This window comes from Manis pentadactyla, chromosome 1, assembly GCF_030020395.1.
Source record: "Manis pentadactyla isolate mManPen7 chromosome 1, mManPen7.hap1, whole genome shotgun sequence".
Classification (NCBI taxonomy): Eukaryota; Metazoa; Chordata; class Mammalia; order Pholidota; family Manidae; genus Manis; species Manis pentadactyla.
The window spans coordinates 42,445,106-42,588,804 of NC_080019.1; the positions used below are offsets into that span (position 1 = coordinate 42,445,106).

Consider the following 143,699-nt stretch of genomic DNA (forward strand, 5'->3'; position numbering starts at 1 on the left):
GCTTTCTTTGAACAGTTTATTTCTAGTTTAATGCCTTTGTGGTCTGAAAAGTTGGTTGGTAGGATTTCAATCTTTTGGAATTTACTGAGGCTCTTTTTGTGTCCTAGTATGTGGTCTATTCTGGAGAATGTTCCATGTGCACTTGAGAAGAACGTGTATCCTGTTGCTTTTGGATGTAGAGTTCTGTAGATGTCTATTAGGTCCATCTGTTCTAGTGTGTTGTTCAGTGCCTCTGTGTCCTTACTTATTTTCTGTCTGGTGGATCTGTCCTTTGGAGTGAGTGGTGTGTTGAAGTCTCCTAGAATGAATGCATTGCATTCTATTTCCTCCTTTAGTTCTGTTAATATTTGTTTCAGGTATGTTGGTGCTCCTGTATTGGGTGCATATATATTTATAATGGTTATATCCTCTTGATGGACTGAGCCCTTTATCATTATGTAATGTCCTTCTTTGTCTTTTGTTACTTTCTTTATTTTGAAGTCTGTTTTGTCTGATACCAGAATTGCAACACCTGCTTTCTTCTCTCTGTTGTTTGCTTGAAATATCTTTTTCCATCCCTTGACTTTAAGTCTGTGCGCGTCTTTGGGTTTGAGGTGAGTCTCTTGTAAGCAGCATATGGATGGATCTTGCTTTTTTATCCATTCTATTACTCTGTGTCTTTTGATTGGTGCATTCAGTCCATTTACATTTAGGGTGATTATTGAAAGGTATGAATTTATTGCCATTGCAGGCTTTAAGTCTGTGGTTACCAAAGGTTTAGGGTTAGCTTCTTTACTGTCTTACTGTCTAACTTAACTCGCTTGTTGAGCTATTATAAAAACAATCTGATGATTCTTTATTTCTCTCCCTTCTTATTCCTCCTCCTCCATTCTTCATATGTTGGGTGTTTTGTTGTGTGCTCTTTTTAGGAGTGCTCCCATCTAGAGGAGTCCCTGTAGGATGCCCTGTAGAGGTGGTTTGTGGGAGGCAAATTCCCTCAACTTTTGCTTGTCTGGGAATTGTTTAATCCCTCCTTCATATTTAAATGATATTCGTGCTGGATACAGTAGTCTTGGTTCGAGGCCCTTCTGTTTCATTGCATTAAGTATATCATGCCATTCTCTTCTGGCCTGTAGGGTTTCTGTTGAGAAGTCTGATGATAGCCTGATGGGTTTTCCTTTGTAGGTAACCTTTTTTTTCTCTCTGGCTGCTTGTAATACTTTGTCCTTGTCTTTGATCTTTGCCATTTTAATTATTATGTGTCTTGGTGTTGCCCTCCTTGGATCCCTTGTCATGGGAGTTCTGTGTACCTCTGTGGTCTGAGAGGCCATTTCTTCCCCTAGTTTGGGGAAATTTTCAGCAATTATTTCTTCAAAGACATTTTCTATCCCCTTTTCTCTCTCTACTTCTTCTGGAATGCCTATGATTCTTATATTATTCCTTTTAGATTGATCACTCAGCTCTCTTAAAATTCTTTCATTCCTGGAGATCCTTTTATCTCTCTCTGCATCAGCTTCTCTGCGTTCCTGTTCTCTGTTTTCTAGTCCATTAATGGTCTCTTGCATCTCGTCCATTCTGTTTTGAAGTCCTTCCAGAGCTTGTTTTATTTCTGAATTCTCCTTCCTTAGTTCTTGCATATTTCTCTGCAAGTCCATCAGCATGGTTATGACTTTTGTTTTGAATTCTTTTTCAGGTAGACTGGCTAAATCTATCTCCCCAGATTCCTTCTCAGGGGAAGATGTAGCAGATGCTGAAGCTGTCTGGGTTAGTCTTGTCTGGATCATATTTTTTTGCCTTTTCATGTTGACAGGTGCTATTGACTGTCAGCTGGGAGGGCCAAAATTTTCACTTACTACTGGCCTTTCTTTACTGGGGCAACTGCGACCCCTAGTGGCTTGTGTTGGGTAATTGCGTGTAGAGTGGGTCTTTGTGTCTTGCCTGGCCGGGAGGGAGAAATTTCCCTTTCTGTGGGCATAATTTGTCTCAGGCTGCTTCTCTGCTTTTGCAGCGCCCGGTGGGGTGATGGATGGGGGGGCTGCTTGACTGTTTGCCTCCGTGAGGGGTCTCAGAGCTGTTGCCCAGGGGGTTAGTGCACCCGGTTTTCCCTGTAATTTCCAGCTGCTGTACTGTGACCTGGGTTGTTTCCGTCAAGCTGTTAAGTCCCTGTCCCTTTAAGACTTTCAAAAAGCCCCCGCTTTTCTTTGTCACAGGGGCATCAGCTTCAGCACCCGCTCAGAGGTCTTACTCCGTTCCCCCAGTATCCAGGGTCCCCTTTGCATGTACTGTGTCTGCGCTCTGGCCCGGATGGCTGGGGCTGGGTGTTCGGCAGTCCTGGGCTCCGTCTCCCTCCCGCTCTGCCTATTGTTCTCCCGCCGGGAGCTGCGGGGAGGGGCGCTCGGGTCCCGCCGGGCCGGGGCTTGTATCTTACCCCTTTCACCAGTCGCTGGGTTCTCGCTGGTGTAGCTGCAGTCTGGCCACTGTCCTGCGTCTTCTGGTCTCTCTTTTAGGGCTAGTTGTGTTTGTTGTATTTTCAAAAGTATATATGTTTTTGGGAGGAGATTCCCACTGTCCTACTCACGCCGCCATGTTGGCTCCGCCTCAAAGATTAATGTTTACAAAACTGAATTGTGGTATTTAACTCAGCTCAGAAATCCTGGTGCTATAACTTCCACACATTCACTAGGAATGGTGCAGTGGTAGGCCTGCTCAGTAACATAAATGTAACCCCAAATTTCCCAGACCCTTTCCTGTTTTATGTTGAAGATGAGGCCACATAATGTTGGTATTAACTACGTGTAACTCAACTCAGTTTCTGCTCAGAATTACCTAATCATTTCTGAGAATACTTAAATGTATAACTAGAGGTTCAAAGTCAAATTAACTGGATCATGTATAATTATTTTCTTTTTGATAAATTGTCTACAGTGCCTTGTTATTAGGTTACTGAGCCCTCTAGGTCTCCTTTCTCACAAATTTGAAACCAGTTAGAGTGTGGCTCAGGGAAGCACATACCAGTGCCCACTGGTCACAAAACAGACATCCTGTCACAGGAAGCTTGATGAAGTCCCAGGTGTCTGTCAGTTTAGATGTTTTGATGGCACCTTGCATGAAAGCTCATTCAGGACAGATGGGGGAGTATTTTAACAGGAAAATGCAGCTAACTTTTGGTTGTGTGGGTAACAGAATCCCCCAGCGATCATTTTTAGGGCTAGATAGTTTGGCTCCCTAAATGCTTCTACCCTGTTCATACTGGAACAGGATTTCTAGCCAGTCCACACATCTTGAAAACTACTCATTTACCAATGAAAAGTGCTAAGCCTCTATTGTGTATCAAGAGATAAGCCCAGCTCAGGGCCTCAGTGGCTTCCTCGGGTGGGGCCTTTGATTGGCCTTTCCAGTGCAAACTCACCATCTCTAGAACTGTATTTCCACTTGGGAGCCTTCAAAGTTAACTGACTACTCCTGGGGTGCATGTGGAAAGCTCACTCACATTTGTGTCCCATGGTCTTCACTGAAGCATCTAAAAGAAAATCCCAGGACATAACCATTTTTCATAAGGCAAACTCCTTGTCTTTGGCCTCTGCCTATGTTGTCACTGAAGGGGTGGCCTGAGGGTCCCAAACTGCCACCCTGAGGGTTCCAGGGGGGACTGCTTTGTCCTCCCTGTGCTCTGCACTGTGACATTTGTAGAAGGAGAGGGACCTTTTCCCTCACTCAGGGTCAGCCTCTGCTGGGGCCACCTGTATCCCTGAAGCCTTGTGGCCTGGTTTTTCTGACTGCATTAGGTCTCACCAAAGTGCTGTTTTTCATCTTGCACTGTAGACCCACATTCTAAATCCTGAAAGATTTGAGGCAATGAATTCCTTCTATTCCTCATACCTGGAAAACACAAAGGCTGTTGTTTCTGGTTATCAAGCCCTGAAAAAGCATTTCCTGTGGGCAGGAATGAGGGCCCTGAGGCAAGAAACAGACATTCCAGCCAAGATCACACAGGACCCAACAGAGACTTCAGACAGGATCTATGCAGAAACTGTACCTCCAGCTCCTGGAAGTTCCCAACCTGCTGGGCAGAGGGCACCCAGACTACCTTGTCCACCTACCCCTTCTCCCTCGCTGCAAGCTCCATGCAATCCCTGCCCTTTTAGCAGCCCTCTCACTGCTAGAAGCCTCTCAGACCTCTTGCTTTTCCTTTGTCCCAGAGCAGCCGGGTGTGGATCCCTGTCCTCCACAAACAGCTGGAATCTCAGTCTCTCCAAGTATTCCACCTGTCTTAGCTTTCCAACACCACTAATCTCTAGAGCACCATGCAATGTAGGTTTGTGCTGGCAAAGCAGATCTTCAGAGCTGGGTGTTCAGCAATCCCAGGCCTCCACTCCCTCCCTGCTCCATTTCTCTTCCTCCCATGAGTGAACTGGGGTCAGGGAAGGTCTTGGGTCCCACTGGATCAAGGCTTTTGGTACATTACCCTTTCTCGTGAGGTCTGCTCTGTTCTCCAGGTGTATGCAGTCTGGCGCAGCCTTCTTTCCTGTTGCTTTTAGCATTAGTTGTATTAACTATATTTTCATATTACATGTGGTTTTTGGAGGAGTTGTCTCACCTCTCACGCTGCCACCTTTAATTTCTCTCCTTCACTTTTGAAGGATAATTTCACAGGTTACTGAATCCTAGGTTGATGTGGTGTTTTTTTTTTTTATCTCAACACTTTGAATATTTTACTCCACTTTGTCCTTGCTTGCATGATTTCCGAGTAGGGTTGGATGTAATTCTTATCTTTGTTTCTCTATAAGTGAGGTGCTTCTTTCCTCTGACTTCCTTCAGGATTTTCTCTTTGTTTTTCTGTAGTTTGAAAATGATATGACTTGGTGTAGGGTTTTTTTTTTTTAGCACTCACTCTTCGTGTTTCTGAGTGACCTGTATTTGTGGTTTCATGTCTAACATTAATTTGGGGAAATTCTCAATCATCATTCCAAGTTGTTCTCCGTCCCTTCATTTTTCCTTCTGGTGTCCCTCACATGTGTATCACATGTTCTGTAGTCGTCCCACAGCCCTTCAGTATTTTTTCCAGTTTTTATCTTTGGCTTTCATATCTGGAGGTTTCTGCTGAGATATTCTCAAGCTCAGAGATTCTTTCCTCAACTATGACCAGCCTACTAATAAGTTTATCAAAGGAATTATTTATTTCTGGTACAGTGTTTTTTATTTCTAGCATTTCTTTTTGGTTCTTTTTCAGGATTTCCATCTCTCTGCTTACATTTCCCATCTATTCCTGCATTCTGTCTACTTTATCCATTAGTGCCCTTAGCATGTTAATCATAGTTGTTTTAAATTCCCAGTCTGTTCATTCCAATATCACTGCTATGTCTGTTTCTGATGTTTGCTGTTTCTTTAAACTATGTTTTTGCTTTTTAGTATGCCTTGTACTTTTTTTCTTGATTGCCAAATAGGATATACTGGGTAAAAGGGTTTGCTGTAAAAAGGCCTTTAGTCATATGCTAGTGAGGTGGGAGGGAGGAGAAGTGCTCTCTAGTCCTGATTAGGTCTTTCAATGAGCCTGTGCCCCTGGACCATGACCCGCACAAATGTTTCTCTCCCTCACACTCCCCACACAGGTGAGTCAGGATGGCTAGAGAGGCTGGAGTTGGGTTGTTACCTTCCTCCAGGACAGTTAGGCTTTGAAAAACACCCAGCAGGTTAAGCTCTGGTTAACTAGTTTCTTTTGAGGGCTTTGTTAAGAAAAATAAAGTGCTCTGGTGTACCTCAAAATGTTTCCCTTCCCCTCCTCTTGACAGAGTTTTTCTCTGAAATTCAATGAACCAGATTGAGCTCTTGGAGGTAAAATTCACTACAGTGTGAAGGCCCCTGATGTCCACACTGAGCCTCCAACAATTCATCATAGTCCAGGTTTCCCTCCCCTGGTTCTACTTCCATGGAGATTTCAGCCTGTGAGTTACTGTTCCAGTAAGTTGTGATTCTCTGTATTGGTCTGTTGGCCTCTCCAATTTAGGGAGAGGTGATTTGCCCTATGACCTCACTTCTCTTACAGATCTAAGAGTTGCTTTTCCAGTTTGCTGAGTTCTGATATCTCCTCCTCATTCACTTCAGGTGACCATCAGGTCCAAGGGGCTGTCCCAGCAGTGAATTATAAGCAACATCAGACTTTCTTGCCAAGACATTAAAATCCCTTTACAGCATGACCCTGGCCTAATACCTTCAAGATCCACTCCCAACTCTATTTCCCAGGTGCATGGCAAGTCAGGTCTTTCAATTATTTTGATGAACAATCTATTTCTTCCCACAGCAGGGACTGTCCATCCCTTCCCAAGGCAGGGCTGCAATCAGACCATAGTCATTGGTCTTGAAACAAAAAGGGAACGTAGGTGTGGATAAAGTGAAGGTTTCTATGGCCAGGATCCTCACCTGGCCCCAGTCAGCTAGCTCACTACACACATGGGCAATACGTTGCTTTTGACTCTACATAAAGAGATCCACCCAGTGCTCTGGGCAACACAGTGGCATGGCTGCATGGCTGCTGCATGGCTGCAGGAGAGTAGAGACTGGAGTGGTGGCAGTGCCAAGTAGAGACAGCTGCAGAGGCAGAGAGGCCCAGAGGCAGAGACTGGCTTGCTGCATGCAGACTCACTCTGAGTTGACGGGATTTTAGTGATTGACCTGTCACTATGGCAATAAAGTTGGGTATAAACCCTTTCACTCCAAGAACGTTCCATTGTCATTTTTCAGTCTCATTGAGTCCATAGTGAACTTGCCTGGGTCTAAAATCCATTGGCAAGACAATTGGTGACAATGGCAGGATTCTTTGTTGACTGAGGAACAGAACAGGCTGCCCTCATGGGAGGAGTGCTCCATGGGCTGCACCTATGGATGGGAAAACATTCAAGTGTCCCCCAGTGGACAAGTGGTCCAATGTGGCTTGCCTCCTAAAGGACTGGGCTGCACCCCAAGACTGGGAAGGAGTGCAGACAACACCTGAAGCAGTGAAGTTGGCCCTCAGCAAAATAGGGAATTCCTTAGAGAAACAGTGTCTGTGAGGTGGCAGGAATCAGGGGGAGTGTTTTACTCACAATATTGTGAAAGGCCATGAGGGAGAAAGACATCCTCCTACAGGAGGCACTGGAAGGGGCATCATGAGAGCGTGAGTTGCAAGGTGCTGTTGAGGAGGTAAAAAATTTGTTGGTGACCGAAATGGTGTCACTACGAGGTGCTGTGTAAATGGTAAAGGATGTCACAGTGGCCTGAGAGGAAGCAGGACAAGAAGGAGCAGTGGCCCAAGCAGCAGCAGCACAAGAGTGCAGGCTGCCAGGTGCTGTGGGGCAGGTAAAGGATGTTAGTGGAGCCATCAGCCCCAGACATGGAGGAGAGACGTTTGATGAACAAGTGAGGGTGGAGGCCCAGTGAGTGCTGGAGATAGCCCCTCCTAGGTTTAAACCCCCCAGGTTGAAAGTTGGTGGAAAGCCTAAAAGAAAATAAAGACTCGGCAACCAAGGGTTCCTCCACGAGAGGTGCAGTCCCCTCCCAGGTCGTGGAGCACTCCATGCTCTGCTCCTATAGTCAGGCTCAAGTAATGAAAGCACAAAAGTAAATACGGTCTGCTACTCAAAGAAAGAATTTAAAGGGTCCCATGAAGGTCACAAGAACCCAGATGTGGGTTGATTTAATAAAAGCAGGAGCAGACAGACAGAAATGGGATGGAAAGTTAAGCACAATCTTACTGGAGAGCTGTGGCAACAACTGAAACCAGAGCAGAGGTTCCGATCGCTGAGGACAAAGAATCAGAAGCCAGAGACAAAGCAACAAGTGTGTCTGCAAGACTTTCTGCTGGAGAGGCTGGAGTTAGGTATTGTATGACCCACCCATGGTCCTTTTGGTTAACTCATTTGAGTAGAACTGATTTGAATACAGCGAAGATGACCACTTGGTGGCAATGGATCTCCTCAGGCTTGAGGGTTATTTTAATTTGTAATTTTTGTTATTTGTATATTGTCATAGCCTCTGTTATTATGTTATTAAGGAATTTGGTTACAATGTTCCAGCTTCTTCACACAGAGACCATTATAGATTGAGAGCACATAGAGGCGAGAATCCAGAGGGGTGGAGTGTGGATAAAGTGAGGGTTCCTATGGCCAGGATTCTCACCTAGCCCTGGTCAGCTAGCTCACTACACATGTGTAAGCAACACATTGTAACGGACTCTATATTAAGAGCTCCGCCCAGTGCTCTGGGGGACAGTGGCATGGCTGCTGCACAGCTACAGAGGCTAGAATGGTGGCAGCACCGAGGACAGAGACTGAGACAGCCGTGGGGGCAGAGGCTCACAGAGACACGCTTGCTGCATGCAGACTCGTTCAGAGTGGATGGGATTCTAGTAACTGACCTGCCACCGTGGGAATAAAGTTGGGTATAAACCCTGTCACCCCAAAAATGTTCCATTGTCATTTTTCGGTCTCATTGAATCCATAGTGAACTTGCCCAGGGCTGAAAGCCATTGGCAAGACAGTAGAGCTGACGTTGACAAATATCATCTTTGAAGCATCTGCCTCAGGTATGGTCTTTGCATGTAAAATGGTAGTGTTTCAGGAAATGGCTGCTCTTCTTTAGCTAGGGGGCGGAAGCTTCTTCTGCCTTCCCAAACCATTCAGGGGAGCATGGGAGACCAAGATCCTGTCTCTAACCCAGGTCTGTGGCCCTATCTTTCCTGACAAAAGCCCTGACTTTGACAAAAGGACCTGCCACAGATGTACCTTGTCTCCATTGCTGCTCTGCCACTCTTGCACAAGCAAATCTTGGGTCTATCAGCACATTCTACCCTGTAAGTTTCAGATCAGTCTCTAAACTGTGCTGTGAAGGCCTTCTGGTTTTTATGGCATACCACAAGTTGGTAGTTGGTGATAAGCCGGCCATTTTTAAAAAGCTTTTCATAGCAGTTAATAGAAGTCGGCCAACTAAACAATTCTTAACTACCACTGACCAATGTGGTAGAGCTTTCACATAGCCCATTTCCCTCTCCTGTCTTAACCCATCACAGGCACTTTGTAGTGATGACACTAGGATGTCGTAGCTTCTCATCAACCTGTTTAATTACTACCCAGAGAGCCTTTGCTGCATCCGCCAATGACCAATCCAGTTCCCACAACCCATGTGGAGGGTCTGCTAAAGCCACGTCTAGTACCACTGCTCAGTCTGGTTTCTCCCCAGAAGCAAAGCCTGTGACAAGACCTTATGTTCAATAGTATATTTGGGAGGTGGTCCCACAGTGAACAGGAGGAGAGGGCGAGAGGGTGTAAAGCAGGGAAGGGAAAGAGTTGACATGGTCATAAGTACCTGAGGTGTGGTCCCACCCAGCACATTTTGTTGAGTGTGCCAAATACCTCAGAGTTGCCCAGCTAAGGACCAAATGGAGAAGCATTTCTCCCCGATTCCTGCCCAAAAGTGGTTGTGAGTTGCCTCAGGAAGGGTTAAGTTCCCAGTACTTTCAGGCTACACATATTTCAATGCTGAGTGGGCTCCTGTCAGTATTTGGTGACATGGTGTCAGAGAAGGCTAAACGCAGAAAACAAAAGGTCTGTGGGCCAAGCACTGAAAGGAAGACTCTGCTGATAGTGAATCGTGCTACCTGGCACTGTCCTGCAGCTGTGACTGGCCCGAGAGATGGAGGCAGCCCACCAGAGACATCCAACACTTGCAGGTTTACTGAACCATTTCCCTACTGACTGGTTCTTACCTTACAACCATTCTCTGAAGTACAAATGATACTGAGATGAACTTCTATTTCATGTTTTTATTCTCCTTGTATTTTGAATTACTTACTTTGGTTACATCCCCAAAAGTGGAATTATTAGGTCAAAAGGCATGAACATGTTAAGGCTTTTAAAACACACTGCCAGATTACTTCCAAGAAGTTTTGAATAGCAAAGACTTATACTTGACTGGCAGTTGTGAGACCACTGCCTTTATGGAATAAAACGCCAACTGCTGTTAATACTCTAAACTGTTGTTTTGCAGGCTTGAATTTACACGATTTGGGAGATTAAGCAATCACAGAAACAATAAAACCAACTTGAAAATCCAATAATATTGCATTCCTTCCATGCCCATCTTCACCTTCCCTACCCGCAAGCTCTTAATTGCCTTTTGGTTGACTTTGGTGTTCTTCCTGGTGTTTATTTAATGGCCACTAAAGACAGCTCTGCTTCTGCTCAATGAAGCAGAGGGTCTCTCCAGGACAATATTTTTCCAGGTTTTTGCCAGTCTCTGCCTTCACATGGCTTCCCTTATTCTGAGAGATGCAATAATGGACATTTCCAATAAATGCCTCTCCTGGAGACATCTTGCTTATTTGGTGTTTTGTTTTGTTTGTGATGTACACTTCTAAAAGGTAGGGTGGGCTTCAAGGAAAGGTATGGGGTGGCAGAGATAGACGCTATTTCTCTCATTTTCACTGTAACTACTCAGCCAGTCAGCCCAGTTGGATACTGTTGTACAACTGGCCTGCAAAGCTTCATCTGTCTGATGACTTTAATCATCAAGACAGGAGGCTTCTAAACTTTATTCAGATTCTAGTTGCTCTTGGCTGCCATCAGTACTCCATCATGGGCTCAGAGGCAGCCAACCAGGAGCGGGGCAGGAGGCGCAGGCTGGTTCTGCCTTGTTGGAGCACTGTCACAGTGCCTTAGGGACAGTCCCTGGGAACACACAGCAAGGAAAGCGGAAGGGGAAGGAAAAGAGAAAAGAAAAGACAGAAAAAGGAAAGAAAACCCAGGCTGTCTTCTCAACAGGGCTGCAACTCCAAGTCCAAGTCTAGGCAGCTGCTTTTCTCCACAGGGACAAGACCCGGCCATGCCAGGAGGAGGTGCCCATGCCAGGACCTCTGGAACCAGTCTGCAAGGGCTTCAGCTCATATTCCTTCCACTAGGCAATAAGTTCCTAACTCCTTACTCTATTTGTCTAAACTGCACAGAGCAAATGCCACAACTGAAATACTCTTTTTCATAAATTAGCTCTTTTCCCAGGGCTCTTTAATGTTGACTGGGGGGTTTTTGTTCCCCTGGAAAAAAACTGCTTAACCCATGAACAGACTTTATTCCAACATACTACATTGTGAGGAGAATACAGGCTTATAAGAAGAGCCTTCTGGAGCCATTTAGAATGGCCTTCCCTTCTGTTCCTCGAGTAGGAAGGCAGGCTGAGTAATCAAATGACAACATCTCTAAAACAGCTTTCTTAATGTTGATAAAACACGGATATCTTACAAAACACCAGGGAGTGGTTATAAGACACAAAGCAATTTCAAAACAAGAGTGATAAGGTTGACTAAGGACCAAAATGGCTGCTGAGCCCCTCCGCCTAGGGAGCTTCACCCGGATCTCATGAAGGAGAGGAAGTAAGAACTGGGCTACGCAGGACTCAGGGAGGCTCTCAGCCTGCTGGAAGCCCTGGGTCTGTACTTGGATCATGTGCCTCCTCCTTTCTTCTCCCCAACAAGCACTTAACTACAGGGAAAACTAATCTTTTTGTTTATGGTGATTCTTATTTTGAAAGCTCTATAGGGGAAAAAAATTCACAAACTACTTTTCATTAACGTTTCTTTTAAGCCATTTTTCTCTTATGTCCTTATTCTAGGGGGTTTGGAGTTGTTTTGCATTCCTGCAACAGGAGATGAACGATTACCTTGGGGAAGCCTGTGACCACAGCCCACTCCCTTCCAGCCAACTTGACTGCCATTCACTGGACGAGGACCAGGCTTTCCAGGGAGTCAGTGAATGGCATTTTGGCTTACAGCTGAAGAACTCTAGCCACACCAAACCAGACCAGAAAATAGACTTTAATTTTATGTTTATAAATGTTGCCTAAAATTCTTAACAATTAAGAAAAATGTATACAAACTTTGGCTTAAAAGGAAAAGTAAAAACAAACACTCCACAGTAGAGGGTTGATGCACGAATCACCCTAGAAATCCAACTTTCTGTCTCTTGGGCCCCAGGCTTTCTTCCTTGTGCAGAACACTTTGCAGGGAGGCATGCAGCACCTTGCCCACTCGTTTGCCAGTCTGCAGGGCAGAAAAGGAGCAGAAGAAAGCACACACCCAGTTGTGAGGCATATACACTCTGACCAGAAAAAACTTCCCTTTCTGCCAGGTAGCCATTCCCAAACTGAACACATTCATCTGCCTTATAGGACTTTGACTTAAACAATGAATATAAAAAGAAATCTCAATCCCCCAAAACATCATAGTTACATTCTGGGAAAACCTCCATGCTAAAACAAACAAAGAAAAAGAGATGCTGACCCCTAGGCAGCAAGCAGGAAGCAGCAAAGGCTGCCTCGGTCATTAGTTCACACTTAGCATTACTGGTGCCGTTACAACAAGCGGCTAAATCTGGACTTGGTCTCAGCCAAGTCCCACTGTACTCCAGAGAGTAAGCACGCGAAGACCACAGCAGCCACAGAGCTCCCGTCACTCTAAGGAAGGAACAGATGGTGCTGAGGACATGTTTTAAAAGGTAGTTTCTCATACACTTGCTACCAAATCTCCAAGCAGAACTGCTCAGATGGAACCAAAGGCAATACCTGGACAGGGTCTTTGGTGTCACTGACATGCACAGAGGTGCTGAGAGCATGAAACGTTGGAATAAAGACACCTTAAGAGGTCAGTCAACCCACAGATTTCCTAATTAGCCCCAACACAGAAGACACAAGAGGCCCCACAAGAAACCCTAATATATAAAATCTTTATGAAACTGCTATTCTGTCTTTGGGCTCATGAAGCATTTTAGGAATGAATACAATGTCTCTACCTCATCGTCTTCTATATTCCCATAGCAGTTTTAATTCACATGTGTCACTAGCACTATTCTCAAGAGTGTCCAGGAGAAATACCCTCAGGCCTAGACCTCTACCCAATCCTCCCAATTATAGGTGTATTCTCTCCAGAGTTGTGTGCCCTCTTCCCAGCCCCAACTGTAACATGGTGAGACAGGGACCGTGGGTGTAGTCAGAGTAGGGCAAGGGCCTCCAGAAAAAGACCCCTACCAAAACTCCTACCAAAACTCCATATTAAACAGCTAAACAAAGACCGAATCATACTAATTCTCTGAAGTAAAGTATCAAGCTAAGAATATAAGCATTCTTCAATAAGGATTAGTTTTAAAAGCCAGGAATGACCTAGCCTGGAATGTTTGAACATTCCCCAGATGAGAAAATACTTCTTCATAGTCCACGTCTTGTTTGTGTTAATTAAATGAGGCTGTTGTAAAACTTTAACCTGCTAAAAAGCACAGTTTATCTTTAACTTCATCTGGATGCTGTTTTTCCTCTTACAGCCCCTAACCAAGTAAATATCACAAGCAAGACCAGCCATAAACAACATAGTGAGACAGGAAGGATGCCATCTTAAAGATAAGAAACTGAAACTGAGACTATTTAACAAACAGACAATAACTCCGCTCACCCAAAAAGGAAAACAGCTCACCCTGAGAAGAAAACAAGCAGCCTTGATTAATACGCTCCACAAACAAGAAACTGCTATTCTAAGAAGAACCAAAGCAGTAAAATTTCTTATGCTAACTCCACCAAATAGTCTGGGAAACGAATAAGAGACTTAGTGTCTCTTTTAAAATAAACACTTAGCGACCATCTGGTAGACACATGCCTAACTCTTAGTCTCCCAACTGCCTATAAATCCCCTAGACAACGTACCACCGCAGACACTCTTGTCCCCTCCTGGCGTAAGCCGGAAGCTCTGTACTTTCACTGTATCTCTAAATAAAAGCCTGTGCTTTGCTCTCCTACCCTTGACTGTTTGTGAAGCTCATTCTTCGGCTTCGTGAACAAGAACCCCGGCGTTGATGGCACGAGACTCCAAGTATTACTGAAAATGCTTATGAAATCACTTCCATGAAATGCAAAGTCAGGATTAAGGTCCAAAGTGACTTTGGGAAGATTTTTATCATAACACTGAGAGAAAAAATGTCAAAGCCTGTTGAATAGGGATACTGACTATTCATATAAATGAAAGCAGGGAAAGAGGATAAGAGGAGATGAGCGAGGACACCACAACTTGTGAGGCTTGGACCTGGACTTTCAGGAAAGAGGATGCAGACGTAGGGGGTGCAGCCTGCACGGGAACTCTGAGGTTCTAAATTTCAGCAGCACAGGCATTTCCTGGTGGCTGCATCCCTGTGTGAGACAGTGACAAAGGCCACAGGCTGTGGTTGCCCCAAGCAGGCATGCAGGCCACATTCCCCAACCCAGGAGAAGGTAAAGCTCAGCTCCCTGGACAGGACTCTGGTTCTCCCAGCTGTCCACAGCAGCCAGAGCAGTCTGGTCCACAAGGTTAAACAGCTCGGGGGCTGAGGCAGAGACTCTGGAGGCACTTTCAGCTGGGTTTGAATCCTGGCTCCAGCATTTATGAACTTTGAGGCCCAAAAGCTATTCACTTATCCTGCCTCAATTTCCTCATCTGTACACACAGGGATAATAACAATCATTATCTCACAGGGTGTTGAGGATTAAATGACATATTATAAGTGTAAGAATATAGTAATTTATCCTCCATTTGCCCCATGCTCCCAAGCACATAAACCGGTGAGAATTATGCCTGGGCTTGCCTGGGGCTTGCCTGGGTTTACCCCGTCTTATCTCTAAACATCCTGACCCTCCCCCAAAGCAACAGGCCGAGCGGATCCGCCACAATAAAAGGCACCACGCTGCTGCCCCTTCTCTCTCTGTCTCCGTCTCTCTGTCGCCGTCCTCGCTCGCTCGCTCGCTCTCCCTCTCTCGTGCTCTAACCTCTCTCCTCTCTCTGTCCTGCTGCTCTCCCTGCTCTATCTCTGCTCTCTGTCCCGCTGCTCTCTCTGCTGCTCTCTCTCTCTCTCTCTCTCCCCACCCCCCTCTGGGGCAGTCACTCTCTCCTTCAGATAATAAAATCTCTTGCGTGGGCCCGTGTCTCCTGAGTCGTTCGGGTAAGGAGGGTCGTGGCGAGATACCCTTTCAATAAGTACTAAAAACGGTCTGACACACAGCAGGCATACCACAAATTTCAGTATTATTTTTTTACGGTTTTTGTTGTTTAGAGGCTGAAGTTATTCTCATAAAATTCTCCTCAGGGGGAGGGTCCTTCTAAAACAAGGTTTGAGAGCCACTTGTCTAAAGAGGCTCTTGGCAGAATTCATGAGGTATTTTAAGTGCTTTTGTTAGGCAGGAAAATAGGTATAAGCGGGAGTAGAAAGAGAAAAAGGCCAGAAAGTCCACTAAAAAGCCCCAAAATTAATCAATTGAAGCTCAAAAAGCCAAGAGCAACTTGGCCTGGAATGTTTGAATACTCCCCAGATGAAGAAAGAGTACCTCAGCACAGCCCATGTCTTTTTTGTTAATCATACAGGCCCAGCTTACTTTTTTACCTTTACCTATATGCTGTCTTTTTCTCCTCCTGGCCCTAAATAAGCAGTTTGTAACCTAGGCAACTAATTTAGCATGCAGGCCCAGCTGTAAACAACATAGTGAAAGGCAGGAAGGATTCCATTTTAAAAATGTATTTTAATACCCAGGCAGTTAAAAATGTAAGATTCTTAACTTACTCTTTAGCAAACAAGACAATAGCTCAGCCCACCTTGGGGGCTGGGCGGGCAGCCTGTTTGATCTGCGCCCAGACCAGGATGCCGGTATCCCAGGGAGAAATCAGAGCAGGAATTTCCTTGTTTTGTTAATTCTAAGTATTCAAAGACCACTTAACAAGTCTTCACCCCCAGCCCTTAGTCACATTCCTAAAGAAGCCTTAAAAGGGGGAACCCCCAGCCTTTTGGCACGTTCCTCTCTCTGGGGTCAACTGCACTTTCTAGGTGCATATCCTTTAAACTTTTTCTCCAACCTTTCAGGGGGTGCTCCTCTCTCTGAGGTCGCCCGCACTTTCTAGGTGAACCTTTTAACTTCAAACTCTCTACTTTCAACCTTTCAGGGGGCGCTCCTCTCTGTGGGGTCGCCCGCACTTTCTAGGTGCGTATCCTTTTAATCTTTTCCCAGCCTTTCAGGGATGCCTCTTCTCTAGAGAAGCCCACACTCCCCATTCTCCAGGTGTGCTCCTTTTGCCTTAAATAAACTTCTCACTTCAATACATCGTCTCTGTGCCTTTCCAGTAGTAAGTGTTTTATTACTTTGTCGTTCTAATCCTCCAAATTCTGGCTTTAACCTTCACTCTGTCCTATCTCAGACAAGTAGGGAGGGGCTGCTGAGAGCTCAGACCTGGGCTGGCAAATTACCGTCGCCTGGGTGGCCGGGACCTGCAGCTTACAGTCATGCTCTTTAGTAACCTGCCTGAAAGTCTCCCTTCTTTACCTACAGGAAGTTCGCAGAACATAATCTCACTCCGCCCAGCGCTCGGCAGCTCCCCCAAAGCCTGGGGTGGTAGGGACTCAGTTCCCATGCTGTGCAGATCCAAGCAGAGGCTGGACACCAGGTGACCCTGGCTTGAGGAGTTAGCAGGGGTCAAGCCCCATGCTGAGTAGCTGTTCAATGAACTTCCTTTATTATTCTGTTCTGTCATTCCCTGACACTCTTGCTTTAATGAATTCCTTCCTCACTTTGTCCTCTGACTTCCCTGTGTCACTGAACCAAACTCTCCCTAACACTTTCCTTTTAAAAAATTAACTAACCAACCAGCTGTGAAGAATGCCTGTTGCCATGCACAACTGGAGATGCCTGAACTGAGCTTAGTAGAGCCAGAGTAAGAGCTACCATTTACTGACAACTTACGATACGTCTGACACTCTGACACACACTTCACCTCAACACCCCCACTTACTCCTCAGCACATTTAGCAGCAGGTACTACTATTAGCAACATAACCATTTTGCCAGTGAGAGAACTGTGGCCCAGAGCCAGGATTTGCAGGTCTTCAGACCCCATACTTGGGTCCTGGACACCATATATATACTGCCCACGTTTGCTTTCAAATAAGATGATAAAAACACCTATTAAGTGCTTAGCATATTCAGTGAAAAATCATTGTTTCTAGGAATGGGGAGTGTAGATAGCAACTTGCTCACTTTTAAGGAATGACCTTTGGGCGTGAGCTGTGATACAGTGGTGACCTGAAGCAAAAATACCCAGATCCAGCTAACTCTGTTCCTGGCAACTGATTCTTACAGTTGGTCAGTCTCAAAGTCCTCAAAGACTTCTGGAAGGTCAAGGGGGACGTGTGGGAAGACACAGGTGAACAGGACTCGTTCTGTTTCACAGAGCAGATTTCAGGTAAGGGAGACACATTGACCAACAGTATAGAGCAGCTGGGAAGCACCCTCATGGTGCTGCCACACAGGCTAAGGCCTGAGGGGAGCAATCCACACCGAGATGCTTGGAGGATTTCCCATTCATCTTTATTCAAACATTTCTAGACCCATGAAGAATGGGGAGATGGTCATGACTCCACCTTTATTCATTCCCTTCAGGGAACAGCAAACAGCCAGGAATTCAAGTCCCTCACCAAATCATAAAAGCTTGGGATTTGGGAGTTTTAAGTGACTCTGATATTATCAGTCCAATACTCTCATTTAGAAATGTGAAAACAGGATCAGGAAAGGAAAGGATAAGCAACTATTACTGCAGGCTCTTACTTCCAGTCCAGAGCCCCCACTGCCACCATCGTGGCTAGGTCAGCACACAGCCACATCACATCAGCTGTTCTCCAAGCTCCCTGTCTGGGGTCAAGGGTATAAACGTGGAGAATTCCCATAGTGTAACCAAGGGGGCAGGAATCAGCAAGCACTCTGAGCCAGGCCCCAGCACCTGCCTCAGAACCAGAGCCTCACCTCCATCATCTCAAAGATGCTTTCTGGGTCCAGGCTGCCCTTCCCCACTTTTCTCATGCATGTCACAACTCCCATGCTGGTCACGGATACCAGCAAGCTGGCCAAGGAGCAGGCCTCCTCCTGAAGAGTAGCATCCACCACGTGCCGATAACCAATCTGCAATGTCAGGGCAGCAGAGCAAATCTGTGGTAACACACATCCCAGAGTCCCACCCTTGACAGCCTCGTGGGAAGAATATCCACACTAGCAAAGAACTCTGCACTGCCTATTCAAGATCTTATTTTAGATTCTACTCATTTGGAAAAACATTTGAAGCAATGTTCAACAATTCTACCATAGGCCACTATGTGAGCAGAATAACAAAAACATGAAATGGAAATATGGGGTGGGGAGTGGGGTTAGACCTGTAATTCAGAGACCGTCCAAGGCAGAGGCCACTGAGGCTTTCCAACAGAGAGGCCCAGGAGATATTCACATGTAAGGCTACATGGATGTTCCACAGATAATAAAGTTGAATCAAGAGGGTCCATGATTAGGGACATGCTCAAGAACAAGTCAAGTGTAGGTGGCTTGGGTCAGTCCCAACTTCACCATATGTGAGGTTCATGAAGCGATTTTAGTGGAATTAAACCTAACCTGTCTTATCTTTATATACTGAATCCTGTGCAGAATCAGTGATAAGCTCAGCCAGTCCCAGTCTCTCTGGACAGCCTTGAATCAGTGAGATGTCAGCCCCCAAGGGCCTCTTGGCTAATGTAAAAAGTACACCTGACATATTAGATGCCCAGGACCTGCTCCAACTCCACTTTTCATAGATGTGGACCTTGGGGCCCACCAAGGGGACAGTGTTCCTCTTTCACCCACCCTATTACTATTCAACCAGCCAAGACCCCACAGAGATGAGGGGATTAAATGAAATATGCATACAGGATACTTCAGTGAAACGCCTGGTATATAGAAGGAGATTAACAAACCCTGGCTCCTATTACTATGAAATGCACTCACAGGCTCCTGGAATTCCATATTTTCCAATTAAAAAAAGGAAGAGCTGCTCATAGTACTGGTTTCTAATATAACCAAATTACTGGATTTGGGCTAACCCTACTTCTATATGGTTTGTGAGACTATAATATGTCAATCTATTAAGTAACCTTAATGAATTGGGGTTGAAGGAGACCCACAGAAGATAAAAACCATCAGGTACAAGCTCATACTTTGCACAGGGTGATGATGCAAGGGACATTCTCCACACTTAACCGAACACAGTCATAAGGGTCATCAGACAGTTCAATGTCCTTTGACCCCTCTTCATCCTCTAGAACACGAACTCTTGGGATCCTGAAAAAAAGCACAATTAACACTCCCACTTACTGCGAGAAAGAAAGACAACTTCTTTCTCTTGAGACTGAGAACAGGAGTCAAAATCCCTGTTTCACATGATAAAGTCACACTCAGCCTGTACATTATCAACCTCACCCCTATCCATCCCTTCAAAAGCAAACATGCAACACTATGTGCAGTGAGGAAAGGATATCATTTTAAAACATGATGCTTGGTCAGTCAGATATCCATGTGGCACAAAAAACTAATCTTAATCCCTATCTCACACGATACACAAAAATCCATATAAAATGGACTACACATGTAAAGGTGAAAGATAAATCAATAAACCTTTTAGGAGAAAAACTAAGAATACCTTCATGACCTTGGAGTAGACAAAGATTTCTTGAACAGGACGCAAAAAATGCTTACCATAAAGGGAAAAAATATAGATTCAATTATGTTAAGATTACAAACTTCCAAATAATTGTCAAATCCACTGCACACATTTTTATATTGTGTCATTAGTAAACAAGGCAGAGAATCTTAAGTAAAAGGGAATCCTTCCACCTAAAATTGGGGTCTGGGGGACTTGTTAATATGATGATTTGTATGAAATTCTTTTTGGTTTTTATATTGTCACTCTCATGCAGAAATTCATTCATTACTCAGAAACCTTTCATTGACATTTTAGGCCTTTCTATCCAAGATACTCTGAATATGGAAAATTATGTGGGCCTATGGAAGGAAAGGCCAATAAAATATACCACATATTTGTATAATCCTTTAGTTTACTGGGATATTTCCATGTTTATTATTTTACTGAACAAAAACAATGAAACAGAGTTGGACATTTTAATCACCTGTTACCCAGTTATGTTCCCCATAGACAAAAAAAACTACAAATGAAAGTATGGTCAGTGTTGCTCTCATTTCCCCAGCCACAGTCTAACACAATATCTGACGTAAGGAGGGACTCATTCACTGAATAAAATAAAATGTAAATAACTTGTTCAAGATCACAGTGCTAAACAATTGTTGGAGCAAAGAGCAAAGACTGAATGCAGGCCTTCTGCGCCAACAGTAGTGTTTGCCCCTCTACAGCACTGCTAGCCTAACAGAACCTGCCCATGAAAGGGCAGAGAAACTAGAAAAACAGAGTAGAATGTGAATATGTTTGAATTTTCTCTGAAACTGACCAACCTTTCAACTTTCAAGATGGCAGGAGGTAAACAGATGAAGAAGATAAACCATGGAACACCAGGAAGGCAACTGCTGAGAAGGCCCTGCCTGTAACAATACCATCAGTGTGACCATCTGTTCCATATTTAGATATATTTGTCAAAATTAACATACTTAGATACATTTACATGAAGAACTATGCTCAGAAAGGTATTAGAAAGTGCTGATGAAAAAGTCTGTGGGCATGAAAAGATGCTCCACATCACCTGTCATCAGAGAAATGCAAATTAAAACCACAATGAGATATCACCTCACACCAGTAAGGATCACCACCATCCAAAAGACAAACAACAACAAATGTCAGCAAGGCTGTGGAGAAAGAGGAACCCTCCTACACTGCTGGTGGGAATGTAAATTAGTTCAACAATTGTGGAAAGCAATATGGAGGTTCCTAAAAAAGCTCAAAATAGAAATACCATTTCAACCAGGAATTCCACTTCTAGGAATTTACCCTAAGAATGCAGCAGCCCAGTTTGAAAAAGACAGATGCACCCCTATGTTTATCGCAGCACTATTTACAATAGGCAAGAAATGGAAGCAACCTAAGTGTCCATCAGTACATGAATGGATAAAGATGTGGTACATATACACAATGGAATATTATTCAGCCATAAGAAGAAAACAAATCCTACCATTTGCAACAACATGGATGGAGCTAGAGGGTATTATGCTCAGTGAAATAAGCCAGGTGGAGAAAGACAAGTACCATATGATTTTACTCATATGTGGAGTATAAGAACAAATAAAAAACTGAAGGAACAAAAGAGCAGCAGAATCACAGAACCCAAGAATGGACTACCAGTTACCAAAGGTTCAGGGACTGGGGAGGATGGGTGGGAAGCGAGGGATAAGGGGTGGGGTAAGAAGGGGAGCACTATGATTAGCATGTATAATGTGGGGGAAGGCACGGGGAGGGCTGTGGAACACAGAGAAGACAGTAGTGACTCTACAGCATCTTACTATGCTGATGGACAGTGACTGCAATGGGGTTTGTGGGGGGCACTTGGTGAAGGGAGGAGCCTAGTAAAAATAATGTTCCTCATGTAATTGTAGATTAATGATACCGAAAAAAAAAAAAAAGAGTCTGTGGGCTAAGAGAACATCAATAGTTGGCATTTCCTTATTCTGCAAAGAGATTTTTAAGCCAGTAAAGTTACCAAAAGGGTAAGGCCTCCACTGTTGTTAAAGGGATAAGCTTGACCTGTGTCATTTCATTGGCCAGGACCGCTGAATACAAGCAGCATCCATCGACTACTTTTCATGTTGATTAAGTGGATTAAGAAGTGAAATGAGCATGAGGGATTAAAGATGGCAGCATGAGAGGTGAGACACAAGTTTCCTCCTAAAACCACATATAATATGAAAAATATAATAAAACTAATCCTGAAAGAGCAACAGGAAATAGGACTGCACCAGACTGTATACACCTGGAGCAAACAGCTGACCTCACAGAACAGGGTAACGTACCAAAGCTGTGGCCTGGTGGGACCCAAGCCCTTCCCCGACCCCAGCTCACAGGCTGGAAGGGAAACGGAGTGTGGAGGGAGTGGAGGCCTGGGACTGCTGAATACCTAACTCTGGAGATCTGCTCTGGGAACACAAACCTACATTTCATGGTGCTTGCATGGTACTCTCACGATTAGGGGGTTGGAAAGCTAAGACAGGCAGAATTCCTGGAGAGACTGAGACTCCAGTCGCTTGTGGAAAGCAGGGATCCACATCCGGCTTCTCTGCAACAAGAAAACAGCAGGCAGTCTGAGAGACTTCCTAACAAGGAAGTCCTTAGCAAGAGGGCTGCTAAAGGGGCAAGGAGCACAGAGCTTACTGGTCAGGAGAAAGGACAAGTAGACAAAATTGTCCAGATGCACTCTGCCCAGCAGGCTAGGAGCTTTCAAGATCTTCAGGTGCTCCAGCTCCATGGCTGGCTACACAGCTCCAAGGACCCCCTCCATGATACACAGCCTACGGCACCTTTCTCCCAACCAGCCCCACCTGGCTAGCAAACCAGCATACCCTACCCTGGCATTAGGCCAGTCAGAGGGAAGACCTGTCTACAGCAACTACAAACACAAAGCATAGAGACTTATACCTGTGTGCTCGGCCCACTGGTTCAGGCAGTGGAGACAGGCATAGCGGCCACAAAGCAAGAAGCAGCTCTTTCCTCTCCCCAGGCACCAATACCACTCCCCTGTGATTCCTGACATTGCTTCAGGGGCTGAGCAGGTCCAGAGAGTAGACCTCCTGGGCACTAGAGGGCGCCATATACAAATATGAAATGCCAAAGGAACCTGGTTCAGAGTAAAATTATTAATATAACTCCTGAGAAAGATTTAAATGACATGGACCTCATGAATCTTCCTGAAAGGGAGTACAAAATAAAAATCATTAACATGCTCATGGAGGTACGGAAAGATATTCAAGAACTCAGGAATGAATTCCAGTCGGAGATCCGATCGCTGAAGAGCACAATGGAGGGTATTAAAAGCAGATTAGATCCAGTGGAGGAGACGATAAATGAAATAGAAACCAGAGAAGAGGAAAACAAAGAAGCTGAGGCACAGAAAGTAAAAAGGATCTCTAAGAATGAAAGAATATTGAAAGAACTATGTGACCAATCCAAACAGAATATTCACATTATAGAGGTACCAGAAGAAAAAGAGAGAGAAAAAGGGATAGAAAGTGTCTTTAGGGAGGTAATTGCTAAAAACTTGCCCAGTCTGTGGAAGGAGATAGTCTCTCAAGCCATGGAGATGAACAGATCTCCCAACACAAGGGACCCAAGGAAGACAACACCAAGACATGGACCTCATAGTAATTAAAATGGCAAAGATCAAGGATAAGGACAGACTATTAAAGCAGTCAGAGAGAGAAATAAGATCACATACAAAGGAAAGCCCATCGGGCTGTCATCAAACTTCTCAAAAGAAACCTTACAGGCCAGAAGGGACTGGCATGATGTACTTAATGCAGTGAAGCAGAAGGACCTCAAACCAAGATTATTTAATCCTGCAAGACTATCATTTAAATTTGAAAGAGGAATTAAACAATTTCCAGATAAGCAAAAGCTGAGAGAATTTACCTCCCACAAACCATCTCTACAGTGTATTTTGGAGGAACTGCTATAGACTGAATTGTTCCTAAGGTTTAATAGCTGTCACCAGAGGTAATAGAACCACAGTAAAGAAAGTAGAACAGCTAATTACTAAGCAAATGCAAAATTAAATTAACTATCGCCAAAGTCAATCAAGGGATAGACAAAGTACAGAATATGATACATACTATATAAAGAATGGAGGATGAAGAAAGAGGAGGGAAAAAAAAGAACCTTTAGATTGTGTTTGTACTAGCATGTTAAGTGAGTTAAGTTAGACTCTCAGATACTAAGGAAGTTAACCTTGAACCTTTGGTAACCATGAATCTAAAACCTACAGTGGCAATAAGTGCATACCTATCGATAATCACCCAGAATGTTAGTGGTCTGAGTGCACCAATCAAAAGACATAGAGTCAATGAATGGACAAATAAACAAGACCCAGCTATATGCTGCCTACAAGAGACTCACTTTAAACCCAGACATACACAGACTAAAAGTAAAGGGATGGAAAAAGATATTTCACGCAACTAATAGAGAGAAAAAGGCAGGAGTTGCAGTACTTGCGTCAGACAAAATAGACTTCAGAACAGAGACAGTCATAAGAGACAAAGAAGGACAATACAGAACGATAAGTTGGTCAATCCAATAAGAAGATAAATCCATGATAAATATCTGTGCTCCCAACACAGGAGTACCTACATATGTGAAACAAATACTAACTCAATTAAAAGGAGAAAGAGAATGCAATGCATTCATTCTAGACTTCAACACTCCACTCACTCTGAAGGACAGAATAAGTAAGGACACAGAGGCACTGAACAACACATTAGAACAGATGGACCTACCAGACATCTACAGAACTCTACACCCAAAAGCAGCAAAATACACATTCTTCTCAAGTGCACAGGGAACATTTTCAAGAATAGATCATATACTAGGCCACATAAAGAGCCTCAGTATATTCAAAAATATTGAAATTGGACCAACCAGTTTCTCAAACCACAAAGGTCTGAAACTAGAAATAAATTACACAAAGAAAATGTAAAATCCCACAAACACATGGTGACTTCACAACATGTTCCTATACAACCAATGGATCAATGACGAAATAAAAACAGAGATGAAGCAATATATGGAGAAAAATGACAAAGACAGCATAAAGCCCCAACTTCTCTGGGTCTCAGCGAAGGCAGTTCTAAGAGGAAAGTATATAGCAATCCAGGCCTACTTAAGGAAGGAAGAACAATCCCAAATTAATAGTCTAAAGTCACAATTATTGAAACTGGAAAAAGAAGAACAAATGAAGCCCAAGTCAGCAGAAGGAGGGACATAATAAAGATCAGAGAAGAAATAAATATAATTGAGAAGAATAAAACAATAGAAAAAAATCAATGGAAACGAGCTGATTCTTTGAGAAAATAAACAAAATAGATAAGCCCCTAGCCAGACTTATTAAGAGAAAAAGAGAATCTACACACATCAACAGAATCAGAAATGAGAAAGGAAAAATCACAACAGACACCACAGAAATACAAAAAATTATTAGAGAATACTAAGAAAATCTATATGCTAACAAGCTGGAACACCTAGAAGAAATGGACTTCCTAGAAAAATACAACCTTCCAAAACTGACCAAGGAAGAAACACAAAATCTAAACAAACCAATTAACAGCAAAGAAATTGAATCGGTAATCGAAAAACTACACAAGAACAAAACCCTTGGGCCAGATGGATTCACCACTGAATTTCATCAGACATATAGAGAAGACATAATACCCATTCTCCTTAAAGCTTTCCAAAAAGTAGAAGAGGAGGGAATACTTCCAAACTCATTCTATGAAGCCAGCATCACTCTTCTACCAAAACCAGGCAAAGACACCACCAAAAAAGAAAATTACAGACAAATATTCCTGATGAACACAGATGCAAAAATACTCACCAAAATATTAGCAAGCTGAATTCAAAAATACATCAAGAGGATCATACACCATGATCAAGTGGGACTCATCTCAGGGATGCAAGGATGGTACAACATTCGAAAATCCATCAACATCGTCCACCACATAAACAAAAAGAAAGACAAAAACCACATGATCATTTCCATAGATGCTGAAAAAGCATTCAACAAAATTCAACATCCATTCATCATAAAAACTCTCTACAAAATGGGTATACAGGGCAAGTACCTCAACATAATAAAGGCCATATATGACAAACCTACAGCCAACATCATACTTAACAGCAAATAGCTGAAAGCTTTTCCTCTAAGATCGGTAACAAGACGGATGCCCACTCTCCCCACTGTTATTCAGCATAGTACTGGAAGTCCTAGCCATGGCAATTAGACAAAACAAAGAAATACAAGGCATACAGATTGGTAAAGAAGAAGTCAAACTGTCACTATCTGCAGATGACATGATATTGTACATAAAAAACCCTAAAGACTCCACTCCAAAACTACTAGAACTAATACCTGAATTCAGCAAAGTTGAAGGATACAAAATTTGTGGCTTTCCAACACAGAAATTTCTGGCTTTCCTATACACTAATGATGAGCTAACAGAGAAATCAGGAAAACAATTCCACTTACAATTGCATCAAAAAGAATAAAATACCTATTAATAAACTTAAACAGGAAAGTGAAAAACCTATACCCTGAAAACTACAAGACACTCTTGAGAGAAATTAAAGATACCAGTAAATTGGAATACACCCCATGCTCCTGGATAGGAAGAATTAATAATGTCAAAATGGCCATCCTGCTTAAAGCAGTCTACAGATTCAATGCAATCCCTTTCAAACTTCAACAGCATTCTTCAATGAACTAGAGCAGATAGTCCTAAAATTCACAGGGAACCACAAAAGACCCCAAAAAGCCAAAGCAATCCTGAGAAGGAAGAACAAAACTGGTGGGATTGTGCTCTCCTATTTCAAGCCCTACTACAAAGCCACAGTAATCAAGACAATTTGGTACTGGCACAAGAACAGACCCATAGACCAGTGGAACAGAACAGAGGGCCCAGATATAAACCCAAGCATATATGGTCAATTAATATATGATAAAGGAGCCATGGACATACAATTGGGAAATGACAGCCTCTTCAACAGCTGTTGTTGGCAAAACTGGACAGCTATATGCAAGAGAATGAAACTAGATTACTGTCTAACTCCATACACAAAAGTACACTCAAAATGGATTAAAGACCTGAATGTAAGTCATGAAGCCATAAAATTCTTAGAAGAAAACATAGGCAAAAATCTCCTGAATATAAACATGAGCAAAATTTTTCATGAATGCATCTCCTTGGGCAAGGGAAACAAAAGCAAAAATGAACAAATGGGACTACATTAATCTAAAAATCTTCTGCACAGCAAAGGACACCATCAGTGGAACAAAAAGTCATCCTATGGTATGGGATAATATGTTTGTAAACCACATATCTGACAAGAGGTTAACATCCAAAATATATAAAGAACTCACACACCTCAACAACCAAAAAGCAAATAACCCTAATAAAAAATGGGTGGAGATATGAACAGACAATTCTCCAAGGAAGAAATTCAGATGGCCAACAGTCACATGAAAAGGTGCTCCATATTGCTAATTATCAGGGAAATGCAAATTAAAACCACAATGAGATATCACCTCACACCAGTTAGGATGACCAACATCAAAAAGACTAAGAACGACAAATGCTGGCTAGGATGCAGAGAAAGGGGAACCCTCCTACACTGATGGTGGGAATGTAAACTAGTTCAACCATTGTGGAAAGCAGTATGGAGGTTCCTCAAAAAGCTCAAAATAGAGATACCATTTGACCCAGAAATTCCACTTCTAGGAATTTACCCTAAGAATGCAGCAGCCCAGTTTGAAAAAGACAGATGCACCCCTATGTTTATCGCAGCACTATTTACAATAGGCAAGAAATGGAAGCAACCTAAGTGTCCATCAGTACATGAATGGATAAAGATGTGGTACATATACACAATGGAATATTATTCAGCCATAAGAAGAAAACAAATCCTACCATTTGCAACAACATGGATGGAGCTAGAGGGTATTATGCTCAGTGAAATAAGCCAGGTGGAGAAAGACAAGTACCAAATGATTTTACTCATATGTGGAGTATAAGAACAAAGAAAAAACTGAAGGAACAAAAGAGCAGCAGAATCACAGAACCCAAGAATGGACTACCAGTTACCAAAGGTTCAGGGACTGGGGAGGATGGGTGGGAAGGGAGGGATAAGTGGGGGAGGAGAGCGGAAAGGGAGCATTACAATTAGGATGTATAATGGAGGGGCATGGGAGGGGCTGTGCAACACAGAGAAGACAAGTAGTGTTTCTACAGCATCTTACTACATTGATGGACTGTGACTGTAATGGGGCTTGTGGGTGGGACTTGGTGATGAGGGGTGTTCCTCATGTAACTGTAGATTAATGATACCAAAGAAAAAGAAAAAAAAATCTTCGATGTGATACACGAAGACACACTCACCAGAATGGCTGAGATTACAAAGACAAAAAAAATGTGGGTTGGCAAAGATTTGGCGTAATCCAGAACTCATGCACTGCTGGTGGGAGCATCATTTGGTAAAAGAACTTTGCAAAACTGTTTTGCAATCATTACTAAAACTAAACAGAGCCTGGGGAAGGCAGTATAGCATAGAGTAGACAAGTAGTGACTCTATAGCATCTTATAACGCTGATGGACAGTGAGTGTAATGGGGTATGTGGTGGGGACTTGATAATGGGGGGGGGAGTCTAGGAACCATAATGTTGCTCATGTGATTGTACATTAATGATACCAAAAAAAGAAAAAAGAAAAAAAAACTAAACATAGCCCTACCCTATGACCAGAAGTTTCACCCCCACCCAACAGCACTATTTGTATTAGCTAAAAACAGGAAACTACCCAGATATCTCTCAACAATAGAATGGATACATAACTGTGACATATTCACACAATGGCATACCATACAGCAAAAAAAAAAACTATGACTAGAAACCATAACACAGAGATGTCTCAAAACATAATACTCAGTGAATGAGGCAGACACTAAAGAGAACACACCATGTGATTTCGTTTACATGAAGCACAAAGCCTTCTACTGTTATAGAACAGTGTGGTGACTGCACAAGGGTAGAGGGTAAGAGGTCTTCTGGGGGGCTGGCAACATTCTGACTCTTGAGCTGGAAAATACATTAAACTCATTCTAGACTGGGGTGGAAGAGCCAGGAAAGAAGAGGTGATGCATCCAGCTACTGTAATGTAACAGCATTGGTGCTTTTCCCTATTTCTCTAAAAGCCCCCTATGATTCAGTCCTGTTGGCTGTCCCTAGACAAGGCAAGGTCCAGAGCACATAATCTTCAGCAAGAGAATGTCCACAAGAACCAAGAATACCTGCTTGGGTCTGCCCTGGCTGAAGCCTCCATGTCAGGGGCACTCAGAGTATTAAGTCCTAAGTAATATCCTACTTGAGCAAATCAGGTAACCAGTTTGAATTCTGGCTGGTAAAAATGCATGCACACACACACATACATACCCTTCCCACACTTTGGCCACGTCGTCCTGTGGCAGAAGGGCTAGAGAATGGCCCCTACCCTTCTAAAGGACCCTGACTATACAAAAGGTCCCTCCATAGACCAGGGGGACCCGCTGCCCCACAGAGTCTGCATACATTGAGACCTGCAGGGCTATGTCTGCTCTGCGCATGAGGCTTATGACTATGCCACTATCAGGTGTCCTCCCCAACCTGAGCAGCTGGGCTTTACCATCCTGATGTATAGTTTGCCCAATACTTCCCCCACACGCAAACAGCCTCTTCTGGTTCTACTCTCTTTTTGCCCTAGTGCCCATGGAAACCAGTGGGCAGAGGGGGAGTCATTTCTGAAGCTTGAAATACAACAGATGGCAACTTCCTTTCTTCTCCAATAGAGCCCAAGCACAGGCTGCTGCTGCTGGCATCTGCTACTCAAACCCCCACAGCAGCCACGTGTGTCAGCCCCACCCCTCAACTAGTCTCAGCCAGGAGTCTGGTCTCATAGCACAGCAAGGGATAGGGACCCTGCAGCTTTCATTCTCAGCAAATATTTCATCCTGTGATTTATGGCCTAAATTTATTTAACTTTGTTTTTGTTTTACTTTAAATTACATAGATGGTCTAAATTCTAAAATACAGATAAATGTTAAATTGCTCATAATATGAACACTGGAAAATAATCACAATGACTACTTGGGGATATACATATTTCCAGACATATCAGATAGAAAATATAACAAAAGTAAAAAAGTAAAATATAACAAAACAAACAGGATGAGAGGACTGTATTTAGTGACTGGTTTTCCATATTAACAAACCTCTAAATATGCTGCTGTGTGATTTCAATCCCCTATGCAGGGACATTGAAATTGTTTTCAATTTCTCGCCATTACAAAGATGTAATAAGCATCTCTGAATAATATCTGTGCTCACTTATCCAATTACTTCCTTAGAATATAACCCTAGACATTTCCACCCTAATTTTCTAATATACTGGGATTCCCCATTACCTTAAAGAAAGATCCCTCATGGAATGAACACCCTGCCCACATATTTATTTTTAAGTGCTGCAACCTTTCCTCGAAGAACCTGGTGCACAGAAGGGGAAAAGGGGACATAATCAAATCATCAGTGGAAATGGCAACTCTAAAAATGTTTAGTGCCATGTCCCTTGACACACAGCCTTTCTTGGAAGCTGAACTACAGTAGCATGACTATTTCCTGCTCTAACTCACACCAAGGAGCAGGCTGCCACCTTGCCTTTAGGACATTCATGCATCCAGTCAAGGACTGTGTGGGTGCCTACAGTGTGACCGGCATTGTTCATGGTGCTGGGCATACAGCAGAGCAGAAAACAGGTAACACCCCGTCCCCTAGACTTTCCTCTAGTCACAGTATTTGGACACTGACCTATACTTGGTTTCTACTCTTTTTGTTCTCTGCAGTTTTCTAGTATTTTTCTATACGTTACACGGTTCCTTATGAAAATAACAATACAAAGAAGAAATACAGAAACACATACACATATTTTGTTTTAACTTGTAAAATCTGTTTTCTGGAGCTTAACATTAAATACCTCTGTGTTTAATGCTAAACCCTTGTATCTTCACATATGAGCTTCAAGAGCAGTGTCCTCAGTGTTGCACCTCACGTGCCTGCTCAGGTTCTCCACAGGCCTGTGGGGCTGTTTCTAGGAAGACTTACCTTGTATTGAATAGAGCAGCCTTCACAGCAACAGAGATGGCATCAAACAAATTTCCACCACATTCCAGCAACTAAGGGAGACAAGGAGTGAGGGGGAAGAAATAGTAAGCATCATTTCTTGAAGTATCACCCCAATTAAAGGGCACTGGTTCCCATGAAATGCTCACTGTTTATAAAATAAACATAACGAAAACTTGGCTCTTCTCCTGGCTCACTGACACTCACCATGTGTTCATGCTAATTGCAAACGCTTTCTCATGGCTGTGCTTACAAGCACCCTGCATGCGAGAGCAGTTGGCCCTAGCTGTGGTTCCACCACTCAGAGGCCTCAGCCTGCAGCAGATCTCCCCAGTTGGGCCTAAACTGGAGGAGCAACTGATCACCTTTATTTTGCCCCAAATAGCTCCCAATTGCACTGAAGGCATTACTCTCATCTTTGCTAACATATGCCCGGCCTCCAAAAAAGCAGAAAATGGCACATTCACTGAGACTACAGCTGTTACCAAGATCATGTTTATCAGTGTAGATAAACTACTGTATGTGATCACCAATGTACAACTGACACTCAAACACATAACACTCTGTGTTTTATGTTAAGTATAATAAAAACTAAGGTCTTTTATACAAGTTTTTGCTCATGGACAAAAGTGTTGACCATACTTCTGTGTGCTCATTCAGCTGAGGAGGTTACAGCACAGTATTAAGTAGGTGACACATCCTCTGTCCTCATTTTAGAGAAGCCTTGGCCTCAGGTTACAGGTGAAGCCAACTGGGCTGCCCTGAGGAAGAAAGGAGAGGAAGTCACCGGTAGAAAGAAAAGTCATGTATTTCCATGTGTCATTGTCTCCTCTTCCCCTGAACTGTGAACTTCTGAGGACTGGACCCGGTCAAGTGTGTTCATTCTTGTATCTGCAGAGCCCAGCAGAACAGTTGTTGTGAAGAAAGAGCCTGGTGATTATTTGCAGAAGACAGGCAGGCCCTATGCCTGGTCCTCCCAATCACAGAGGTCAGGCAGTATGGGCCTGACACCCTTCTTTGCCACTTGCTGGTTATGTGGCCTCTGAGCTTTGGTTTGCCCCTCAGTAAAGCAAAGCTGCTGCTCTGCAGGGTGGCCATGAGGATTAAATGAGACCTGGCACATAACATATTAACAGGTGCTCACAGACCCTGCTTCCTCTCTTGCTGCCAAGCAGGCCCAGCCTAGCAAGAATCTTCCTGCTATGCACAATGGTACAGCCAAGAAGCAGGAAGGTGCGTGGAGTGGGACATGGAGACCCGAAGCTGCCCGACTGAGCTGTGTGAATAGGCCCAGATGAGCTGGGCAGAGAAGGGGAGGTTCTAGCATGACATCTTGTGTTAGAGTCGGGCCTGTGGTCCCAAAGAAGGTCTCGGGTGACCCGCCCTCTGGGGATAAAATCCTTCCTATAACAGGGATGGGGAAGGAATACAACTGGAGCAGACATAGTTGATCACAAACACACCTCCCTATTAGATACACAAATCCTAGAATGGTTCTTTTAGGGGGAACATCACAATTTACTCTGCTAGCCTCCTGGGGTTGAGTAGAGCCTACCAAGAAGGAAACGTGTCTCCCCACAGGAACCCTGCTCCGCTGGGTCTCCCCACACTGTTCCTGCAGAACCCTGGGCTCAGCACCTCCTGACATCTGGCCAGATGCTATGCTGACTCCTTGCTCTTTCCTTCCTGTGCCCAGTGCCCCAGACCACCTGCTGTTCCGCATCCCCATTCCTGGGCCCATCACAAGACAGCTGTGTGACTGACCTCCCCACCAAGGGTCACCTCTACACTGAAAACCAGTGCCATTAAGGAACTATGATGGACAAAGAAAAGTAAAGTTCCCATGAAGTTAAATTTCTACTCTCATAAAATAACCCACTTAAGGGGAAAAAAATATGTAAAAGCATGAAAACACAGAAGGTTGCCCAGTGAATATTTGAAAGATGGGCTCTACCTGAGAACAATCCAGACCAGTTGGTGAAAGTAAATCACAGAAGATTCATTTTTTGAAATCCCAGTTACAAGACTGGACTTCTACCACCTTCCTTCAAGCATGGACTCAATATATTCAGTATATTTTTAGACATAGCATAAAAACTTAATTCCCAAATAAAAGTCTACCCCTATCTCACATACACAAGGCACACTCCCATCAAGGTTGAAAGCAACCACTTGCTTTCATGGAAAAGAAGCCCCTCCATAGTTGTGAATTATGTGAATGACAAAAACTGATCTATCTCATTAACTAACTTCTTAAAATGTTTTTCTAATTCATTAAAAACTTTTCTGAGGTTTACATTTCAAAAGCTCATTTCTTCGTCCAAAAGAAATAAAACTTAAAAAAATTAGAGAAGAAATCCAAACGCAAGGAGTCTTAAAAAGAAAGGTCTGCCTATGACAGGGACACAGTGCACCTGGAGACACTCCTCCTTACCATACATCCCCTGCTCAGGGAAGAAGGTGCTGGTTCTAAGCTGAAAACACTGTCCCGTGTTCATGAGTTTTGCAAAAGCTTTCACTGACAGAACAGGCTTCTTGACTGAATCAAAAGAGCATCAGGCCCTATCACAGAGGCAGCCTCCTACAGAGCCACAAGCGTACACAGATGCTGAGAAGGGACCAAGCAGTCTCACCAAAGGACAGATGTGCTGCCCCACCACACTCATGCCTTTACCTTTTCTGCAGGAAAGGGAGAGGATGTAATGTTCTGCAGATGTGTAAGGTGGGGCTTTGGAGCTCATGTTGGGCTGCACCTCTCTGGGAAGCTATGAAGCTAAGCCTGCATATCATCAGAAAGGACCACAGGCTGCCAATTCCCACCTCCTTAAAACCTGATCCTGCAAAACTGCCTGATTGGTAGGAGTCACACTACAAGGTACTTCCTGCTTATCAAAGATAAGAAAAAGCAAATGGACTTATTATTTCATTACTTTTCACTATTAGCATCAGCATTCAGAACAGCCCCAACTGGCTGGACCATGGTCACCATTGCTATCTTTTGGCTGACTGTGCTCACTCTACTATCAAATTAATTTAAAAGTACCCAGAAAGTCTTACCCGGTTTCATGCAGGGCCAGCATTTAGAGACAGCCAAGCTATTCCTCATCACAAAGTTCACTATCAGTCCACAAGATCTGCTTGAATCTGTTGGTCAGTGGCTTAGCCTTGTGTCTTCAACTTGAAGTAGTCACTATTCTCAAGGTTCATAAAATTTAATGAAAAGGAATAAGCTGGACCCACAAGCCTGTACATAAACAAGCAACTGGCGAAATTAACTAGAGCTACGGGAGAGGTGACTGTCAAGCACCCAGCCCAAGCTCGGGAGCACCTGGGTGGGACAGCACAGGGAGGAAAGGGAGGGCTGGACTAGAAAGAGGTTTGCAGTAGCAGACGCTGGAGGAGGTACAGGTAGAATCTTGGGGTCCCCACCTGGGAAATGAGGGACACAGCTGGTGAGCACAGGATGTCTTCAAGGGAGGATGGCTCAGTGAGGTCACAAGCAGGCACCCGCACTAATCAAACCTGCCTGTGAGGCCCAAAACCACTGCTCACAAGCTGAGACCTGTTAGGCTAGTTACTTTACCTCTCTGTGTCCTGCTCCTTCACTTATAAATGGGCAAATACCAATGCCCTGTCATAAAACATTTGTAAGGGTTAAATGAAAATGCACGTAAAGAGCAAACCATCATTTCATGCAGAAGGATGTGTATCTCTGTAAATCCTACCATCAGCTCTGCCAGACACCATCTGGAAAGCATCCCTTGTTTTTTTTCTTCCCTGAAAACCTCTGTGGATAATTTTAGGTGCTGCCATGATATGACTATAACTTTACTGTAGGATGGCTTTATATGTAGGCTACTATACATGTGCTGTATTTAATAAAAACACTATTACAGGAGATCAATCTTTTTCCAACTAATCTCACCTTGGAAGTTGAAAGCAGCCCCTTGAAGAGCAGAAAAAGCACTGAGTGGAAAGAAGGCCGACTGGTCTCCAACAAAGCTACTGTAATGTGATACTTACCAGCACGTCCACATAGAGAATCCAGCAGTGCTCCCGTGGACTAATGCAGAGGGATTTGAGGTCCACGCTGCTCTTATTGTTAAATATCCGGGAGAGGGTGTTAGCAATCTCCGTGCCAAGATCATCACCTCCTCGACCTTCAAATTCAGGGGTAGCATTGGCTGAACTACATAGAAGGGCAACAGAAAAGCTGGGTGAATCTTCTCAAATGCAAAAATCAAAGGTGCAAGGCTTTATTCTAGCTTCCCTGCAGAACACAAGAACAGCCAGCGCTATAAGGAAAGCCACTCAGGTAACGAAAAGATGGCAACCACCACTTTCCCAGCCTTCAGACATGAGCAGTTAGCCGGACCAGCACTGTGCCCTGGGTTTGTCACTGGGTGTGATGGGAGGAGCCTGGACTTCCAACAGAAACCAACTTTAACCAAAGAGAAACAAGGGAGCAGTGGTAAAGTGAACCTTGGCCTGTGACAACTGACTCCCTCATCCTGAGAGCACAGTCATCTTCTCTGGCAGGCCCAGGAAGCCTGGGAGACCCAGAAAATCAGTCTGCTTACAGAGGGGTTACATGATGTATCATACTCTCAAAATCAAAGACCACACATAAGTACAATAACCCTTCTGGAATGATTTAGCAGGTTTGTATGATAGTACACCAGAGCTACTTAATAAACTTTAGATTATCACTGCACTCAAAAGCAGTAAAATGGAATAGGAGAGAAAGACTGCTGGCTGGTACATTTTAAGCTATCCCTTTTACTTTGTTATTTTTTAAGAGAAAACCTTTTCCATTTTGGCCTCTTGAATCTTATGCCCAATTATCTCAATAAAGAGTGAAGAAGTAGCAACATTTGCTACCCTAAGTACTACTCAAAAGTGTTTTACAGGAAATTTTTGAAGGTTTTGGCCTAACAAAACCCGACTCTCATAACCCTTAATACATCTGTAAGATAAGTAAACACTCTAGTAATCATTTACTGTAATGAATAAGGCGCAGAAGGTAAGAAACCCATTGTTTCAGTATGGACTATACAAAACCATATATTAAAGCTTTCTGTACTCAGTCCATCTACCCATCCACTCACTCATCTGGAAGGTACAGCCCAGTGCTAGGCAGAGGCAGAGGCAGAACCTAAGTCAGCCACTCCAATGAAGTAGAGGGGAGCAAACAGCAGCAGTGGGGTGCTAGGGAGGATGTCAGTCAGTGGTGAGGGTTATAGGAGACCTCAAACTTGAAGATGAGTGTAAGATGACCAGACCGCAGACCAACAGAGGGATTCCAAACAAAGCAAAATGCTGTGTAAAGGCTCAAGACCATGCTTATTCCATTTGTGAAATGCCATAAAAAATCTCACCTACTTTATTTAAATGTCCCTTTTGTAGAGCACTTCCTAATATGAGTGTAAGAATGAATCTTAAAATAATCAGTATATTGTTCAGTGTATAGTAACTTTGCTTCCCCGATCATACAGTCTTCCCTTAGTGAGGCAGGGCAGGGACATGAAACAAGCATCATGATTAATTTTTCCTGTCCTTGATGAAAAATGCCAAGATATAAATAGTATAGTAAGAATAGGAGGGAGGGAATTAAGACGGAAGCATGAGAGGTAAGAACGAAGCCTCCTCCTAAAACGGCATATAATATGAAAATATAATTAATACAACTAATACTGAAAGAGCAAGAGGAAAGAGGACTGTGCCAGACTGCATACACCTCGAGAAAAGAACAGACCTCACGGAACAGGGTAATGAACCAAAGCTATGGCCCAGCAGGACCTAAGCCCTTCCCCCACCCCAGCTCACCAGCAGGAGGAAGAGAAACAAAGCAGGGAGGGAGTGGAGGCCTATGACTGCTGAATACCTAACTCTGAGGATCTGCTCTGGGAGCACAAACCTACATTGTATGGTGCTCTGGTGATTAGGGAGGTTGGAAAGCTAGGACAGGCAAAATACCTGGAAAGACTGAGATTCCAGCTGCTTGTGGAAAGCAGAGATCCATATCCGGTGGCTCTGGGACAAAAGAAAGGTGGGCAGTCTGAGACACTCCCTAACAGCGAGAGGGCTGCTAAAGGGGCAAGGATTGCACAGAGTTTACTGCTCAGGAGAAAGGACAGGTAGACAAAATTGTCTGGATGCACTCTGCCCAGCAGGTTGGGAACTTTCACAATGTTCAGGCCTCCAGCCCCCTGGCTAGCTACCAGCTCCAAGGACCCCCACTGTGATATTCAGCCTCCTGCGCCTTCCTCCCAGCCAGCCCGCACCTAGCTCGCAAGCTGACAAACACTTCCCTGGCATTAGGCCAGAGGGAAGCCCCACCTACAGCAGCTACAAATGCAAAGTATAGAGGCTTATACCTGTGTGCTCGGCCCACTGGTTCTGGCAGTGGACACAGGCATAGCAGCCGGGAAGCAGAAAATAGCTCTTTCCTCCCCCCAGGCATGAATGCCACTCCCCTGCAACCCCAGATATTGCTCCAGGGGCTGAGCAGTTCCAGGAGTAGACCTTCTGGGCACTAGAGGATGTCACATACAAATATGAAATGTCAAAGGAACCTGCTTCAAAGCAAAACCATACATACACTAGAGAAAGAGTCAAATGAAACCAAACTCATGAATCTTCCTGAAAGAGATTTCAAAAAAAAAAATCATAAACATGCTCATGGAGGTACAGAAAAATATTCAAGAACTCAGGAATGAATTCCGGTCAAAGAGCCAATCATTTTGGAACACAGTATCAGAAATTAAACATATAATGAAAGGTTTTAAAAGCAGATTAGATACAATGGAAGAAACAATAAATGAAATAGAAATTAGAGAAGAGGAATACAAAGAAGCTGAGGCACAGAGAGAAAAAAGGATCTCCAAGAATGAAAGAATATTGAGAGAACTGTGTGACCAATTTTTCATATTAGAGGGGAACAAGAAGAAGAGAGAGAAAAGGGGATAGAAAGTGTCTTTGAGGAGATAATTGCTGAAAATTTCCCCATCTGGGGAAGGAGACAGCCTGTCAGGCCATGGAGGTACACAGATCTCCCAACACAAGGGACCCAAGGAGGCAACATCAAGACATATAATAATTAAAATGGCAAAGATCAAGGATAAGGACAGACTATTAAAAGCAGCCAGAAAGAGAAATAAGATCACATACAAAGGAAAGCCCATAAGGCTACCATCAGACTTCTCAAAAGAAACCTTACAGGCCAGAAGGGAGTGGCATGATATATTTAATGCAATGAAGCAGAAGGGTCTCAAACCAAGAATACTTTATCCGGTAAGATTATCATTTAAATTTGAAGGAGGGATTAAGCAATTTCCAGATAAGCGAAAGCTGAGAGAATTTACCTCTCATAAACTACCTCTACAGCGTATTTTGGAAGGACTGCTATAGATGGAAGTGTTCCAAAGGTTTAACAGCTGTCACCAGAGGTAACAAAACGACAGTAAAGAAAGTAGAACAGCTAATTACTAAGCAAATGCAAAATTAAATCAACGACCCACAAAGTCAGTCAAGGGATAGACAAAGAGTACAGAATATGATACCTAATATATAAAGAATGGAGGAGGAGAAAGAAAGAACCTTTAGATTGTGTTTGTATAGCATATAAGTGAGTTAAGTTAGACTCTTAGTAAGTAAGTTAACCTTGAACCTTTGGTAACCACATATCTAAAGCCTGCAATGGCAGTAAGTACATACCTACCGATAACCACCCTAAATGTAAATGGTCTGAATGCACCAATCAAAAAGACAAAGAGTCACTGAATGGATAAAAAAACAAGACCCATCTATATGCTGCCTACAAGAGATGCACTAGAAACCCAAAGACACACACAGACTAAAAGTAAAGGGATGGAAAAAGATATTTCATGCCACTAATATGGAGAAAAAAGCAGGAGTTGCAGTACTTGTATCAGACAAAATAGATTTCAAAACAAAGAAAGTCACAAGAGACAAAGAAGGACATTACATAATGATAAAGAGGTCAATCCAACAAGAAGAAATAAACATTATAAATATCTAGGCACCCAACACAGGAGCACCTACATATGTTAAACAAATACTAACTCAATTAAAAGGGGAAATAGAATGCAATGCATTCATTCTAGGACACTTTAATACACCACTCCCTCCAAAGGACAGATCAACCAGAAAGAAAATAAGTAAGGACACAAAGGCACTGAACAACACATTAGAACAGATGGACCTACCAGACATCTACAGAACTCTACACCCAAAAGCGCAGAATACACATTCTTCTCAAGTGCACATGGAACATTTTCAAGAATAGATCATATACTAGGCCACAAAAAGAGCCTCGGTAAATTAAAAAAGATTGAAATTGGACCAACCAGTTTCTCAGACCACAAAGGTCTGAAACTAGAAATAAATCACACAAAGAAAATGAAAAATCTCACAAACACATGGAGGCTTCACAACATGTTCCTATATGACCAATGGATCAATGACCAAATAAAAACAGAGATCAAGCAATATATGGAGACAAATGACAACAATAACTCAACACCGCAAAATCTTTGGATTGCTGCGAAGGCAGTGCTAAGAGGGAAATATATTGCAATACAGACCTGCCTCAGGAAAGAAGAACAATCCCATATGAGCAGTCTAAACTAGAAAAAGAAGAACAAATGAGGCCTAGAGTCAGTAGAAGAAGGGACATAATAAAGAGAAGAGCAGAAATAAATAAAATTGAGAAGAACAAAAACAATAGAAAGGATCAATGAAAGCAAGAGCTGGTTCTTTAAGAAAATAAACAAAATAGATAAACCCCTAGCCAGACTTATCAAGAAGAAAAGACAGTGTACACACATAAACAGAATCAAAAATGAGAAAGGAAAAGTCAGTACGGACACCACAGAAATACAAACAATTATGAGAGAATACTATGAAAAATTATACCCTAACAAACCACATAACCTAGAAGAAATGCACAACTTCCTAGAAAAATACAACCCTCCAAGGCTGACCCAGAAATAAACAGAAAATCTAAACAGACCAATACCAGCAATGAAATTGAACTGATGGTAATCAAAAACCTACCTAAGAACAAAAGTCCTGGATCAGATGGCTTCACCGCTGAATTTTATCAAACATTTAGTGAAGACCTAATACCCATCTCCTTAAAGTTTTCCAAGGAGTAGAAGAAGACGGAATACTTCCAAACTCATTCTGTGAGGCCAGCATCACTGCAATACCAAAACCAGGCAAAGACACCACAAAAAAAGAAAACTACAGACCAATATCCCTGATAAACATAGATGCAAAAATACTCAACAAAATATTAGCAAACCAAATTCAAAAATACATCAAAAGGATTATCCACCATGATCAAGTAGGATTTATTCCAGGGATGCAAGGATGGTGTAATATTAGAAAATCCATCAGCATCATCCACCACATCAACAAAAAGGACAAAAACCACTTGATCATCTCCATAGATGCTTAAAAAGCATTTGACAAAATTCAACATCCATTCATGATAAAAACTCTCAACAAAATGGGTATAGAGGGCAAGTACTTTAACATAATAAAGGCCATATATGACAAACCCACAGACAACATCATACTTAACAGTGAAAAGCTGAAAGCTTTTTCTTTAAGATCAGGAACAAGACAAGGATGCCAACTCCCTCAACTTTTATTCAATGTAGTTCTTCAGGTGCTCGCAACGGCAATTAGACAACACAAAGGGCATGGAGACTGGTAAGGAAGAAGATAAACTGTCCCTGTTTGCAGATGACATGATATTCTAAAAAAAAAAAACCCTAAAGAATCCACTCCAAAACTACTAGATCTAATATCTGAATTCAGCAAATTTGCAGGATACAAAATTAATACACAGAAAACTGTGGCATTCCTATACACTAACAATGAACTAGCAGAAAGAGAAATCAGGAAAACAATTCCATTCACAATTGCATCAAAAATAATAAAATACCTAGGAATAAACCTAACCAAGGAAGTGAAAGACGTATACTTTGAAACTACAAGACACTCATGAGAGAAATTAAAGAGGATACCAATAAATGGAAACACATCCCAAGTTCATGAATAGGAAGAATTAATACTGTTAAAATGGCCATCCTGCCTAAAGCAATCTACAGATTCAATGCAATTCATATCAAAATACCAGCAGCATTCTTCAATGAATTAGAGCAAATCGTGCTAAAATTCATATGGAATTGCAAAAGACCCCGAATAGCCAAAGCAATCCTGAAAAGAAAGAATAAAGCTGGGGGTATTTCGCTCCCTAACTTCAAGCACTACTACAAAGCTACAATAATCAAGACAATTTGCTATTGGCACAGGAACAGACCCATAGACCAATGGAACAGACTAGAGAACCCTGATATAAACCCAACTATATATGGTCAATTACTATATGATAAAGGAGCTATGGACATACAATGGGGAAATGATGGCCTCTTTAAGAACTGGTGTTGGCAAAACTGCACAGCTACATGCAAGAGAATGACACTGGATTATTGTCTAACCCCATACACAAAAGTAAACTCAAAATGGATCAAAGACCTGAATTTAAGTCATGAAACCATAAAACTCTTGAAGGACAACATAGGCAAAACATCTCCTGAATATAAACATGAGCAACTTCTTCCTGAATGCATCTCCTCGAGCAAGGGAAACAAAAGCAAAAATGAACACACAGGACTACATCAAACTGAAAAGTTTGTGTATGGCAAAGGACAATATCAACAGAAAAGGCATCCTACAGTATGGGAGAATAATTTGTAAATGACATATCCAACAAGGGGTTAACATCCAAAATCAATAAAGAACTCACATCCCTCAACACCCAAAAATCAAACAACCCAATTAACAAATGGGCGGAGGATATGAAGAGACAGTTCTCCAAAGAAGAAATTCAGATGGCCAACAGACTCATGAAAAGATGTTCCACATCACTAATCATAAGGGAAATGCAATTTAAAACCACAATTAGATATCACCTCACACCAGTAACGATGGCCAGCATCAAAAAAACTAAGAACAATAAATGCTGGTGAGGATGAGGACAAAGGGAAACCCTCTACACTGCTGGTGGGGATGTAAGCTAGTTCAACCATTGTGGAAAGCAATATGGAGGTTCCTCAAAATACTAAAAATAGAAATACAATTTGACCCAGGAATCCCAATCCTTGGAATTTACCCAAAGAATACAACTTCTCAGACTCAAAAAGACAGATGCACCCCTTTGTTTATCGCAGCACTACTTACAATAGCCAAGAAGTGGAAGCAACCTAAGTGTCCATCAGTAGATGAATGGATAAAGATGATGTGGTACATATATACAATGGAAAACTATTCAGCCATAAGAAACAAATCCTACCATTTGCAAAAACATGGATGGAGCTGGAGGATATTATGCTCACTGAAATAAGCCAGGTGGAGGAGGACAAGTGCCAAATGATTTCCCTCATTTGTGGAGTATAACAACAAAGCAAAACTGAAGGAACAAAACAGCAGCAGACTCACAGACTCCTAGAGGGGACTAGTGGTTACCAAAGGGGAGGATTGGGGAGGAAGGGAGACGGTGATTGAGGGGTATTATGTTTAGTACACATGATGTGAGGGGTCATAGGGAAGACAGTGTAGCACAGAGAAGGCAAATAATGAATCTGTGGCATCTTACTACACTGATGGACAGCGACTGCATTGGGGTAAGGGTAGGGACTTGGTAATATGGGCAAATGTAGTAACCACATTGTTTTTTCATGTGAAGCCTTCATAAGAGTGTATATCAATAATACCTTAATTTAAAAAAAAGAACAGGAGGGACTCCATCTAAAGGCTAAGATCCCATTTTAAAAACCAAGGAGTTAGGAATTAAGATTCCTAACATATTTTATGGTAATCAGCTGACAACCAACCCTATCTTAAGGCAGGGCAAGTAGTCCTAAATGATATGTCACCACTGTTTGAGGGTAACCACCATCTTGGAAACAAACAGGATCAAGAAAATCTTTGTGTTAAGTTTATCTGACAGAATATCTAGAGGACAGACTATGGATGGTGACATAATTTCTTTCACCAGAGATAGACATCACAAGGACCACACGTCAAGCCCAAGCTTCCCCCACCTTTGCCCCATTCTTGAAAACTTTAAAAGACAGAATCCTAACCCCTTAAGTGCACCTCCTCTCTGAGGTTGCCTGCACTCCCCTTTCTTTGAGCGTGTACTTGGCCTTGAATAAAGACTTCTCACTGCTCAACTTACTGTTTTGTCCCTGCGCTCTTCCAGTGGAAACCGTCTTTGTTACTTCACTATTTCATTCAATTTTCTAGACTTAAGTACAAGTCTTCACTCTCTCTGTCCTACTTCAGAAAAGTAAGGAAAGGCTACTGAGATCTCTCATTTGGGCTTGCAAGATCCCATTGCCTGGATGACCCAGACAGGACTGCAGCTGCAGGATCATGCTCTCTTTAGTAGCCTGCCCCAAAACCTCCTTTCCTTGCCTTTGGAAAGTTCTCAGAACATAATCTCACACCATCCAGTGCTCTGTGGCTCCCTCAATCCTGGGTGGTAGGGGCTTAGTTCCCACAGCATGCAAATTCAAGTGGACACTAGACGCCAAGTGACCTTCAGGAGTTGGCAAGGCATCTGCCCTATGCTGAGCAGTTCAATAACCTTCCCTTTTCTCCCTCAGGTCTTCCTTGTTCTCTGCTGCCTGCACAGCTCCTGCCATTTGCTGCTACTCTCTTTAATGAATTCCTTCCTTGCCTACATTTGCCCGACCTGTTCAATAATTCTTTCTCATTCAGAGTGAAGAACCCTCTTCCCCGAGGTCGAGGTCTCACTGAGTGCACAGGGAGAGACCTCCTGAGACTCAGCTGCCCAGCAACTATGAGCCAGGAGAAACCCAATGTAAAATCCCCAAGAGAAACTTTATTACCACCACAGGACCTTGCTGTTCCCCCACCAACTCTGCCAGACTCAGGCACTGAGCCATGAAAAGTAGCTCATTTGTGGTGAAATAATCAAGTCACCAGGGACCAAGTTTATTATTTTGCACAGCCAGCAAAACACAACCACTTCTAACTTAAACACTAAACAATCAATATTAAGTTTCTATCTTTTAAGTGTATAAAAACACATCTATGTAGACAAACCCAGCCAGAGATGCTTGTACTTCAAATGTGTGCCTTTTCCTGGTCACAGTGGGCCACATCCTCCTGTACTCAAGGACTGATGCAGTAACTCTTCTACTGCCCTAAAGGATGGTTTTCAGAATGTCCCAGGCCCAACTGGCTAAATTAATCTACCTACAAAGCCAGGCCTCATTGTTTTGGTTTTTTGGACACTGGGCTAATTTAAAGAGGAAAATTTTCCCATTTAAAAAGTTTTTTGTTTTTTTTTGTTTTTTTTTAACATGTTGTTCTTTCAGCATAGCTGATAGCCAGGCAGAGAGGAAGGTTTAGAGGCTCATAAGACCATGGACATCTCCCGTGTCCAGGTGGTGCCTCTGGGCAGCAAGCTGGGAAAGTGGATGGGAAGTGGCGTTCAGGGTGGGGATGGGGTGCAGTGCTTTGGGTAATATGAGAAAAGCCAGAAACCTGTATTCCGCCTAAGGATGAAGAGAAAGGCTGGCATGGAGAAATGAGGTTCCATTTCATCACAAGGGGTATTCATAGCACGGGACACTTTTTGATAGAGTTGGACAGAAATGTAGGCCTGGAAAGGGCCTTAGAGACCATCACCAGATAACAAAAAATACAAATGCTAGCAGAGGCCATCCAGGTGACTACATATACACAAACAAAAGACTACATGCCATCAACGGGGACTGATGGAGACTATGGGAAACTTTTCAGCCTTATCTAAGGGCATTTTAATTTGCCTTCAAAAAAAACCCGTAAGTGAAACAAAACTCTCACAGGCGGCATCTGACCTACAGTATAACATTGAGACCTCAGATGGTCCAACTCTTTCATTTTACAAGGAGGGGAACTTGAACAACCTTTCTGACTCTTCATTATGTGTCAGACACACTGCTATCACTCTGTACATGTGCTGACTCATCCCAGCCCTGAGGCTGGACACCACTTCAGAGAAAATGGAACAAGGTCATAGTAGAGGTCAGGTGATTTGACCAATGTTACACAACTGAGGAGCTAAGATTCTAACCCAGGCAGTCCTGCCCTTACCTGTTAGGCTTCACTGGACTCTCCCTGCATGTGTAATTCAGCACACTTGGCTTGCAGTCTAACATCAGTCAGGTTAATGTTCCTTGGGCCCGTCTTATGCTTCAGGGTCATGGAATGGGTGCTCTGATCTTGGGACTTCTTACTAAACCACAAATATTGGAGTCAAGGAATACAGACCAAGGGAATCCTAAATGAAAAGCGTGTCTCTCTATTAGGCACAAAGATTAAAAACAGAGAACACAAACTGGTAATCCTACCCCCAACTCAAGGGCATCACAATATATTCTTTCAATAGAGGAGTATAGTATACACTTGGAAAGTTTTGGGCAAAAAAAAAACAAGTACTCTTTTACAATTACCAAAACTAATTCAGACGTTTCGTAAAGTATGACCCAGACCCTCTCCCAGAGGTGTTGGGAAATTGCTTACTGAGCTGAAAAACTAATAAAAATCCTGGGAAAGCTGCCCCCGCCAGTTCTCCACCCCTCCTGATTCATCCACTCCTCCTGCTTGGCATCTCTGGTTCATCTGGGGTAGGCGGAGATCAAGGGCAGGTCTACCTGAAATAAGCCTTCAAACACTAGGCCCATTGTTGTTCCCCTTGCAATCAATCTAGCTTGCCAATCCGTGGAGACTTCTAGCCAGGTCAGGCCAGGCCCAAGCCAGAAAAAAGTGATTTAGTGTATACCTGGGGCAGGACTACCTCCAGGCCTTACCCCTCCAACAGGTCCCATTCCTCTGACTCCTCTGTGTGCACATGTGCTCAATAGAGAGCCTGCAGAAGCTTCACTATAAATGGGTATGGCAATGTAGCACATTTTGAGCTTTTCATTCGTAAGTCCTTGTTTGAAATTTCTGGGAGAGTTATCTCATCAGCTTTGACACTCAGAGTACAACTAGCACACTTCTGCAGGTTGCCTCTCTGCTTTGTCCCCATCGAGCCCTTCCGCCAAGAACAGCACCCCCTTCAAGCAGCATTAAGCAGGTAAGGAACAGAGATCAAGTGGCTCCACCCACCAATTCAGGGCTCAAAGCTTCTGGTTCAATATTAGCAAAAAATACAAGTGATCACATTGAAAAATAGGTAAAATCCCAAAAGTGACAGTTGTTGGGCATGCTGAACATCTATGAATGAAACATGGTCTCCGCAACTTCCCCTTATTAAAAACGTCTCCCTGAAAAGCTAACCCCACCAACATAGTGGTCAGAGAGAAGAAGAGACTGATGGACTGTCACCTTGTGGTAGCCCAGAGTGACACATGTTCACGAAATTATTATCTTGCTCTGTGCTCTAGATGGAAACCATGTTCCCAAAGTCTCAAAGTTCTTACTTAAAATGGCCTATTCTCAAGTCACACTAACAAACTGAAGACTTGAGACAGGAGCGAGAAGGTCCAAGCAGAGCTCAGGAACCCCAGGTCTTTACTACTCTACTGGGATGGGGATCAGGTACAGTGCAGCCAGGGATCCTTTCCAAAGGTATCATTCCTATGACACCGGGAAAAGTATGGAGGTGGGATGCAATGTCTACCTCAGGTGCCATGTATTACTCCAAGTAGACAAAACAGGAGAAAGCGCAGAAATGCAGTTAGTCTTCTGGGAATTTAAATAATTAAGACCTGCAAGTTGCTGGTATATAGTTTAGTCAACTGGGCTCAGCCTGGCAGGACCCCTCCAACCCCCATTACCTTCCTCCAGCTGGGTAACTGTTTCAGCCTGTGGATAGGCAAGTACTTGAAGCTCTCCAGCAGAGGACCCGTGCCCAGGACCCTGGTAGGGTTGGGGCAGGGGCAGGGGCAGCATCCTGATTGCTGGGTATATCCACAGGTGCCCAGAAGTCATTCCAATTCACTGGATTAGAATAAAGGGATTGGTTTGTTTACACAATTAAGAATTGTTCCTTGAAGCCCTAAATGAGATTCTGATAGGAAGTGGCTGCCAGCAATATTTAGTAAACCGCCCTTTCCCTTCAATGTAGGGAAATGAGGTTTTGAGAATCTCTCATGGTGATTTTATCTGCTGGACTGATAGTGTGTGTCTTGCCAATGGGTTTCAGCCCCAGGCAACTTCACTATGGATTCAGTGTGACCAAAGGACTCTCTGCTACTAATGGTTCAAAAGCAAGTTCTTCCTGCTTTTTACTAGTGTATGTCACTGGCCCCAACAAGCATTGGAGTTCTTCACTCAAGGGGCTACTAGAGAGGGCACTACACTGCTGTAGGTAAGCACCCCACTTGGCTAGTGTGGGTGTTTGTGCCACACCACTCCTTGGCTTTTGGATCCAGTCTTATACCCCCCACAAGATGGGATAGGTGGTTATTACCTTTATCGGGGCCATTCCGGTGATGGGTTCTGTAGCCAGCAAGGCGTGATACACAGCAGCCAGTTGTTTTTCAATCAAACAACCTCTGTCCCTTTCCAGAGTTGTGACCAGAATCCAACAGGTTGGTGAGTTCATTCAAGCCACTGCCAGAGACCCCAGCCATAACCATCTTCACTGACATGAACATCCAACTCACAGGGCCTTGATGGGTCTATCACACTCAAGGCCTGCATGGCCCTGACTGCCTGTTCTGCTGTAGTAAAGGCAGATGCACATTTCTCATCCCAGTCCCACCTGACGCCCTTTCGTACCAACCGGTATAAGGGCTTCAGAATTTGCGCCAAGTGCGGTATAAACACACTCCAGTAGCCTAGAAGACCCAGAAATTCCTGTAGCAATGTTACAGTTGTAGGGGTAGGAAAGGCCTGGACTTTGTCTATAACTGCTTCTGGTATAACTTTGGTCTTACCCAACCAGATGACCCCCAAGAATTTAACAGACAAACCAAGTTCCTGAACCTTGGTGCTGTTCACAGCCCATCCTTTCTCCTGTAAATGTTGCAGCAGTCTAGGTGCTGCACCTTCTAGATTTTCGTATGTGAGCATGACATTATCAATATAATGGTACAGCAGTAGCCAAGTCCTGGGCTACAAGTCCATGGCAGATGGTGGGGCTGTGGAGGTATCCCTGTGGGAGGATGGTGAAAGTCCATTGCCGTCCCTCCCACGTGAAGGCAAACTGTTCCTGACTTTCCTGCTCAGTGTCAATGGAGAAGGCACTAGCAAGATCTACCACATAATGGTATGTTCCTAGTTCATGGCTGAGGGTATCCATCAAGACTGCAACAGAGGGGACAGCAGCATGCATAGGGGATATGACTTTATTCAGTTCTCTATAATCCACAGTCATATGCCAGGAGCCATCTGGCCTTTTTACAGGCCACATTGGGGAATTGAAAGGACTATGGTTGGGCTTTATAATACCCACCTTTTCCAGTTCCTGAGGAGTTTCTCCAATCTCTTTATGCCCTACAGGCAGTTTGCATTGTTTGGTATTAGTCACCCGCTGAGGCACAAGCAAAGCTATGGGAGGGTGCCTAGCATGTCCCCTCAGAACTGCCTTCACCACATGTACTCTCAGTCTGAACTCACCTGCAGTGGTCTGCAAGCATAGACCCAGCAGGATATCAATCCCCAAAATATACTAAGGAATAGGAAATATATACACAGTATACTCTTTTGGAGGTAGATGCCCTATTCCCAAAGGGATTTGGGCTTTTTTCACCCTGATAGCCTTCTCCCCGTATCCATCTATGATAGCGGGGGTCCTGGGGAACTGCTCAGGGTTACCATGAATCAGTGAACATTCAGCCTCTGTGTCCACCAGAGCCAAGACACGTTGTATGTTCACTGGGGACCAATGGATAGCTATTTCAACATGTGGCCTCTGGTCCCCCCCTGGTCCCTCAGGGCAGATACCTTGACTTTTCCCTCAGTCAAACCGTGTTCCCCAATCACCTTCCTGTGTGGGCTCAAGTGCGGTTGGCTTTTTCTCCAGCAGGAAGTCTTGCAAACACACAGGCCAGACTCATGGCTCTGTCTCTGACCTCTGCCTCTTTGGCCTTAATGGCTGGAACTGCTGCTCTGGTATCAGCTGTTGCCATAGCTCTAGTAAGAACCTATATGACTTCCCATCTAATTTCCTTCAATCTGCTCCTGTCCGTATTAAATCAACCCACATCTGGGTCCTCGTAACCTTCATAGGGCCCTGTAAATTCTTCTTGTGAGTAGCAGGTCTTATTTCCAGATTCTCGTTGCTTCTGCCTCTCCAAAGTCTGCTACTGTATGTGTCACCTCACTTATGGGCTGCCCTAAGTGAGGGGAAAGAATAGCCACTAGAGACCCAAAGAGGGATGTAGGAGCCGTTTGAAGTACAGTGTTTCTCATCCCAGTAGTGCAAATCTCTTCATCTGGGTTATAATTCTCTGGACTATAGATGGCATTTCTTATGCCTAGCTCTTGTAGCACCTGTTGGAGTTCAGCATATGTCTGCCATCTAACAGGAGAGGATGGCAGATCACCCGGATTGGACCACACAGCCCGAAGTGCAGCCATAAGCCACTCAAGGAGGGAGTGACTCCCTGTGGTCTGATGTGCATTTTGTATTCGCTGCCTGAAGGTGGGCTGCACTGTCAGGGAAGACAGCTTCCCCATCTCTGATCCCGACAGAACAATTCCATGCACCCCTAAGTCCCACAGACGCAGGAGCCAAGCTGATATTGACTCCGAGGGCTTCTGCCTAAACTGGGAACCCAAATCCACCAGCTCAGCCTGAGTATAGGGGCGGAGCATAGAGTGCTCCAGGACCTGGGGAGGGGGCTGCTCCTCTCCTTGGGAGGCTCTCAGCTGCTGGATTTTTATTTTCTTTATAACCATTGGGAATGCTTTCAGTACAGGAGGCGCCAGTGCCTCTGGCACCACCCCTTCATCCTTCCCCAGCTCCTCCATTTCTGGGGCTGATGGCACCTTTCTCTCCCATCCCCCGAGCGCCTCCTCTGCTACAACCTTTACCTTTTCTACTGTGCCTTGCAGCAATGCTACCTCTGTCTTCAGAAGGTCTCTTACCTTCAGCTCAATGCTTCGCAGCTGATGTTCTCGTGCCACCTCCACCTGTGCTTCCCTCAGGAGTTCGTCCTTTTCCTTGATGGCCTCTTCCTCCTTCAGAACACCTGGCAGTGCTGCCGTCTCATCTTCCATGGCTCCTTGCTGCCAGCGCTCTCATGCTGCCTCCTCCCACATCCAGGCCAACTCCTTCCTCAGTGAATCCACAGAGATTTGCAGCTCGCATTCTCGTGCCGCCTCCTCCCGCATCAAGGCCATCTCCCTCTTCAGGGCATCCACAGAAGTCTGCAGCTCGCGTTCTCATGCTGCCTCTTGCAACAATGCCACTTCCCTCCTCAGGGAATCTGCTGAAGTTTGCAGCTCGTATTCTCGCGCCGCCATTTCTTGGGTCTCCTCTGTAGACCTTTTTAAGACTGTGAGAAGCAGCCAACTCACAGTCCCTGCTGACTCACGGTCAGTCTGCTTCTCAAAGGATCTGCTCACTCTACCAAGAGCCACCCCTCCTGCCTCAGGTGTCACCTCCACTTGCCTCCAGTCCTGGGGTGGGGCCCAGTCCTCTAGGAGGCAAGCCACCTCCGACCACATACTCATTGGGGGATGATCCACTGTCTCCCCATTCACAGGGGCAGCCCGCTGAAGCACCCCTCCCATAAGGGCAGCTTGTCTTTTCCCTTGGTCAACAGTGAACCCTGCCGACTTTCGCCAATTGTCTTGCCAATGAGTTTCAGTCCCGGGCAAGTTCGCTATGGATTCAGTGTGACCAAAGGAATCGATAGCAAAACGTTCTTGGGGTGAAAGGGTTTATTACACAGCTTTTTTTTCCGGCGGTAGGTCAAGCACTAGCGTCTCTGCCTCTGCCCAGAGCACTGGGCCGGGCTCTCTATATAGCGCAATAATAGCTCATTGCCTAAAGGCGTGGAAGCGGCAGCCCAGCAACAGGCCAGTTACATCATCAGGTGGTTTAAGTTCAGTGAGAATCCTCGCCATAGGAACCCCAGCTTCCCCACAGTGTGCCACCTTGCGACCATCGTCTTGAAAAAGAGACTCAGGAGAACTCCCTGGGAACTGGAGCTTCTGGGCCAGTTGAGGTCCTCTGCAGACTTACAAAGGCAGAAAGGAGACCAGCAGGGAGCGTCTCTCAACCAGGAGACAGAGGCTATACTAGAAGCTAATCTTGGGAAGATGCAGCTCCATGCCTCATCTCACTCTGAAGCCACCCTCTCTTTATACCTGGGACATGAAAGAAACGAGCAGCATGCCAACCTCGAGTCCTGTTCAGACATAAGAGCCATAGTGAACCTTGTCCCCCTACCAAGCATCTCAGTGCAATCTCTCTCTTTGGTATCATTGGGCTGACCATCTTTGGTCTGCCTAAGATGAATGAGGGAGAAGATAATGAAGAGGAAGAAAAGGAAAGCAAATGACAGTTCCTCACACATGGTGTCTGCTCCTCAGAGACTGTTGACTGAATTGAATTAGGCAGATCAAGGTCATGAGAGGTATTTTTCTTCCTAAGGGCAAAGGAAGGGATAAGATGGAGGCTGAGCAAAGTCACCATCATCCATAGCAACTTAACAGATGGGCCAGTTCCAGTGGGCAACCTAGACTGGTGAGAGTGACTGCATAGAACCAGGAGAGGAGCCTGCAAGGGGGCCTGGGGCAGGGACAGGAGGGCAGGAATAGTCTAGAAAGAAAACTGGCCAGAAAGGTAACTCAGATATGTTCTGGGAACTCTAATATCCTTTGAAATCTGCTTCTGTAGGCTCCATGAAGTTGAAAGAGCAAAGGCACTGCTAGCTACATGAGCCTAAGAAAGCCTCTTACCCTCCCTGAACTCCACTTGTCATTTCTCTTACAGGTGTGTTGAAAGGACCAACGTCTGTGTGTGTAACTGAAGGCTGGAAGACAGTAACTCACTGTCCAAGTGTTGTAGCATCTGTGCAGAAAAGAGCTGACATTGCAGGCCCAAATCTGCTATCTTTAGAAGGCCTCCTTCAAAGGTTAGACCTGAGCTGGCATCTGGAAACTTGGCTCTCCAAGTGTTCCGGTCAGCAGCGAACTGTGGTCCACCCAGATGTGCAAATCATATGGTTTATGCTGGACATGTGCTTTCTTCTAATAGTCTGGAATTTTGGTTATGTGTTCAGCAGAAGGCGGCCAGCCCCAATAAAAATCTTGGGTACTGGGTCTCCAATGGGCTCTCTTAGGCAAGTCATCATATAGGGTATTACATTTTCACTGCTGTAATACATCTTAGCCATGGTACAGCTATATGCTAAGACCTGTGAGTCATTTCAGCAGATCTCCAACAGGGGCATGGCCTTGGGGACCACTAATACAGTACCATTACTATATACCTGCATCTGCCATGAGCCAATAGAGATCCTTACTCACCTCAAAAAGGGCATGTCACCACCTAGTCAGAAGTAACAAATAGAAGAGACTGAGTCAGCAACCCCTTAAAAAGTCCCAATCCCTAGAAGGGGATGGTAACAAGAGGGAGAGAAGTAACATTTATTGAAAGCCCACTGGGAGCCAGTCATTGTGTTCATGTTCACTCTGTATTCATTATTACATTTCCTCCCATTACAACAGTATTATTATTCCTATTTTTTAGATAAAGAAATTTAGGCACAGAGAGACAGAGTAACTAACCTGAGGTCACAGAGAAGGAGGTGAAAGAGGAAGCCTGCAGCAAGGCTGGCTAGCTATGGATGGCAGAGTCCCTGCTCTTCCCAGCACCCACACTGCCTACATAGCTGCCACTCCCTCAGTCTATCAGGCTGCTTGACTGGCCCTAGTACTGTTCTGCCCAGTAAGTGATGAAGTTTTCTGCAAAACTAGAGCAGCAGAGAAACAGGGCATCTTAGACCACATGATCCTTATCATTCATGTGTGATATTTTTCAAAGCACCATAATACCCACCATTTCATTTGACTCTCATAACTATGTGCTTGTGCTGGGCTGCCTCGCAGACACCCTCCTTTTTCAGACAGAGAAAATGAGGCCCAGCAGCAAGCCAGGGGACTAGAACAAGGGCAGGACTCAAGCCAAGACCTCCTCCTACATATCCCAGTGCCAGGCACATAGGAGGAACTCAGTAAATACCTGCTGGCTAGATGAATGCCAAGTAAATACAAAATAAATGTGTGCTCAACAGGAAACCAGAATCCTCATCTTTTTAAATTGTTTTTCTTTAGAAACATCTGCATAGTACTGACCAGTCAACAAAGAACTCCAAGTAACCTTCATTTGGTTTCTCCAGCTTCGGCATCCCCATTTCCGCTTTCACTCCCACCAAGATGTCTGTGTGACCCTGCAAACACATGCAGGAAGGGTCTTCATTCCAGGCACCCTATCACCTCCCTCCTCTCCCAGACATATGCCCCTAGGGGACTCTTTTAGGAGCAATGCTGAGACTTGCAAAATGGCCCTTTGAAAAGGTGAAGGCCTTCAGATCTAGACAGACCTCCTTCCAGAGTTGGCTTGGGTCTCAGATTTGCTCTGGAACAATCTGTACTCCAGAAGCCCAGAGGGGCCTGCAGCTGGTTCCCTAGGGCTACCCTTTCCTCTGCCTGGGTATGGACTGCGGCCACGGTACTCACCAGCTTGACCCTGGCAGACCCGCTGGTGTTGGACACCACATCGGTTTCCACTTCAACACATCGGTAATCCTCACAGCCACGGCCATCCACACGGAGGTCTTCCTAAATGCAACAACCACATCTGAAGTCTGTGATACCAAACCACTAATAGACTTGTAAAATGATTCACTCCTTCCCCACCCCAAGAGAACTATGTAGTATAACATCTCCTTTTCTCTTAGCAAATCATCCAAAATTCTGTCCTCATAGCTATTAAGAATATTACTATTTTATGTATGAGGAAATGGAGACTCAGAGAAGTAAAGCAATTTACCTGAGATCCCACAGCTAGGGAATGCAAAGCTAGGTTTCCATCCTAGGCCTAAGTGCAAAGTCCATACTACACAGCACACAGGGCAGGCACACAAAAACAACAAAATCTGAACAAGGGACAAAGTTAGCTGCTTCCTTCCAAATCTGCAATTCTGAAGTTGTACCAAGAAGTATGTGTTTTTAGAGCTACACAGTACTGTCAGACCCCTACCCCCCAAACTCAACAAACGTGTTTGGTAAAAAGCTAAAAACAATTACCCACTAGTTCTAAAACAAGCATTCTCTAGAATAGGGTTAAAAAACTTAGGCCTGCAGGCCACCTGTTTTTGTAAATCTCTTATTGGAACATAGCCATGCCTGTTCAATTTAGGTAGCATACCAGCTTTCACAATGCAACAGCAGAGCAGAGGAGTCATGATGATGACTGTACAACCTGGAAGCCCCAAATCTTAACTATCTTGCCCTTTACAGAAAAACTTTGCCAACCCCTGCTGCAGAAGATGAGTTTCAGGGTGGTCTACATACTGCCTATCCCTTATTCTCATTTATTTACTTCTTCAATCACTTACTTATAGCAGTATAACCCATAGATACCTATTTTATGTGTTTATAATCCAATACTACCATATTTATCTTGTTGATCAAAATGTTCCAGATTTGGCCACTGGGAGCTCCTTCAGGTTGGTTCCTACATTCTTTCAACATGCCTGCAATCTTTTTTGAGCACTTCTTTACCTCTGACAATACAAGATGTTCCAGCCTCTTCTATTTTCTGTGCCCCAGTCCTGCAGACAGTTTCTTCTCCCAAGGAGCCATGCTTCCATTTATTGGAGAACAGCACTTAAAAATAGGATCTGGGTGCTAAGTAGGTTCATTGCTAGTGGGGTATCATTGCTACCAGATCTTCTCAGCAGACAGAGCTAGAGAATATACATATGTATACTAACTCACACCCTTGTATTTATTTCTGTATCCATCAGCCATGTGTTCACACTGATAGTTGGTTCTAACTTCACTCCTTGCCTTACTTGTAACTTCTTTCCCACTGTCTTGGCAATGGGTTTCAGCCCCCAGCAAGTTTGTTATGGATTCAATGTGACCAAAGAAATTGACAGCAAAACGTTATTTGGGGTGAAAGGGTTTATTACCCGGCTTGTTCTTCGGCAGTAGGTTGAGCACTAGTGTCTCTGCCTCCACTCAGAGTTCTGGGCCAAGCTCTCTATATAGCTCAGTAATAGCTTATTGCCTAAAGGTGTGGAAGCGGTAGCCTAGGAACGGGCCAGTTACATTATCAGGTGGTTTAAGTTCAGTGAGGATCCTGGCCATAGGAACCCCAACTTTCCCACAGCCAGACAGGGAGAAACCAGACTCATTATCCACAATATATTTACATATTTGTTAAAGCTTAGTATACACAAAAGGTAGTTTCAGAATTGCTAACCCATACCTCTGTGAGAAACAAGTTTACTAAGAGGGTACAGTATTTGTGTAGGGTTCCTTTTGTCTCTCAAAATACTGTCTCCACGTTTCAGGGAGGCTCTGTCACTCATACTTGTAGCTGTGTTCCAGTCTGGGTCCCCCACATCCTGGCTCCTTCTCATCACGTACTCATTTTTTGGGTATGTGGACTACTGCCGTGGCTTTAGGAATCAAAGCAACAAGAAAAGGTGTGCTCAGAGAAATGTCACTCTCCCCTCAACCCTATTTTCATGCCCCATGTCTTTCTAGCCCTTTCCAACCCACCCCTGGCAGGTAACCTATCTCATTAGTTCCAGTATTTCCTTTGTACAAATGAACAGATACATGAATGTATTTTATGTCCTCTTCTTTCTTACAGAAAGGGTAGCATTCTAAGATACTCTTGTACACTTTGTTGCTTTTTTTCTTAAACACTTAACAATACATATACAGGAAATCAATCCATAGAGATCTTTCTCATTCTTTGTAACCATGTTTTGAAAGCACTTTTTTTCCAGAAAAAGAATCATTAGCTTCATCAGATTCTCAGAAGGGTTAATGCACCTCAAAAACACTAAAAAACATTTCTGAAGTATATAATTGTCACTAACTTTGCCCTGGCTAAGTGCATGTGTCATTGACTTTTTTGAGAAATTAAAATACAAAAAAGCAAAACAGTGCATCCTCCCTGCACACAGTACTAACTATTACCATATGTTGTGCTGGGCTCAGCTCTTTCACTCTCTCAACTCCTGTTTATACACAGAAAATCTACCACCACCAATCAGGCTGAAGTCCCTTTGCAGGTGCATCCACTCACAGCCCATTCCCTCCCAGGAGGCAATCCCTCCCTCCAGTCTGGGGAGACCTGTACTTGAAAAGCAACAGAATTTCCAGTCTAGGAGAATGTGCCTCCTGGTTAGAACTCCATAAAGTGATTCCTCCTCACTTGAGGACCCCAAAACTATGAAACCGTGTCTCTTCACAACTCCACCCACAGAACATGAAGGCTTCTTAGGTCAATCTCTGACCCCCATGTTTTTCCCACCCCCAGATGTGCCCTACAAGTAAAGTGAAAACCAGGCCCTAAGACACCATTTACAAGGAATCCTTCATGGGCTGCAAGTATGGTACAAGTGTGAGCATTAATCAGGGGTTCCAGGTATGGTGTTGCCATTAACTAGCTGCTTGACCTAGGACAAGTCCCTTCTCTGTCTAGACTAGTTTCCACATTTGTAAAGATGGTGATTGAAATAGATGGCCTCAAAGGTACTTCTCTAATTCTACAGATCTATCATTTAAAATAGCCACAATTATTTGCAAAAACTACAGTAGCTACTGTGTAATGTACACTTACTAAATCCCAGATATGCTAGGAACGCTACATAGTGAACTTATTTAATCCTCACAATAGCTCTGCAAGACACCTATTTTTCACCCTATTTTAAAAATGGGAAACAGGTTGAAAAATGGTAAATGGCTGGCCCAACCAAGGTCACACAGCCAGTAAGTAGCACTTGAATTACAAGCCAGAACGCTTCACACAATTCTACACAGACCCCTGTGTTCTGAAGGGTCTCTTCACTGCGCAGCAGGAGTCAGCACTATCCTCCCTTGACAGATGAACTGGCGGGCTCTCCCACTTGATCCTGACAATAATGATAATGACTCTGAGAACTACTGCTTCAACATACCACTCACTCTGGGAAGATCTAGTCACAACCTCTGCAATGACAACGCACTTGTTCCAGGCAGGGCAGGAGGGTGTCAGAAAACAGGACCTCACTAGATCTTGCCCTTCCAGCCTTTAAATCAGTCTCTGCCCGCTGCAGAAAGCCCAGTGGGAAAGTCTCAGGTGACAAGTAAGAAATAAACAAAAAGCTATAAATTTTCCTTTCCAAGGCTGCTTATTCTTTTTTTTTTCACAGAAAAAGCACCCAAAAGAATATGAGAAAGACAAACCAAAAAACCAAATGAACTAGTTCATGAATCACTACGCCCAGGACTTTTTAAAATTGTTTTCCTCATAAAAGGCTTAGGAAATCACCAAAACGTGCTTGGCCTGGCTCAGAGCCCTACCACATTTTTATTCATCTGTAGTACTCAGGAGCAAAGGAAGTAATCCATGTGTGAACACTTAAATAGGGGCTGCCCTGAAGTGAAAGCTCCCTTTAAAAAATCAATAGAGATGTCAGCAGGTGATGGACAACACTGTGGAGTGGAGCCCTGTCTTTCTCAGCAGAGCGACTGAAGCACCTTTCTACATACAGGGTTTCTGGATGCAGGGATGGCTCCTGGACATTGCAAGCTGTTAACGTATGTGATCAAAACAACCCTGCTGTTTGGGTGTGGTGTGGTAAAAGCACCTCCAACCTAACTTAAATTTCTGCCATCACAGACCAACTTTGTGACCTGAGCAAGTTAGCTCCCCAACAGCTCTAAGTCTCTTTGTCTAGCAAGTGGGAATAACCCCAACCTTACGGAGTCATAAGAGAATCCAAAAGCCATAATCATGTAAGAGGAACCCTTGGCACAGTGGAGCACAAGCAACCCCCTCAGCGTTCCCTTCTCTGGTGTCTGGGGCAGGTATTAGCTCAGAGTCCTCAGAAACAACACTGGACAGAGGATACAGTTACTGACATTGATGTGTCAAGCTTCACTCTTCTGTCTGTGACACAGTGGAAGGACACAGGACTCAATCCATGGCGCTTTCCTCACACCCAGGAAACTTGGTCCTATGCTTCCTTAATAGAAGCTAACAAGTCAGCTCTGCTGATGCAACACACTTGGGAGGATTCAGACTCAAAGCAGCCCTCTGAGATGACGCTGACCTCCATTACCTTGCTTTGACTTGTCCAACACCTCAGAGCTTGCTAGAGGAGAACCCAGACCAGAATGCCTCTCCCTGGATAGAACCACTTCTGATCCAGCTTTGCAGGCCCAAGACACAACAGGAAAACCAGATGGTGATCCTCCTTTACTTTCCAAGTCTGGGAGCAGATCTGCATTCCTTTGAAAGGATGTGATCCCATTCACCTTGTAAAGTGCCTGGGCACAGGCTTTTTGTGCCATGGGTCTGTAAATGGAAAGGGCACAAGGCTCAGAATCAGAAGTCCTGGGGGCTGGTTCCAGTTCTGCATGGCTGGTTCGAGCAGCTGAGTACTGACAGCTCAGTCTCACACCTGAAGACCAGGCCTGGACCTCTTCTCCTTTTTCTGAGTTGCTCCCCCAACAATGCTTATGATTAAAGCTAGATCCAAAGAAAAGAAGCTGAAACCATCAGCTGAGGTACACCTCCCCTCAACTGCCAAGCAAAACTCAATGAAATGGCTTTGACAAGACCCCAAGAGGAATACCTCTTGGTGGAGCTAATCAACTGCTATGGCCTGGTCTAAAACTATGACGGCCAGGTTAATGTCTAAGCCATGGCCACAGCACCCAACAGGCAGAATTCTGGAAAGCCTATCAAACCTCGAGCTCTGTTGAGGTCACCCAACAGAGTTGCCATGCAGCTCCCACAGCCAGGACCAGCATTAGGTGCCTGACCCAAAGGCATACAACCCAGAGAGCAACCAGCTCTTTTTGGCATGAAACTGATTCTCTCCTTAGAATCTTATCTCTGACCTGGGAAATACATGAGAGAGGAAGGGAATTAAAGAGGAGCTAACAGGTCATGGAGAGGAGGGAGCTGGAGAGGCCACAGTAGTAGAGGTAGGAGAACAGTTTTACCAAGGTGAAGGGAGGCGGGACAGCCATCAGCTTCAGAGAAGGGACACACTTCAGTAGAGAGAAGTGGAGGTGTCACCACAGACATAAAGACAGGCAGGCAGTCACAAAGACCATGGTGGGGCCCCAGAACTGCCTACGGATTTTCCAGCCCTTGACACAAATCCCCTTTTTCTTGAGATAACAAGCTGAAGTCCTCCAAATCAAAAGAGCTTAAGTCTCAATGGTCACAGGATGAACCCTGGAATGAGGTCACTATGAAGGTTGGGGATATAGTGTGGATGGTTTAGGACACTTCTGATGGCAAAAACAAACCTGAATGGGAGGCAACATCTCTGCCAGGTGGGCTAATGTTGGTACGTGATAGTCTCTCAACATTCCTCACAATCTCATTCTGCCCAGAGAGGGGTGTAGTCTCATTTTACTCAGGTAAAATCACTCTTTCTGTGAATGGTGGAGCTAGGAAAGGAACTCTGCTCAGTCTGACTCCACGTCCTCACACAGAGATGGGAGACCATGTGTCCTCAGGCAGGAGGGAGCAGAGATTTCTACAGCAGACTTTAGACTGGGCCAGAAGTTTGCCCATGGACCAGTGTCTGGTGGCTGCATCAAAATCTCCCAACACTTTATAAAAACTTTTACTCCCAGGCTCCAGCCCCAGATATTCTGGCTCAGAAGGTCCAGGCAAAGCCTAAATCTGTACTTTGTGTGTGAATAAAAGACACTTCCAAGCTTCAGAATCACTGGGCTAAGCCAGAGGTTAGCAATGTATTCTCAAGGATGAAACAAACCCAAAAGGAGGATAAATCCTAAATTCTGGAAATTCTGAAATCTGCCTCCAAGTTTCTGAATATTTTAAACAGAGAAAAGAACAGTTTGAGATACAAGTTAGTAAAACAAAAGCTCAACAAAGATTTGCAAGATAGGGTTCTAAAGGAAATTCTAATTAATGTGGGAGAAATACCAAAATGATAACACAGTAATATGTGTCATATGACGTTTAAGTTCTAGAAAAATGGGAGGGTCAGAACTCCAACTCTTTCCTGTTTCCCACATGCTTTCAGAAGAAAAGGAGAAAGAAGGAGAAGTAGAAGTGGGGATTCCCTTTGGCCTTGACCTTTGGATCCCTATTTACGGAATGCAAGACAATGACTTTCACTGCAGTGGGAAAGTGGCAAAAGAGCTGAGAATGGGCTTTGCTGTCAGAAAGGTCTGGACTGATATCCCAGCTCCCTGCACTTTCTGTGTGACTTTGAACAAGGGACTTAACACGTCAGAGCTCAGCTCCCCATCTATAGATAGTAATATTTACCTTCAGGACTATTATAAAGATTCAGAAAGATAAAAATTATGATATAATATGTACCTAACAAAAGTGGGGACATCTCAGCCTTTTTCAAAGGCTGAGAGGGGACTTAACAGAAACTAATCAATCATATATTCAAATATTGATTTATCAACCTTTCCATTTACCATGCCACTCTCTTAAACCCATTCCCTAATCTGTGCACTGGCTGATTCCCTTCAAACCACATCACCTGGATTCCTTTTGCTGGCTTCTGGTTGGCTTTGGCCAATAGGAGGTCCAGAAGATCAGGGACTGCTCCTCTTGCCCCCTCCCCGCCGCCCGCAACCTAGGGCCACATTTCTCACAATGCCTGTATCTACCCAAGCCTACAATCTCTGTTGGGCAACTCTTCCTCCATGGCTCCAGCTATCACTGGCATCTGGTAATGCTATTTCCTTCCTTGGCCCCTTAAGCTACTCACTGTGGTTGTTAGTCTTTGAGCTACTCAATGTCTCTTGCTGGTTTCCTGAAACCCACCCATACTGCTAGAAAGAATCCCATCATAAAAGTCTCCTGAATTATCTGAATTGGATTCCACTTTCTGCCAGGATTGAAAATGATTCATCCTCCTTTTTTACAGATTGCTTTCTCTCTCAACTGTGTCTCATCCCCCAGTAGCCATGTTTGAACCTAATGATTCTCTCCATCCTTTCCCCCAACCCAAGCTCAACCAAATAATTTTTCCTCCCAGGAACATGAGTTCAGAACAGAAGTGGAAGGCTGATTTCTTATACAGAGGAACTGCAACCCCAGGAGCTGGGAGGTAACCGCATTCCTTCTACCACATGGCCTGAAACACAGAAAGCCAACCTGAAGAAAAATAAGAAAAAAGCAAACGCATAAGCAGCAGCAGAGATGAGCAAGGAGAGCCTGAAGATGCCCTTGGATCCCTGCAGGAACACTTGTAGTCTTCTAATGTGTACATTTTTTTTGCTTGAGCTAGTTTATTGGCCACCATTACAGCAACTGAATCCTAAACACATCATGAGGTTAATTTCAACTGCTTCTAACTACCACCAAACCAAGACGAAATGCCCCTGAACTAATAAAAGAATCAAAGGCTGAAAGAAAAGGGATGCCAAAAGCCAAAACTGACCATACCAGACCAAAGGCGAAAATAAAACAAAAAATGATTAGGTCTGTGTAGGAAAAGAACAGGACTCCAACCAGACATTGCTCAAAGTACACTGCTCACATTCAAAGACCAATGAAACAAAAGTTTGGGCAATTTTAGAATCGAGGCAGTGGAGATCCTGTGATAGGCTCATTTAGCTGCATTTGACCTTTATTCAGATAGTGTAAATTCCCTTTTGCTCCTCCATAAATACTGAATTCTGTTTCCCTTCTCCATAAATACAGCAAATTTATGGCCAACATTAATAGTCCTTATGAAGAGTTTAGTCAGTTACTCTGTAGAGCTCTGGGATAAACAGAGAAGAGCACTTACCAACAATTGTGGCCATAACATACCCATGGAACTGGTGAGAGAGAACTTTAAAACTTAAAATTTTTTAAATTTGAAAAGAAAATACTGCCGAATTTATCTCCCTTTAAAGTCCTTACTCAATGTTACCTGAGTACCTACCAAGTCAACAGATGATTACCTTCCAAGATCCACAATGAAGGGGTGACTGAGGCTCTGAGACCCATAGGATTGCCACCTCTGCAACCTGGTCTTCCATAATCACCCCAGCCCACCCGTGTGGCTCCATGCTTCCTCTACCTTATATTCATGCCTTTATTTTATTCATCTTTTAAATAACAAAAGAATACGGAACTGATGGAAAGGGAGTTCCAGAAGCTGAATTTGACCATAATGGACCAAAGATGAAAAGTAAAACACAAAATGATTATATCTATACGTGCAAGAACAGGATCCTGGCTAGGCTATGGCCAGACGTTTGAGAAGACCTGTCTAACCTGGAGAGGTTGGCTTTTCTTGGTAGCTAATTACCAGGCCCAACATTCTCCAACTATCCTCCTGGAGTGGTCAATACCAGGGACTGACGACTGCGCACAGATCTTTCTATAGTCACAGCTGCCTATAGGGATCTTAGTTCATTGGCAAAATAAGAAACAGCAACAATTATGCTACCGACCGTGAAGCCATTTTTTAAACATCCTTCCCCGTTTATTTGTAAGATGATTTATATTTTCAAAGGGCTTTCAGCTTCGTGACTTCTCTCCCAGTGCCTCGCCTCCCTGTGCCTCCCAACCACTACTTGAAGAAAAGTGGGCCACAAGCCCAACCCCGACCGCATTTCCCAGAAAAGTGAGGCTCAGCCTAGAGAAGCGATAGTCGAAGGCTGAAGAGAGATGGCCCTGGGAGCGGTTCTCCCTCGCTAAGCAAAGGACTCAGGGGCTGCCCGCCGCTTCCCGCCGGCTCTCGGACACTATAGACCCAGCAGCAGGCTGCAAGTACGCATACCGCCCTAAAAGGACGCTCACCGCCCGGTCCTAAACACGTCGCCTTGCGAGCTTCGGGCCGCAAATGCCGGCCGCAGAGCTATTTAATGACAAGGCCAGCCCAGCCTGCCGCAGAGCGGCCGCCTCCTCACGGGGGCCTGCCAGAGGACCCTGGAGCTGGGGCCCACGCCGCTGCAGTAGCTACCTGAATGCCGTGCACTATATACACCTTCTCGGCCTCGCTCAAGGCAACGGACGCCATGCTGCCAAGCCGCCCGGCGCGCCGCTCGTCATTCCCCCGCGCCTCCTCGCGCCGACCGCTCCCCTCCCCCTGCGCTTGTCCGTCATCATTCTGCGCGGCGACCTCTCTTGCAGTCGCTGACGCCACCGCCGCCGCCGCCGCCGCTGGTATCTCAATGGGCTTCTCCTGCGCGCCTCCCCGTGTCAGGACGAATCCCGAAGCCGCGGCGCCTCGTGCAGGGGAACCATCACTGCAGCTCGAGACCGGGTCCCGGATCGGGGGCTACAGGGGGAGGCGACGGCGGCGGCAGCGGGAGCCCCACCGGGGGCCTGGAACTGGGGAACTGCCTCCGGCTTCACGGTCAGTTGGGAGGTGGAACTGTGGTTAGAGAAAAAGCTAAAGTGCGAAAGGCGAGGGCCCGGGCCAGAGTCGCAGGACTTGCAGTGGGAAGGGCGCGCGGTGCAGTTTGCTCAGAGCTGGAGTTGAAGCCCAGAGTAGACCAAAAGAGACCTACCCAGAGTCAGGAGAGGCAGACGTCGTGACTGGCCCGGGGGCTTGTGTCCTCGTTCTTCCCCGGTACACCTCCTCCGACCCTCCGTCCAGCATTTCTGTGGTCCCTAGGATTGTTGAAGAATATAGTCGATGAGATGAAGCTCTGTTAGGTCTTTCTCCGTGGGAAGGGTCGGGCCAGGAGTGAGTGCCCACTAGTCGTGAGGCGTCCTCACTCCCCCCAGGGATCGCCCCCCGCCTCTCCCAGGAGCTGACCAAACGCTGATCCAGGACCTTTCAGGATTTCTTGCCCCGGGTAGTCGCCCGAGCATTGTTCCAAAGAGAGTAGCGGGAGAGTCTTAGTGACTGGCATTGATGAGGGGCGCGGTGCCCCGGTATCCCCAGCGCTTCCCAGCAGCGGGTGGAATCCCCGGCTTGATGGAGTGACCACTGGGAGCTGTGGACAGCTGCCCAAAAAAGGGCCAGCCTCGGCGTGGATTGAGTAGGAGTGCAGGCCTTGGATATCCAGAAAGGATACCTACAAGGTGAATATGCGGGTCACTGAAGGAGCCCATTAAGGAGGGGCAGACAGCGTAAGGTACAAATTTTAAAGGGGCCATGTGGATAAATGGGGTAGCGTTAACCCAAAGTGACTGAAGTGAAAAGCGGAGTCTGATGACTTTCCAAATGTCCCATTTTTGAGGAACCTCCCTTTCCTCAAAAGTGAAAGTAACCCATGACAGCCTGATCATCCAAAGAATGGTGTTTCTCTGGTAGCAAGCAGCTTCAGTACCCTTTCACAGATAACTATCAGGAGCTTACTGTGTATGGGCTTTGTGTTACCTTTGGAACACGAAGTAAAACACCCCTCTGGCTAGAGAAGCTCCCCAGGCAGAGGGGAAAGCTCCCAGGCCAACATAACCACAGAACAAGGTGATTAAGAGTTATAATGGTGGCAGTAATAGGTACACTGGGATAGGGAGGTGGGTTAGAGGAGAGTACAGATAAGAAGTACCTGCCCACATCCTTAAACACTAAACTGCTGAGTCCCCAGAAGGTGATCATTCCTTAGTAAAGTGGACAGCGGTATTTTCTTATGTCTCTTCGTAGTTCTCGGCAGATGCACCTACAGGGAAGACATCTTGCAAGGTTGGACTTTACCCTCCAGGGAAAGAGAGAGGTGAGGCCAGAGGGTTTCCTCGCTAATGAAAGCACGGTGCCCCGCCTGTTGTGGCATAAACACCTTTGTGTGTGGTTGGATGCCTGAATTCTATGTGAGGAACTCTATGCTGCAATAACAAGGGACTGCTGATGTTGCAAATGGTATTTTGTGCTAAAGATCGATTGCTAAGAAAGTAGACCTTGCACATGGAATTTTAGTAGCTAGGATACTTAAGAGAATTGAGGATTTAAAAACTGGCAGCAGGTGGACAAATCAGAAAAGACAGAAAGTTAGGTCTGAGTTTGGATACCATTGAATCATCTTTATATAAAAATATCTCAGTATGTCCTTAAAAATATAAAACACATATTTGAACTGCTGCCCTGATAGTTGACTAAAAGTTCCTTGCTGCAGAAGCATTGGCAGTATTTGCTAAATAATATCAGGAATGATGGCTGACATGTCAGGCTAAGTACATATGCAAAGTGTAAACAGTAGAATCTTCATTTTAAATTCTCTTCTAAAATAATTACACCTTCACTAATCATTCTGCTCCAATGCTGCCAGAGCATTTTTATCACATTTGTTGTGTTGATGCATTAGGCATTTTAAAACCCATAAATTTAGAGCTCTTTTTTTTTAATTTATTAAAGCAATCCAAAGAATATATGTTAGCCAGAAAATCAAGAAGCAAAGGATGCCACATTATTTTGCTAAACCAGCTTGGTTTTTCTTGTCAGATTCTTTTGGGGGCATGCTGTTCTGTAGGTCTATTGGTTTTATTTAATACAAACTGATATAATGCTTATTATGTTCCAAGCTTTTTCTAACACACTTTACAAAGATTAACTGATTCAGTCCCCACAATAACCTATGAGGCTGGTACAATTATCCCTATTTTACAGATTGGGAAACTGAGGTGCAGAGAATTAATTGTCTTGACCAAGGTTACATAACTAATAAGTGGCAGAGCCATGATTTGAGACCACACAGTCTAGCTCCCATAAGTGTAAACTCCTAACCATCCCCTTGTACAGTACCCCCCAGTTTTCATTCCATTCACCAGAGTATTTGGTGAAGGGGGCATATGTTTGTTGTAGAACTGGTAACTGCCCTATGAGCTGTGGTTTCATCCCCAAAACAAGGAGTCTGTTCATGCATAAATTCATATCCCTTGACTCCTATTTCTAGAGGAACATAGAATGTGGTGCTGAGGGGAAGCTGTCTGTTTCAGCCAAACCTTTTAGATAAGAGAAAAGGTTATATATCTATGGGCCGAGTAGAGCTTAACTCTGAGTAGCTGAGGAGAGCCTGCAATAGCAGAGAAACCCAATGGATCGGGTAGGTTGGGTGAGATAGGCCTGGAGACCTGGATTCTGACCATGTGTCTTACTCCCAGTAGACATGCAGAAGCTCTTCAGTCAGGAAGTGTTTGTTCACCTGCCTCTGAGTCCCAGTTGTTCTTGTGAGCCTGCAAGGATAAGGAACTGAAAGCACCCCTGCCTGAAAGGAGTTTAGGACTTACGATAGCAGGGGAGCCCAGACACTTGAACTAACCCATGAACAAGACAATGAAATAAAGTCTCTATTGAGACAGGTGGTGTTGAGACGAGATGCCAGCCTATAATAAGGCACTAATTGTACAGGCCAGGCATAAAGGGCAAGAGGTAAAGAGCTGTTGCTGGCCACTGGCAGGCAAAAATAACACAGTAAATCTGTTCCACTTCACCTTGGTTAATTAAAGCAATAAGAGCCTGTTACAGAAGAGCTTGGGGCAGTGCTGAGTCTGTGGTGCTGAAGTTGCAGAGACCTCTTAGAACGCCTTCTTCCCAGTCTTAAACAGAGATTGCCTTTACCTTTGCATTTTCACAATTAGTCCAGCATCCCAGAAAAGCAAAAGTGAGACACTGCTTCCCCCGTAGATCTGTCTCCTTTAAATGCTTCACATCTGTCCTGCCTTTGCCTTGTCTTAAAGCATACTTGATACAAATGACCTGTCAGTCTAGCCAGCAGATCTGTGGCTGGCTGTTCTAGGAATTATAATGTGTGACTGCAGTAATAGAAAGCTTGATAGGAGTACATGGGTAAGGTTTATTCTCACTGAGAGGGAGAGTCTCCACAGGCATTTCGCTGTGGGTGGGCAACAGGTACCTCTGTATGCCTTTCCTTAGGGTATGTGAGAAGAGGGGGGCCCTGTACTCTGATTAGCAAGTCTAGAAATATTTAAACAGACATACAGACTCTGAAACCATAGAAAGTAACAGAACCTGAAGTAGAAATAGAAGCATGATGGCTGCATACTGACCTGCCAGGAGCAAGAAGGCTAATGCCATGCTGCCTCTAGTTTCTTCCTAGTTTTGCATTTGTTGATCATTTTCTTTCCACTTCAGAAGCAGATTTCCAGAGACAAATGACCAGGTTATTCCTGGCTCTTAGCTGTGAAGAAGGCTACAGGTCCATGTCTCACCTAATTCAGTCATCAGCCAGGAAATGCCAAGAAAACTCCATCTTTTCATAGTCTCCTCCTAACTGTAACCTTCCTGGTGTGTAGACACCTGGGGGTTGAACTCTGGGTTTCCTAGGCGCTCTGACTCATGAGTATCTCCTCTCAGGAAGTAGGGATGGAATGCCTTTGGTGGAATTCATTTCCCACTTCAGGAAAAATGAGCCTAGTAGGTCAAGTACAGTTCTGGCCACGGTTCTGTGGCAGTAAGTTTTGACTTAGCCATGTACAAAGTACACATTTCTAAACCACGAATAGTAGCAGAGAATCTAGAAAGGCAGGTTGGTTAGGAAGATAAAGATCTATTATGGAAGGATGATTGGACATCTGTTCGGGTGATCTGGGCTTGACCTCAGATCTTTTGTGACTTTGAGTAAGTCAGTTAACCTCTCTAACTGGCAAGCCTCATTTTACCTTAAAATGTATTATCTTACCAGATTGTAAAGTTCAGAATCAATCATGGATGTTCAAATATTCAAACATAGGAAAATGGTCATATTTAACTTTGGATTTTAAGACTTTTCTCTTTTACTGCTGTGTAATATTTGATATACTTTAAAAGTACCTTCTCTACTCTGAAAAAAATTGAGTAAACAAAAGGAAATGGTAATTACATGCCATACTTAACTGGAAAAAACGAACATGCTCTTGAAACTTTCTAACAGTTATTGGTGGATTTCTTTTTGAATATTAATAAAGAATGGGAAAGGAAGATAGAGGGTGCTTTTGGTACAAATATAAAATCCAAAAAGTAACAAAGAAAATACTGAATTTGTTCCTGAGAAAAGAGAAATCAGAATCTCGGTCCTGCAAGGGATCTTTGCAATCAGCCCACTATTCCCTCTTGTTTTACAGACGAGGTTACTGAGGCCCAGGGATGGTGACTATCTTGCCTGAAATCATGACATTAGTGACTGGGAGGACTGAGAGTAGAGTTATGGCCTCTGGCTCCAAGCCCAGTCTTCATTCTCGGAAGAGAATGTTTAGCTCTGGCCTCCCACCTATCCCCAAAGCCCTCTAACAGATGCCTGAAAGGCCATTGCCTAGGAGACAAGGGCTGTGGACTTGTAGAGCACACTCTAGCCTTGTTTTCTCAGTCCCAGGTTCTTCCCAAGGCTCTGCCCTTGCAGTGCCCATATAGTGCCTAGAATACGTGGGATCAGCAGAGACCGGAAAGCTAAATGACTCCTCTCTGGAAGGCTGCAGTTGCAATAACCAGCCTTTGCTTTCTCTTCCCTAGCTCTTCCAGGTAGATGCCTCAAGCGCTTTTGCTTTTAGTCCATAAAAAAGCCAAACTCTTGCCTGGATGATGTCAAAGTGCTGCATGTCTGCACATGGCACAGTGTGGGGCCAGGTGCCATTTTCAGCACCCTCAGGTGAAACCTTGCCAGCTGGTCTCTGCCTAGCATGGTGGCTTTCTCTCAGGAAAAGTAGCATGCTGGAACTTGGCCCCACAGAAAGAGTTCCCCAGCAGAAGCAGATTTTAGAAATTCAATTTTGGGGTGACTCTCATGACTGAAGCTTCACATCCTTCCTGCTTTCTAGGTTAAGATCAGTCTTCTAAATGTTGACTGGTGTTTAGCCAGGGCTGCGCCTGGCAGTACAAAATGTTTAAGTTCTGGCCTGTGGCTGAACACTGCTGCATCTGACTCTGCCATCTCTGCATAACCATATGTAGACAAGATAACCAAACTGTAAGTAACCCAAGGTCACTGGTGGAAACATCAGCACCCCTACCCTTCTGTCATCTATTTATTGGGCAGATTTAATGGCTGTAGTGAATAGTTAAAAGTAGGCTAAAAAATGAGAGCAGGCTTGGCAGTGTATCCGGTCTCCACTGCTTCCTAGAAGTAAATTATGCAGATATTTCCATGCCTCCTCTCAAAAAGGAGCGTAAAAATCAGAGTTTATATCTACAAGATAGAGTAGATATGAGGCTCAAATAGGATGAGACATGTCTAGAGTACAACCCAGTGCCCAGCAGGTAGCAGACATTCAGTAAGAGTCAGGGCCTCACTGCATCCCACATGCCCCACACTGTGGCAATAGCCAGGCAAAATGCCCACCTCGGAACCTACCCTGATAGGACAGGAAACAGTTTAGAGTCAGATGAGATCAGTGCACCTTATTACCAAGGGTTCTACACACTATCAAAGTTTCACACTCATTGACAAATATAAATTGGGTAGCTAGATCAGTAATTATTACTGCTTTTGTAAAGAGTTTCCTGCTGGGTTCCAAGAGTAACTTGCTGGAAGGAGTAGTTAATGCCAGGATATGGCAGCATGAGCAGCTAGTAGATAGCATCCATTAGACCTAGAAAGGAAGATAGTTGTCTCTCTAAACATTTTATGGAATTTCCACTGACTCCATGAGCTTCATTTCTTTACCCATCTATAGAACAGGCTGGGTCTGAGTTCGGAAGAGGTCAGCTAGTCCCTACAGTCTCTTTCTGAAAGGCTGTCGTCTTGAGAGCCGAAGGGGGGCAGATAGCCTGTGGGTGCCATGCCCTATTAAAGAGACAGCCACCAGAAATGAAATGGCTTTAGAAAAAAGAAATCCTCTTCCTTTCTCTCTCTTTATCTCTCTCTCTCTCTCTCTGTCTCTCCCTCTTTTTCTCTTGTTCTCTTTTTTCTAGAATGGTCAAAAGGCTCCCAGGAGTTAGTGGAAGGAAAGTTTGCTTACAGTCCATTTCTTGGGTTTTTTAAAAAGTCACAGAGCTTAGAGATCCAATTCTTCCCACTCATTTTAGAGATGAAGATGTTAAAGCTAAACCGAAGTCACCTCTCAGGTCCATAACATGTGTGTGAAGGAGAAGGAAGCAGACGCACGTTGCCAACTTGGTCATTTCTCTTCTTCTCCTGCAAAAACCAAGCAAGCTGTGTGCTGGGCTCAGAAGGAGGTCTGGCGGGGGTGCGGGGGAGGGGTGCTCGATAACAATGAAGGAATGTAGTAACCACAATGTTGCTCATGTGAAACCTTCATAAGATGGTATATCAATGATACCTTAATAACAATTTTTTTTAAATGTGGTCTGTGGTAGCAGGCAGAGCAGGTTTGGAATCTTTGCTTTACCACTTCCTCGCTTTGTATGATCTTGGGAATAATTATCCAACACCTCAGTGCCTCACTCTTTCCATCTGTACAATGAGTAATAAAAGCTACTGTGCTGGGCTGTTGTAAGAATTAAAATAAGCTTTTAAAAAGCATTTACTTAATGTTTGTGCCCATCTCCATTCCTGTAGACAGCACTGCAAATTCACTTTGATTTCCTCATCTGTAAACCAGAGAAGTTTGACTAACGATGATTAGATGGTCTTTAAGGTTTCTTCCAGCTCTAAAATTCTGACTCAGTGATTTTTTTTTTTTAACCAGTGAATCTTGTACAAGATCTTGCATTAATTTTTGTCATTGTTGCAGCATATGATAAAGCACATCAATGAAAAAAGGAAAGTAGAATGTGTTACCCAAACAAGCAGTAGTTCATTGCCAACATTTATGGCATATATTGTCATCCTGTATATGGGTGTGTATTTTTTTTAATAGATCTGGAAAGTTGGGAAGTGGTGAACCAGTCTGTTGTAGTATAGTGGTCAGTTGTAGTAAGTGGAGAAACTGTTAGCCTCTGTGAGCTGTCCAAATCCCAAACTTGTTTTCTGAAATGTAGGCCTGTGTTAGGAGTCTGAGCGTTTGCATGAGTGGGTTCTGCAGTGGTTATGAGGGAAGAAGGCAAATTTAGCCTACTTATCACTTCCTGATTCCCTCTGTGAACTTTAACATGTAGAGGTTTGGTTTAGGGGTATGCTATTTTACCTTTTTTTTTTTTTAAGTTTTTTGTTGACAGTTGAGTATGACAGACAAGAGACAGGTAGGAGACAGACCCTCCTGTAGAGAGAGAAACAATGTAGAGTTGTTGGTAAAGACAAACAGGCCAGGATGCTTTGCCTGTTGGGACATCTCCCTTGGCTGGAAGGTTGTGATACAGAAGATAAGGCACCTTTCCTTTGGACCACAGCCTTACCTTTTAGAAGAAGTTTTGTGACTCATTCTGTTTTTTATGAAATATTTCAAATCAGTGATTCATGGTTCATTCTTTGTTTTTCTGAGAATCATCTAAACATGGGTATAAAATTTACAATCCTTATGGATCTTTACATAAATTAAGAGAATTATAGCTCAGATAAATTAATTTTCTGCTTGATCAGATTCCTTTCTAAAGCTTCCAGGTAATGGACCAAATGGACCAAATAAATAGTCACCTTTGAAGTTGCAGGGCTAGGTTTTGAATGCTTATATAGTTTTAAGTCTATCACTCTGAAATGTGAGTTCTGAAGGAGGCAAATACCATAAGTATGACTTAAACCATAAAAGTTTATTGACATACAGGTTATGATGAATTTTTATTGAGAATTATAATAGAAATATCAGAAAAGATGCTACCTTAGTTCAGTGGACCTTTTAAAATGATTGTTTAAGGGCAAACTAAGTTATTTAACTGGTAAAAATTTGGTGGGAATTCATTGTACAGAGCAAGTTCAAGAGGATGTAAGACCAGGCCCCCCCACAGTAAGGCAGCATTATACTAGATTTATTAAAATGTTAAATATTCACCTGAAGCAAATTTTGATTTAAGTTAAAAAACCTTTTATTTAAAAGTTTTTACTGCCTTGCTGATATTCCTGACATCTGCTAAGGAATTGAGATTGACTTTTAACTACATAGTTCCTACTAGTAGGGACCCAGAGAGTTTAATCTTTATTTTTATGGGGTTTTTTTTTTTGAGTATTTAAATAATCATTATCTCTAAACCAAGGGAAAGTAATTGCACCTGATTTTGAGTTAAACCAGTCTGTGCAGATATTTCATACAGGCCTTAATGGTTGGGTTCATTGCCCTTTGTTATGCTACTTTACATTAATCTATACAATCCTAAAATCTGCTTAAATGCTGTGCATGAATGCATATGTGGATGTGAGAAAAGTGCTTTGAGATATTTCTGAGGATTTGGTTTTAGATCTAGCTCTGCTGGGGAGAGCATTGTCTATTTTCCTCGGGTTCTTGTCCGCACTGCCACAAAGAATTGAAGGGCAGATACACAGTAGTGAAGCAGAGTAAAAGTTTTATTTAAAATTACTTAAAGAGAGAAAAAGTACAGGCGACCTCAGGGAGGAGAAGCACCTGAAAGGTTGGAGAGAGAAAATTTTAAAGGTTGGGAATAAGTTAAAGTTATGCACTCTAAGTGCAGACAACCTCAGAGAGAGAGGCGCACTGAAAAGTTGGGGGTTCCCCCTTTTAAGGATTTTTCAGGAATGTGACAAAGGGCTAGGGATGTGGACTTGTTAAGTGGTCCCAAGTATCTTTAATGATACATTAAGTTTCTCATCAGTCCTCTAGGTAATTCTGCAAAATTAGCTTAACACAAGAAATTCACTGCTTTGGTCCCCTCCCAGGATAACAGCTTCCTGGTTTGGGAGCGTATCAATCAGGACTGGCTGCTTTTCCTCCAAGGTGGCTGAGTTACTTGTTTGTTGGAGTATGCTAAGAATCTTTCTTCTTAACTTCCTGGGTTTTTTGAAAATGCAATTTTGGCTTTAAGGTGGGATCTCCCTGTCTTTATTACCAGGCTAGAGTAAATCTTACAATGATCTAATTGACACAATGAAGACATGGGCTGTGCTCAGATACTTTTCCTTATCTGGGGAATATTCAAACATTCAATGCCAAGTTGCTCCTGACCTTTTGAGCTTTAACTGATTAACTCATTAACTCTTGAGTCTTTTCTGGCTTTCTAGTTTTAACTGGTTAACTGAGTCCTTTCAAGGGGACTTTACTGATCTTTCCACCCTGCTCATATCTATTTTCCTGCCTAATAGCTTAATTACTCCTTACTTTAGTGTAGGATCTTGTCTATGAAAGCAGGTGAAGTTGGCAATCTGAGGACCTGGGGTTTTGGGGACACTTGCTGGACTGAGTTTTGGGGCCCTAATTCACCCAATACAGAACTTTTATGTTTTATGTGATGGTCATGCCTTTAACCCTTGTTCACAAAGCATGGACTTTGGGTCAGTTTTTATGGGCCAGGTGATGGATTTATAAGGATTTGCCCTTCTTTCACCAAATGATGATGAACTGCAGGCACTATAGCTGGGTTCTTTCCATCACTAGTAGTCAACACTTAGTTAGGCATCCACCCTGGCCAACCTGCTGATGGGCCACAGTGGCATGGGGTCTGTGAGCTTGGCCTTAGCATCACCACTTTCAAATCTTTGAGTTGCCTGGCCATGGACAGACAGCATGGGAGTTGAATAAGTGGTATACCGCAAAGTTGACACAGCATCCCAGTCCCTGGGGCTCATAGGGCCCCAGACTGCACCTTACTGAATGCATTTGTGTGTGCCTGTCTGGGTTATTGGAAGGGCATACTTGCAGTCAGGCATAATGAACCACATAAGTTATATAGATGGATCTGGAGACAATTCTCTGAACCAGAAACGTTGCTTTTGTTTTTTTTAGAAAATTAGCACTAATTTCACTCATATCTTGGTTTTTGCTTCAGAAACTCTAAAGACTACATGATTTCCTTATATTTACCACATGCTGCCCTCCACAGAGCTCAGATTGTCATTCTGAAACCACTTCTTCCTTGTCATCTGGATAGCCAGCTCTAGGGAACTCCAGAATCCCTCTGATGCTGTGAATCTTTTTCTCTTAGACTTCCTTATCTCCTAGTCCTTCCCTGGGGAAGCATTGAGCCTTCTCCAGGGCTTGACCCTTTCACCTTCGGGACCTCCTGCGCTCCTTCCTCACATGGGAATGATTACTTTGGGCATGGATTACTAAAATATGAAAAAGCCAACTCTTTCCAATGTTTCAAAACTCTTAATGGAAAAACTACAATGTAAATTACTATAATTTAAAGTGCAAAATGATCATTGTTCTCAATCTTTCTCTGAAAAACCAGTAGCCACTTAGAGAAACAGAAAACCTAGTTCCACCATGCAGAACTTTGGCCTGTTGCTTCAGTGCCTCTTCGGGCTCATTGGCCTCTGGGCTCAGCACCCTCTCATCTGTCCTGCCTGTTGCTGCCAGAGTGGCCTTGCCATAGCGTGAATGTAATCTCATATCTTTCTTCAGATAAGTGGCGCACAGTACCTCCAGGATGAAGTCCAACTCATGAAATCCCAGGCCTTCTAAAATGGAACCTTTTCCCTATCTTTAAAGCTTCATTTCCAGTTACCCACGACCATTTCCCCCACCCAGCCCTGCTATCCATCCCCCTCAGAGCCACACACCTGCACACTCATGCACACAGCCCTGGACACCCAACACCCCCACCAGCACTGCCACTCTCCCTGCGAGGTCCACCCACTGCCCTTGCCTTGTCTAAGCAGTACATTTCACCTGGCTCTGTGCCCTGCTCAGATCCCACCCCTTCAGAAGTCCTGGCCACGAAAGTCTATTTATCTCACTGCTGCGTTTTGTTGGGGGTTTTATTTGTTTTCAGGGAATGCTATTTGCCTCTCTGTTGTGCTGTTCATTTGAAATCTATGTGTTAGGATTATTGTGGGGTGTGTCTGTCTGGTTTATGTACCCATTCACTCAAGAAATACTAATTTGAGCACATCCTAATGCCAGATACCAGGCCACAAAGCCAAACAAAGTAGGACTTGCTGGTTAGTAGAATAAAGCAAATAAGACTGGCTTTCCCAGATTGAGAGCTGGGAGAGGTGAATGGCAAGATCTGAACAAGGCAATACGCACACTATTGCCCTCATCTGTCCTATGTGAGCCCCCAGCACAATTTGTTACATTTACTGACTGCTCCATGAATGTCTGTTTGAGTTGAATTGAGTTAAAGAAAGGAGACTTTAGAGAGCAAATAGGACAAGGAAATGGAATGAAAGGAGTGGGGAGGGGAACTGGAGGAGGCTGTTCCTCTGAGGGTGTAGGCTGGCTGGCAGGGGTGGCACCAAGGGTTCTGGGACTCACCGGCGTCCTTGTGTCACTGCCTCAGAGGCCTGAGCAAACAGTTCCATCCAGCTCCTCACAAGCAAGGACACACTTGGGGAATGGGTCATTGGCAAAGAGCCACTCCTCAGCCCCAAGGATTGGAGTTTCCCTAATTCAAAACAGAAAAAGAAAAGAGGTCTGTATTTGCCTTTTCTGTTGTTGTCATGAAGGGGAGAGTGAAGGGAATGTGTACAATTTGTTTCAAACTGAGTTTTTCCCCATATTTCTCAGATTGTCAGTTGGCTAATTTAAGGAATGAATCCTTATTGGAAAGCTACTTCCATTGCTTTTTGGAGGATCTGGAGGTTCAATGAACTTTTTACTGGCTTTTTGTACACTTGCTATGAACTTTCTCTATATGCCTTGATTGGTTTTGATTGGAATATTTTGAACTCTAAAGTGTGGGTTAGAATGTGCTCTTCAGTTCAACACCTAGTGGCTCTGCCAGGTGCACCCTCGGCTGGGGACTTTCCCAGGTCACACGCTGTCACTCACCACTGAGGGGCAGTGGAGAAACAAAGCTGCTCTGTACACTCTGGCCCCACATTATTCAATGGTGGAACATTCTGGTTACTTAATGTCACAGTCACAGGCTGCCTACTTCATGGTCTTACTTGGTATACCCTCTACTATCTAGAATATGGCCATAGGCCTGACAGTGAGCAGACAGGACCTTCAAGAGGTGGGCCTGGGATCACAGAGCTTATGCATTTTATTCATGCATTTGTGTAATGAACATATGTAGTAAGTGGCTACTATTTCCTAGTCAGAGGGCTAATGAAAAGACAGGGCTTCTAGCCTGTTAGAACTGTACAGTGGGAGAGCATAGCAGGTGTTCCCTAAAGGCCTATTACCTAAAATTAGTACCATTCTTTTACAAACCAATCTAACAAGATGTAGTTTTATTTGCTTTTCCAGCCCACAGCCAATTAGCAGTAGTAAACAGAGGGTATGTTAGGAGGATTGGTAACTGTAGACACAGAAATGACAGTAGCCAAGAATGGAGGAGGAAGGCAAGGAACTATACAAAGAAGATTTTGGAATTACAATTATAATAGAGCAGGCCAGCTGGTGTGAAGCACAAGTAGGTGCATCTCCATACCCCCTGAGGACGTCATTACCTAACATACTCTAGTAACTGACTCCAAATCATTCCAAAGAAATGCATGGCTCTTGTACTTAGGAACAGCTATATTATCTTGTTTGTTTGTTTGCTTTTATTTTACTTTTATTTTTTAAATTTCTGTCTTAACTAGGAACAAGCCCCAGTTACCTGGGAAATTTATTTATGTGGAAGGGCCTATTTCTTAACAAAACCACACATATGAAACATAACTCTAGTTTAGTTGAGTCATTTGCTGTATGTACAATTAAGATTGAGTAATTGTCAGAGAACAGAATTCAGTCAACTGGAGCCTGAATATGCCATGAGCATAATTTAATCACAGAAAGTATCTAAATTTTCTAAAATTTACTTTCGGTGATCATCCATTTCTGAAAACCACACCACTTACAAACATTAAGTGGTATGGTTTTGGTGAGATGATCCTCAGACTGCAGATGACAGGTTATGCTCCCACAGATGTGGGTGGAATGGTGTAAATTGTAACCAACCATCACTGTCACATCGAACTGTTTTACTGGGAAAGCAGGAGTTCTATTTATTTTATGGGTAACAAACTTCCTAGAACCAGGGGTCAGCAAACTTCTGTGAAGAGCCAGAGAGTAAATACTTTAGGCTTGCTCGTCATGTCTCCATCACGGCTACACAACTGTGCCACTATAATACAAAAAAAAAAAAAAAACATAGATAATATATAGATAAATGGTTGTGGCTGTGATCCATAAAACTGTTGGTTTAGAGCTTAAGTAGTAATTGTGGGAACATAGGAGATATACATTCAAATCTGTATGACAGCAGGGAAAACCAAGAGTGTGTACATTTGGAGGTGGCCAAAATGTTGAGCTTCTGTCAGCTTTTGAATCATGGGGATTTCAGCTTTTTGTTTGATTTTGGTTGAGCAGAGTTTAGAATGTTAAAATTTGCTGGGCACAGGTCAGGTCACTGACACCTCTGGTCTGTAGTCTCCTGCTGTCCTTCTGTTTGGTGCTTCAGAAGGTATCTCTGCATCTTTTCATGCTTCTAGGTTGTCACTGGCAACACTGATTGCTGTTGTCTTCTGCAGAAAATTCTTAGCGATGGACCATGGGAAATCATTGCTTTATGTGGGATGGTTATTCTATATATGTCATGACTTCTTATTTCCCAGCACAGTGTATCCAACATGTGATAATCACTTTGAGTATTTGTTGAGTTGTCGTTTCCTTAGACAGGCACATAGTACACATTTAACTACTTTTTGGCCATTAATTCTCTACTGGTCCTGGGAGCAGAGGCCTGGCCTTATTCTGTCATTAGTCTGTGTAACTTTTGATTCTAGAGTGTCTATCATTTTGAGTAATAGTACTGTGCTGCCCCTTAACTTTCTGGATGCGTCCTTACTTTTCATGACTGTACTGTATTCAGTCCAGATGCTCCTCTTGGGGGTGAGGGAATGAAGGAAGAAGGAAGATTGGGCAAAAGGGTAGGATAACCCACCACAACCTTGAAAGCTTGCCCTTGCCCTTCAGAAATACACACATGGCCAGTGCTGCTTTGGAGTGCTTTTCTCTGCTGTGAAGTGCCTTGAGCTCTCAGAAGACTGAGAAGCTACTTGTTATGCTGTACACTGTGCGACAGCAGGCTCTTCCGTGGCACCTATGTCTGGTGGTGAACTTGAACCATCACCGTTTCTAACTGAAAAACCTGTGTGGTGATGCCACAGGCCACAGATTTCAGATGCAGAATTACAAGAGGGGTAGCTATACTTGCTGTGTGTGCTATACAGCACATGCCATGAGCAGATAGACTATAGTTATTGATTCTTAGTTATTCATTGCTGTCTCCAGCAGCCACAGCTGTTAGGAGGAAAGGGAGGATGCATTGCTCAGCACTCGTTTCTGAGGGAATAGATGTCTTTCCTAGAGAATACATGCCCACGGTCTGAGACATGTACAGAGCATTACAGTCTACCACATGCGTCACAAGCACCTCCAACTCCCTCCACCCTCACACCAACTCTGTGAGAAGGTGGCTGGGGCTGGAATTGGGGTGTTTTCACAGGCGAGGAAACAAAGGCTCACAAAGTCCCCAAACCACGTGGTGGGGAATAGCTTTGGACTCATTATCCAGCATTCTTTGCATTTTGCCCATCACCCACAAGGAGAGCAGAACTCAGAGAATCTCTCACCCTTGGAAAAGAGGCCGTTTTGGCCACAGGGTTAAAAGAGCCTGATTTGTTTCAAGAGCTTGCCCTATCCTAGTGACTGCTTTGCCTTTATTGTTAGCTGATGCAGTGCAGTAAGTTAGAATGTCATAATGGTTGCAGCTTAACCCTAGTCCTAGGTAACCACTACTTTCCTCCTAGGAACTCATCCCTGTTAACCCCATACAGCCTCCACATCAGTGACAGGGTTTGTCCATGGTGCAGAGGCAGCAGTGTTGCTGCGGAAGTGTTTCCCAGACACCTAGGTGCTGTTCCTCCACCCCCACCCCCTCACCCAGCTTTGTCTCATAAGTCACAATTTGAACACTTCTGTTGAGGCACTGTCTTTCCAGTAGATCCCTCAGAAACGAGGACACCTGGGTTCTCATCCTGCCTCTGAGTTGGGCTCTGTGTGCAGCTGCTGCTCCGGCTGACCTTGGGCGAGGCATTTGCCCTTTGAGGTCTCCCTTTTCATTATCTGTCATGTGAAGGCTTTGGGCAAGGTGACCCTGTTTCACAAAGGCTAAGTTCACTCTCAGGAGTAGGGAAGAGAACTCACATTTTAAATGAACAGAAGATTTAGGCAGCTTTTCTGCAGGAAGTTCACATATAGATAATCATGGCCCACTTTAGAAAGGTAATTTTGTCAACTTGCCTTGATGACAATGCCAAATTTCTGGGTTCTTTGCTGTCTTCCAGATGCCAGTATGGACAGAATAGCTTATGATGCTTATCCCCACCTACCACTTCCGAGACATTGAGCGGAAGCCAGAATACCTCCAGCCTGAGAAGTGTGTCCCACCTCCTCATCCCAGTCCTGTGGGAGCCATGTGGTTTATCCGCGACGGCTGTGGCATTGCCTGTGCCATTGTTACCTGGTTTCTGGTCCTCTATGCAGAGTTTGTGGTCCTCTTTGTCATGCTGATTCCATCCAGGGACTACGTATATAGCATCATCAACGGAATTGTGTTCAACCTGCTGGCCTTCTTGGCCCTGGCTTCCCACTGCCGGGCTATGCTGACGGACCCCGTAAGTATGTCTGGGCTCATTTTGACTCGCCCACACTCTCCTCCTCTGGCTCTGGCATGGCCACAGCCTGCATGTTTCCCTGACCTTGGACTGTGGAGAACAGAAAGGCCAGGGCAGGGGTGGGAGAGTGGATCAGGCCCCCTGAGAGTTCACCATCTGTGCCACAGCCTGTCTGTCTGGGTTGAATGGTGCCATGGGTATGTTGGTGTGTACATTAATTGAGCCTGCGGTGGGAGGGGCTTGGTCTAGGGGAAACGTACCTCTAGTTAGAAAAGCCCAGTGAGATGACCATGGAGACTGGGACCAGATGATCAGATCAGAAAGCCCCAGGGGATGGTGTCAGGTCAGGAAAGAGCTTCCCAGAGGAGACAGGACTGGAGCTAGTTGGATTTGAATATTAAAGCCATATTCAGGAACCTGAGTGGAAATGGCCTTCACTTTTTTGGGTCAAGACTCAACTTTTCTTGAAAAGCTGGACAAGTGTGTTTTGGGCTGTTGCAAGTTCCTCTTAGTACTTGATCTGTGGGTAAAGCAGTGGTGTTTTGCCTGATGTCTTAGCTAAATATACCAAGCTGTGTAAGCGGCTATTGAATGTCATGTACCCTAATATTAAATCCTCCATTCCTGTTCATTAACTTGTATGAGAAAAGCAAGATAGTGCATTACTGGATAAAGACTTCCTATGGCCTAATAATTTTGGTGTGTGGGATGGGAGTGTTTTAATTAAGAAAGGGGAAATACTGCTAACGGCAGTGCCCTGGCCACACAAGTTTCGCTTCTGGGAGCCCCAGGGAAAGTGCAGTGAGGATGCTGGGTCCTGAGCCAGTTGCCTTCTCAAAGGGCTCCAGGTCCTGCTGGTGTACCTGGTGGATTGTTAATCTTCCCCAAGGGAAACCAGCTTTCCAAGCTCGATTGCATGTCAGCAGCCTGTCTTGACAGCACCTCCTCTCCTGCATGTGCTGGGAAGACCATACACACTGGCAGACCCAGTATTGGCAATACTACAGGATCATTGCAGCTATCACCTGAAATAAATGAAGTACAGGTTTCCCCTGCTACCCAAAAGTAGAGTGTTTCTATGAAACCATTCATAAGCCAAAATGGCTTAAAGCGAAGACGCAATTACCATTTCTTAAAGCAAAAATGCTCTTTGGATTTCTTTGGATTAGCAAAAACATGTACTAACATAAGTTGTTCATAAAAGCTGAGTGGCCTAAAGTAACCTTTTGGATAGTGGAGGGAACTTGTGCATGGTCATGATCATAAGTACCCCAAAACACAAAGGCATAAAAGAGTTTTTCTAGCAGCATCAACTTGGCCATACTGGAAGCAAATGAAGGGTTTATTTAGGTTTCTTTATGATGCCCTTGCTATTTGGGGATACAGGAGTAAAAGATATTTTCCTCACTTGTCATTTAGTTTCTACCAAGTCCCCAGGTACTGTTCCTACCCTCAAGTGCCCTCTGTCTAGAGGATGAGACATGAGCCTAGCCTGTGAGGAAGTCCATGGCAGAAGGAAGCCCAAGGGTGCCACAGAAGAAGTAGGGAGGGGGTGTTAACCAGTCTGGGCAGGGATGGCTGCTGGCTGGAGGGCTCTTGTCAGAGCAGTGTATGTTGGCAGGGGGGTAGAGGGCTGTAGGGCAGGAAGACAGCGACAACGTTCCCGGCAGAGGAAGTAGCACACACAAAGACAAAGTAACTTCCACATATGACTCTCCGATTCTGACCCTTCACCAGCCCCAAACCTGGCTATCTACTGCCCTTCTGGCATCACTGCTTATGTGGAGCATAGACACAGTTTGGCCAGAACAGAAACATTGGTTTCTCTTCCAAAATCTGTTCTCTCCAGTGAGAAGGTCAAGGTGGTCTGAGAAGGTCTCCCTGAGTGGTGTCTCTGGGAGTGCAGGAGTGTGGCTCCTCCAGGCAACTCCCCAGGAGTTATTTGGAATGGTGGGAATTTAGGAGGAAAATGGGTTGGTGGTGTGGGTGGAGTGCCAGAGGAGTAGGGCAGGGTTGGATGATGAGGGGCATTCTAGAGCCCCTGAGTATTTTAAATAAAACAGTGATGAGATCAGATCATCATTGTACAAGGACCATTCTGGCAGCGGTGAGGAGGAACCCTGGGGTGCACTGATGGGTGGAATAAAATGAATGGCATGTTTATTAAGTGCTTACTATGTGAGAGGTTCCTTTCTGAGCAGTGGAGCAAGACAAGCCAAAACCCTTGCCCCCCGGAAACTCTCATCCTAGGGCAGGGGGTCAGACAATAAAGATGTCATTGTTCAAGGTAATTTTGGAAAGTGATAGTGCTTTAGAGACCATAAAACTGTGGTCAGGTTGATGTGGTGGTGTGACTTTTCTGGAGCAAAAGTAACTTCCACATATGACTCTCTGATTCTGACCCTTCACCAGCCCCAAACCTGGCTATCTACTGCCCTTCTGGCATCACTGCTTACATGGAGCATAGACACAGTTTGGCCAGAACAGAAACATTGGTTTCTCGTCCAAAATCTGCCCTCCCGTGAGAAGGTCAAGGTGGTCTGAGAAGGTCTCCCTGAGTGGTGTCATTTGAGCTGAGACCTGAATGACATGAAGTTGCAAGTCAGGCAGACTAAGGATCTGAGAGCAGAGCCTCCAGATGAGAGAGCAGGTACAAAGGCCCAGAGGTAGGCACATGCTTGGCATGTTTGAGAAACAGGACTGTGACCAGGGTGACCAAAGTATGGTGAATGGGGGCAAGAAGGGCTCAAAGAGGGGGAGAGAGCTGCAGAAGCCAGATCATGCAGGGCCTTGCAGGCCTCACAAGATGTTTGGTCTTTGTTCTGAATGCAGTGGGAAGCCATCAGAGAGGCATGATGTGACTGTGCTTGTGTTGGGGGCTGAGGTGGAGCATAGAAGCAGCAAGCTGAGGGAATTACAGTGGTCCACACAAGATGTGGGGGTGGCTCAGACTGAGGTGTGAGCAGTAAAGCTGGAGAGAAGCTGCTGGATTCAGAGGATATTTTAAGCCCCTAATTCTATCCCTTGCTGCACATTCGAATCCCTTAAGGAGTTTTTAAAAGTACTGATGCCTGGGCTCCACTCCCAGAGATTCTACTCTAATTGGTTGGGGCAGGGCCCCGGGTACTGGGGTACTCTAAAGCTCTCAGGTGTCCCTTATGTTCAGCCAAGTTTGAGAACTACCTTTCAGAAGAGCTGACAGAATGGAGAGGAATTAGGGAGTTTGCCTTCCAGAGTCTCAGCTTGAGCAGCTGGAGATTGCGGATGCCATCTGTTGAATGGTAGAGTCTGGGAAGAACAGAGTTTGGAAGAGAAGCCAAGGCTTGGGTTCTAGCCAGACTGGGCCTATGCCCCATGTAAGCAGCAATGCCAAGTGGGCAGTAGATAGCCAGGTTTGAGGCTGGTGAAGGATATCAGAGAGTGGAGTGTGGAAGTTACTGGTTTCTAGAAGGCGTGTGAATCAGGGAACTGGATGTTCAGGTGGTGAAGAAAGGTGGCTTCTGCCCTCACTTTCCTGCTGCCCTCAAAAGTGTATGTTCCTTTACCCCCTCGTGTGGCCTCTCCAGGGACCTTCTCAGTGTGGCCCTTTACAATTTGATGCGGGAAAGAATGGTTTTCACTGCAGTGTGTTGCTGGGCTTCTAATTCCAAATGCATGAGAGCCATAGACTGTATCCAAAAGCCAGACAGCTGCTCATAGGTGCAGTTTTGCTAGCGGCCCCCAAAGAAAACTGGGCCAAAAATTGAAGCATCTGTCAAATATCTACCATTAGTGAGGGGAGCGACTCAAAGCATGTCGTGTTGACACCCCCATCTCTGACTCTTCCTGCACTTCCCTGTCTCTCTGACTCCCAGCATGTGACAACTTATGCAAAACCCAGTATGTAAACAGAGAGAGGTGGAGCTGCAGAGGTGGGATCCCCCCAAGCACCCTGGGCTTGCAAGGGGGAGAGTTGGAGGTTCAGACCTCACACGAAAAAGATCAAGTAGGGGTTCCTTATTAATACTACAGGGGGAGTCTCTTTTTAGAAAGGTGTCACTGCAGGGTTCTAAGGAATTTCCAATAGGATTATAATGTTTTGTATCTCAAGAATTCATGTTGCATATAATTTTCTAGAGAAATTTACATCCTAAAGTTATAAACAATGTATAACAATGTATACATTGGGGTGGGGACTTGTTAATATGGGTAAATGTAGTAACCACATTGTTTTTTCATGTAAAACCTTCATAAGAGTGTATATCAATCCTACCTTACTGAAAAATTAAAAAAAGAAAAACAATGTATACATTGTATCATTTTGGTTTTTTAGTATTACTAATTTTTGAAAAAGAAAAAAATAGCCTCCCCCAAACAGTTACTGTACCACTTACAGCACTGAAATTCTTATTCCAGTTGTAACATCATAACAGTTGCAAGCACCACAGCTTTCTGGACCCTTTAGCAGCCATTCAGTCCAGCGCAGTAGTAAATGGGCCCACCCAGAGCTTGAGCAGAAAAGGGAAGAAGAAAATGACTCCCAAATGTGTAAGCAGCTCCCGTGGAGATGAAACTCCCATTTGAGAAATGGGGTAATGGTACAGGCCTATAAAGACAGAGAAGGGGACAGAGGGACAGAGGGACAGCAGCCATACTTGACAGGTTTGCTGGCCTGGAAATGACATGGGCGGCGTGGACGGGAGCACAAATCAGACTGGTGTCTGCTCTCTGGGAGCCCTCTCCTTGCCTGCTGAGGTCGTGTGAAGTAATCAAAGGAGCTTTCTGTGTTCCTGGAATACTTCAGACGTTTAGTGGTTTATAGTGGATCCACGTGCCCTGACAAGGCAGCCTCTTGAGTACAAACTGGGCTCAGAAACTCTTATCTTGGTATCCCTCAACCTTCCTCCAATTTTACTACTTTTTCTTCTCCAGTTACAAATACCTTTCACTTAGTCACCCTGTGAGCTTTAAAATTCCCTTTACAATTTAGGTCTGGGACAACGTCTGTTTCCCAGAAGATGCTTGAAACTGAGAGACACAGTTTGTTTGTTTTTGTCCTGGCTGCCAGGAAGCTCAAAGCCAAACACTACACAATCACAGCAATTGTATAAACCCTTACAATCAGCATTTTTGCCCCTCCTTTCTTTGGCCCTATCATGTATTAACCTCATTGTGAATTATCTCAAATTTGAGATTTGAGAAAAGGAGGAATATAAATCGATTCAATTTAACCACATTGCTAAGTAGAGAAAATTAATCTGTCTGCCTGCCACTGCCCCTCCTTCCCTTTGAATCCCACTCTGTGAGCACTTTGCTATAAACAGACTTCATATGATTATCTCAGACCACTGCAGGCCACTGATTTTAGTTTCAGCTGCCAAAATTCCTCCGTGGAAATATTGGGGCTCACTTCAATGTGCAGTTGGTATTCCCTTCTGGAATCTGTCTTGGCAACCTTACTGAGCATGTACTGTGTACAGAATCAGCTAGCAAGTGTTTACTTGGGCCAGTAGCATGGCAGCATGGTGTTGGGGAGCACAGAGGAGAAACAGCACTGGGTCCACCCACAGTGCACTAGGTAACAGGCCGGGTGCTGAGTGCAGCCAGAGGAGGGCCTCGCTCATCTATCCCACAGTTATTGGCACATTCCCTGGCTCAGGTCAGGGAACTTGACTGGGGGTTCATTTGAGTAGGATGCTGCATTCTCCCTTGTGCCAGGCAGCTTCTTACCTGCCACTGAGCAGCTTATAAATGCCAACTGAAAAATCTTTCTGTCTCCAGAGAGAGAAGAGTTACCAGTTTGGGAATTGCCTCCCTCTTACCTTTCTGTGGAGAAGACAGGTGGCCTTGGGACACAAGCCTGAGGCTTGGTCACCATGTTACTGGCAGAGCTGTTAGAGGGAAAATTTCTCCCTGGACTAGCAGATGTGCACAAGCCTTGATCCCATGGCCCCTAAACAATTGAAGCAAGTTTCATCTCTGTTATTTGAAATGAATGGGAATGTTGAGTCCTTGGCATCACTGGTGTTTCCTTGGAACCTGTCTCCACTGCTTTCCATTGTGTCCTTTTTAATTGTCATGTTATCTTAGACCCTTACTGAAACAGGTCTTGTTATCCTAGGGGAATGGTATTATGGCATCAGGGCAATAATAAAAGCCTCTTCAAGTCACTTAATTGGAATATCAGATAATTATATGTTTTCTTCTGATAGAGGCATAGTTCTAGACTAGGACTGCCTGGGTCTGAACTCTGGTCCTACCACTAAGTATCTATATGACCTTGGGAAGTTGCTTAATTTCCCTGCTTTAGGTTACTTCCTATATAAAGTGAGAAATGTCATAGTTTCTACCTTATAGGTTTATTTTTTATAGTTTCTGATCTTATAGGTCAGAATTATGTGGCAAAACACAGTAAAACACTTGGAACTGTGCCTAAAATACAGGTACTCAATAAATGCCTGTTGTATCATCATTATTATTCAGCTTGGGTTTCTGAATATATGTTCTATGACAGGCCCTGAGCAGTTCAGTGGGCCACAACTTGAAAGGCTTTGTCTCTGTCCTCCAGGAAATGACAGTGTTGCTGGAGAGATCAGTGTGTAAGTAAATGATAGGTGTTACAAGACAGATATAAAGCTCTGGTAGCACAGAGGCCAAGTGATGTGTTCTGTCTTGGCTATGGCCTCAGGTTGTTAGGAAATAGGCAGAGGAGAGATCCCTGAATGGGCTTTGGCTTGGGGGCAAGAAGCAAGTTGGTGCTGGAAGGCTGGAGGACAGGTACTGATACAGGACACAACAGTAGGCTCAGCACGGTGCCTTTGAGAAACTAGATGGCCCACGGGGTGGGGATTGCTGAGGGAGGGAGTGAACACTGGATTGGTGGTCCAGAGCTGGGTTGTGGTGGCCCTGCATGATCACTGCCCAGGGAGCTCAGCCTCTGGGCCCTGTGAAGGAACCTGTAAAGGCTTTTAGACAAGTAGAATAACATGATCATGTGATTATTTTCAAGGTTCACAAGATTCACATTTTAAAACATTTACTCTGGAAAATAGCAGAGAGAAAGGATAGAGGTGGGCTGCAGGGTGCAGGGAGAGACCAGAGGTGAGAACACCTAGGAGATTCCCTAATAGCTGGAGCACGTGAGGATGGGGTGAACTGAAGCCATGACAGTGGCATAGAGGGGAGAACATGGGATTTGAGGCTCAGTCTGGGGCCACGTTAACTTGGTGGAGTAGGTGGGTGTGTGCCCCCAGAGGGTTAGAAGAGAGGGGATGGCTAGTGGATTTCTACTTCAGATGACAGGGTAGATGAATGTGCTATGGCCCAGAGAAGAGAGGCTAGAAGGGGAAAGTAATGGGTTCAGTTCTAACACATTGAATTTCAGGGGTTGGTTTTCTTTGGCTTTAGTGCCTTTTGAGAAACCAGGTAGAGATATATGCAGTGCCAAGAGAGGTCTGAGTTGGGACTGGCAATTTGAGCATCACTACTGGGTGGTGATAGGGAAGACTGAGCAGGGAAGAGGGCTGGTGTAGAACCCAGAGGGAGTGGAGCCGCCATGGGAGAGAGTGACAGAGAGGAGGGACTGGTGGCTGGTGAGGAGACTCGAGGAGGATGAGAGTTGAGAGCTGCCCTTTGGATTTGGCTCAGTGACCTGGTATGGAAGAGATAGGTGCCAGAGAGCAGAGAACTAGAGGGTAAGTGAGAGGTGAGCAGAGATAGCAAGTGCCACGACTTCAGGAAGTTCAGCTGTGGCAGGGAAGAGCTTAGAGTCTGCTAAGAGCACGAGGGAAGAGCTCGGAGGTAACGGTACGAGGACCCCCGAGGGCCAGGATTTGATAGGACCCTAGTCCTCCAAGGCAGCTGGCACCTGTGGGTCCAGGGAGATGAAGAATATAAGGAGGTTTACCCTGGCAACCTCAGTGTTTCTGTGAAGGAGAAAAGGAACTGAGTAGAGGTCAAGAAAGGTACTAGATGTTTGGGCTAGCCACTGAGGGGAATGGTTGATGTAGCTTATCGCACCTCCCTCCCCAAAGTTTAAATGGATTCCACTATGGAAGTGAATATATATTTTAGAAGCTTGTGAGCATTTTTGTGTCTCTATTAATTTTTTTTTAATGTTTTTAGCTTAACTACAAGCACAGACAAAAGACTGGAAGAATATACTCCAAAATGTCAATAGTATTTATCTTTGGATAACAGAATCAGAGGGTGGGTTTTTCCCTTTTAATATTCTCATCTATGTATTTTGTTAAATCATGAACAAGTATTACTTTGGAAATGAGGAAAGAAATCAGTAAGTTTGGTCTGCCAGGCTACAGTAATGTGGAAGTTTCAGAACATCCCTGTGAACATATAAGGAATACTGGGCAGGGAGGAGGTGTTTCTCAGTGTAACAGCAGTTGACAAAAATGTCTCATCAGGCCTTCTGATTCCCTGCCATCTGTCCAGAGTCATACAGGAAAAAAATTCCTTACTGTACACTACTAATAGGAAGTTCTGAAATCTGTGGAGATATGCCTAGAAGAGCATATTCTTTTAAAAAAAGAAAAGAAAGAAAAAGACATCTGAGGCAGAGGCTGGAAAGTGCCTACCTAGGTCACAGACTGCAGTCTCAGGGGTGGCCCATGGTCCCTGGCTCTGAACAGTGAGCTCATGGGGCAGATGTGGTATTGCCCGGATGGGAAAGAGCCTTCCAAGAGATTTATGCAAATGGAGCCACCCTGGAGAGGCAGACTTTTAGAAAGTCTGAACTGTTTAATGATGTGTCTGATAATGATCTGGAATAGCAGGTGATAATGACAAAACCGAATTCTTATTATCCTGATCTGGTTACACCAAATTGAACTGTGGTCCTGAGTTTTTTCTCTGCTACCAGGAAGACTCCCTTGCACATGCCCTCTTGCTCCAGCTACTCTGCTCCACCTGTCATCTCCTGGACAGGCCATCTGCAGGCCCACATCTGGCCAGTGCTTGGCCTGTTTCCCTTCCCAGGTGCCCCTCTCCTGCCTTCATCCACTAGGATGCTTCTTGCCATTCAAGCCCAACTGCTTCCTCCCTTCCGGGATCCCCATCCTCAGCCCTCCTGTCTCCCTGAGACCCTGCCACACCAGCACACCAGCAGCTGGGCCTTTCACTAGATGCTCAGCCTTAGCCTCCTCACTGTGTCTGTGTGTCTGTCTTTCCCACCAGCTGTTTGAGACTCCCGTCACTTCTCCATACTCCCCACAATGCTCAGTGTAGACGCTCAGTAGAGAACTGTTAATTGACTTATCTTTGCAGTCTCCATAGCTGGTATCTTTATTCCCTGTGAGTCATTGTCTTAACAAAAGACAAAGCTCTAGCTCCCTTGCAGTCTCAGCATGTAAAGTGTCTTCTCTTTCTTCAGCGGTTCTTCCTGTCCCAGGGTTCTAATATAGGAAAGGTTCTGACACCCAGTCCTCATCCCTTATGCCCTGGAACCCCTCCCTTGGCCTGTTACAGTCCATCAGCCCTCCTTTGGAGAGACCAGGTATTCTGTCAGCTGTGAGATACCCCCCCGCCCACCCTAATAGCCTCACTGCCTCTCACTCTGGGCCCATCCAGGACCTGGGCACAGTCCTAGGTTCTGTTGTTCTGATGGTGCATTAACTTCCTTGATTGTGGTATCTCGTGGGGGCCCCCTGATGAGTGGGACCTGGTGTCGCCTAGACCTGATGCAGGGGCCTGACCCATCCCATAGCTGTGCCTTGACCCAGTGGTAGGCCCAGTGCTTGTCTGGGAGCTAGGCCCAGCTGGCGGAGTCACCCAGCTGGCAGAGTCGCTCAGGTGGCATCCTTGCTCCCTTCGTTTGTGTTCTGATTGCTTTCTCCCCTTTGCTGGAAACTGACAGACCTTTTCCAGGCAAAGGGCTCTGATGCTGAATGAGGTAGAAGAAATCACGGAGCTTCTGGTCTAGCACAGTAGTTCTCAGCCCTGCTGAGAGCTTTTTAAATATGCAGGTGTCTGCCCCCTCCCCAACCCCAACAGTTTTAATATAATAGCACTGCATTAGAGTCTAGACATCTGTGTTTCGTTAAAGCTGCAGCATTGACTCCAGGGCACAACCAAGAACACAGGCTACCTGTCTCAGTCCATTTGGGCTGCATTAACAAACTGCCACAGACTAGGGGGCTTATAAACAACAGAAGTTTGTTTCTCTAGCTCTGGATGCTGGGAAGTCTGAGAACAAGGCACTGGAGGATTCGGTGTCTGGTGAGAGCCTGCGTCCTGTTCACCAATGGCCATCTTACGGTGTCCTCACATGGCAGGAGGAGTGAACTCTCTGGGGTCTTTTTATAAGGGCACTTATCTCATTCACAAGGGTTCTGCCCTAGTGACCTAATCAACACCCCCCGAGGCCCCACCTCCTGATACGATCTCATTGGGGACTGGGATTATAGCATGAACTTGGGGGAGACGAAACTGTAGGCTGTTGCACTAGCACACACTGAGCACTTTCTCTGTGGCAGGCACCATTGGAGTCCTTTCCTTAGGCTGCCTAATCTATGTTTATGTCTAATTGAATCTCACAGTAATGCTGGGAGTTAGATAAGATGGGTTCTGGCCCACCAATTAAGAGGTGGAGAGGTCAAACTTCCAGTGGGCACACTGCTCACAAGTGTAGAACTCAGATTTAAAGCAGGGCCAGCAGACTTCCAAGCCAGCCTCGTAGCCCTTGTTGCTATGCCACTGACCTCTCCCTCTTCTTGAGCCATATTCCCAGCCACCTCACTGAGTACCTCCTCCTGGACGTCCCTTAGGCATTTCAGAGAGAACATATTCTAATTGTGAACCAATGGGTTCTTCCCCAGAACTTGGCTTCTCCAGGGCTCCCCTAATGGTCAAGGGCACCACTGTTTACCAGCAGCTAAGAAGAGGTATGCCGTGCCTGCCTCCTCCAATTTCACTGCCCCCTTCACCACCACCTCTACATTCACTCGGTTCCTTCCACCTTTTGTTCAGCTCTCTGGATTGCCTCTCCACTTCTTCATGCTCACAGCTCAGTTCTTCCTTGCTGGACCATCAGCAGTAACCTTCTGATGAGTCTGGGATTTTACTCTCTCCCTCTTCTTACCTGATCCACACAGTACAGGTACCTCAGTTCTCATCGTTAAGCACAGATGTTATCTGATGGCTCTGAGCTACCTCTAAACAAAAATCCCATCCCAGCCTTTAGGCCTGGCATCCAACACTACTCAGGCTGCCCCCCACCTCCCCAGGCCTGCCTCTCTGCTACACTTTGTACCTGGGCTCGGCCACACTGATTCTCTACCATTGTCCAAAAGGCCCACTCTCTCACTTTTTTCCTTTACCTGTGCCCCTCCTCTGGTTGGAACCCCTTTTCTCCCACAGGTCTACCTGGCAAAGCCCTGTGCAGTCCTCAGGATAACCCTTAAACCTCACTTCTTGAAACTTCTTTGATTCTGCTGGCTAGCTGGCTGCTGTTCCTCTGTGCTCCCTCAGCATAACTGTCTTCTAGAATAGTGGTCAGCCTCCAAAAGACCAGGAGTCTCCTGGGAGCAGAGACCTTGTTTGATTCCTGAATCCATAGCAATGAGTCCAGGAACACAGGCTGAGCATGGAGTAGGCGACTGGTGAAGATCGGTGACTGAGACCCTTCTTGGGCCTAGGCACCGCCTGCCTTCCTTCTGTTTGGACAGGTGCAACAGGTGCATATCCCTCAGAGCCTCTGGTTGCATTTTGGCTCAGTTGTATTTCCACCAAAGGTGTAGACAGAACAACAATGCAGAGTATTCACAAGTATACCAAAGGATGGGAAAGCAAAGCGATTCTGGTCAGAGAGCAAGTGGGATATCTGAGGGCAGTGGCTCACAGTTGCTTGTAGATTGATAAGAATGAAACAGATTATCAATCCTTTATAACAGTAGTACTGGTAAAAAATAAAACTTGATTCCATTTTAAACAGAACCCAATAAAATGCAGAGCTGTAAATTTCTATCTGGGAAAACTGATCTGTTAGATGTAATGCTCACCAAGGAAAATTCACAAAGGCTGCAGCTGTTAACCAAGAAATTAATGTTGACCAAAAAGTAGTTGGTGAGTCAAATCCTCCCTGTAATGTTTACATAGGAAAGAATGGACTCAGTGAAAACTGTTTTAGTAAAATGAAAATAAAAAATCAGGAACAAGGATTGTTCAGTGTAAAAGTCATTTACTTTTCCTCTGGAAAAATTTGTCAATAAATAACTCATCAGCATTGGCATAATCCTGATCACAGTGCACATGCTGTTGGGATGAAGATGTCTTGTCCTTGGGTGTGTAGTTGCTGCTTTCATGTGACCATCTCCACCATGGAATGTCAGACCTGAGGGAGCTTTCAACCTAACCCTTTCCTCTTTCTTACAGGGGGCAGTGCCCAAAGGAAATGCCACCAAGGAGTTCATTGAGAGTTTACAGCTGAAACCCGGGCAGGTGGTGTACAAGTGTCCCAAATGCTGCAGCATCAAGCCCGACCGAGCACACCACTGCAGGTACACACACAACCACCTAGGGCTTGCCTCCTCACCTCCCATCACCCCCTCAGTGCACACACGCTCACATATACACACACACGCACACAAACACATGCGCACATGCACACTCTGGAGTATCATGGAGTATCAGCCTCTCACTCAGGTGTCATCAGCAACAGGACTTCCGAATGTCCCCTGGTCTGGGCACAGAGTGACCACTATGACTCTCGCTCCCAATCTCTGTGAGCTCACTAGTCTGAAAAAGGCATTCATTTTGGGCTCAGGACACCTGTCTCAGGACTTGGCCTTGCCACAACTGATGTAGGGCCCTACACAGGCCCTTGACTGTCTGCACCTTTGTCTCCCTACCTGTAAAATCGAAGGGATTCCTGCTCTTCCTACCTCATGGCTTTATTACTTTAAGGGCACATCAGACAAGCTTTAGAAAGTTATTCTGTGTATGTCTAATGCTTGACACATTTAAGAGGTGAGGCCTACTTATTTCAGTTTTCAGAGAAATGTAGAGGTTATCCTTGAAGGAAAACTTCTTGAAGAAAAAACCCTAGAGGTTGTGACAGTTGTAGAATCCCACCAAAAAAGCCGTTTCCCCATCTTATCTGTGGTGGTTTTTCCCATTTGGCTTTCAGATTTTCTTGCTATTTTGAATCTTCTCAACAAGAAGACGTCTAGCTAAAAGTTGCACTTTTTCATTACAAGGCAATGTTAAACATTAAATCACAGAAATACAAACATGTCCCATGGTCCCTTTTCCAGACTGGTATGTTTGGGGTGGGAAGGGGTTGTGGAGGAAGGAAGGAATTGGCGCCTGATACCAGGAGGTCATCCTCATCAGCCTGAGGCTGCAGAAACCTTTGGGCTTCGTGAGCTCCAGCGACTGAAAGGTGGCATTTCTGCGAGGACCTTCCTGCCTGCCTCACAGAGGAGAGCAGGCAGTCTCTCCAGTGCTTGGATTCTGACATCAGGGCCTAAGTGCCTGCTGTGGCTCGGGCGCCACAGCCTACCCTGTCTCGCCATCACTCATCTTTTCAGGTTGCCCCTGGAGATGGCATTGCTGCAGGAATGACTCCCCTAGATGAGGGAGTAAGGCTTAAAGGGGTTAAGTGACTACTGTGAGGCCAGCTGGGAGTACTAGAGACTGGATGGGGGCCATTGTTCCTGGCTTCAAGTCCAGGGCTCTTTCCACTAAAACTCCACAGTTGAAAATGATGTGTGGTGTGACATGATGCCATTATATGTATATTTTTCTGTCTGAGAGAGAGAGAGAGAGAGATCCAGGGGCCTCCTCGGCCAGGTGCCCCCATGTAAGAGTGAGGGCTGAAGACCTTGGGCAGCAGCCTCAGGTAATTGCTGTTGCCCATGGGATTGTCTGTCTCTGGGTCAGCTTGCTTCTGATACCTGTGTTACACACTAATTCAAGGCTTGCTCCGTGTACCTGAGAGGGAGGTGTGAGTCTAGCCCTTTCCTGCCACCCCAAAGCTTGAGAAAACCAGCTATTTCCATCACCTGGATGAAAGGCTGAGCTTGCTTAGCTGCTCCCTCAGGCAGCGCAGGGTGGGGGAGCAGGTTCGGGCGTTGAGTTTGCAGAGGTCAGCACTGGAAGCCCAGCACTGTCCCTGCCACTCTGTGGGACCTTGGGCAAGGCACTGACTGCATCTCTCTGAGTGTCAGCTTTCCCCTCCATGGAAAGGGTTGTTCCTCCCTATCTTGCTGTGAGAATTAAATACAAATTACTGTATAAGTCACCTCACTCAGTAAGTAGCAGCTGTTTGTTACTAGAGGAATATGTGAGCACTGGGGATGAGTTTATACAGACTGAACAGGAACAGAGAGGTGTACACTTTGTAGAAAAGAACTTTTTGGTGACCACAGTGGTTCTTTTCTCCCTCCCGCCTTGGCTGCCTCCACTGCCTGGCATTTTCCTCACCACCTCCTCCCCGCCACTCTCCCCAGGATGACCTGGGAGAGGCATCCTTGAGTGCTAGTAACAGATCAGCCTGAGCAAAACAAGAGCTGCTGATTCAGACTAACTCGAGTGAGGGTGCCTGCACATTTCTTATTTCCGCCTCAGGAAACGTGCACTGACTGCTCCTTTGTGATGGCTCGTAGTGGCCCAGCCCATCTGGGGACCCACAGTTTGGGTGAACAAAATCCCCAGACACCAAACAGAGCTGGTTTATGGCTGGTTGAGCTGAAAGGCCTGCAGCCTGGCTGAAGGAATTTGGTGTCAGTCTTGTCTGCTCAGGTGAAGGTGCACACATATATGCATGAGCTTGCATCCAGCCGTTTGGTTCCTCTCCCCCCAAAGGAGTCTGGAATTTCAGACTGTCCCCATTCCCTGAGCTCTGGTGAGTACCGCAGATACTCCCTGCCCATGGCCCTTCCTGCCCAGTGGTATGTGGATGCATCTTCCTTCCAAGGACAGGCACCCTGGAAACCCAGGCTACTTTCATCCTGGAGCTGAGAATCATGGAAGCATGTGGAAGCCCTTGCAGGGAGCTGTTTATGCTGAAAGGGGACCACCAAGGTATTAGGCTTGTGCAAAGGTTCCTCTTGCCCAGGGAGGTAGAAACCCCCGGTGTTGGCAAAGCCTCACACCTGTCCCCACCCCCCACAAACCTCCATACTCAGGCTGAAGCCATCATGGACTGCTCAGTTTCTTATTTTGTCTTTCTCATGATTATGATTATAAAGTTTATATAGCACTAGTATTGTTTTTAAAGCATTTTACATACATTACCTGTAACCCTGAGTGGTCAAGGCTAATTCTCCAGAGGGTAGTTCAGAGAAGCCAAGTTTTTTTGCCAGAGCCCCAAGTGAGGACCCGGGAGCAGTGTTCCCTTCACCACCCTATGTTGCCTTACCCACATCATCTCTGAGCTGGGGCCAGGATGTCCCAGGTGGCTTTTTGGCTTCTGATTTTAACCACAGGGAATGAGGTGTGAGATGGAAACCTGTCTGTGGGGCACTGGCGCCTCTTTGCCCAGGTCTTTTCTCTTCCCCTCCTGGAGCCTCCCAGGCTGCTGTGGTGGAGCCCATTTCCTGGGCTTGCCCTCCTCATCTGTAGCATCAGAGACCTCGCTGAACTGACCCTCCAGTGGACCCGGGCTTGGCTCTGGCTGGCTGGCACATCAGACATGGCCCCGAACCCCCCAGTCAGAGCAGGCGCACTCGTCCGCCGTGGACAGTCCTGTGAGTGCCGCTGCAGGGAGGGGCCTGGGCTCTCGCAGCCATGGCTGAGTTCCCGTGGCGGGCCCCCACCCAGCACGGCAAGAGGGCCTCCTCCAGCCCCTTTGGGGCCAACTGCCAAGGGAGGGCACTTGCACCTCCTTGGTAGAGACGGGCATGAGCACAGAGGAACCCTGTATGTGGGAACCAGTGAGCTGGTTGGGCTCTGCCAAGCTTCTGAAGGAAGTGCTCTGGGGCCTGAGAAATGGGAGGGAATCTGGAGGAAGGTGGGGGTAGAAGCACCTGCCCTCTTCCAAAACTGATTTAAAAACCTGCTTGGGAAGCCCAAAGGCTGGGACACCAAAAAATGCCTCCATTTAAGAAGTTTGGTCTTTAGTTATTGTTACTCATGCTTAGGACGGCCGCTGGCACTCCATGCCAGTGCCCCAGAACTCACCCGCCAGCCGCGTCCCACCCAGGACACCCGGCAGTGGGGCTAGAGGTCAGAGCCAGGAAGGGGCAGTTGGGTACTGTAAGCACAGAGCAAGTGAGTAGGAGCTGCGGAGAAAACGGGCATTTCCTAGTGGTCTGGGCAGAGAGAGGGTTCCAGGGGCCCTCCCCGCCATGGTGCCTGGGCTGCCCAGCCGGGTCCGGAGCAGGGTCCCCACTGGGCCATGGGGGCTACGAAGAGGACGGCTCTGCAGTGACTGATTGCCCAGTGGGGTGTCTGGGCTTGTGGGAGGCCCACATTTCTTCTTCCTCCTCATGACAGATGGTGCCTGAGGTGAAACAGCCAGGTAGGGTGTGTGCAGTCACCACCCCGGGCCAGGGCCACTCAGCAACCCACCTCCAGGCCTTGCCCTTGGTCTGCCTCAGGCCTAGCGCCATCCAGGCTGGGTGTTTTATGAGCTGTAGGTGAGTCAGCCTTTGATCACTGCCTCCAGCCACATGCGTGGACGGACCTCCCCACCACCATGCACCAGCTCCTGGCCCAGGAGCCCGCTTCTGACTAACTCTGTCAGCTGGCCAGAAAGGTGCCATCTTGGCATTTAATGTCTTTGTAAAAAGGAAACTCAGAGACCTGCACTCTGGACCAACTTTTTCAGCTCTCAGTGGGCTGTGCTCACTTTTCCCTGCTCCCTGAAGAGTGAGTAGTTTCTAATTTGGCTGCCCAGTGAGACTTAGCCACCATGAACCCAGCTTCTAGGGTTCACACCTGGTTTTCTCAGAGAGGCTGGGAGGAGAGCAGAAAACGGATGTGCTGTGAGAGCTTGTTGGGATGTCCTTCAGAGGGCATCAGGCCACTCGGCCCCTCACTGCTCTGAGCAAACTGCCTCAGAGCACTCACTTGGAACCCCTTTTAGAAATAAGTGCAAATGGAAGAGAAACTGCTCAGAGCCTGGAGCAGGGAGGTGATTACCCTCAGAAGTTGGTCCCCAGACAAAGAGGCGATTAAGAAAGCCAAGGAGGACATGCAAGAAATGGAGTACCAGGGGAGGCCCACGGAGGGGACGTGGGCCTGGTGGCTGAGACCGCATGCAGGGAGTGGCTGGCTCTTCCTGTCTGCTGGTCTGTTCTTTTTTAAATGTATGCAGGGAACAAGTGTTACCAGTTAAAATATATATATTATCTGTATTCACATGTACCTTTTAAATTGGTGATGCACACATACAGAGGGAGAGACTAATGGAGTTGCTGCTACCTTTCTCTTTATTTCCCTCCATGTCTCTTTCATGACTCCCTTTGTTACTCTGCCCTCCTAGTCCCCCTGGGGACTCACGTTCCCTGAGATGTGCCCCTCCTGATATGCCTGGGTCAGGAAGGCCCTCTGAGTCGAGGAGGACAGCGAGGGTGGAGACTAGAATGACTGCACCACCCGTCTGAACCAGGCCCAGCATCTGCTCTCACCTGTCCTTACAACGAGACTTGCTTCCCACGATGGGGAACCTGGAGCTTGGAGTTTAGTTGGTCTGACCAGGGCAGCTCAGCAGACGCAGGGCTGCCTTGCCACCAAGCTCATGCAACATTTATAAAAGGCCACACCACCTTCTTGGGGTGTGAGAGTGCCTTGCAGCCCAAAGTGGGCTGCAGGCCTCACCGTGGCGTCCTTAGAGCGGCCGGTGCTTCCTGCCTGGAGTTGAGGGAACAGCTCCCCTCCAAGCCAGGAATGCCCTTGCTTTCCCTGCCCTTCCTTGGGCTGCCAGAGCTCCGTGAGTGCCACATGTGAATGTGACACAGCCCTTCTCTAATGGGACTCTGATGCCAGCCCTTTCTCCAGGGTCCGCCTGCCATAGCCCTCTGTGCATTTGTTATGGAAACTAGTGGAAAGAAAAGCTGGTGGGAATTAATGAACTTTAAAAAAAAAAAAAGCAAACAGCTGTCTCTAAACTTAAGCTTTGGAAGTAGTTGCTTTCAAGCCCCCATTAGCCTTGCGTTCTCTTTTCAAAATAAGTACTTTGTATTGTCCAAAAAGGGGCGGGGAGGGCGTTAGCTATCAAATAGGTTGAAACAGTCTAGGTCCAAAAATGATCCCAATCACAAGTCAGTAATTTGCAAATTAATGAGATTTCTCATCAACACTTAAGCTCAAATGGCTTTTTCTGCACTCTTCAGCTAAGAAGATATTATCTTACAGGTGAAAGGTTCTTGGGGCATTTTCCGGCCACCCTGGGCAACCCTGCGTGCATCCCCACCAGAAACTCCTCTAGTGCTCGCTTCAGCCAGCCACCCCTCCCTGGCAGCCTGGCCAAAGTTCCATCTAGCCCAGGCCTCCGGGTTTTTGGTCTTTGGGGGAAATTAGGAGCAGCAGGTGTATCCCATCTCAGTGAGTTAAGTTTTTCAAAGTGCTTCTTCATTCCATCCTCTCAGTAAAGCAAACTCATGGCTCATTGTTACCTCAGGAGAGCAGCCTCTTCTCAGCCTTGAAGGGTCCGTGCTATTGTTACGTTAAACAAGATAAGAGGCGTTGGAGGTGAATGACTCTCCCCACATTTGGAGTGACTGTGGCCCTGGGGTTCCTGACCCTGCCATCCAAGCCCCTTGCCACACATACCCAGCAAAACACCTGGTGGTGCCCAAGGTGGCCACTCGTGAGGAGTGGAGCTAGAGAGTGGGTTCTGTTTGCCTCGGCCTCCCACCACCACGAGGACGCCCCTGAACGTCTGCCTTGTGGGCTCTTCCAGTGTTTGTAAGCGGTGCATCCGGAAGATGGACCACCACTGTCCCTGGGTCAATAACTGTGTTGGCGAGAACAACCAGAAGTACTTCGTCCTGTTTACAGTAAGTCAGCTTCTGAATCCTGCCCCGCCCTCCATAAAGCAATGAAGGTTTGAAAATTCTCAGTGCTCACCATGTTTTTTGCTGCAATACAGCCTACTGCCTGTTTGTGTAGCCCTCTACCCTTCTACCAAAGCTCTCCTTGGCTCAACAGGTGCCTTTCTCTAAGCCTTTCACTCCATAGTGTCTAGAAAACTGATTCAGGTTGATCAGCTGTAAGCAAGAGGCTTGCCCTCAGCTCCCAGTTTCGGTGACAACTGCCAGCCCTCCTCCAGCTGCGGGCAGGTGGCGTGAACATAGTGTGGGGCTGGAAGGGCCACTGGTAGTCGGGCTCTGACTTTCCAAGTGAGGAGAAGCTGCAGGCCTGAAGTGCCCCGGGCAGCCCAGCCTACCCAGAGTCCACATCAGGCCCATGATGGGCACTTGTTTCTGTTCTCGTTCCTCACATTCCCAATAAATGGCTGCCCTCCTCAGACCCAGGGCCAGGGGCAGGGGACCCATAGAGGAATTACCGGACGCCTCTCTGGCCTCCTTTCTGGTCAGCCCTCAGCTGGTGTGTTCCTGGCTGAGAGGGTCTGAGCAGCCCTGTGATTCAAGCCTCGGTTCCAAGTGGGATTTTCTGGCCCTGCATGGATGGCTCCAGTGCCCTGCAAGATCAGAAGGTTCTCACAACAATGGCTTCTGCACTGCTTTCCTGTTTCAGATGTACATAGCTCTCATTTCCTTGCACGCCCTCATCATGGTGGGATTCCACTTCCTGCACTGCTTTGAAGAAGACTGGACAAGTGAGTATGTGCCAGGATTTCCCTCCGTACTTCAGGGACTTGTGTGACCCAAGCGGGGCTGGGCCCTTTGTTTGCATCCTGGTGCTAGACCAACCCCGTTTTATTAGATCTCCTGCAAGCCTATGGAGTGACCAGAGAAGGGACAGCAGAGGCCTGCACATCTCCCCATGAAAAAAAGCAGCCCCTTAGAGTCATTTCCACAGATACAGTAGTGAGTGGAGCAGCCCCCTGGCCTGGGCGCACCCAGGGACAGCACCGCCCTTGGCAAGGGGGCGTTGCTGGGAGTGGGAGCCCTGCTGGGGAGAGGACTTTTGTTCCCAGGTGTCAGCAAGGCACAACAAGGCTGGTTTATTCCAGTCTTGCAGAAATGCGTTTTTAACTTTCTGACTAGAATATGGAGATTTTTGTGTGTGTGTTTGTTTTTTGTGGTTGTTTTGTAACCGCTTAATCACCAATTTGCATTTTAAATGTGCAATACTTGAGGAAGGGTCTCTGACCAGAAGATTGCATCAGTCCTGAGGGGGAAAAAAAATAGATGCTGAAATAAATAAATAAATAAATTTTTAAAGAAGAATATAAAATGAGAAGTAAGAAAAATAGATGCTGGAGGAACCATTTGTTGGGCTAGATCTTTCACACAATCTGGAAGGCAAACATCTTGAGCAAAATCCTCGTATTTCCAGTTTTTCCCTTGATGGGTCCCATTTGTCATCTCACCGTCTTTTAGAAGTTTTGCTCTCCCTTTACATGCTTACTTCTTGGGCATTTTCTTGCTTTTGTTGTTCCCCTGAACTTGTGAGGCTATGGGAAGGACAGTATCTTTAGCTCCTAGCCAGATATTTAGAGGCTTTCCCTGTGTCTGGTCATAGTTTGCACCTGCCCCTTTCTACTCTCCCTGGCTCTGCCCTCCCCTTTGTGTGGCCTGACCTCACCCAGGGAAGAGAACCCATGTGTCTTAGTCACTCAGGCTGCCATAACAAAATACCAAGAACTGGGTGCCTTAAACATTATTTCTCACAGTCCTGGAAGCTGCAAAGTCCAAGGGCAAGGTGCCAGCCAGTTTAGTTCCTGGTGCAGGCTCTCTTCTCCTTGTGGCTTCACATAGCAGGGAGGGAAAGCAAGCTCTCAGGTGTTCTTCTTATAAAGGGCTAAGGGCACTAATCCCATCACATGGGCCCCACCCTCATGGCCTCATCAACCCTCATCCCCCAAAGGCCCCATCACATCATGGGTTGGGGCTTCAACATCTGAATTTTGGCGAGGACACAATTGACACCATAACACCATGTCTCCCTGTTTTCATCAGAACTACCACAGCTCTGGCATAGAGCAGAGAGGGATAGGTCAAGCAGTGGGTAGTAAGGAGAAATCAGTTGGGGCAAGTGCATTTCTGTAGATCCTACCATTCTGTGTAACTGGGTGGGTCACCAGCAAGTTCTGTGGTCAACATTCTGAGTACTCACACTCTGCTTGGCCCAGGGAATCCAGTTCAGCTCCATATGTGGCCTTGGCAACTTGAGGTAGAGTCGAACAGGGACATGAATCATCATGAACGCAGCCCACCTGTCATCAGGTGAACAGATGTGGGCAGTGACACAGACTGTCCGTGAGGCAGGAAGGCAGCCTCTGGAGCGGAACTGGCTGTTTTTAGCAGTGCCCACTGGCTGTTTTAGCAGTGTCCACTAGGAGCAGGCATGGCACACAGGGCTTTGTGAGCAGTGCCTTATTTCGACCTTCTAACAAGCCTGCAGGGTAGGAGAGAGCTCCCCACTTTGCAAATGACAAGAGCTGGGGCTCACAGAGGTTGAGCCGGTTCCCAAGCTCACACGGCTAAGAAGAGGGCCTCCCATGCAAGCCTCGAACCCAAGTGGGATTTTCTGGCCCTGTACGGATGACTCCAGTGCCCTGCATGCTCTTCACTGTCTTTGGTCAAGATTCCTGATGGAGGGGGCCTGAGGCATCTAGTTCCTGCAGCAGCTAGGTTGGGAAGCTGTAGGACAGTCCCCAGAGTGGAAGCCTGAGAGCTGGCCTTATGTGAGGGTCACTGCCAGCATCACTCACCCCTGTGTATGCAGGGGCAGGGGATGGCCCTCAGGATGAGAGCACTTGGAGATGATACGTGAAGAAAGGTGAGGTGGTGGTTCCACATTCCCCAGATCTGGTTCCTGCCTCCCCAAACTCCATTTGCAGTTTCTGGGGCCAGCTCAGGAGGGAAAGGATGCTTGTGACGACACAGGGATGGAGGATGGGCCACCACACTGCGCTCTGCCTCCAGCTCCCACTCCAGGCCCCTGAGGTGGGTAAGGAGGGGCATGCTCCTCTGTCCAGTGAGCACCCCGTGTGCTCATTCTGGGCTCAGTCTAAACTGTGCGCATGTTTTTTCTCAATTATTCCACCAGACAGAAGGGAAAACTAAAGCTCAGGTAGCCCTGACCTCTTGCCAGATTCTTTTGCTGTCAGGCACTGCTCCAAGGCTAGTTGTGCAGCAGGGAGACAAAGCAAGACCCCACCTCCCTTGACCTGAAGGTGTGATGGGAGAGGCAGATGTCAAGCAAGGATAGAACGAAACCAGTGATTCCACAGTGCACGTAACGGGAGACACAAGCACGGGAACAGAATATAAGTGGGGACACCTTAGACCTTGTGGTCAGGAGTTGGTGCCAGGATCCATACTCCACCATGCCTGCCTGACATCAGAGCCCTCATCCTTCCCACCAAGGCAGGCAGCTGCCTCACCCGTGACCACCCAGAGCCAGCCCATCAGGCTGCTGGGCCACCCCAAACAAACCCCAGCAAGGAACCAAGAAGGGGAAGTGTCCAGAGGTGTCTTGCTAATTTCTGACGGAAATGTGAGGAGATAAAGGCATTTACACAAGATGTTCCTTACCCTGCCACCCGTTCAGTGCTGGGTGTCTACAAGCTCCCGGCTTCAACTTCCCTTGCCTATCCTGATGTTCCATAATACAGCCATCACATGCTGGTCAAGAAGAGACTGTGAGCAAGGAGTGATGCACGTCAGGGAGAAGAAGCCCCGGCAGGGCCTGGCCCATGGGGGAGGGCTGCCCGGAGGGAGTGCTGGTGCACCGTGTGGGGGCCAGGATGGTCCCTAGCAGGGCCTGGAGGCCAGAGCCCATGACATCCGGGAAGAACCACATCCTGCAGGGCTGGAGGCAGATTGGAGCCCGGGACATGGGGTAGTGGCAGTAGGCAGTGGATGGCAGCCCTGAGCGCTGCGTGTTCCTTCTCTTGCAGAGTGCAGCTCCTTCTCACCACCCACCACGGTGATCCTCCTCATCCTGCTGTGCTTTGAGGGGCTGCTCTTCCTCATTTTCACTTCAGTGATGTTTGGGACCCAGGTGCACTCCATCTGCACAGATGAGACAGTAAGTGGGGGACTGCCCACCACCTCCACACCTGGGGTTGGGGGAGGCCACAGGGAGGTGTTGCTGGGAGGGCTGCATGCAGGCTGGCCCCAGCACTGACCAGGGCCCAGGTGTGCAGACACATGCCTCCATTTGCAGTGGCACCAGGTCTTCACACACACACACACACACACACACACACACACACACAAGTCCACCCCACTTGGGGCCAGCACGGCAGGTCCCACCAGGAATAGGGCCCAGCAGCCTTGGTAAAGGGTTCCCTTTGCCACAAGCCCTTCCATCCTCCCATGATGGTTCTATTGTGTAAACTGTGCTATGTCGGGCACTCCACTGGGCCCTTCCCATCTGAGGGCCATAGGTTTGGAGACAGGATGATGGGGTTCCCAAATCCAGCCAGCACAGGCAGGGTCAGCCTCCCAGGGGAAGGTGACCTCATGACCAGGTCCTGAGGGTAGAGTCAGGAGAGAGCCCTGCCTTGAGCCTCCCAGAGCAGTGGGCAGCAAGCTCTCACCAGGCCTCTTGGTCCCCTCTGCTTGGCCCAGCTCTAGTCTTAGTACATCGTCTTCTCCCTGCCCCCATCCCTACCTTCTGGGAGCTTCAAACCTGCTGGCTGGAGGGGAGTCCACCCCCCTCATGCCACTGCCACCACCTCTCGACCTTCCTAAGGTGACCAGAAGCCTCAAAGTAGTCAGTCCATGACCATGATGTGGGTACTTCTTACCTTTTGGCTTTGGGCTCCAAATAAGGGGCCCTAGGAGGCAGGGGCAGCACTTAGCTCTGGTGTGAAGTGCAGAGTCATGAGGTTGTAAGTCCGTCCAGGCACTATTCCTGGCTTTCCAAGGTCACCTCAGGTGGCAACTCTCCACAGGTGTCTAGGGGTCCTGTCTGGGGGTCTTTGGGCCTGCTGCTCAGTCAGCCTTACCCAGCGGCCCATAGAAAGAGCCCTTACCGCTGTTGATCAGGCCCCTCCCCTGTGGCCTGGGACATCAGTGTGCAGAGGAGCACAGCACCACCCAGCTGCCAAGCACCATCACTTGGGTCTGTGGGGATTTAGAAAATTGGGGGAATCTCAGCAACTTATTTTCTTACATAAGAAATAACATTACAAAAGAGTTCTGTGAAAATAATAGCCAACAGTGTAGCCCCAACTGTGCATCCAGGCATAAATGTGACAGCTTGTCCTAGCTGCAGGGAGCCTGTAGGTGACTGCCCAGCCCCACCCGCTGGGGAGCCAGGAGGAAAGGGCACACAGACCTGCCCCCAGGTGCGCTCCCATCAAGGCCATTCCTAAGGGCATCCTGCCTGTGCCCTGCGTCCTCCCAGGCCCCATCCCTGCCCCTCCCCACCGGAGGCCACGGCTGACAGACTTCCAGCCTGGCCCCTGCCAGGCTTCTTCCCTGTGCCTCTCTGGGCAGAGGCCCCCTCTCAGGCCCGAAGAGGAGAAGGGAGGAGCCAGCTTTCTCCCCAGCCCCTGTCTGTCCTGTGAGATGCAGCTGGGGGAGTGGCCTCGGGTCCCTCTTCTCCCCAGGGAGCACGAGGACACCCCTTGCCGTGCCTGGGGCCAACTGGTCTGCCTGTGGCCCCTCTAACCAGTACTAATTCCTCCTCCCTCCTCTGTGGTGCCTTCTCACTCCTGTTTGGCCTCCCAGCGCCAGAGCAGCATCTTATTTGTTCCTTTTTTTCCATCTGCAAAGTGGTCATAGTATCTTCGAACTTTCTATGAATCTGTCTGAATTAAAGACCGCCACTGGCGATCACAATTGTAGTTCTTCCCAGCAGCCCTGAGGCTTGTCTCGCCAAAGCCTCCCAGCACCCACACACACAGCGCAGTAGGACTGCAGGACCAGTAGGGGCTCATGCCACGTATGATGGGTGCGTCCTTCACTTAACAGGACGTACGGATCGGCAGAGCTAGGAACAGTGGCCTGGAGCCTGCCGACTTGCTCACTTTTCACTCTCTTCCTGCAGAGCCCACCTCCCACGTCCCCCCAAAAACATGATTTTTTTCTTTAACACTTTTTGTAAGAGAAAAAAATGTATTAGGTAGATAGCTTTATGGCTTGGAAAGGAAGCATTTACTCCATTCACCTCTAGCTAATGGTGAATCCCTCCCGGAAATGCACAGCAATGAAGTGCTTGACTGAAAGTGTGATTGTGCTTGTTTCCAGGGCATAGAACAATTGAAAAAGGAAGAGAGAAGATGGGCTAAAAAAACAAAATGGATGAACATGAGAGCCGTTTTTGGCCACCCCTTTTCTCTAGGCTGGGCCAGTCCCTTTGCCACGCCAGACCAAGGGAAGGCAGACCCATACCAGTATGTGGTCTGAAGGACCCTGACCAGCACTGCCACTCAGAGACACAAACCGCATCACAGCACTACCGTCCGATCCATTCTCATGAATATTTAAACCGAGAAAGCAAAACAAGTACTCTAAAACTTTTTTTTATGTCTCAAGTAAAATGGCTGAGCATTGCAGAGAAAAAAATGGCCCCATGTTTTATTTTTAAAAGATCATCCTTTACTTTTTGGTGACCGAAGCTGCTCTTCTTTTTTCCTTTTTAAAATCACTCCTCTGGCCTCTGGTTTCCTCTCTGCTGTCTGCCTGGCATGACCACCGTGGAGGGTACTCTCTGCGGGCAGCACCCACCACTACTAACTGAGTGGGACGGGAACCTGGAGCGTGGATGGACCCGTCCAGATGCCTGGCTGGGGATGTGTGGGAGAGCCAGGAGGGCCCGTGAGCTCCCACTGCCCAGGAGGCAACGGGGGCGCCCCATGTGAACTTAAAACCTGTCCGAAGATGGATCCTGCCCCTTGTGGCCCGAGAGGGGCAGGATCAGGGCTGGAGCCCTAAGACGGGCCCTTGGCACAGCGACTTCATCCCCCATGTGAACATGGTTTGCCTCCTAATTCATGAAATCAATTGCCTGCCTTGTGCTTTATGGGCTTGGGGTGTGTAGATGACTTTTGGGGGAGTGAGAAGATGAAAGAGGTCTTATTTGTATTCTGAATCACCAATTATATTCCCTCTGATCATTTGAAAAAGTGTGAAGGAAAGAAGTTCTTCCAGTTCAAAATGCCTTACACAATCAAAAGAAGAAAAAAATTACACAATTCTAGGTGAGCTACGCTTTCCTCTTCTAAATCCTTTTACTCTCTTACCTCCTCACGTCCCTCCCTCTCCCAGCAGGACGCCAGTGAAGCAGTGTTAACACTGCCTCCAACAGCCAGTCTCCATCACATGCAGCCCTGCAGTCAGCCCTTTCAAACTCTGTAAATCTCTAAAGCGGGTTCACTTTCTGATATTCCAGACCCATAAATGTACATGTCTTACCTGTATTTTAACCTGGGAGACTGTTGTCCCGGCATGGGGCTGACCATGACACAGGGGTGACATTATAGCCCCCAAACTTTTTTAAGCTGGTAGATGACCATCCTATTTGCTGGAATCAGCAGATAAACATGGGACTGAATTGCTCTTCATTTGGAGGCACTTGCTGGGTTGTCTGATTTGAAAGAGGCCTGAAGGCAGTGGGGTCGGGTGAGCGGAGAATGCAGAAAATAGGGAGCACCCATCAAATGCAGAAATCACAGGAATCTGAACACTGACCATCTGTGGACTCTCACACGTGGGTTGTTTTTTTTATGTGATCGCTGCAAACCTTTTACTGCTTTTGCTTGAGTGGGGGATAAGGTTTATTAAATCCGATCCTGGATAGAGAGAAAGTTATCAAGCCATGTAATTTTTCAGGAAAGTAAGTGGAACATGCTGCCTTTTCAATTCTGTCAGTGCTTCCACATGGAAGCAAAATGCAATAAAATTTTTCCAAAACCTGTTCTGATTGGACTCTGCTCTCTCACAGTTACCCTGCAGGGAGAGCGGATTGTCCAGTCAATGCAAGCTGGTACTGTTAGGGCGTTGTTTCATTGCTTTTAAAGGACATTATTTAGGCTCCCTCCACTGATGAGGTTTTTGTTGTGTCCCTTTTGAAGGGACAGGCTCGCCCCACCAGGCCTCCTTTGGCTTTCTCAACCTGAACCCCTTCCCTTGTGCTTCTGGGCTAACAGGAGCCATCGAGTCTGTGGAGTTGCCACAAGGGTCGGCACTGGGGAAAGACCCATTTCCTCTGCCCACCCAGCAGAAAGCAAAGCCAAGAGGAGGTCCCTGCAAACATCCACAAGCATTCTGGCACATGGCTCTGGGAGGCTCTCCACCACCCCTCAGATGTTAACCCAACTGACCTTTGCTAAATCAGTTAATTTTGACTTGCTTCTACTGTGCTACTTATGCTGTAGTCAAGGCTGAGAACTAGGTTTTCTTTATGCTGTTTTTAAATCTAGTTTATAGCATTTATTTCCCACAAGCCTTTTTTGTTTTGTTTTGACAGTTCAGGTGTTTGAAGAAGTGTGGCTGTTAAATGATCCTAGAGCAGTTTAGGAGGCCCTGGGCCTGCTACACCCCTCAGGCGTCCAGCCCTTGGAAGGCAATGCTGTCGTTCTGTTCCTCCTGCTTGGGGAGGGAGACTAGAACTCGGGGAATATTTTCTAAATGTTTAGATGGCCTCAAAATATTCCATCTTCAAGGGCATTTTTTAAGTGACCCAGGTTGGTTCTTTTCCCTGTGGAATTTCTAAGGACCACAGTGGATAGTGCTGAAGATGGAGTTTTCTTGAGTCCTAAAAATAGAAACTCGTTTAAACCTGAGCACACCACATGATGTCTTTCCCAGAGGCAAAGGCTCCTGACACCCTCGTGATTCTACCTCTGGGTTCTTACAAGCCATTTGGCTGAAAGACTGAATGTCCTCCTGCTCTCAAGATAGAGGGAAATGCTGCACTCAGAAGATAGCACCCCAAGATTCCCTGTGGCTTTCCTATTTCATTTTTCTTGAGATGGAAAACATCTTGCTGAGAGCATAATGACTATGGATGTGGCTGTTGCATGCAGCATAGTGCCTAGTCCACAACATGGTGTCCGCCCAGGGAGAAAGGCATCCCCGAGGTCTCCCCAGCATTCCTAGCCAGCTGATGAAGGAGGACAGCTGTCTACACCAAGGCATCCTGAGCATTTTGCCTCAACACAAGAGTTGTGACAGCACTGAATGGTGCACACCTGGGAGAGGAGCCAGTGGTAACCACAGTCTTTCAAAACTTGGGCTTTGGAGAGTGGCAGTGGAAAATAAAGAGGGAAGTGGCGTGACAGGTTGGAGCAGGTGATTCCTTCCTGCCTGTCAACCTCAGGTTTGTGTTCGTAGTGACCAGACTGAACATGCAAAAGGCCCAGGTACAAACACATGCACACATATTTGGATGGGCTTGGTGACCTCGTGCACACAGAGGGAATCTGGGTGCAGATGTGTGAGCCAAGTCTTTCAGTCATACCATTTCATCTTTCTAATACTTTTTTCTTGGAAGAACCAAAAGTGAGACACCTTGAATCACCAGCTTTTGCTTATTCTGGCTCGGCTGCTTGGGAAGTTAAAATCCACCTTCCTGACACAGGAATCTTACAGGTGAAGTAAATTAAATGTTTATTGAGCCCTATGTCAGGCGGCATCATTTAGAAAGCCCAGACCCTGGGTGGTGGCAGTGAGCTCTCCCAGCCAGCCTGATGGGCTTTAAGTTTCTCTCATTTCAAGTACATCAGCCCGAAGAGTGGGCCAGCCAGGTGAGGCTAGGGTCTAGGCGCAGAAGGAGCCCTTAAATACCAAAGAAATGTGAAGAGGAAGTTTGTGCTGCAATCTCTCTCAAGAATCTCCTTGCTGGCAATACACTGAATCAGTGTGCCTCAAAGCCTGACACCCAGACCAGACCAGCATCAGCAGCGCCCGGGACCATGTTGAAATGCACATTCTCAGGCCCCACACCAGGCCTGAGTCAGAAACTGAGGGCAGGGCCTAGCAACCCAGGTTGTACCAGCCCTCCAGGTATTTCCGGTGCATGCTCAATCCTGAGAATCTACGTGGGGCGTCCAGGGCTCCCCTGGAGATGGTCCCTGATGCCCGGTGATGATGTGGTCTCGGGTGCTGCCGGACTCAGCGTGGTGCCAGGCTGGGTCGACTGAGCCCCTCTCCCCTCATGCCTGCAGCCTGACCAGCAAACACATGCTGAGGAAACAGGGAAGTCTGGTCAAAGGGGAGCCAATTATGAGTGTGCCCAGCAGTCTTACCACACTTCTCATCTGTCCAACCAGTTTCTGGACCAAGGGGCCCTCTGGATGAAGAACACTTGAGAGGGGAAGGAGTGGAGCCGGGGTCCCCCAGGCAGGAATGGTAGCTGGGAGTGAACAGCCTGGGGCCCGGCCTTGGTTTCCATCTGTGGGCCTCAACACCGCGTGGCTTTTCCCTTAGTTCGCAGAATCACCTCATAGGAGATAAAGAATTCAGTGAAACAGGCTATCGGCCAGTCTACTCTCCCAAACTGAAGACTTGGTTTCCTCGCCCTCTCCCTCAAGAAAAAATCATCAATGACTTTAACAGCGTGATCATACTCTCGCAAAGCGGAGCGGCCCACAGGGACCCCTCCCGGTCTGCGCACGCAGGAGCTGGCGAGACCGATCCAAGGGATCGTGAAAGCATCGCAGAGTGGCGGCTGCGAAGCCCTGGGGAAGGTGCGCGCTCCGACAGGGACATGAGGGGTGCCCTGGATTTCTCCAGCTGCCGTGATGCAGTCTAGTGATGGGGTATTTGGGCCCTGGCCTCAGTCCTTGGTTCAGATCCCCTTCCTATCTGTCCTTAGGCAGTAACTTACTTGACCCTCAGTATTCTCATCTGTAAAATCAGAGAGATAATCTAGATCACAAGGTCGATGTGAGGATTAAGTGGGAGTAATGAACCTTAATGTTAATCCAGATGGTGTCTGGTGAATGGTGTGGCTTAGTGAATGTGGGCTCCATTAGAGCAGTGTTTTCAAATCATGGTCACAGCTGTTCCAGATTTGTGAGGTCATTTTATTGGTTCACAACAGCATTTTTTAAAGAAATAAAAAATAATGTATTACACATCGTAGAAAAAGTATTACTTAATGAAACTTGGGGAGGGGGGTGAAGGTGTGTGTGCTGGGTTGCAACAGAAAAGTATTTCCTATTGTGGTTGTAATAAAAAGATGCGCAATCACTGGCGGAGAAGGAGAGTGATCTGACCGTCTAAGAGAAGGGCGTCTGCCTGTCTGCAGCTTCTCCGACTTTCTGCACTGACGATGGGTGGAGCAGGGGGACGGCCTGCACTTGCTCTAGTCCTTGCAAGCAGATGCTTGGGTCTCTGCCTCCCTTGGAAGTCCTGGTCCTGGCACATTCATTGGGAGCATAGGTGGGTTTGTTTACAGATCACAGCTCATGTGCCACCCAGGCAGGTGAGGCCCAAAGGCCCAAGCCACACACTCCCAGGCAGGGGTGGTGGTTTAGACCTTTGCCCCCTTACCAGGCATCAATCGTTCTCAGACAAGTGGGTGTTACTGCACCTCTGCAAACCTCCAGTTTAATGACTTTGCTTTCAGGACACCTTGAAATGCACACAAAACTCAAAATTGAATCCTACTGGGAAAAAGAAACCCCACTGGCTCCTGAACCTGAGGGTCCAGACCCTCGGGCCTGTCTTAGGCATCAGGTTCATTTGGAATATTTCCTTCTCTCCAGACTCAGAGTTGACAGTCCTAGATGTCCACTTAACTGCTGAGGAACTTAATCTGGTGGACAGGCCAGACTCCGTGGAATATTCTCACAAGCTTGGTGAGGAGGTTGAGTAGACTAAGTGCTCACCCAGGAACCTGCCACCGGAGTGGAAAATAGCAATTGTGTGGGCTCTTTGGTTTCGTATCCCTCTACAACCATTCCCCACCTTTGAGAGCAGCGCTGGAAGAGGGGACTTGGGGTAGGACTGGAAATGCTTTGGGCAGAGACAAGACACCAGTTTGTTCCTGGCTCTGATGTGACCGGCAGGATGAGCTCCGACCACTGTCACGGCCAAACCTCTCTTTTCCCATTTGTGCCAGTACTAACCGCCCCCCTCTCAGGGCGGCTGCAAGGACCCACAGCTGTGTTCTGAGCGAACCCACTCAGTGTGAAGACAGCCAGTCTGTCATTTCTGGGTGTCCTATCCGTGGCCTGGTCTGCCACACAGTGACGTCCCAGCTCCCCTGCAATCATGGTCAAAATGCCTCTCTCAACAGAAGCACATGATCACCCAGGAAGTGCAGGCAGGATCCCCAAAGTGCATCACTGCCGTTGGCTGCGGCTGCTTCTGGTTAGTGGGCGGGCCTGGCAAGGAGCCAGCCCACACATGCGTGGCATCCGGTGCTCATTAAGAGTTGTGTCAACAAGGCCCATTTTCAGAAACAGCTTTTTTGTTCTGGTTTTAACAGTAACACCTGCTCTTGGTGAAAACTTGGAATGTGTGGGAAGCCTACAGAAATAAATACAAATCACTTAGAATCCCATCCCCAAAACTTACCCCAGGGTCCACGATGATGTCAGTGCACCTTGCTTTCTTCCCTTGTTACCACGTGGACGGGATTCCCCAAGCTCACGTCAAACCTCACTAACTTCCAGGAGAAATGGAGAAGGTAGAGGGGCAAAGGCCTCTGTGGAGGGTGTGTGGGCCTAGGGAGCTGGCCTGGCTGTGCCTCCAATGTCTCTGGGCATCTCCCCTTACTCAACACCCTCTTTCTGTGGCCTGGCGGTTGAGTTGCAGCTGACACTCGGGCAGGTGAGTGGGCGACTTGGGAGAGGCAGCAGGGTGTGTGTACTGCATGAGCAGGCCTACGCCAGCCTTTGCCTGCCCACAGTGACCCTGTGCACCCTCCAGTCGCCTGCTGCATGTTGGCACCGGCTGTACACACATCTGCTTCCTCACCTCCCATGTTGTTCGTATCCTGCACTCTTCCCTGAATGCCGTCATTGTCCGTCACGCAAAGTTTGCTGCGCTTGCTGTGGAGGGTAGTGGCCCAGGATACCTAGGGAGGGGTCATCTTTTTTAGTGGTCTCAGAATGGATGGCCCAGCTCACTCCAGAGAGGCCTGGGCCTGTGGCCACTTGGCAGCCTGGGGCCACGGCAGCTGGCCTTACTTAGCAAGAAACTCTTGCACCTGTAGGGGGAGAGGCATGCAGGCCTGTGTGGTGGGTGGGACACGCTGGCTGGCCACTGTGGAGGCCCAGCTTGTGTGCTGCTCCACGCCACCCCAGCTGGGTCCCATCGCACTCTGAGGGCCTCCAGCCCTGAGCTGGCCCTCAGCCCCATCTCACCCACACCCTGGGCCTCAGTGCACTGCCGTGCCTGGGCTGGGGCTGTGCTTGGCGGTGTACCATGCACACCTGTACCTGCACCACGGTGACCTCTCTGTCCCATTGTCCCTCCAGGGCATCGAGCGCCTCAAGCGAAAGCACCAGCCCAGGGAGCACACCGGCAGCTGGACGTCAGTGAAAGAGACCTTCGGTGGGGACTTCTCCCTGAACTGGCTCAACCCCTTCTCCGGACCATGTCACCCAGAGCCTCTCAGTGCCGGGGATGGGATGCGGCAGGTGTCAGACACTGACAGCACAGAAACGACGGAGGAGCCGCCGGAGGAGAGGAAGGCCGAGGACTCTGTGGGGGTGATAGGCGAGTGATGCTGTGGGGTCTGCCCGTGGCCCACGGGCACAACGCCCTGGCCCCACTGCCCCTCGGGCCTCTGTAATGCCTCCTCCCTATCCGCATGCTGGGCCAGGCCTGGGCTGACGGAGGAGGGTGAGAGGCCTCCTCAGTCACTCTGAGGAAAGTCTGCCTGGGGAGAGACTGGCGGGAGGCACTCTTCAGGACCGGGGCCCCTCACAGTTTGTGCAGCCACGCCCAGCAAAGGCAGCTCTGGGCAGACAACCCAGGGGCAGGAAAGAACCAGCCTGTGGCTTTTCCCGGGTTGTCTGTCTTCTCTTGGGGACGTGGGGCCCTGGCTCCTGGCTTGTGAGAACTTAGGCCGTGATGCTGTGATGAAAGGACAGAGCAGGCCCAGCCTTGGGGACCTGGGGGGGCTCTGACATCAGGAGGGACCAGCCAGCTCCGGAAAGGACTTCCCCTGCTGCCTGCCTGGTTTAGAAGAAAGCCTGGCTGGCACAGCCACCATCACAGGTCAGGCTGGGCTTGACAGAGAACCCAGTGCTCGCTGTGCACACATGCGCGTGCGGAACGTGCCCAGGTTGGAAACAAGCTTGTGTTATACAGTAGCCCCCAAAACCTAGACCTGCCCCATGGATACTAGCACCTTCCTGAGCCGGACAGCTTGGAGCTGTCCTCCTGCCTTGCAGTTAGAATCCACCCGCTCACAGGGGATGGGTGGGAAGGGACCTGCTGACAGCTCCCGGGGACTGCCTGCCTCCACAGAACTCAGTTACCTTTCTCTCCTGGACAGAGAACAATGACCCACATGGACAGAACTGACCAGAAATCTGGCCTGTGTGTTTTAGGCCACTTCTCCCAAGATAGTGCCCATCTTGTCTCTGAAAGGATAGACTGATGAAGCCGGAAGACAGACACACATACACCCCCCACACTCTACCAGGATGATCCTGGACCCTGGTCACCCCGTTTGAAGCCTGAGGGGTCTGTGACCACTATGAAGACCTGAGCATTCCAGCGGTTGCTGAAGCAGCATCTCCCACACAGAGTCCAACAGAAGGATTCATGTCCCAGTTCCAGCCCCGTCCCCAGCCTCAGCCTGTTCTCTAGTCCCTGCCCAGCACAGCCGGCAGCATTATTGGCAGCAGGCTTAGGCACCGAGGCCGAGCCTGCCCCGGGAAGGTCTGTGTGTCGGGTACCCGCTTCCAGCTCTCAGCAGAGGAGCATGAGTCCTGGTCTGGGGGAGCTGTAGCCCCAGTTCAATGGGGAAGAAGGTCCACATTTGGTGATGTAGCCCAGGACACTTCAAAGGAAGGGTCTGGTAACCACGGGGAAGAAAGGAGGGTCAGGCAGCGGCCTAGTTCTCACACAGCAGCAGTGGGCATCCCAGAAAGAAACCCGCCGTCAAACACTGAGGATCCACTGGTCTCTGGGGTCACCTGCCCCGGGGAACTGATGTTCACAGAGCCACCTCTGTCCCGATCCCTGCTCAGAACTTCTCGCCATGTCCCTGAGAGGAGTGGTGGGGACTCCAGCATGACAGGAGCCAGAAGAGCCCAGGGCCCCCCATACCCAAGCTGTAGGCCTGTTTTCTTGGTTCCTATCAGCTTTAATATTCACTGATAACCCCTCAAGGAGCCCTGGCCGGCCCCCAAAGCCCACTGACTCTCGAACCAGGCAAGGCACTGTTGCTTGCCCCTCTGGGAGGCGGCTGTCCGCGGGTGGTGGCCTGTTTGTTGTCCTCGCCCAGAAGGCAGCCCTGGGCACCCGCATGGTGCCAGAGAGACTCCACACGGCGGGGACCAGCCAGGGCCAACCCTGGAGTCCCCAAGGAGGTAGCCTGTTAGAGTCAGGGAAGAGGGGCCACTGATCAGTGTGTGCTGGCACTGTCTTCCTCAGGGCCACCTTGGCCTGTAGGTGAGGTCCCACCGGCTCCAAAGCCAGTTCCATTCATCACATTGGTTGGTGGGGAGGCATTGTACCTGGGCCTCTGTCCTTGTGAGCCCGTCTCCACGCGAGACCTCAGCCACACCAGGCCACCTGGGGAGGGGCTGGATCAGGCCCAGCCCAGGGCTGTGGGTAATACCTGGCCAGCCCTGAGCCTCATGTCCCATGCTGGTGACACGGTCACCTTCTCTCTATGCAGCTGTTGACAGCATAACAATTAGCCTCAAACTGACAGCATTGCAACTGACGTCAAGACAAAATGAAGGCCCACAGGGAGGGAGGCTGGCACAAACTTCTGTATCTTTCTCTGAATAAAAAGCTCTTTGCTCACCTTCAATGCCTGGAGTCTTCCTTCTTCAGTAGGAGATCCAAGTGCAGACCCCTGGGCAGTGTCCTTCCTCTCGGGTCACTTAAGGGCGCCTCTAAAAAATTTTTTTCTCCCATTTATTCCCATTTCCCATGTGGGAAACAAGTGACTGTTGCCTGCAGGCACCAAGCTGCTCATGGAGAGTCACCAGCAAAACCCTTTCCTCTGGGTCCTCTCCTCGGTGGTATTTCCAGCAGAAGGAAAAGTACACCTTTCATTGAATGAGCATTTATTGAACACCTACTGTATGCCAAGGAGATGGGCATCTGGGGCAAGAGCCTGGCCCAACATCAGAGTTTTTATGTTAGCCCGGTGCCCCTGAATATGCAAATTACACACAAAATAACCCTCATTCAGCCCACACACCTGCCTCTGCCAGAGTGTGTCCACTGTGGTGAGAGCCGTTGAGAGAGGCCTGCGCCTCCTAAAGAAGGCCCAGGATAAAGCTTGACCCCTGGGAGAACGAGCCCTTGACCTGGGAAGTTCAGTGGATCAGATGGCTTCCTAAGAGCCACATGATCCTCAGGATAAGATACTTTAAGAATCTTCTTCACAGAAAGAAAAAAGCGACCCAGGAGACCACATCGTCACCTGAAGCAGTCAGAGTTTAATTACAAGCATATTGATCATTTGAACAAATCTCTGGAGAGCTGAGCAAGGAGCGGCTTCAGTTCACAGAAGAGCTTTCAGTCGGCACTAGGGGGCGCCTCCTCCAGGGATGACGACTCCCCCAGTGAACAGACCCCTGATCAAAGGCAGAGGTTGCTGCCGGCTGCAGGGTCTTCCCTCTCCGGACCTGCCTGAGGCTTCTGAGCAGGAAACAGCCTCCACCCTGGACAACCGCTGAGACAGCCTATCACCAGGCTAGCCACCTCGGGGTGGGGTCCCATACAGCCTGCTGGCTCTGCTCCCAGGCTGGCCCTTGGTGCCTGCTGGGGCCACTAGCACCAGGGACGAGGTGGTGGGCAAGGCAGGAGGCTTCAAGGGGGTGCCCCAAAGATCAGGAAGGGGTCCCCTTATTTAAAACCCTTCTTGAGCCAGTTGAAGTCAAAAATCCCCTTGGTCGACCTGACCCCTCTGAGCCCTGAGGTGGAGGTGCATAGGACCCCAAAGGCAGTGTTATTCCTGGGGAGTGGGGGTAGGGGGCAGAGGGATGCTGGAGTTAAATTGTACTTCTTTGGCCATGAGAGGGCTGGCATGGAGGAGAGGGAGGAATTGAAGCAACAGGCCCAGCAAATTCACAAACTGGCCTAGGGCCACAGCTGAGGGGTTCCCAAAGGAAGGCCTTCCAGCAGAGGGAAGCACATATCTGGGGAGTGTCTACAGGACACAAGGTGGCTGTCCTCATATTTCCTGAGAGTTGGCCACTCTGAGCAGGGCAAGGGCCTGGGATGGGCCTGCTGCTATATGAGAGAGGGGTGTTCTCTGATCACCCTGAACACTGCCTGGAGGAGGTGGGATGTTTCAGGTCTCAGAAGGTAAGAATGAAATGTCTAGATGGAACCAAGGTAGGAGAGGCTGAGGATCCTTGGAGAAGGTTCCAGGGCTGTATACCAGAGCAGAAGGTGGGTTGGGGTACCCTCACCAGAAGAGGAGTGTCCCTTCATCATCTCCCTGCAAGATTCATGATTTTAACTTATCCATAGCATCAGTCATAGGTCACAGGGGCTGCTGGGTCACCCACCACCACCAAGGGGCTGAGGCTTCTTAAACATGGAGAACTGGAAGTTCTTATTAAGCTGCAGGTACCGTGAAGGTCACCTAGCCCTGTGGAAGCACAAGGGCCATGGAGTTGGGCTTAAGGCGCCACGTGGCAAGTCGTCAGAAGTAGAAAGTCAAAAACAAACCAACCTCGAAAAGATGGCGGCATGAGAGGTGAGACAGACACCTCTTCCTAAAACCACATATAATATGAAAATAACGTGGATCACTCATTGAAAGCATTACTAAGTGGGGTGGGAAAGAATCTTTCACTGTATCTTTTCCATCTTTAGAATTTCGTACTATATGCAAGTATTACTTATTCTAAAACTTAAAATGTTTTAAATTCACTTGACCAAAAACTAAAAAAAAAAGCTTGATCCATCACTTCTCCAAAAATACTTGTTTGGTAAGGCAAGGTGCCATATTTCTTCAGAATGCAACTGGCCTGAAGAATAAGCTAACCAAGGACCCCCAGTGGTCTTCAGGGCCCCACCCTCATGCCGAGGCTACGCTCCAGTCAGGAGCTGTCTCTGGCCTGCAGGTAGTTCACCTCGACAGAGCACACTCCGGGCACTGGAGAAAACACATACACCCGAGAGACAGTGCTTGCCCTGGATCTACAACTTCCACAATTGTGAATTCTTTGATGATTGACTCATCGTCGGATCAGGCTGCCAGTGTAGGTACTGGAGTCCAAGGACAGAGCCACTTCTGATGCTGCTAAAGAGCCAGAGAGGAGGGGTGTGATCGTTTACTATAGCCCCACAATATGAATTTTCATTACTAGACACAGAGTTAGACTAAATTTGGTTAGCTAAATGGATGGATGGGTGGATGGATGGGAAATGGGTAACTTTAGTCAAGTCTCTTTCTCTATTTAGAGGAGAAGAAGTTGGGCTCAAGAAGGCATAATAATTGTCTGGGTTCTCCAGACTTCCAAGCTGAGTCCACGGCAGACATCACCAGCTGTTGCCAGGACTTCCTGCTCATTCTCCACACCATGCCCTGGGTACCCATAGCACACTAATAAGAGTGAGTGTGGGTAAAATTGTAATATTCCAGAATCTCTCACCTGGCTTTAGTGCATTTCCATATCAACAGGTGTTCCTAAGGGGTGGAGAGAAGTTCATCTCCATATCAGTGGGTAATTACCTGGGCAACCAAGGGCTTCTCTGAACCTGAGAGGTTGGGGGAAGGTTTTTTGCTTGCTTCTGCCACAGCAGGAAAGAGATGCCCCTGGACCACAGTTTGTAAGCAATAAATGGGTTTTAAACTTTATTTCTCCCTTTGACTGATTTCAGTTTTAGAGATATTTTGCGCTGGGATTTCCTCTCTCTGGAGTTATATCTGGCGTACTCAGCAGGACCTCTGAGCCTGAAATCTGTCAAAATGGTTGCAACCTTTGGTCGGGCAGCCCCTAGAGATGATGAGGAGATGCCTGGAACCGCCCCCTGTGGATAGTGGGGAAGCCCCAGTGGGTGCAGCTGCAGAGGGTGTAGCTTTACCTGGGAACCCCTATCCATGGGGTTTCCAAGTTGGGAACCACTAGTGGGGAGTTGGTCTAGAGTAAAGCACCTCCTAGAGGGGTGGGGCCTTCCCCAGAAGGGGGATGGGTGGAAACACCAAAAGCTGCAGAATAAACTCCCTGTGAGTTGGAAGACTGCTTAGAGGCCCTGAGTGGTCATGTAGCAGCTGGGATTGTAGGGTGTCTTTTCATCGAGATAGTGGAATATGTTATACAGGAGAAAGAGAGGGTTATCGAAGGACTCAGGTGGGAGAGGGACACACCTCAGCATTGCTTGGAGGAGCTGGGCAATAACCTATTGGGTGCTGTTAAAGAAGAGAGATGGTTACTGAAAAGGCAGCTCACGCTCCTAGAAGGCTCCTTATCAGGGGGAGGGGGGAGGCGGCAGGAGAAGCCCCCTTGCAGGAGGCCCGTGGGAGGGTGGGCAGGCAGCAGCGCCATGGGCGGATCTGCTGCTGAGGCCATTGCCTGATGTACCATACGTCTACTCCTGTTTTGAAGGCCTGCCCAGCTGTAATGAAGAAAATAAAAATGAAACAACCGTGGGCCCCTCAGGGTGAGGAGCAGCCCCCTCCCCAAGTTGGGGAGCACTCCATGCTCTGCCCCTATACCCAGGATGAGCTGGTGGGCATGAGCATCTGGAATAGGCAGAGGCCATTGGAATCTCTGCCTACATGGCTTTTACATCTCTAGGATATGGGTGGGTGGGGGGGGGACATAACACTGTTGTGTCGGGTACTGAGATGAGTAGAATGGCTTCCCTGACTACTCACCCTTCTCTCTGGCAGTGGTTTCAAAATGCCCGTCACACCTCAGGGACTCAGACACTCCTGGAATGGCTGACAGCTGCCATCGGGATAGTTTGGTCTAATCAGGGTGAATTACCATATATTCCCAGTAGTTGGAAAACGTATGCAGAGCTCCCAACAGGTACTGCGGGAATTGGGTATGAAAAACATCATCTATGATATGGACGCCCAGGGCCCTGATGAGGAGATGTTCACTATAGGAATGAGAAACTTGGTGCCGCACACAGCTCCCACATCTCTCTTTGGGTCCCTAGTAAACACTCTTGGCCCCCACCTAGGGCAGCCCATAAGAGAGGCTACTCGTACTTTAGCGGATGGGGGAGGTTGAAACAATAAGGGCACAGAGGGAAGCACAGGCCACGACTGAGAGGAGAGGTGCAAAAGGCCCCGTGAAGGTCTCCAGGACCCAGATGTGGTTGATGTGATAAAGGCCGGGGTAGTGAAAGAAAAACTTGATGGGCAGCCCAATAGAATATTGTTAGAACTGTGGCACCAATTAAAGCCGGGGCAGCAGTTCCAGCTGCTGAGGTCCAGGACATGGAAACCAGAGTCAAGGCCTCATGCCCGGCCTGTGTCCCTGCAGAACTTCCTGGGAGACAGTACTCAGGATTCGCCCGAGCCCTCAGTCCCACAGGAGGATGATTGGGCATCGTGATTCAACTGGGTGTGGGGATCAAAGTCCCCACCTTGGGGGATACGGTGGGGACCAGAGGCCACATGTAGAATTAGCAATTCACTGGTCGCCTGTGAATGTACAATGTGTCCTGGTACTGGTGGACACAGGATCTGAGTGTTCTCTGATTCATGGCAACCCTGAGCATTTGCCTGGGATGCCTGCTGAGATAGATGGCTATGGGGGTAAGGCAATTAGAGTGAAGAAAGCCCAAATCCCACTGGGGATAGGGCGTTTGCCCCCACAGGAGTATACCGGCTACATTTCTCCCATCCCTGAATATATTTTGGGGGTAGATATCCTGCAGGGCCTGTGGTTACAGACCACTGCACGTGAGTTCAGACTGAGGGTACGTGTGGTAAAGGCAGTTCTGAGGGAACATGCTAAGCACCCACCTGTAGCTCTGCCTGTACCTCTGCAGGTGACAAATACTAAGCAGTATAAATTTCCTGGAGGGCACAAAGAAATTGGAGAAACTCTACAGGAGATGGAGAGGGTGGGCATCATAAAGCCCACTCATAGTCCTTTTAATTCCCCAGTGTGGCCAGTGAGAAAGCCAGACGGCTAGGCTCCTGGAGTATGACTGTAGACTGCAGGGAATTTAATGAAGTCACACCCCCTTGCATGCTGCTGTCCCCTCCATAGCAGGCATTCTGGACATCCTCAGCCACAAGCTGGGAATGTATCATTATGTAGTAGACCTTGCTAATGCTTTCTTCTCTATTGACATAGCACAGGAAAGCCAGGAACAGTTTACCTTCATGTGGGAAGGCCAGCAGTGGACATTCACTGCCCTTCCACAGGGATACCTCCACAGTCCCACCATCTGTCATGGACTTGTAGCCCAGGACTTGGCCACATGGGGGAAACTGCAAACAGTGCGGTTGTATCACTACATTGATATTATGCTCACATCTGATTCTCTTTCAGATTTAGAAGGGGCAGTTCCTAGACTGTTGCAACATCTACAGGAGAAAGGATGGGCTGTGAGCAGCACCAAGGTTCAGGGACCTGGTTTGTCTGTGAAATTCTTGGGGATTGTCTGGTCAGATAAAACTAAAGTTGTTCCTAAAGCAGTTAAAGACAAGGTCCAGGCTTTCCCCACCCTTACCACTGTGGCAGTATTATACAAGAGTTTTGGGGTCTTTTGGGCTACTGGAGAGTGTTTATCCTGCACTTGGCACAAATTCTGAAGCCCTTATACGGTTGGTATGAAAGGGCATCAGGTGGGACTGGGATGAGACATGTGCAGCTGCTTTTACTGCTGCCAAGCAGGCAGTCAAGGCTGTACAGGCCTTCATCAAGGCCCTATGAACTAGATGTTCGTGTAACTGAAGATGATTATGGATCAGGTCTGTGGCAGCGGCTTGAACAGACATGCCAACCTATTGGATTCTGGTCACAACTATGGAAAGGAGCAGAGGTCCTGGTCACCTTGATAGAGAAGCAACTGGCTGCTGCTGTGTACCACACCTTGCTGGCTATGGAGCTCATTGCTGTAATAGCTACAACCAAGGTAATAACCACCTATCCCATCACAGGTTGGATGCAATACTGGACCCAAAGGCCACGGAGTGGTGGGGGCACAGACACCTCACTGGCCAAATGGAGCACATATTTATAGCAGTGCAGCGCCCTCTCTACTAGCCCCTTAAGTGGAGAACTCCAACGCTTATTGGGGCCAGTGACCTATTCCAGTAGAAAGCAGGAAGAACTTTCTTTTGAGCCATTGGTAGCTGAGACTCCTTATCAGGAGGGAAAAGCCCCTATACCTGAAGATGCTCCATACACAGATGGCTCCAGTCATGGGCAGACCCCGAAGTGGAGGGCTGTGGCTTTCCATCCTAAGACTGAGACAATATAGATGGAGGATGGAGGGGGGAAGAGTGCCGGGGACCAAAAGGACCCCCCACCCACAAAATGGCGAACTCCCCGCTTCTCTTCCGGGTCCTCTGCTTCCCGCCGGTGCCAGCCAAGGCCCAATCACCCCTCTACACCTTCCCGCCGGCGCCACCTAAGGTCCAATTATCTTCTGACCCACCCCTTCCTTGCTAACCTGTATAAATTGAGCCTGCAAACAATAAACTGTGCCAGCTTGATCAGACATCCTGTCTTGCTGGTCGTGCTTTGTGTCCCTTGCTTGTTTCATTTCTGCAGGTTTCTCGTTTTGGCCCTCGTTGATAGTCCCGCGGGACGGGACAACTGGCGCCCAACGTGGGGCCTGACGGGACGCGCGCCCTGCTGAAACGTCTACTCGTAGGCCTGGCCAGGCACTCATTTGCGACGTCGCGCAGGTAGGAGCCTGACGCCGACTCTGCATTGACGATCACTGCGGCCCACCCGTCCGTAATACAGATCCGTGAGAGGTGAGTAGACGCATTCTCAAGCAAGCATTTCAAAATACCTCTTGTGAGTTCGATGTAGTAATTTAATTGGTTTTATCACTTCCCTCCAGTCTCCCGCCGCGATTTATCCCTTGTTTTGCCCTCTGGTTGTCCCTCTCTGAAAACCTTGTGCTTACTTTGGGCTAACGGCCGTTCACCTCGAAGGCATACCCAGGGGACTCTGACTACGGAGTCCCTGCCCTAGAGGGTCCGAGCAGGCGGATTATACCTGCCGGCTGTCCTACGTAAGCAAGGGCTCGTCTGAGCTGATGAGAGTGGCTTCACTGACTCAGGACATTGGTGTAATCGCGGCTGACTTGGAGAGATTTAAATTTAGGCCGAGCGGAGGTTGTAACCATAGCGATGGGCAATTCTCTGAACTCCCACGAGGTATTTCTTAACAGAGTTAGGGATTCTCTCAGGACACGAGGTGTAAGGGTTAAGAAAAAAGATCTTCGACACTTTTTTTCCTTCGTACATGAAAATTGTCCTTGGTTCCCCCTAGAGGGCACTATCAGTTGTAAACGCTGGGAAAGAGTTGGTGATGCCCTCCAAGATTTTTATCAGACCTTTGGCCCTGAAAAGATCCCTGTCTCAGCATTCTCCTTTTGGAACCTCATTCATGATATCCTTAAAGTTCATTCACAAGACCCTGATATCAAAAATGTTATAGAAACAGGAGAAATAGCCCTTAGAAAAAACTCCCGACCACCCTCTACTTGTCCTTCAATAACTGTAGATATTCCTGAAGATCCCGCAGTTTCTCTCGAAGAAACTCCCAAGCCCCAATCTGAACAAAATACTCCAGATCCCCAAGATACACCTGAAAGTAAACCTGGCAAATCTCATTCCCCCAAAATCCCCTGCATTTACCCCACACTCACGTCCTTAAGATGTCAAGACAATCATTTAAGCCCAGAAAATGAGACATTAAGAAACCAAGCTGCTCATTCTCATGAACATGAAAACCCCTGGCGTCTCACAGCGCCAGTCCTTTATGGTGCCACTGATGAGCACTTTAAGCCTTCCCCATACAAACCTATTCCCCCCCAATGTGCCCCTATGCTTCAAATCCCTGCTCTAGAGCCTCCTTATTACCCCCCCCCCTTTTTATCTGACCCCATCCGGCAAGCGAAAATTTCTCTAACTAAAGAAGTATCTTCCCTTAAAGAACTTTTGTTGCAAAAACGTGAGCATGTTCAGCTCATTAAAGAGATCAAAGCCCTTGAGGCTGAGCTGACATCGTTGAGCCCCGCACAACCTCCCTCACTCCCCAAAAAACCCATAAAGAATGCAAAACCAAAAGACCCAGTCCTTGCCTTTCCAGTCACCCGCGGCCGACCGCTCACCCGCGGTCGCCGCCCAGAAACACCCCCAGAAGCCATAGAAGAGAGCGAGGACGAAAACGTCCCAGACTCCCAAGACCCAGATACCCCAGACCAAGAGCAGGATTCTGAGGGGGAGCCTTCAGACAATGAAGAGCCTAAGAGTAATAAAGAAAACCTCGCTAAAACCCAAAAATACCGCCGCCTAAACCTTAAACACTTAAAAGATTTAAAAGCAGCTGTTACCAGTTACGGCCCCACAGCTCCTTTCACACTAGCTTTAATTGAAAGCCTGAGCGATCGGTGGCTGACCCCTAATGACTGGCTTTCTTTAGCGCGAGCTGCATTGTCCGGGGGAGAGTATGTCTTGTGGCGTACTGACTTTGTAGAAAATTGCCGTGAGACTGCACAGCGCAATAGTGAAAGTAAAACCTCGCACTCATGGATGAGAGATAAATTACTCGGGCGAAGCCCTTATGAAACAAATGAGGCCCAAGCAGCCTTTCCCCCTGGTCTTTTGGCTCAGGTCCAAAACGCAGCCTTGAAAGCCTGGCGGCGCCTTCCCCCTAAAGGCTCCGCTACTACCTCCCTAGCAAAAATCCGCCAAGGGCCTGACGAGCCTTACAGCGACTTCATTAGTCGTCTAACAGATGCTGCCGAGCGACTAGTTGGGGGAGGAGAAACAGAAAGTGCCTTTGTTAAACACCTGGCTTATGAAAATGCTAATCCGACCTGTCAAGAGACCATAAGACCCCACCGTTGTGGGAGTCTTTCTGATTATATTAAGCTCTGTTCCGGGATAGGAACTTCACATACAATTGGACTGGCCATAGGGATGGCCCTAAAAAATATTAATAAAGATAGCAATAAACAAAAAACTTGCTTTAATTGCAATCAGCCAGGACATTTCGCCCGCCAGTGTCAGGCAGAGATTCAACTTCACCCGCCTCGAGCTCCCCTGCCCCAGGGTCCCCCAAAAACTGTTTGCCCTAGATGTCGGCGCGGCTATCATTGGGTTAAAGAGTGCCGCTCTAAGACAACTGTTGAAGGCACACCCCTTCAACCTCAACCATTTCAGGGAAACTCCCAGAGGGGCCAGCCCCTGGCCCCACCATCAAGCGCGAACCAAGGGGCTGTCAGGTTCGTTCCCCCAGCTCAACAGCAGCAGTTTCTCCCTGCGCAGACATCCACTCCCTCTCCCGTGCCACCCTGGGAAGTGCAGGATTGGACCTCTGTTCCGCCACCAGCACAATATTAATTCCTGACCAAGGGGTCCAGCTGCTCCCCACAGAAACTTATGGACCCTTACCTTCTGGCACCTTTGGTCTAATCTTAGGACGAGGGAGCTCTGCATTAGTTGGCCTCCATATTATACCAGGAGTTATAGACAATGATTATACAGGACAAATTACCCTCCTAGCCTCTGCTCCTATGGGTCCAATATCTATATCAAAAGGGAAACGAATAGCCCAACTCCTACTACTCCCGTTAGATTCAACACATAAAAGTTATAATAAAAATTTCAGATTAAATGCTGCCTTTGGCTCCTCTGATGCTTATTGGGTACAACAAATCACCACCAAAAGGCCATTGCTAACCCTACAACTAGATGGCAAGTCCTTCGAAGGATTAGTTGATACAGGAGCAGATGCTACAGTGATATCAGCCCAACAGTGGCCTCCTAGTTGGCCCTGTAGTACAACTGTAACCCATCTCAAAGGCATTGGCCAATCCACAAACCCCAAACAAAGTTCTAAAATCTTAACCTGGAGAGATAAAGAAGGGAATTCCGAACAAGTCCAACCTTACATAGTAGCTGGATTACCCATTAACTTATGGGGACGTGACATTTTATCCCAATTAAAACGTCATGGCCAGCCCAAATGATGTTATTGCCCAACAAATGCTTAACCAAGGCTATTTGCCCGGTCAGGGCCTAGGAAAAAATAGTCAAGGCATAAAAGAACCCCGTATTGTCACACCCAAAACTGATCGTTTAGGATTAGGGAATAAAAATTTTCCATGATGGCCATTGACTTTCCTGTACCCCACGCAGATAAGATAAAGTGGAAATCAGACTCCCCTGTCTGGGTAGATCAATGGCCTTTAAATCAAGAAAAACTCACAGCAGCTACTAAGTTAGTACAGGAACAATTAACTGCTGGACACTTAGAACCCACCATCTCTCCTTGGAACACTCCTATATTTGTAATTAAAAAGAAATCAGGAGAATGGAGGCTCCTTCAGGACCTCAGAGAAATCAACAAAACCATGTTCTCAATGGGGGCCCTTCAACCCGGTCTCCCCTCTCCCATAGCCATCCCAGCTTATTATTTTAAGATCATCATTGATCTTAAAGATTGTTTCTTTACTATCCCTCTCCATCCCCAAGATAGAGAACGCTTTGCGTTTAGTATTCCTGTCACCAATTTCAAAGGGCCAACGCATCGCTACCAGTGGAAAGTCCTCCCTCAAGGTATGGCGAACAGCCCCACACTGTGTCAAAAATTTGTAGCTCAAGCCGTAGATCCCCTCAGGTCCAGATGGCCTTCCATCTATATCATTCATTACATGGATGATATCCTCCTGGCTGGGGCATCCAACTCTGAAGTCCTGAAATGTAGTCAAGAATTGACCACCCGTCTCACCTCTTTCGGTCTCCAAATTGCTCCAAACAAAGTTCAATTAACAGATCCCTATTACTACCTTGGCTTTGAACTAACTCCAAACAAAATCACTACCCAAAAGATTCAATTAAAAACATCACACTTACAAACACTGAATGATTTCCAAAAATTCTTGGGAGATATTAATTGGCTTAGACCCTATCTCAAATTAACTACTGGAGAGTTAAAACCCCTTTTTGATATACTGCAAGGAGATTCTGATCCCCTATCCCCTCGGAAATTGTCTATTGAAGCGAAGAAAACCTTAAACATTATTGAAACAGCTATACAACAACAACAAATTACATTCTTATCCTATGACAGGCCCTTCGCTCTCATCATCTGTAATACGCAACACACCCCTACTGGAGTTTTATGGCAAGGTAATCTTTTATTGTGGATCCATTTGCCCTCTTCCCCACCTAAAGTCCTTATCACATACCCTTCATTAGTTGCAAAGATCATAAAAGCAGGCAGAGAAAAAAGCCGCCAACATTTTGGCAGAGATCCTGATCAGCTCATCATTCCTTACACAAAAGAGCAAACAGATTGGCTTTCCCAAAAATGTAGATGATTGGCTTATATCCCTTGCTTCCTTTCAAGGTAAAATCGATAATCACTATCCCTCACATAAACTCCTCCAATTCTCACGACTACATCCCTTTATTTTCCCAAAAAGAACCTCATCCACTCCTTTAGAAAATGCCTCTTTAGTTTTCTCAGATGGCTCCTCCTCTGGCATTGCTGCCTATGTTATTGGCTCACAGAGTTACAGTATCCAATCACCCTTTAAATCAGCTCAACTCGTAGAATTATTTGCTATTTTACAAGTTTTCAAAATGCTGAGCCAAATCCCTTTTAATCTGTATACCGACAGTGCCTACATAGCACATTCAATTCCTATTTTAGAAACTGTTCCTTACATTAAACCCTCTATCAACGCCATTTCCCTCTTTCAACAACTCCAAACCTACATATTACTTAGACAAGCCCCTTTCTATATAGGCCACCTGCGAGCCCACACCGACCTCCCTAGTCCCCTCTCCCAAGGTAATGCCCTTGCAGATAAAAACACCCGCTTTATGTATTTTATTATGACCGATGCAGTCACCAAAGCTAGTCAATACCATTCTCTTCATCATGTGAATGCTCACACTCTTCGACTTTTATTTAAACTCACCAGAGAACAAGCTAGGCAAATTGTTAAAAATTGTCCGGGGTGTGTTACCTCACTGCCCCTTCCTCATTTAGGAGTTAATCTGAGAGGCCTACTCCCTAATGAAATCTGGCAGATGGATGTTACTCATATTTCTGAATTTGGTGCTCTTAAATATACTCATGTGACCATTGATACTTACAGTGGTTTTATATTTGCCACTCTCCACAGTGGTGAAGCCGCCAAAAATGTTATAGCCCATGTTCTTCAATGCATTACTGTTATTGGCAAACCTCAAATCATTAAAACAGACAATGGACCAGGATACACCTCACAAGCATTTCAAAATTTTTGCCATCAATTTCAAATTAAAAACATCACAGTTATCCCCTACAATCCCCAAGGACAGGGAATAGTCGAACGAGCTCATCAAACTTTAAAAGGTATGATCAATAAACTCAAAACCAATACTGTGTATCCTGTAAAAGGCTCTCCAAAGAACCTCCTCAATCATGCCTTGTTCACACTTAATTTTCTACAATTAGATGATCATGGTAAGTCTGCAGCAGATAAGCTGTGGCACCCTGAAACCAAAACAAAGTTTGCAGAAGTTCTATGGAAAGATCCGCTTACCTCCAAGTGGCACGGTCCCGACCCAGTTCTTATCTGGGGCAGAGGCCACGCCTGTGTATATGATACACTGGGAAATGGACCTCGATGGTTACCTGAACGCCTTGTCAAACCCATCAATACCACTGTGAAATAAAAAATACCTTAACACATCCCAGAGAGGAGAATCCTCCCTGAGAGCTGTCCTTTTGTGTTTTTGACTCTAAAGAAGGAGGAGCCAGATGGCTCCCTGAAAGATTAATAAAACCTGTTGATAAACCAGTAACAGGTAACAAGAACTAAAAACCGCTAAAGTTTTATAAACGCCTCATAACCATCTCCCAGGGTGGCGCCTGAGAAGTACTTTGTATTGTGTTTTGTTTTAGATGATCCTGCTGCTGGTTGCCATCCTAACGTGCCCCATCACTATCGGGGGCCAGCGACTGGGACCCAGGGCTGGCTCCACATATCAAATATGGAATTACACATGGACAATAAGTAACCAAGTGGGAGATGTTGTTTCAGCTAAAACAAACTTAGGAGACTCTCCCTCATGGGATCCTTTAGAAGTTGACCTGTGCAAATTAGCCTTGGGAGCCAGCCCAGATTGGGGAACATCGAGTATTCTCTGGCCGCAATTACAAGCGCCTAATACTTTTAATGGGGTGTTAGATTCCCCCGGTTGCTCTGAGGAAAATCGCCGAGCAGCCCTTAGGTCATACACCTTTTACGTATGCCCTGGCACCCATCGATCCCGCTCCCTTAATTGGAAGTGTGGGTTTGAAAGTGATTTTTTCTGTGCTTCCTGGGGATGTGAGACCACAGGAGATAGTTACTGGAAGCCCTCCTCTTCCTGGGATTATATTACTGTCAAAGCCCATTATCCCCACCACAGCGCTTTTTGGTCAGATGATGTGATCCCAGGATGCAAAAATTCGAATACTACTACTAAAGGATGGTGCAATCCCCTACAAATTAACTTTACCTCCCATGGAAAAAAGGAGAGCTTGTGGACCTCTCGACCTCTCACCTGGGGTTTATGGCTTTATAAAGACCACTATGATCAAGGTCTACTCTTTCAAATAAAACTTCTAAAAGGGGTTCCAATCCAGAACCGGGCCTCAGTGGGACCCAATAAACAACTACACCAACCCGGGACCTCACACCAACCTGGGACCCCACCAAAATCAGGGGGTGCTACCGCTTCAACCCACCCAAAAACTATGTACCAGCCTACTATTCCCCCAGGTCCTGCCTCCTCCGCGTCCCTCATCATGGCAGTTGTTAACGCTTCGGCGCAGGCTCTAGTAGCTGCGACCAATGCTACCACTAATGTCACCTCCTATACAGAGTGCTGGATATGTTACTCCTCAGACCCACCATTTTATGAAGGTATTGCCATATTTGATAATATTACCTATACCAATGACACCTCCCTGCTATCCTGGGGGCCTGTTGAATTAACCCTTACTGAGGTTTCAGGACTTGGCACTTGTCTCCTCGGACCAAACATGATTCCCCCTGTGCAATTATTGAAGATTTGTAACAAAACCCGAGTTGTTACCACAGCTTCTCAATATGCGAAAGCACCTAATAACACCTATTTGGCCTGCTCCATGGGCTTGACTACCTTTATATCCACCAGGACCTTTATTACAAAAAAGGACTACTGTGTGCTGGTTCGCCTATATCCCAAGCTCACCATACATGAAGCTAGTGAATTCTTAAACTTTTGGGAGAAAGGATTACAGGATAGACCTAGACAAAAAAGAGAGCCCCTCACAGCAATGACAATAGCTGTCCTTTTAGGGCTTGGAGCCGCTGGAGCCGGACCGGTATAGGAGCCCTTGTTACTTCTAGCCACAATTATAACCAGCTTAGCTTAGCAATAGATAAAGATTTAGCAGAACTAAGAGATGGGCTTGCGAATTTGAAAGACTCAATTACATCTTTGTCAGAAGTAGTGTTACAAAATAGGCGAGGTTTAGATTTACTCTTCCTCCAACAGGGTGGACTTTGTGCAGCGTTAAAGGAAGAATGTTGCTTTTACGTGGACAAAACTGGCTTAGTAGAAAATAGTCTTAAAAAGGTAACCGATAGTCTAGAGAAGAGAAAAAGGGAACGGGAACAACAAGAATCTTGGTATAAGAATTGGTTCTCTGTCTCTCCGTGGCTATCTCCCTTGCTTCCTTCCATATTGGGGCCCTTGGTTGGTCTTATCCTGCTTATATCCTTTGGCCCCTGGGCTTTTTTTTTTTTTTTTTTTAAATAATTATTTTTTATTGAAGGGTAGTTGACACACAGTATTACATTACATGAGTTTCAAGTGTACAACACAGTGGTAGAACATTTATATACATAATTCTAGGTTCCAGCTATCACCCTACCAGGCTGTTACAATATCTTGACTATATTCCTTATGCTATACATTACATCCCGGTTACTAATTTATTTTACCATTGGAAGTCTGTCCTTTTTTTTTTTTTTTTTTTTTTTTTTTTTGTGAGGGCATCTCTCATATTTATTGATCAAATGGTTGTTAACGACAATAAAATTCTGTATAGGGGAGTCAATGCTCAATGCACAATCATTATTCCACCCCAAGCCTAATTTTTGTCAGTCTCCAATCTTCTGAGGCATAACAAACAAGTTTTTACATGTAGAACAAATTCTTACATAATGAATAAGTTACATAGTGAACAGTACAAGGGCAGTCATCACAGAAACTTTCGGTTTTGCTCATGCATTATGAACTATAAACAGTCAGTTCAAATATGAATACTCATTTGGTTTTTATACTTGATTTATATGTGGATACCACATTTCTCTCTTTATTATTATTATTTTTAATAAAATGCTGAAGTGGTAGGTAGATACAAGATAAAGGTAGAAAACATAGTTTAGTGTTGTAAGAGAGCACATGTAGATGATCAGGTGTGTGCCTGTAGACTATGTGTTAATCCAAGCTAGACAAGGGCAATAAAACATCCACGTATGCAGAAGATTTCTCTCAGAACGGGGGGGTGAGGTTCTAAGCCTCACCTCTGTTGATCCCCAATTTCTCACCTGATGGCCCCCCTGCGACTGTGCCTGTCTTAGGTTGTTCCTCCCTTGAGGAATCTTACCCGTCTCTGGCTAACCAGTCATCTTCCGGGGCCATACAGGGAAATGTGAAGTTGGTAAGTGAGAGAGAAGCCTTATTGTTTGAAAAAGTTAGCTTTTTACTTCTTTGCATATTTATGCCCTGTGGCTTCTATGCCCAGCATTTGTCTTGAGGTATCTTTACCACTTGGAAGAATTATGATACTCGGTAAATTTGATATGAGGCACGAATTCTATTTAAGGGTTGTAATTAGGAAGGAAGAAGAAAAGCTATAGAAGTAGCAGGCGGAAGAAAACATGGGAAGATTGATTATCTCTTTGATATATCTTCTTGTAGAGTAACTTCAGCATGTATAGGTTTTAAGCTACTACTTAAATTGCACACACACATTAACATAATAGGAGTATAGTTACATAACCAAAGCATATCTGTAATTACCAGCCATCTGCAGTGAAACCAAGAAAACCAGTTAGGCACCTTAGGCATTTGTGAAAACTTATCTATGATATGGTGGATATTGTCCAAATGAACTTGAACAGTCTGAGAGAAATCAGACAAATTAAAACAACCCATTCCTGGGGACTGTTCACATGCCATATGTTCTTTTAACAATAAATAGTTTGTAGTTGTAAGACTTTGGAGCGCTACAATTTGCACTTCTCCAAATTCTTGGTTGAGTTCCAACAGTATAGATCCAGTCCAATTTTGTTGTTTTACTGTATGCACAGGCCAGCTTAGATATCTCCTTCCTCATTCCCATGGCAGGTCCAGGAACTGGTGGGATGAGTGCATCTACAGCTGTAGCAGTGCGTGGATCTTTGTTGGGGTTTTTTGATGATCATCTTCTGGCATGAGTCTTCCAGAGGGTGCAGATGTTGGAAGTTCTTTTTCATATCGTATTTTAGTTCATTTTCGGGGTAGCCCAATTAGGCTTTGATCCTCTGTATAAACACAAACGGACCCTTTGCCTACACTTTTATATGCCCTTTATACCCTTGTGTAGAACTCGTTGGAGGTTACCACACAGGAACTGCCCTTTTTTTTTTTTTTTTTTTTTTGCTATCCCTAATCTACACTTACATGACGAATATTATGTTTACTAGGCTCTCCCCTATACCAGGTCTCCCCTATAAACCCCTTTACAGTCACTGTCCATCAGCATAGCAAAATGTTGTAGAATCACTACTTGCCTTCTCTGTGTTGTACAGCCCTCCCTTTTCTCCTACCCCCCCATGCATGTTAATCTTAATACCCCCCTACTTCTCCCCCCCTTATCCCTCCCTACCCACCCATCCTCCCCAGTCCCTTTACCTTTGGTACCTGTTAGTCCATTCTTGAGTTCTGTGATTCTGCTGCTGTTTTGTTCCTTCAGTTTTTCCTTTGTTCTTATATTCCACAGATAAGTGAAATCATTTGGTATTTCTCTTTCTCCGCTTGGCTTGTTTCACTGAGCATAATACCCTCCAGCTCCATCCATGTTGCTGCAAATGATTGGATTTGCCCTTTTCTTATAGCTGAGTAGTATTCCATTGTGTATATGTACCACATCTTCTTTATCCATTCATCTATTGATGGACATTTAGGTTGCTTCCAATTCTTGGCTATTGTAAATAGTGCTGCAATAAACATAGGGGTGCATCTGTCTTTCTCAAACTTGATTGCTGCATTCTTAGGGTAAATTCCTAGGAGTGGAATTCCTGGGTCAAATGGTAAGTCTGTTTTGAGCATTTTGATGTACCTCCATACTGCTTTCCACAATGGTTGAACTAACTTACATTCCCACCAGCAGTGTAGGAGGGTTCCCCTTTCTCCACAGCCTCGCCAACATTTGTTGTTGTTTGTCTTTTGGATGGCAGCCATCCTTACTGGTGTGAGGTGATACCTCATTGTAGTTTTAATTTGCATTTCTCTGATAATTAGCGATGTGGAGCATCTTTTCATGTGTCTGTTGGCCATCTGTATTTCTTTTTTGGAGAACTGTCTGTTCAGTTCCTCTGCCCATTTTTTAATTGGGTTATTTGTTTTTTGTTTGTTGAGGCGTGAGAGCTCCTTATATATTCTGGACGTCAAGCCTTTATCGGATGTGTCATTTTCAAATATATTCTCCCATACTGTAGGGATCCTTCTTGTTCTATTGATGGTGTCTTTTGCTGTACAGAAGCTTTTCAGCTTAATATAGTCCCACTTACTCATTTTTGCTGTTGTTTTCCTTGCCCGGGGAGATATGTTCAAGAAGAGGTCACTCATGTTTATGTCTAAGAGGTTTTCGCCTATGTTTTCTTCCAGGAGTTTAATGGTTTCATGGCTTACATTCAGGTCTTTGATCCATTTTGAGTTTACTTTTGTATATGGGGTTAGACAATGGTCCAGTTTCATTCTCCTACATGTAGCTGTCCAGTTTTGCCAGCACCACCTGTTGAAGAGACTGTCATTTCGCCATTGTATGTCCATGGCTCCTTTATCAAATATTAATTGACCATATATGTCTGGGTTAATGTCTGGATTCTCTAGTCTGTTCCATTGGTCTGTGGCTCTGCTCTTGTGCCAGTACCAAATTGTCTTGATTACTATGGCTTTATAGTAGAGCTTGAAGTTGGGGAGTGAGATCCCCCCTACTTTATTCTTCTTTCTCAGGATTGCTTTGGCTATTCGGGGTCTTTGGTGGTTCCATATGAATTTCTGAATTATTTGTTCCAGTTCATTGAAGAATGTTGCTGGTAGTTTCATAGGGATTGCATCAAATCTGTATATTGCTTTGGGCAGGATGGCCATTTTAACGATATTAATTCTTCCTAGCCACGAGCATGGGATGAGTTTCCATCTGTTAGTGTCCCCTTTAATTTCTCTTAAGAGTGACTTGTAGTTTTCAGAGTATAAGTCTTTCACTTCTTTGGTTAGGTTTATTCCTAGGTATTTTATTTTTTTTGATGCAATTGTGAATGGAGTTGTTTTCCTGATTTCTCTCTCTGTTGGTTCATTGTTAGTATATAGGAAAGCCACAGATTTCTGTGTGTTGATTTTGTATCCTGCAACTTTGCTGTATTCCGATATCAGTTCTAGTAGTTTTGGGGTGGAGTCTTTAGGGTTTTTTATGTACAGTATCATGTCATCTGCAAATAGTGACAGTTTAACTTCTTCTTTACCAATCTGGATTCCTTGTATTTCTTTATTTTGTCTGATTGCCGTGGCTAGGACCTCCAGTACTATGTTAAATAACAGTGGAGAGAGTGGGCATCCCTGTCTAGTTCCCGATCTCAGAGGAAATGCTTTCAGCTTCTCGCTGTTCAATATAATGTTGGCTGTGGGTTTATCATAGATGGCCTTTATTATGTTGAGGTACTTGCCCTCTATTCCCATTTTGCTGAGAGTTTTTAACATGAATGGATGTTGAACTTTGTCAAATGCTTTTTCAGCATCTATTGAGATGATCATGTGGTTTTTGTCTTTCTTTTTGTTGATGTGGTGGATGATGTTGATGGACTTTCGAATGTTGTACCATCCTTGCATCCCTGGAATGAATCCCACTTGGTCATGGTGTATGATCCTTTTGATGTATTTTTGAATTCGGTTTGCTAATATTTTGTTGAGTATTTTTGCATCTACGTTCATCAGGGATATTGGTCTGTAGTTTTCTTTTTTGGTGGGGTCTTTGCCTGGTTTTGGTATTAGGGTGATGTTAGCTTCATAGAATGAGTTTGGGAGTATCCCCTCCTCTTCTATTTCTTGGAAAACTTTAAGGAGAATGGGTATTATGTCTTCCCTGTATGTCTGATAAAATTCCGAGGTAAATCCATCTGGCCCGGGGGTTTTGTTCTTTGGTAGTTTTTTGATTACCTCTTCAATTTCATTGCTGGTAATTGGTCTGTTTAGATTTTCTGTTTCTTCCTGGGTCAATCTTGGAAGGTTATATTTTTCTAGGAAGTTGTCCATTTCTCCTAGGTTTCCCAGCTTGTTAGCATATAGGTTTTCATAGTATTCTCCAATAATTCTTTGCATTTCCGTGGGGTCCGTCGTGATTTTTCCTTTCTCATTTCTGATACTGTTGATTTGTGTTGACTCTCTTTTCTTCTTAATAAGTCTGGCTAGAGGCTTATCTATTTTGTTAATTTTCTCGAAGAACCAGCTCTTGGTTTCATTGATTTTTGGTATTGTTTTATTCTTCTCAATTTTATTTATTTCTTCTCTGATCTTTATTATGTCCCTCCTTCTGCTGACCTTAGGCCTCATCTGTTCTTCTTTTTCCAATTTCGATAATTGTGACATTAGACCATTCATTTGGGATTGCTCTTCCTTTTTTAAATATGCTTGGATTGCTATATACTTTCCTCTTAAGACTGCTTTTGCTGTGTCCCACAGAAGTTGGGGCTTAGTGTTGTTGTTGTCATTTGTTTCCATATATTGCTGGATCTCCATTTTGATTTGGTCATTGATCCATTGATTATTTAGGAGCATGTTGTTAAGCCTCCATGTGTTCGTGAGCCTCTTTGCTTTCTTTGTACAGTTTATTTCTAGTTTTATGCCTTTGTGGTCTGAAAAGTTGGTTGGTAGGATTTCAATCTTTTGGAATTTTCTGAGGCTCTTTTTGTGGCCTAGTATGTGGTCTATTCTGGAGAATGTTCCATGTGCACTTGAGAAGAAGGTATATCCCGCTGCTTTTGGATGTAGAGTTCTATAGATGTCTATTAGGTCCATCTGCTCTACTGTGTTGTTCAGTGCTTCCGTGTCCTTACTTATTTTCTGCCCTGTGGATCTATCCTTTGGGGTGAGTGGTGTGTTGAAGTCTCCTAGAATGAATGCATTGCAGTCTATATCCCCCTTTAGTTCTGTTAGTATTTGTTTCACATATGCTGGTGCTCCTGTGTTGGGTGCATATATATTTAGAATGGTTATATCCTCTTGTTTGACTGAGCCCTTTATCATTATGTAGTGTCCTTCTTTATCTCTTGTTACTTTCTTTGTTTTGAAGTCTATTTTGTCTGATATTAGTACTGCAACCCCTGCTTTCTTCTCACTGTTGTTTGCTTGAAATATGTTTTTCCATCCCTTGACTTTTAGTCTGTACATGTCTTTGGGTTTGAGGTGAGTTTCTTGTAAGCAGCATATAGATGGGTCTTGCTTTTTTATCCATTCTGTTACTCTGTGTCTTTTGATTGGTGCATTCAACCCATTAACATTTAGGGTGACTATTGAAAGATATGTACTTATTGCCATTGCAGGCTTTAAATTCGTGGTTACCAAAGGTTCAAGGTTAGCCTCTTTAGTATCTTACTGCCTAACTTAGCTCGCTTATTGAGCTGTTATATACACTGTCTGGAGATTCTTTTCTTCTCTCCCTTCTTGTTCCTCCTCCTCGATTCTTCATATGTTGGGTGTTTTGTGCTGTGCTCCTTCTAGGAGTGCTCCCATCTAGAGCAGTCCCTGTAAGATGTTCTGTAGAGGTGGTTTGTGGAAAGCAAATTCCCTCTGGCCCCTGGGCTTTTAAAAAACTTACAACGTTGATCAAACAGCAAATTGACTCTCTTATAGCAAAACCTATTCAAGTCCATTATCATCGCCTTGACTTGGCGGACCAAGGTGAAGATCCTTAACCGGGGCCTCATACCCGAAGAGACCCGACAGTAACCAGGGAGTAAAACTGAGACAAGCCATGTCAAGGTTACTTGACAAACATTCCTGGGCAATTAGACGGGTAGTCAATGACGGGTAACTAAGAGGATATACCTGCAAACAAACATAAGACCTCTAGGGGCCGATCTAATACTGGGGCAAGCTCCTATGCATATAGGCCGATTCAGTATTAGAGCAAGCTCCCCTGAAAACTCCAGGCCTACTCCAGAAGGAGGCAAGCTCCTGGAAACAGAGGCCTGGTATAAAACCTCTGGACCTAAGACAGGCACCGTCTGCCCAGAAGATAAATGGCTTAAAACACTTCAATAAGTGCTCCAATCCCTCCTAAAGGAATAGAAAAGGGGGAGATGCCGGGGACCAAAAGGACCCCCCACCCACAAAATGGCGAACTCCTCGCTTCTCTTCCGGGTCCTCTGCTTCCCGCCGGTGCCAGCCAAGGCCCAATCACCCCTCTACACCTTCCCGCCGGCGCCACCTAAGGTCCAATTATCTTCTGACCCACCCCTTCCTTGCTAACCTGTATAAATTGAGCCTGCAAACAATAAACTGTGCCAGCTTGATCAGACATCCTGTCTTGCTGGTCGTGCTTTGTGTCCCTTGCTTGTTTCATTTCTGCAGGTTTCTCGTTTTGGCCCTCGTTGATAGTCCCGCGAGACGGGACAGAAGAGCAGCCAATGGGCTGAGTTGCAGGCAGTATGGCTCGTGATCACTCAGGAGCCCTCCCCCATAGTTGTGTGCACTGACAGCTGGGCCGTCTATCGGGGCTTGACCCTTTGGCTCCTGACATGGTATCATGCCAACTGCATAGTTGGTCACTTGCCCCTTTGGGGACAAGAGTTGTGGCAAGCCCTAGGGGCCTCTGGTCACACTAAGATTGTTACTGTATATCGTGTGACTGGCCATTTGCCTTCGGCGTCCCCAAGGAATGATGAAGCAGACACATTGGCCCAGGTGCACTGGCTAGAAGGGAAGCCTGCCTCTGATGTGGCCCAATAGCTACACCAGCGTTTCTTGCACACAGGGTAAAAGACAAAAGACAATGTGGGCTGTAGCCCATGGGTAGGGCTTGCCATTGGCCTTTGAAGAAGTCAGCAGAGCCCAGAAGGAGTGCCTTGTGTGCTCTAAGAGGGACTTACACTGAGTCCCACAGCAACATGGGACAATAGTAAGGGGGCTGATACCTCTTGTCAGGTGGCAGATAGACTGTATTGGGCCTCTGCCCATATTAGAAGGATATCGGTATGCCTTGTCTTGTGTGGACACGGCTACTGTACTCTTGGTTGCTTTTCCCGAACATCGTGCAGATCAGCAAACCTCCAAGAGGGGCCTGGAGTGTCTCTGTGCAGCCTATGGCCCGGCCGCAGGTGATTGAGAGCCATCAAGGTACCCACTTTACTGGACATGTGTTCCAAGAATGGGCTCAGCAATTAGGAATAAAGTGGAAATTTCATGTATCATATAATCCTACTGTGGCAGGCATGATAGAGAGGTACAACGATTTGTTGAAATCTGGCCTGATGTTGGACACAAATAGTCTATGGGCTTATGGACAGTGCTGCGGCATTTGAATGAGAAGCCACGTAAAGGAGCTTCGAGCCCTGTGGATATGCTCACGCACCTTGCTGCCTCTTCAATACAATTGTACGTCCAAACCAAAGGAGCTACTGAAGCCAGGATACGGCCAGCAGAGCAACATCCTGCTGCCAGCCCCTACTGCATTAAGGCCTGGAGACACTCTTGAACGGACCTGGCCATGGACATTTCGACACATGGACTAGTGATGGCTGGCCCTTCTGGCATCTTGGGGTGAAGGCCTGAAAGCTGGCCTCATGTGTATTCCTGGAGTAACAGCAGAGTGGCCCCCAAAGATAATGGCGGTAAGAGCATCTTGCGGGGAAGTTTGTTTTTATCTTTTGGGCCAGTGCATGTTCCTCCCGTAGTCCTATATATTGACCCATCATCCGTAACTCCCACAGGAATGTGGGTGAAAGTCCAGTATACTAGACCAGGACGAGATCCGATTCCTGCCACGGTTTAATCACAGGACCTCTCTCTTGCATGTGTCCTACCTGATGGAAGAGATCTGCCTATGCTGTTGTTGATACCGGGGTTCTTGTTCATGGAGTCAAAGAATGAACTTTGCAAACACTCAAGGTAGGAGAGCTAGGGAGAGGCTTTTATTTAGAGATAAAGTGAGAGGACAGAGCTCCTGGCTGAGGCCAGGAGGGGACAAGAGAGCCCAGGGTTGTGCCATTGTCTAGGGGTTTTATGCACAGTTGAGGATTTTCAGGAATGGGGGTAAAAGGCTAGGGGTACAGACTTGTTGAGTGGTCCCATAATGCTCATTTTTGATGAGTAACAGAAGAAATTTGCTGCTCTGATTCTTTCTCAGGATAGCAGCTTCCCTCTGGGAGCATGTCAGTTAAGACCACCTGCTCTGCTCCCAAGGTGGGCTGAGTTGTTGCCTGTTTGCTAGCAGTGTGTTAAAAATCTTACTTAACTTCTTGGGCTGTTTATAGTTAGGATTGCTTACCAAATTAATCTTTTGCCCAGGTTGCAGATTACTTGATTAGGGTTAGAAAAGAAAAAACTGTATATAGGTACAGTTAAAAGTAAGCAGGGCCTTTTAGCAGGCTAAGGTAAATTTTACAGTGTCATGATCTAATTGATACAATGAAGTCACAGTTTATCCTGAGATACTTTTCTGGGGAACACTCAAACATTCCAGGCCAAGTTGCTCCTGGCCTTTTTAGCTTTAACTAATTTCACTGAAGATGTCTATATTCCTAGCCTGGTATCTTTACCCTAGAGAATTAGTGTGACCTTGACTTTGCATGGTGCTTAATGGGGAGTTTGGAGTTTCGATAGGGACTTCTTTGCACATTGTTACATTGTTCTGACTGTAGGTATCTTGCTTTGCTTTTTTTTCTGGAGGCCCTCACCATACTCTGCCTCAGCCCACAGTCCCTATCTCAGTGTCATTAAAACATATATCTTACCACCTGTAAGGTTATTTTCTTCTACGGTCCTTGTGGCCTGGATGCAACCCCTGGCTGCAGCTGCCGCATGATGATTGCTCTGAACCTCTTCAGCTATTACCTGCTGGAATGAGCGAGCTATGGACTTAATCTGCATAGGACTTTGAACCTAGCTGAATCCTCGGGCTTGAGGATTATCATGATTTTATTGCTGTTGTTACTGTATGCCATCAGTCTGGTCACAATGCTCCAGTTTTCTCACCCAGGTACCATTGGGGAAAAGGGGGAAGGAGTAGATTGTAAGGTGAGATTTCTGGAGGTAAAACTGTAATATTCCAGAATCTCCTGCCTGGTGTTAGTGCATCTCCATATCAACAGGCATTCCTTAGGGGTGGAAAGAAGTAGTTCATCTCCATATCAATGGGTAATTACCTGGGGTAATGGGCAACTAAGGGTTTATCTGAACTTGAGAGGTTGGGGGGAGGTTTTTTCACTTCTGCTAGAGCAGGAAAGAGATGGCCCCATACTGCAGTTTGTAAGCAATAAATGGGTTTTGAACTTTATTTCTCCCTTTGACTGATTTCAGTTTTAGAAGTATTTTGTCCCAGGATTTCCTCTCCCAGGAGTTACAGTGGGCATTAGAGATAAAACTTTTGCCATCATAAAAGATGCATCTAATGACATTTCCAGCATCCCTAATTTCTGACTCTGTGAAACACCCCAGATTCTGGTCCAATAGTCTCCTTGACCCACATTTGCTCTGTGCCTGGATTCCTTGTGACTACCAAATGTTAAGTACTCAATAAATGTTTATGTTTATTTACACACAGAAGTCTGTTAGTATATGTAAACAGTCCAGAGAGAGGAGGGGCATCTCAAATAGTGGGGACCCTGATCCTTCTTGGTGCCCAAGGTCTCTCTTGCCTCAGGTTCTGGCACCTTGACCTTGCATCTTCTTAGTCTTTTGGAGGATGCCCGGGCTTATCTCACTTTTGCCTGTGTACATCTGCAGTTCAAAGGAGCCCAAGACAGCAGCAGACTTTGGGATAGCTCTCTCTCTTTTGGGAATAATGGTGAACTTGACAGACAGGGTTTCCTAGCAACACAGGATCCACCCTGACCTGCATCTGAAGAAGGGCTTCTTTTTTGGGCAGTATGTCTTCTCTCTCATAACTGAAGAGAGAGAAGGCATGCTTCCTGCCCTCCCTCTCCTCAGGGGAACCCGAGAGACACACAGAAGGTGCTTCCTCACAGTGCTTCCACAGGAGCTTGTGTCCCAGCCCACCCTGGGGGAAGAAGCAGCCTGCTCGTCTGCCTGCACTCCAGAGACATTCCCAGAACCCAGCTATGAATTCACGCAGAGAGGTTTTCAAATCCCCATTCCTGTATAATAATACTTTCTGAAGCGTATGTATTCTTGGCAGAATAAAGACCTCTGAAAATCCACTCTTCTATAAAAGCAATGATAACACTGGAAAAAATTATCAAAACCAACATTTTCATAACTCTTGAAATTAACCAAAGGTTTGTGATAATCTGAGGAATATTCATTCAAGAAAAACGGCTTGATCTCAGTAAGAATAGAGAGTTTTATGGCATTTTAACTTGCTGATTCCCATCCCTTTCTCCTTGGCTTCACAGTAGTCTTGAAATCCAAAAAGCATCACAGTGAATATCTGCAGCCTCTGGAGGTTGCAGAATGGGGTTGGAGCCCCCCAAAGCCCACCACCAGAGAATTGTCATTATTTGACCTATCTGGGAGTTCCCAGGAAACCCCCACCCACAGGGCTTATCTTTGGCCTGAGTCAGGGCTCACTCATTACAAACAGCCTTTTACCTCAGGGCACTTGTCAAAAAAAAAGAGTGGCAACTGTTTAACATTACAGTTGCCTAAGACAACAATAATAGTTGAAGGAAAAATAAACTGACCAAAAAAACTGAAAGGAAAAGCTGAGAAATGTCCATAATAGGGACTTTGGAAAGCTCAGACAGATTGCAGGGTTTCTAGAAGGCCACACACAGGTGCAGAGCTGTGCTCATGCCCAGGAAAGGCCTGAGAAGGCTGTCAGCCCCACTTCTGACTGACCTTGGGGCCCTTCACAGGAAGGAAGTGAAGACAAAGGCAAAGTTGTGAACTACCTGCCAGAGCATTGAATGTGTACCCCAACTGGACAAAGAGCCCCTTGGCAAAGGATCTAAGAAATCTTTGTCCAACCATTAGCTCACCACTAAGCAAACAGAGCACAGACTTCAGTGGACATTTTATAACAAAGAATACAAACTTTAGGAATTATGTCAGGAAAATCACTAAACAAACAGAAACAACTATGAACAAGGGGGTGGGAGGCAGAATATGACTCCCAGAGTTGCCAAATTATACTCTTTAAAATGTCCAGTTTTCCACAAAGCAATTACAAGATATGCAAAGAAACAAGTATTATCTATATATGAGACAGGGGTGGGGAGTAGCAGTCAATAGAAACTGTCCCTGAGGAAGCCCAAACATTGGCTTTACTAGACAAACACTTAAATCAGCTATTTAAAATATATTCAAAAAACTAAAGGGAAGTATGCAGACCAAATAGACAATATCAATAAGGAGGCAAAAATTATTTTTTAAAAAGAACCAAATAGAAATTCTGAAGTTGAAAAGTACTATAACAGCAGATTAGAGCTTGCAGAAGAAAGAATCAACAAACTTGAAGACAGGTTGACTGAGATGATCCAGTCTGAGAGAGAGAGATGGAAAAGAATGGGGGAAAATGGACAGAGCCTCAGAGACATGAAGGGTGCCAGCAAACGCACCTGTTCACAGATGCCAACTTGTTTCCATCTCTCTCCTTTTCCTCCTTCCCTGAGTCTCCTGTCATCCCACTTTTTTGTTTAGACTCCCTCTAGCCTGATCCCTTTTGACCAAGTTGGCCCATTTTTAAGACAACTTGGGGGTAAGATTTCATTCAAGAGACAGAAGCCATAATACTGGAATTCTTAATTTGGTTACAAAGTTCTCCATCCACTTCTGCTTTAAACACAGAAACACTTCAGAGCAGAGGGCTTGAGTTTTGTCTTGAGCTGCCTTAGTAGCTGTTGCTTGACTCATTTCCATTCCAGTAGTCTTTACTAAGGGCCTACAGTGTGCAAGGTTCTGTACAAGCTCACATTCAATTCAGGGACCAAACCAAGCTGCCTGTAGCTATGTTGGTCACCACCCTCCTCCCACAGCACAGTGACTTGCTCCCTCATCTATGAGCCTTAACAATCTTTGTCTTCCTCTTACTCATACCCCGTATTCAGTTTGCTGCTATCTAGACTCTGAGTCCTCCGAGGGAGTGGTGTGAGGCTGGCTGCCTTTGCTTCCTCAGCACCTAGTACAGGAGCCACAGGTAGCAGGGCACAGAGGCAAGAAGCTCCCATCAGATGGGGAATATGAAGCACAGAGACAGTGCGAGCAACAGGGACATGCGGGTAGTAGAGACTGCCTCAGAGAATGTGCCAGGTGGGGAAAACATGCATACAGGGCTGGAGGAGGGAAAGCCAGCCATTTCAGGAAATAATGAGCAACAGCTGGGAGAAAACTCAGGAAAAAACTGGAGGCCAACTCTGCAGGATCCAAAGGGCCAGGCTGAGGAACTGGTGTTTGATTGGAAGGGCACTGGAGAGCATGGAAGGTAGTATAGCAAGGTAGATAGCTGGCCAAACAATGCAAAGAACCTCAATGGGGCCACTTTTAAAAAGAGGTGCAAATCCCGCTTGCCTCTCCCATCCTCAAAACCTTACTTAAGGAAAGACCAGCACAAAACCAACAAGAATATACTCAGTCAGGATGGGATGAGAAGGGTCTTGATGCTTGAGGCTAAGGAACTGGGGGCTCAGGTAAGAGGATGGAATGCCCTGGGATAGAATGGCTCTCTGAAGATGTGAAACAGGATCTGGCCATCCACAGACAGGCCCAGCACCCCAACCAGGGTGAGTAGTGTGGAGACTAGGCTGAGTGTCAGGAGTAGCTCACATCGCAAGAAGAAGGACACAGCTGGGCAGTACCTGTGTCCTCATTTCTTCTCCTCCTGCCCACTCTTCTTTGAGTTCAATCTGACCCACTCCTAGACATCTGGATGTTCTCCACACACCCTGAATTCCATGTGTCCCAAATCTGGCTCACCTTCTGCTTAGGGTGGCCTACCCACCCACTTTGTGTGCCCAGTCTCTGTGAAAGGCACCTCCTTATGTCAATTGATCCATTGGAGCCAGAAAGCCAAGGAACATAAATACTGGCTCAGAGAAGTCTCTAGCTTGGGTAGAAACTATGGAGATTGTATTGTACAATGGGGACAAACAGGGACTCAGGTCGGAGAAAACTCACTTGGCCATTTACAAGTCACGTGAGCTGGGCAAGCAACTTGGCGTCTCTGAGCTCCTTCGCTGCCTCCCTGAAATGTGAATTAGAGCACAGCCTCACAGCCTACTGAGTACTAAGTGAAATAAGGAGCATAATGTGTTTAGCACTGAGATTGGCCAGTAGTAAATGCTAAAACAAGAGTGGCTATCTCTGCATCTACTAATTAGTAATAGTTATTATTAACAACAATGATTAATAATAATAATGATAATAGTACCTACTATTGGTGGTGAAAATGATTGCTGTTAGCAAATCAATGTAGCTATTGATCTTCATCATCATTATC

At 46.1% G+C, this 143,699-nt stretch overlaps 2 protein-coding genes and 1 long non-coding RNA gene across 9 annotated transcripts; 1 reads left to right on the plus strand and 2 right to left on the minus strand.

Annotated features, from left to right (window-relative positions):
* Positions 1 to 11,800: 11,800 nt before the first annotated feature.
* Positions 11,801 to 63,071, minus strand: EXOSC7 (exosome component 7). 2 transcript variants are annotated; one of them, XM_036883915.2, is made up of 8 exons: positions 62,923 to 63,071; positions 53,468 to 53,569; positions 53,084 to 53,178; positions 34,739 to 34,904; positions 30,698 to 30,768; positions 19,010 to 19,133; positions 17,796 to 17,951; positions 11,801 to 12,040 (listed from the first exon to the last, which is right to left on the minus strand). In XM_036883915.2, exons 1-8 carry the CDS (start codon positions 62,977 to 62,979, stop codon positions 11,936 to 11,938), a joined length of 876 nt encoding a protein of 291 aa, XP_036739810.1. In that variant the 5' UTR covers positions 62,980 to 63,071; the 3' UTR covers positions 11,801 to 11,935. The 2 variants fall into 2 exon arrangements, with proteins under 2 accessions (XP_036739810.1, XP_036739811.1); XM_036883916.2 differs by lacking the exon at positions 53,084 to 53,178 and having other exon boundaries at positions 62,923 to 63,060.
* Positions 41,575 to 48,009, minus strand: LOC130682595 (uncharacterized). The gene is made up of 3 exons (XR_008995852.1): positions 47,241 to 48,009; positions 46,606 to 46,768; positions 41,575 to 45,104 (listed from the first exon to the last, which is right to left on the minus strand). It is a non-coding gene; the product is annotated as an uncharacterized LOC130682595 (long non-coding RNA).
* A 19-nt stretch (positions 63,072 to 63,090) lies between the features above and the next one.
* On the plus strand, positions 63,091 to 114,427 carry ZDHHC3 (zinc finger DHHC-type palmitoyltransferase 3). Of its 6 annotated transcripts, XM_057497197.1 has the most exons (8): positions 63,091 to 63,318; positions 64,558 to 64,627; positions 79,127 to 79,456; positions 91,820 to 91,944; positions 98,295 to 98,391; positions 99,092 to 99,173; positions 102,426 to 102,556; positions 111,912 to 114,427. In XM_057497197.1, the coding sequence occupies exons 3-8, from the start codon at positions 79,151 to 79,153 to the stop codon at positions 112,158 to 112,160; spliced, it is 990 nt and encodes a 329-aa protein (XP_057353180.1). In that variant the 5' UTR covers positions 63,091 to 63,318; positions 64,558 to 64,627; positions 79,127 to 79,150; the 3' UTR covers positions 112,161 to 114,427. The 6 variants fall into 6 exon arrangements, with proteins under 6 accessions (XP_057353180.1, XP_036739805.2, XP_036739808.2 ...); XM_036883910.2 differs by lacking the exon at positions 64,558 to 64,627 and having other exon boundaries at positions 63,094 to 63,318; XM_036883912.2 differs by lacking the exons at positions 64,558 to 64,627; positions 111,912 to 114,427 and adding an exon at positions 104,728 to 109,561 and having other exon boundaries at positions 63,102 to 63,318.
* Positions 114,428 to 143,699: the final 29,272 nt, after the last annotated feature.

What these genes read in the sequence shown, in the direction of transcription:
- ZDHHC3 (XM_057497197.1), top strand. Translation starts at nt 79,151, where the DNA reads ATGATGCTTATCCCCACCTACCACTTCCGAGACATTGAGCGGAAGCCA. An exon ending in GACCGAGCACACCACTGCAG is followed by an intron (nt 91,945 to 98,294) that starts GTACACACACAA and finishes GGGCTCTTCCAG; the next exon opens with TGTTTGTAAGCGGTGCATCC. An exon ending in CTTTGAAGAAGACTGGACAA is followed by an intron (nt 99,174 to 102,425) that starts GTGAGTATGTGC and finishes CTTCTCTTGCAG; the next exon opens with AGTGCAGCTCCTTCTCACCA.
- EXOSC7 (XM_036883915.2), bottom strand. Translation starts at nt 62,979, where the DNA reads ATGGCGTCCGTTGCCTTGAGCGAGGCCGAGAAGGTGTATATAGTGCAC. An exon ending in GGTCTGCCAGGGTCAAGCTG is followed by an intron (nt 53,179 to 53,467) that starts GTGAGTACCGTG and finishes ATGTGTTTGCAG; the next exon opens with GGTCACACAGACATCTTGGT. An exon ending in GCTGCTCTATTCAATACAAG is followed by an intron (nt 19,134 to 30,697) that starts GTAAGTCTTCCT and finishes GCTTTTTTTCAG; the next exon opens with GATCCCAAGAGTTCGTGTTC.